This window comes from Euprymna scolopes, chromosome 5 (assembly GCF_053919585.1).
Source record: "Euprymna scolopes isolate OS-2025 chromosome 5, ASM5391958v1, whole genome shotgun sequence".
NCBI lineage: Eukaryota > Metazoa > Mollusca > Cephalopoda > Sepiida > Sepiolidae > Euprymna > Euprymna scolopes.
Genome location: NC_136486.1, coordinates 144,600,946 through 144,745,124, shown reverse-complemented (window position 1 = coordinate 144,745,124; position 144,179 = coordinate 144,600,946).

The following is a 144,179-nucleotide window of genomic DNA, read 5'->3' as shown; positions in this document are numbered from 1 at the left end:
GTGGGTGGGGCTGATAGTGTTTTTTGTTGTTGGGCAGGACAGCGAAATCCGTAAATTGAGTGAAAATTGTGGTTTCACGCATTTACCAATATAATTAGTTCGTAAATTAGCGAGACACATATGATAGGATTCGAATTTTGTCTCGCCGATTCAATAATCTGCAACAGTATACTAAAGTTTCACCACGCACCCGTTATCTAAGCAATCTGACAGAGCTTACGACGAACATAAATAAACGTTTGGTAATCACTATAAAGGAGCAGGAGAAAAAAGATTCCAAAGGGACTATTAACACCCCATGAGAATTAACGAATTTCTACCTCTGTACGAGCTTAAACAGAGAATTCGTTTGATAAGACGCACCAGCTGTTGTGTAATTTGAACATGAGAAATGTTTTCGGAAAAAAAATGTTTATAGCTTTTGGGATTTGTTGTTACGATGTGCATTTGTCATCTAGTTGTTTAGTGCAATCACTAATGCATCATCATAAATGCCACAGATGTTTGCATTGCCGCAACGTTGGTTGTGACGTAATAACGGCTGATCAGTTTTAATATAGACTTTTTACATAGGGTCATTAGAGAGGACGCATGAAAAATACAAGCACGCAAAAAGTACAAATCTTTACAAATTATTTTAATTTATATATATATATATATATATATATATATATATATATATATATATATATATATATTAGCGATGGATGATTCTAAAATTTTTCCCGATTCCGATAGAATTACCGATTCCGCATACAATTAAAGATTCTGATTCTTATAAATCTCTATATATTTAACTTTAAAGTTGTTATTTTTTCCCGATTGCCATAAAAAATCACGTGTTAAATGTGTACATATTTTCTCAAACATGAAGACACACATATGTGGGTGTGATTTAGTTTTACTGGTAGTTTAAGACCAATAAATATATATTATTTTATTATGACTACCAGTAGTGAAAGATTTTGCTTTAAACAAAATCAAATACAAAAGATAATTAAAAGCATCGTTTTGGCATCGGAAAATATGTATAGATATTTCCGATTCCGATAACCCCAAAAGATCCGATTTTTCCTATTCTTGATTCCGATTCCGAGCAATCGTCCCAACACTAATATATATATATATATATATATATATATATATATATATATATATATATATATATATATATATATATATATTAGTGTCGGGACATGTAATTAGAATCAGAATCAGGAATCGGAAAAAAATCGGAACTTTTCGGGGTATCGGAATCGGTATCGGAATTGAAACAAAAATGTGTGTATTTTCCGCTGCTGGAAACCATTCTTTTTAGTGTCTTTTTCTATTTGATTTTGTTTAAAATAAACTTTTCCACAGTTGGTAATAATCTTTAAAAAGTAAATCATTATTGATTTTTAATCTCAGAATTATTCTGCTACTCTATTTCAAAATCTAAACCCGAATGCATGTTTCTAGAAATTATATTTTTTCTTTTAATATTTACTATATTATTTCTGGTTTCTTGGCTCTCATGATTCACTAAATCTTTTAAAGAGAAAAGAGCTGCCATTTCTACTCACTTGTCAATATCTACTGCAACCGCCACCAGAAACACCGCTTCCATTCTTAAACCATCTAAATTATTTTGGATTGAAATACGGATCATTTCTATTCTACAGAATAAAAGAATACATTCATTTGTTCATGCGTTTTGAATTACTATTTCTCATATGTTCGGTAAATATTCCGGTTTGTCGCATTACAAATTAACAATTAAAAATTAAATGCAGACATCTGCGTAATGCTTTCACAAATAAATACATTTTTGATGTTCGAACAACGATGTATTTTAAAAAATTGACTTCATTATAAAAATTGCGTCAGTCTAAAAGGATTTCCTTTTTACTGACCGAAGACATAACAGATTGAGATGCTGTTTCCTTCTTACGAAATTGAATGAACGACATTGTCACAAATATTTAGGTAAATGTTATCAACGAAACGAAATGATGTTAATTTCTTTAGAATTATTTTACTTAAAATATACAATAATTGTTCAAAACTTTTAATTTAAATAAATTTTATTTCGGATATAAACTATTTTCAGTATTTTTCTGCTGTTTGAATTTCAATACAGAACGTAATAGGTCGCTTTATAATGTGGAGAAATCACGTCTTCACAACAAGTGGCATGTACTTACAACCACCTTAGGTTGGTGATAAAATAATGTCGTTTTTGACGTTTAACCTCATGTCAAATACATTATTTTTGCACCAACCTAATTCCATATTTTCGCCAAACATAAAAATACTATATAATATTCACTTTTTAAAATTTATTCATTATTTTATTATTTTCCCGGGATACACCAAGACACAAGTCCCGCTATATTTTGTATTTTATATTTGATTTTTTTTTCGTAGTTTTAATTTTTGTACGAAACTTTATAAAATTTGCATAAGCTGTAATACCAGCTCTTTGAATTTGATAGATGTTACCCAGTCAAAACTGTGTGTGTATATTGTGAATTGTGAGTACTATCGCTTATATTAATTATTGTTTGTTCGGAGCTTTTTAACTGTCGTTTGTACATCTTCCCCCTTTCTATTTCATTTTTTGTTTTTTCTTCGTCGATTTTTCCGGAGAATGGTAACATTTCGATAAGATTGTTTCCTTAGATGCGTTATACTAAACTCATTTTAGTGAGTTATACGATTATTTAAATAATATTTTAGTGAATTATACAAATACTAGTCAAATACTCTTTTAGTAAACTTCTAATGCGAAAAACCAATAATTCTGTTTGCATATAAATATCTAAAATGTCAAACTATATCCCAAAAGTGTCAAAATTATTTTATTAGCCATGTCACGTATGCCACATAGAAACGAAAAGACGGTCAAACGATTCACGACCAATATTTCGACGAATTTCCATCCGAAAGAAAACTTTTATATCTTTAACAGAACTTAATGAAAATCACCTCATATGATCAAAGGCCTTTTATTCGACTCTTTAACGTAAAGAAATAATTTACTTTAACGTAAAGAAATAATTTACTTTAACGTAAAGAAATAATTTGCTTTAACGTAAAGAAATAATTTACTTTAAAGTAAAGAAATAATTTACTTTAACGTAAATAAATAATTTACTTTAAAGTAAAGAAATAATTTACTTTAACGTAAAGAAATAATTTACTTTAACGTAAAAAAATAATTTGCTTTAACGTAAAGAAATAATTTACTTTAACGTAAAGAAATAATTTACTTTAACGTAAAGAAATAATTTACTTTAAAGTAAAGAAATAATTTACTTTAACGTAAAGAAATAATTTACTTTAACGTAAAGAAATAATTTACTGTAACGTAAAGAAATAATTTGCTTTAACGTAAAGAAATAATTTACTTTAACGTAAAGAAATAATTTACTTAAACGTAAAGAAATAATTTACTTTAACGAAAAAAATAATTTACTTTAACGTAAAGAAATAATTTACTTTAACGTAAAGAAATAATTTACTTTAACGAAAAAAATATCATTTTTCGTTTTCGTAAATTTCTAATAACATCTCAATTTAATAAATATTTTAACAGACTTTACTTATTTCACTTTTAAAAAAATATGTGACCCAATAAACACGTTTTTGAAATTTGTACTATTGCTCCTATCATAGTTTTTTTTTTAATTAAAAAAAAAAAAAATTTTTACACGGTGGTCACCACTTATCAAGGCCCGGAAGCCACTCACGGATAAGGGTTATTGCAAGTACAGTACGTTAGTGTGGAGATTTGATGAAGTGTTTACTTAAGGGGGCGGTTCATTAGGAATTTGTTAACGTTGGACTTTAAGACATCCAAGTTGTAGTCAGGTGGGAAGTTGGCGGACGGAATATTTTTGTTTCAAATAAAATATAACCCAATTTGTTTTCAAACTTAGCCATTTTCTGCTTTTTTTTTCATTTTCTTCTTAAACTTTTGATTTTTTTCCTGCTACCTACTTCCTTCACTGTACTGATATGCAGAAGTCTAACTGTAAAGTAAATCAACATTTTCTTAACCTTTCTAGACATGATCCCAAATAGCAGCCCCTATGTCCAAGTGGCGATATGCCTTGTAAGGGTTGAACGCGAGTAAAAAAAAAAAAAAACTAACTTAATCGTAATTCCTAAGCTTATCTTAACCTAACCTAACGATAAAGTTGTTGCCCTAAAGGAAACTACACTGCAACTTTATTTTTTTAATTTTATTAGAAAAAATTAATTTAGGTATCTTTGTTATGGAGTAAACTTCACATCTAATCAATGTAGCTGCCTTCAGCCTAAATCACCGCCTCGATACGGGTCCGGAACTGGGAACATGCTTTGTTCACAAGCACCCGCGGGAGTTCGGCGAATATTCAGCCGATGGAGGCGATCAGACTGGTTTTGGTATTGTGGGAGGTCATGTTCGTGTTGTTCTTGACGTATGACCAAATGAAGTAGTTCAGCAGTTCAGGTCGGGGGAGGTGGAGGGCATTGAGAGAAGGGCAGCGCTCCTGAAGGCAAGACTTGGTCTCTTTAAACGTGGGCTGGCGCAGAGTCCTGTTGCCACATCCAAGGTCTGCCAGTGGTTACCTAATTGCAGAAGGGGCACACCAAACTCGTCAGCATATCCAGGTAGTCTTTCGTGTTGACTTTCAAGCCGACTTCAAAGTGGCATAATGTGGCCCTCAATTGAAACCACACCAAAGATCATAACCGTGGCCGGAAACTTTGTTTTCATCAAGGTGAGCACGTTCCTGTTATTCGTGGCAATCCATCGATGTGTTTTGAGGGTGCTGGCAATAGTCTTGTTGTCATAACTTGAAGCGGTAGAAAGCGTTGTACAGCGACGTATATCCGATCTCGCTCGTTGAACATTGTGTCACTTACAGACATGATAGAAGGCTCCTTTTACACTAAGGATTTGCACCCACAGAAAAAACGGCTTTCATGAGATGGAAATGAAATCATGTCGTCTAAACAAATATATCTATCTCTCTATCTATCTATCTATCTATCTATCTATCTAGCTATCTAGCTATATATATATATATGTATATATATATATATATATATATATATATATATATATATATATATATATATAGGGTGACCCCCAAAAACGGACCCCAACTCTAATTAGGCTCTGTTTCTTAGTGTTTTGTCCGAATGAAATGAAACTTTGGTCATAACTAGTTTATTATATTCAAAACATCACATCAAAACACTTCGTTTTGGTTTCAATAATTTTATTTTAGAGTGCTTTTGTCATTTATTATTCTATTTATTTATTTGTTGTTTTGTTTGGTCACCCTGTGTATATATATATATATATATATATATATTTACGTTTGTAATATATACATTGTTGTGATATATATGCATATATATATGTATATATATATATATATATATATATATATATATATATATAAATATAAATGAAAGCAGTGCGAATTTGCTTTTTTTTCATATATATATATATATATATATATATATATATATATAAATGAAAGCAGTGCGAATTTGGTTTTTTCCATCTTGTATTCAATATTCGAAAAAGGAAGCATAGTTGTTAAGAAACGATTGTAATTTAGACTATTAGACAAAGCGAAAAACGCCCTTTACAATGATATATAAAATAAAGGTATTATAATAAAAAGTTATTTGAAAATACATCATTTGAAATAAAAATTAAAAAATGTCGCAAAAACATTCATATCCACATGATATATATCAGATGATAAGTGTATCAAAACTTTTGACATCCTTGTGGACTTGTGATGTTGTTTTATGGTTTATAATGCAGATGTTTTGACGCATTCGCACGTATTGCATTGCCCTAGCTTTCTAATACCCCTCTATATGCACATTTTACGCAATGCTTCAAACTACATCTCCGCGTATACATTTAACAAGAATCGTGTAAATATTTATAATACCCAACCATTTCTGAGGTCGATTAAACATACCTTTTAATTAATCTCAATCTCTCATAGAAAGAGATAAATAAGAATGTTAAATTTATCGCCCTCTCAAATCTCTGGATGATATAGACACACCTCGTAACAAAATATTTATTTTAAATTTGATGAAAAGCAAGAAAAAATATTCGGAAAGCGCAATCATCTAATCTACTTACTTAGCTATTAATATGTCAATTTCAAACAAATATGACACAATAAAGCATCTCCCAACCGATGAATGGCTCATGTGATAGAGATAACGTTTTATTGCAGTTAAAATGCAATTAAAAAAAAAAAAACGTTTATTTATCCTCAACAAAGTAGTTTGCCACAAAAGCTTAAGCAGATAGTGTGAAATGAGTCAGAATTTGGGGAGGGGGCGGATGAGGATGAATCCTAAGAAGAGAGTTGAACAACAAAATATGTGTTACTATCTCAGTTACACATCTGCAGAATGTTTTCCGATACTTATTTAGTAAAGAAGTGTTTTTTTTTGTTTTTTTTTTGCTATTAGGATGATTCGAGAATGTTTTTGTAAAAATGAACAAGAACAGTTCACCGAATAATATTTCACTGGGGAACATTAAACAAGTATACAGATGCAACCCTACGACAGAAACTGATGCTGGGCAAAATTTATTTTATGCACTCTGTTACAATATTTTTGACAAGTAATGGTGTATGGTCCCACACAGTTGGGAGATTCTATTTATAAACGCGGCTGCTAGAAACTGACAATCAAATTAATTCACGTATTGCTATCAACCAATCAGAAACCAGAATTGCTGCATAAAAATTAAACCTTTTTAGCAACCTTGCACATATTTTTCTCATGCCAACACGAGAATGATCTTTTACTCTTTGACTTCAAAATTATAAGGCCCGGAACCTGTAAAGAACAACTGTCTACTTAGAATCCGTCATCTCCAGGACTTGTATAAAATAACTACGCATCGGAAACTTTTCTGAAGCTAAAACATGCCCTCCAACTCAAGACAATCTTTCCAAGAGAGGGAAACTAGTGGCTGATGAAACAGGCCAAATATGGCAATAACGCTGCATGCACGGTCGAATCTTGGTTTTGTTTAGATATGGATGCTGGCAGATGTAAGAATTTAAAAACCAAGTAGAGAGATACTACTGCATTTACAGCAGACTTGACAGAATCTTATATGTACATATTGCATGAGGATGTCATGCCAGGAAATGTGAACGTTGGAGGCACTTCATTTTGGTAAGTTTAATGTGACTATCCATTTTTGACCCAAGTCTACTACAAACTGTAGATCTTTTTCTAAATATTCAACACTTGTCTTGCATAGTACATCATTAAATTTGCCATCATCTATGGAAGAAGACATTATGTCACCAGCAAATAGATCGCTTTCAGATCGATTATAAATAGCAGTAATATTATAGGTTCAACTGCGTAAATAGGTTAAACTGTGGTCAACTGCATTAATGTGATTTTTTTTCAGATATACAACCATCGAGAACGATCTTTAGAAAGAAGAATATGATTATATAAAAGATTAACAGGACCTGCATCCCAGCGTTATCTGGGGAAAATATAAATGTTCATTTAAAAACAATAAAAAGTAAAATATAAAGTAATCAGCACCGAAACCGTTTCTATTACTATTTCCTAATCCCTATTTAGTGTTATGTTAGTACACGTTGCTTGGTTCCTCATTTTGCCTATTTGCATGTATCTACGTATCACGCACAACATCATAAGTCTATATTTATGCAATAAAAACATGTGTAGAGACCATTTACAACGTATATTCGACGTATGGATAATATGGATTAAAATTGAGCATGTATTTTATCCTTCCTATAATAATAATAATAATAATAATAATAATGCGAAAACTAAATTCCAAACTAAGTTTTGTTAACTACAGTTCTGATTTTTTTAGATGGAGGCTGATTCTTTATATTACTTGTTTTGATCGGACTATTTTTCTCATCATGAGTGGTATTCGAGCAACTTTCGGTAAATGTTCCCTTCGACCTTTGTCAGGCATGTTGGTCGTCCTCTTGGAAAAGAAAAGAGAAAAGTTATTGGCTCCGTATTCGGGGAGTTGTTTTTTTTTTGTTATTTTCATCGTGGTTTCTTACGTATAAAAAATAGTTGCCAAAGGATAATAAAGTTCGACTGAGGATTATTTCCCTTTTATCGTTGACATTTTAAAAGGGGTTTGTACAAATTTTAAGGAGGAATTGTACAAGCTTTTCTTATAATTAGAGCTTCCCATATGCTGCTAATTTCTATGCTTGATCTGCTTAATAATTTTCCCTTTTTAGCATGTGTGCTGTTCCTTGAGTCATCATACTCTCCATCTTGCATCCCTGTCAATTATTTTGACCTAGTTTCATGAAGGGAAGTGTGTTCTGAGAACCAACTTTTCTGTGATAATGCCTGAATTTTAATACCACCAAACCATATAACGTAAAAAAAGAAATCACTCGGTTACATTCAGAGTCAGACCTTTCAATACTAAATTTAAACGCATGGAAAAATTGAATAGAACCACAATGTTGAAATCTCCAACCAGTGAATGCCAATTACGGCACACAAACTTTTAGTGAAAATTTCTAATCAACGTTACACCGCTGGGAAAAACTAAAAAAGAAAAGTTTACGTACGAGACGCCTTAGACAAGATTCCAGACGTTTTTGTATAGGCATTTAAAATTGTCGTAGACTCTTGAAAATTCATTATGTTATTGCTATAACTCTTATGTGATGACTAGGGATATGGCAATAGAATATTCTTATAATTTTTCTTACTCTCGAGTATATATCCGACACAGTTAAACACGGTTAATCAACCACATCACTCTATATAAAAACATATAAGATATTAATTGATATATACTCTAGTCAAAATACTGAAAAGAATATGCTGTTGTCATAACCCTAGCGATGACTGACCAATTTTATGATTTTAGGTTCAAATGGACAGCTAAAGCAGGAATACACCATACTAAAGCCTGATTGTCACAGCTGGTGAATTTCAAAAATGCAGTCTTGACATAAAGACATAGAAGAACGTCATGAAACAAAATGCTGTTTTAATCTTGGTAAAAATGTCACAAAAACGTATGGAATAATTTAGACTGTTTTTGAACGATCTTGCATGAGTCGAGCATCAATTTTTGGAGTAAGATAAGACATTCAAGGAAAGTAGGATGTGATGAGAAGTGTGAAAGAAGTAAGAAAGTCAGAACACCAAAGCTGATTGGCCAAATAAAGAATTTCATGGATAAGAATCACCTTGTGTCTATAAAGACAATAAGTGCACAGTTGATGTCAGTGTAGGAATTGTACACACAGTTTTAGCGAGGAACTTAAGATGCAGAGGATTTGCGCAAAGTTTGTCCCAAGAGTGCTCAAAGAAGATCCTGATTTTCTTTTAGCATCCTTGGGACAAACTTTGACAGAAGACGTTGTCATGACAGCAGGGGGATGGTCGAGTTGATCAATTCATATCCCGCATTTTTAATGCGATGAAAGATGGGTCTACTGCTATGAGCCAGAAACAAAGAGACAGAGTTCCTAATGGAAGCCTGCTGGATCTCCCACATACAAGAGACCAGACAAAGCAAATCCACCTAGAAACGTATGATGATCCCTTTTGTAACGGCCACGATATATATGCACATGGGCAGACAGTTAACAAGGAATACTATGTTGAGGTTTTAAGGGAGTTCAAGAAGAGATTACGCCGGAAGAGGCAAGCATTCTTCAAATCGGGGCAGTAGCATTTCTAATAGGACAATGCGCTAGTCCATAACTCCATCTTTGTCACAGACTATTTAAAAAGATGGGCATCAAAGCAGTTTCATCGCACTCCCTATCATCCAGACCTTGTGCCCTGTGGCTTTTGATTATTCTCTAAGCTCAAAGAAAACATTAGAGGCTGTCGTTATGAGACACTTGAGTAGATGAAAGAGGATGTGACAAGAAGTCATTGAATACACTCACAAGAGGGTATTTTTATGGGTGGCTTTCCAGAAGTTGTTGGAACGGTACATCAAGTGCATTGCACCCGGAGGACATTACTTCGATAGGGAACTAAAGTTTCATGTGTGTACTATCAATAAAAGTGCACATGCGAAAAAAGTCTGGAAACTTATTGAAGACACCTTGTGCTAAAAATACCGCCAATTTACTCGGTTCACACTTGATGCATGAATATCCACGTTCTACGGACAAGCAGAATTATTTTTATTAGAAACAGGGAATTTGACTTTAGATATAAAAATATAATTAACAAAAGTGTTCCCACTTGGTCTGAGGAAACGTAAAAAAAGACCGCGGAAAGAGAATACACGTTGGGAATGTATTACCGAATGCTAGTCAGCGTTTGAGGGAATCAAAAAATTATATCGTCAAATCATTTTATCAGACATTTCACCACGGAACTAGATACCAGAGTTGCTAGCGATGTTCTACAACACAGTGTAATCACATGCTTGCTACATAAAATGTCAGATGGTTCGAAAAAATAAGAACAATCGCCTATACTTCCAGAAAATTCGTTCCAGCAGAAAAACATTACTCACAGATAGTGTAGAGGGTCTCGTCATTATCTATGTAGTCTCGAAATTTCACTGTTATTTGCACGGAAGGAACTTTACACTTCAGATGGACCACAAGTACCCTTTTTAAACTATTTGTGGAGTTATAAAGGACTACCCATCTTTACTGGCAAACATTTATTAAAATAGGGGACCATTTTATTGAACTACTTCAAATTTCTATTTGCCAAACAAATTGCGGACTGTCTAGGTTAATTCCGATTCAATAGGAGCCCTGTCGAGGACTCGATAATTGGCACAGTGCGCATAAATAGAGAAATAAAAACGATCACATGCAATACGATCCGAGAAAAATCGGTTACTCTTCAAGAAATAAAGACAAAAGCTGTGAATGATGAATTACAAAGCAGAAATTATCACAAAAGAGATTTTATTTCAGCCATCAACTTAGTCAACGAAAACGCTTTGCTTTATAGTGAATCCTGAGCCGTAAAACTCTATAAAAGAGAATACTTAAAAATTTACACATGGGCCATACTGACACTAGCATGATGAAATGCCTGATGCATAGTTTTGTTTACTGGCCGTCCATGGATCATGTCCATAATATGATTAAAACATTTAAAGAGTGTGCCTTGGCAGCAAAGGCACCATCTATTACTCACAAACGTTGGCCCAAATCCGAACAATCGTGGTCCAGGATATGTATAGACTTTGTGGGACCATTAGATGACTTTTACTACTTGAGAGTGGTGGGCAGTTTGCCAAATCGCCAGAGGTGCTAAGATATGAGAAACCTACCACCGCAGTAACCGTTAATATTCTATGTGAGCTGTTTGCTCGTTTTGGTGTTGTTGATTGGCTTGTCAGTGACAATGACACCCAATTTACTTCCTCAGAGTTCTAAGGATTTCGCGAGAAGCATCTCAAAATACCGTAGTATCATGCTAGGATCTACGACTAAGTTGACCGCTTTGTATACACAATAAAAAGGGCACTAGAGAAGGTTACGGCTCGATCGTAGACAGGTCTCTATAACAGTTTCTTAAAATTTATAGGACTGCGGCAAACGTTTACACATCAGCAGCTTCATCAACAGTGGAAATGATGTTTGGCTGTAAAAATAAGACAAGAATTCCAAGAACTCTTATAGAGACAGACCACACAGAATAGAACCTCTATTGTACCACTCAAAAATACAACTTTGAAGATAAAGTTTACTTTGAACACCTACAAAATAAAGTTTCCTTTTGAGATTAGGGGAATAGAGAAGATCGGCAACACTATCTACATAATCCAGGACCTAAATTTCAAACACAAAAGACATGCGAATCAAATACGAAAACGTATAACTGAGGATCAAGATTATTTACCGCAAGAAGATGTAGAGACTATTGAAATACGACACATTTAATATTGAGCTTACTCAAACGACACCAGAACCACGACGTTCTGGCAGAAAAAGGAAGTTTACAGACCCACTCATGGTGTGCCCAAAGAGAAACTAATATTGATACACCTTTCGGAATAATCAGCTTGGAAGAAGGGTTGTGGCGAAATTACCTACGAATGAACTGATCCATATACAGAAATGCCGGACGAAAGGCCTTAATGCGGAAGGCCAACAGTGCTTATTCGTTGGCTAAATGAACAAAGTTACATTTTTGTATGTTTTTGCTAATACATTTTTATTCTTAATCTCAATGTTCTGTTTTTCTTGTAACCCTTTAACTCGTGTTATAACAAGTTATAAATAAAAGAAGGAAAAGAGAAAGAAAAAAAACAATTGCAAAACAAGTTTATAAATATCTAAAAACACATTGAAATAAAAAAATAAAATAGAGGCGGAGAGCGAGAGCGAGAGGGGGAGAGAGGAGGAGAGAGAGCGAGTAAAAACGCAAAAGAAGGATAGATGATAAATTGGTTTTAGTAACAGTAAAAAAGGATTACAACAAAAATGAGAGTAAAACAAAGAGAGAGAGAGAGAGAGAGAGAGAGAGAGAGAGCAAAAGCAAAAAAAGAAAAGAAAAAAAAGGCAATAGGAATAAAATGAGAGCAGAGGGATAGTCTGAGAGAAAGAAAAATTGAAATATACAAGAAGGAATAAAAAAGGAAAATGGTTTTAATCACAAAAAAGAACAAAAAAAAGAAAGAAAGAGAGAGACAGAACAGAAACAGAAAGAAAGACACGAAGTAGAAAATAATAGCAGAGACCAATGAAAAATAAAGAATAAAAAATAATAAAGAAAAAGTAGTAGTCGTTATCGTCGTCGCCATATCAGCAGCAATAGTAGTAGTAGTAGTAGTAGTAGTAGTAACAACAGCAGTATCAGTAGTAGTAGAGAGGGAGAAGGAAAGGGAGATTTAGAAATGAATGAAGAAAAATGAACAGACTTAAAAGTCGAAGACAAAAGAGAAATATGAAATAAAAAGGATAGTAACGAAGTAAGAAACTACAATAAATAAAAGTAGTAGAGCGATGTGAAAAAGGGAATGGTCTTTACAAGAAGAGAAATAGTAGTAATAGAGGAGGAGGAATAGGAGGAGTGGGAGGAGGAGGAGGAGGAGGAGGAGGAGGAGGAGGAATAATAATAATAATAATAATAAGAATAAGAAGAAGAAGAAGAAGGATATAATGATGGATACACAGAGGGTATGTATTTATTATCATAAACGTCATAAACATCTGTCGAATGTCCTCGAATGACCTTGCCAAATTGTCACAAAGCAATAAAGGTCGTCTCATCTCAAGAACGCTTCTGCATTTTCTGTCTACGACATTTCTTAATGCTATTATTTTATTATCATAATCCCATGCCTGAAATCTCGTTATTGGCAGACACTGACGTGGAATGAGATGGTCTTGCAATAATTAGACGTCGCTGCTATCATGTCGCCTTCTTTTTGATATTTTGATATTATTAGATTTGAGCAATAGAGTTGTCGCCTACGAGTGATACGAAAAAACACAACATTATTTGTGAGTTGAAACGTAAGTAAACAAAAATGTTCATGAAGTGAATTCGTCAGTGATTGTGCAGGAAAACCGAGTTTTCGCAAAAATACCTATCAGGTGAAAACAATATTACGTGTTATATCGAAATAAATAAAAAAATTTAAAAATTATGGAAAATGATACAATAGATAAACTTCACCTATTTTTCGGAATAAAATCGTAAAGATTAGCGGCCTGATATTTTTTATTTGTTAATGGCGAATTTCAACAGCAACAAGAGAGATTAGCTAGTTTGGATATAGAATTTGTTGAACAACTCTTTCACGTTACAATAAAACTCGATAATTCGGTAAATTCTATCTTTACTTTTATTATTCTACTGGACTATTTCTCGTAATCTTTGGATTTTTATACTTATTTCGACATAACACGTAAGCGCGTAATAATGTTTCCATTTGAAATGCATCTGTTCGAAACCCGGTATAGTGCATAAGTATCAATTACATTCTATTTATTGTGTTTTTATCTCACTGTCTGTCCGTGTCCCTGTTCAGTGATACAATTAAAAAGAACCTCCAATATTAAAATGACATTTTCATGAGTAAAACATACAATCTAACTGCTGTACTAATATTGTATGACCATTATTGCAGTAATCTCATGTAGAATTCTCACAAATCAGATCGAATTTATCTCTGTCTGATTAATCTGTTATTCCGTAGGTGTCTGATGTGGCCCAATTTACAATTGCCATTTTTGCCGGAGCATGAGTTAGTTCCATTGAAAAAGCCCACAAGAAAAATAATATTTTGCAATTTATCTAAATAATGAATTCACGCAAACTTTCACCCATGCGACTGATGTGTTTCTCAGTCAGAATCTCTTCATCCCGAGATAATAGTCTTCTTAAGGTTTATATTAATTGCTAACATAAATTTATATGAGTTCTTACTGTTTTTAGCCTAATAGTTAGTCGCATTTTTTTCAAAGAAACATTATTTTACCCAGTGTTTCGATTTGTATTTAACTCTAGTATACGCGTTTCTGGTATATATATTCTTAGATGTGATAGTCGTTCATGTAGCAGTATGATTAAAAATAGTATCCTGTTTATTACTTTATGCTGTTATATTTTATTATTGGCTATAGTGTTTATTCAGAAGTTCTGGTTTATGCTATCTCATCAGTTTCTGTAAAGGGTTTTCAAATTTTTCAACCATTCGGCATTGCTGATATTTTCTTGTCGCCTTTGTCATATTTTGCCCTAGAATTGTTTCTTATTTCTTCTGCCCGGTTATTTTGTTTTTGTTTTTTCCTGGTTTATTTTTTTGATAAACTGGCTTTCATTGTTTTCAAGTTGTTGTCTTATAGGCTTTATTCGGTTTAGACAACTGTTTTGGTTTGATTTGGTTTGTTTGTTTTATTTAACGGCATATTGGCCTTTTTCGGGTTATTTAATGCCGAATCCAGTTATTTTGGAAACAGTTTTTATGCTTCAAGTTCTTTATATCTTCAAATATTTTGTAGAAAGTTTTTATTCTTCAAGCTCTTTGTATCTTCAATCACTAGTTTAGTGTTTGGTTTGTTTGTTTTATAGTGGATTTTATCGTTTTTGTTCCCTGTCCCGCAGAACATAAATGAGTTTTGCAATGGGAGAGGGAAAGCGTTACAGTATTAATGTTTGGTACATTTTAAGTTAGGAAACCAGTCAGGAAGTGGGGGATATATAAATAGAAAGGGGGAATGGGTTGCTTTTGTTTTTAGTTTTGCAGAACATAATTAAGTTTTGCAAAAAGGAAGTAGAAAAACAAAAAGAACCAATATTAGGTGCATTTCGTCTCAAGAAACCACAATCTTCAGACAGCCTGATCTGGTAGCATTAGCAATTGTGTGTAGTTGCATTTGTAATAGCTTTCAATTACTAGCCTTTTTTTTTTAATTTTTCGTCCATTTCTTTCTTTTTTGTTTTTTCTTTTTTCTGCTTTGATCAGTTCTACTTACCTTTATTTTATCCATGATATTCTCGTCCCTGATATAAACGTTTTGTTTAGCTTAATTTACAACTGTATTTCTTTAACAACAAAAACAACTTTGTGTCACCTCACGGATAATGAAATATTCTGCTTTTCCATTTCTCCCAAAATAATTCATTATTTTCTTCTTTTTATTCTAACCTTAAAATACTTTTTCCATACGTGGCTTTAAGCTGAGAGACTTTCGCCCGGCTTTCGAATCTGTTTTTTCGTCTGCATTTCACGTGTCACTAATTCCATGCCATTGTAGTCTGCGTCCGAACACGTATAAAGCAGCAAAGGCGGTGTATTATTTTATTCATAACCAGTGGGGTCTGTGTCCAGGCGTTTTCTAGGATAACCAAATAAAATAAAAATCACAAACCCAGAAGTAAATTGAAAAAAAAAGGCACGGTTAAAAAAAAAACTACTAAGCCCTTACTTGTGATATAAGAATAATCTAATTTCCATGAGGGATGAACAGGGCGAAATTTCGTGTAAAGTATGTAATAACATAGGCGGGATTCGGCGGAGAAAGTAACGGTATCGGATTTGTCATAGAAACAAAGGTTTCAGAACAGCCTGATTATGGAAGACGCGGGAGAGACATCGCCAATAATGTTGTAATAACTGAAGGGAAAATGTTTGTAATCACCTATAGCAAAATTCCACCCCTAAAATCTTTGTTCACTGTGTTTAACCATTTATTTTTAATTAATAAAGAGAATAAATTTTTAGAACGATAAACTTATCGCTCTAAAGACAACTACACTGCAGCTTTATTTTAAAACTTTTATTAAAAAAATCATTTCAGCTTACGATTATATATTAGAGCTGACATCTATTCAATGTTGCCGGCCTCAGCCTCAATCACCGCCTCAATGTGGGTCTGCCAGTAAGAGAATAGCTTTTCCATGAGTGCCGGCGGGAGCTTGGTAAATACTCGGCGGATGGTGGCGATCAGACTGGCTTTGATTGTGGGAGGTCATGTTGGTGATGTTCTCGACGTATTACCAAACGATATAGTCTAGCGGGTTCTAGTCAGGGGAGAAGATGGGCTATTAATAGAAGGGCAAAATACGTAGCACTCTTTCTGAAGCCAAGCCTGCATCTCGTTGAATGTATGGGCCCACGCTGAATCCTGCTGTCACACCCAGGGTCTGACAGCGACCACCTGATTGCACCAAGGAATCACCACACTCTTCAGCACATCCAAGTACAATTTGGTGTTAACTTTTAAGCCGACTTCTAAAATATGGAATGACATAATATGGCCCTCAATTGAAAACACACCAAATGCCATAACTGTCAGGAAACTCCATTGAGCTGTGCCCTCAAGCGTTGAATCGTCCGGATTTGCATTTTGAAGGTGCTGGAAATGATCCTATTGCAACTATTTGGATCGGTAGAGAACATGCGTTGTACAGTGATACATCTTCGATCTCGCTCGTTGAAATTGTGTCACTTTTAGACATGATAGAAGGCCCCTATCATTCTTAGGATTTGTACATAACTGACAAACTAGTAGATGATCTGCAACAGAAAAATAAAAAAAGAAAGAAAAATAAAACCGATTTTAATCAAATGGAAATAGAATCATGCCGTCTTTTCTAGGGCGACAAGTTCATCGTTCAACTCACTTCCTATATCACTTTCTCTTTCTCTTTCTTTCTGTCTCTCTCTCTCTTTCTTTCTCTATCTGTAATTCTCTTTCTGTCTGTCTGTCTGTCTGTCTGTCTGCTCTCTCTCTCTCTCTCTCTCTCTCTCTCTCTCTCATGTACGAGACAACATAATTTTTTAGTAAAAAAAACATTACCCAACAACGCATATTAAAAAGAAGCAAATCTATAAAGTGGGATATAACCGAGAAAGGAGAGAGAAAGAGCAAGACTAATTATGTCGCGCTTAGTAGATTCATAGACATATGACAATATGACAATAGATAAATAAGTAACCCGTTCGTATAACTGTTCCTCTATTTTATTTCTGCATTAAGTTCTCATATCAAGGTGCCTCTTCCTGAAACTAACAGTTGATCTCTATATGAAATACATTAATATTTGAGTGATCCTTTATAGTTCTACTTCAGTTTTCTGACGTTGAATTAGTAAAAGAGTAAAGGACTTTCTTCCCAATTGACCAGCTAATCATGTTATAGAATATCATTTTTGTCTCTTGGCTATACCGGATTCAATGACAATAATTTATCTAGTCTGGTTGGTTATACAGCTTAATGCTATTACATGGACTTACATCATTTGGAGAGGCGCAGTATTCCTTGTATAAACTAATTTGAGGTAATCACGCCGGGAGGATCTTATCTGAGTTGCGAATACTATGTTATTTTAAATATTTAGTAAGGGTTTACTTGTAGGGAGCAGTCACGTTGTTCTGACAAATCCCTTTACAGAAAGACCTTAGACACTCGAGGAGATCCTATAAGACATTATATTTTTTTGTTTCTATTTACAATGCTTCCCTACAGGACAGAGTTGGATACCAGGATCGTTTTTTAATGTTGAGAAAAAGAGCAAAAATGAAACATTGTCTCAGTTGTGAATGATTTTTTTTTCTCCACTAACAGAGAACAAGAAATTTAAGTGTAGCATCTGAAGAACAGATACGATACTTTGATCTTGGACTGAAGGCCAAGAACGTCTGCTCTTATTGTATTAACGAACGATGATTGTCAAAAAGAGGAGGACTAAATCATTCTGTTCTGCTGTTCACATTTTCTTTTCTTTTCTTTCTTTATTTTTTACTTGTTTTTATCTGTTTTTATCTGTTTTTATCTGTTTCTCCTTTCAAACACACTCCTTCTTTCTTTTACTACGTTGTTATTATTTCATACCATCTATTTCTTTCTCTCTTTCTTTTTCTCTTTTTTTTATAGACTCCCGTTCTCGATATGTTTTTTCTAGTTTTCTTTATTTTGTCCCACTGACTCTCTTTAATTTCGTATAATTTTTCTCTTTAAGGCTTCCTCTGTTCTCATTTGCCCCTCTCTCTTTCTTTCCTCATTTTGTCTTTCTTCCTAATCTTCCTTATTTCCTTATTCTGTTCTAACCCCTCTCCACCTCACTGTTTAATCTTCTGATTCTGTTCCTCTTTATTTTCCTTTTCTCGCTTAATTTACTCTCCAGTTTTAACTCTCACTTTCTTTTACTACTTAACGTTTACGTATTTTATTCTTCCTTTCTTTCACTTGTTTGTTTTTTCCTTTCCTTTTTTACTTACTTATAAAATTCTTTATCTTGTATGCTATTCACCGTCCTCCACTACTTTTCCGTTCCCGTCTTCATATCCTAGCAGCATACCAAACCGTAGTCACATGACTTCACACCTAAGTTGGTGGATGACATAGATATATCGTCCATGTATGTAGCACAATCGCACCGAACTATAAAAGATCCGGTTGGATAGCATCAGGCGCATTTTCCCATTTCCTAACCAACAATAATCCAATTGGTTCTCCGAAGCCTTCGGAAATCGGAAATATCCATAGCCACTGTAAATAAATAAATTATAGTCAAAATTATTATGATACGAGAGTCGACTTCAGATACGCTCTCAATAACATACTTTATTGTTTTGTCTATTTTCGGGGTTGCGGCGTCATTTTGGGTTGTATTTTTTAGACAATTGAATCGACAATTAAAAGAAGACGGAAAGGAAAGAAGAGGATAAAGATGAATAGCATAGAAAAGAAAGAATTTTAGAAGTAAAATGAGAAATGGAAAAGAAACAAACAAGTAAAAGAAACAAACAATAAAACACACAAACATTTAAATAGACGTTAGAGGTCGTGTCTGCCAATCACTTGTTGTAGCAGGCCGAACGGTTCGGTGCTGATCGGCCCAACAACTAAGAAAGACTGGCAAAAATACGACAAATGGCAAAGAAGGGAAAACAAAATAAAACAAATAAGAATGAAGAGTTAAAAAAAAACGTTGTATTTATTTCGCCCTGGATACAATTGTAAATATAAAAGTGATACAGAAAGGTTATCAATGAAGATTATGGAAGCAAGAAAGTTGAAGACCAAGAATTGTACATAGATGACAGCGGGAACTGAATAGACACAAATGTGGGACACTGGATAGCTGGAAATGTGTAACCGGATGCTGGACATTACATCATATTGAAGTTGATGTAGACGTCTTTCATTGTGATGAAATGAATCAGATACATTCCGGTCCGTGTGGACGTGGCTAAGGGGTGGATCAACTGGAACAGTTGTTGCAGGAATCAGCTGAATCCTGAAGATATGTATGGACAATCACTGGAACAGATAACCGAATGCTACAGCAGGAACAGCTTGAAAGACTTGAAGGGCCGCTGATGCAAGAAGCTAAAACTGCTGGCGTCGAACCAGTAGGAGAGAGATTGAGGTAGAACTAGGACTACAAGAGTTGGAGCAGGAACTGAGACTGAAAGTACCGGAGTCGGAGCAGAAATTGGAGAGGAGAGCTTGAGTCAGGTGGCTGAAGCAGACAACAAGGTTTGAAATCGCTTTTTTTTTGTAGTTTGTATACTGCGTTTAAAATGGCAGGTGGATTGCTGCTGCTGCTGCTGGTGCCTTCTCCCGCCTCTGGGCTCGACGACTGGCCGTTGGATCTGATAGACTCTTTACTTTTCCATTCCACCGGCTGGACTTAGATTTTTCTGGGCGAATCCGCAGTATTTATTTAGAAAAATGCATATTATAGCGAAGCTTCTGCGTCACAATCATTTAGAGAAAAAATTGAAATTCAGGAAATCTCGGTGTCTAATAATTATAGATCCAAATTAATTCAAATCTGCAATATTTACAATTACAAATGGAAGATTATGTCGTATTATTCACTCTTAGAACATTTTAAATTGCCACAAAGAAATCGAACTTTTTGTAATATTTATTGATTTTTAATACGTATTATTAAGATAGTTATGTGAATTTTAATTAATGACTACCATCCCCCAGTGTTTACTTTGCACAATGCAATATTAAATATGGTCGTCTTTACCCATCGCATAGCCTAATTTCGAGCTTCATAATGATCGGTTAATTGGTTTAGGAGTGTATTGTACACATAGGAAAATGCAAACATTTATACGTACCTGACAATAAATCAGTAGATATTCACAATAATTGATATTTAGAGTTAAAAAAAGCGCTCTGTTTCTTTTTGATCTCAAATCTTTTCCAGTCAAGGCAGGATAAGTCTTTTCTAGCAGCTCATGGGCAGATGTGGCAACAGTACTCCATCCTTGGATAACGTGGCTCTTATATAGGTAGAGAATTGCATCAGCAGTGAGATATCGACTGGATCGATAGAAGGATCCCACTATTTTTCCAGCGACCTAGTCAACAGATTTGATGTATGTGTTTCATAAATGAATCTCTACTTACTTTTTTCTCTACTTATGGCAGAGCTAGTTGTAAGGTCATTTCATTTATGTGAGTGATTACTAGTTCTCTCAATAGTGGTTAATTGGATGGGACGAAAATAATAAAGATTACCCTCTGCTTGAGGACAGGGCAGATACTAGACTTTAATCTTACCCCAAATCCTGAATCTAAGTATTCCTTATTTGCATCACTACCTGCGAGGGAAGGTGCATCTTTATAGTGGGCAAAAATCATTACTAATGATTACTATATTGTCCAATTTCTACTGTACACTCTTTAACCCTTATCCTCGAGTGGCCTCTTGGCCTTGATAATGTCGTGATGCCTGTGTAAAAAAAAAAGAAAGTCGTTTGCGGGCACTGATTCCATCGGTCAAAGGTTAGAACTGCCGCCTATCAACGATGGTTGTCGGTTCGAACTCTGGTTCAGGATGAGTGCTTGTCTAGCCGCACACTGAAGGGCTGTGATACAGCGAAACAGTCAGTTTGTGGACTACTACTACTACTACTACTACTACTACTACTACTACACAAACACATATATATTCACTCACGTTCACCTCTAACAAAGCATATCGTCACTTGAACGTAAGGGGGGTACTATTTGGGACCATGCATAGGAAAGATTAACAAGATGTTGGTTTACATTACATTTAAACTTCTGCATATCAATACAGTCAGAAAAGCAGGGAGGGAATTCCAAAGTATTGCTGTTTGAGGGAAAAAACTATTATATATATATATATATATATATATATATATATATATATATATATATATATATATATATACTAGCATGTGTGCCCGGTGTTGCCCGAGTGTTTGGAGGTGTATGCTGAGCAAAAAAAAAAAAAAAAAAAAGGTAATTTTTTTTTTTAAATTTGACCCCTATTATAATCCCTTAACATTTATTGTTTTGGGCTTCAATCAAGTTATTAAGTTACATCCATGTCCAAGGAACCTATATCTAAAATTTCAAGTGTTTAGACCCAAAATTGGCGGAGGAGTTTGGTAGAGGTCTTAAAGGTCAAATCGTTGAACTTTGACCCCTTAACAGCCAAATTTCTGGCCGAAAACCGATCCCATAGATTTTCCCAAATCTGAGTACACTATATATCAAATTTCGAGTCTGTAGACTAAAAATCGACAGAGTTATTGCGCAGGGAAATGTACACAGACAGGCACACAGACAGACACAGATACACGTTATATATATATATATATATATATATATATATATATATATATATATATATATATATATATATTGAAAAAAAAAACAGGTTTAGATATTAAATATTTTATGATCATTAAGATGGGTTTCTTTATCATAACCCACCGAGATAAAAAAAAAAAAAGTACGACTTGAAGAAGAAGAAGAAGAAGAAGAAGAAGAATTCTATACAGAAAAGCGGTTGAAACAATGAAGAAAAGAGGGAAACGAAATAGGAAGAAAACGCTGAAAGCTAATAATTAACATCAGAAGCATCGTAGTAGTCTAAGGGAGATAACTCTATCGCAAAATGTAAAATATTTTAGTTACTTCCCTTTGTACGTCTACACGTTAGTGAACGTGAATTTGCTACTCGAAAACAAATTCAAACTCTTTCAACACACGCACACACACATATATATTAGTGAGGTACTGAGGTACACTTACACAAACACGAGATTTTTTTTAAATTCTAAACTTTAATACACTATATATGTGGGTAAATATAATAAAATTAATAAAATACTTTTTAAATGTTATATTTACTTTGCAAAAGGTTTGGCTTAATTGACAGATAAAATCCGAGGTTCGTGTTTACATAAAAAAACAAAACAAAAACAACTAACAAACTGAATGTACCTATTTACTATGCCTCCCCACGGGACAGAGTTAGACACCAGGGTCGTTTTTTAACGTGGAGAAAAGGTACAAAAATAAAAAATTGTCTCAGTCGTGAAGGATTTCTCCTTCACCGAAAGAGAACAAGAAATAGAAGTGCAGCATGCAGCAGTGCAGCACTGCAGCATATGAAGAACAGATGGTATTTATTTGCTCCCCCACTGAGCAAATTAGGCACAAGGCCGTTTTTAATGTGAGGTAAAAACCAGCTCCCCTAAAAGTAGGCAAAAAGGGGGCACTCTGGTTACCAAAAATAATAATTGTCCCAGTATAGAGGGTTTCCCCTCCATTGACTGGTACAAATTATCTTAAGTGCAGTATCTGCCGGAACAGATACTACACTTTGAGATATTAAATCTTTTATTCATGTTAAAAAAATACAGTAAAATTAACGGTGAACAAAAAACTTAGGCACATGGCCAACTCAAAAGGGGGGATTTTGGGGGTCGTTGGTCATCCTTGTCGCTCCAGAACTAAACAAAGTCAAAAGTTTCTCCCAGCTAGTATCTTCTTTCACCATAATACCGCATTCACCCTTTCATCTTGGGGGACGTCCTAGTAACTCCCAATTTTTAAAACATTTTTTATTGACGTGTAAAAACAAAAAAGATAACAATAAAATGGTAACAATAATTCATTTGTGTCGAGGGAGGGGGAAGAAAAAACAAAAGGTGATTAGTAGGACCCTCCCAACCCCGTCTAGTTGATAGACTGCCCGTTCCACTAGGTTTGTAAAAGGAACCTCGCTTCTGCGGGTCAGTCTCTAGGTGGGGATGCCCTCTAGATGGGGGTGAATGGAGAAAAGAAAATTTTGTGGGTAAGGGATGGAGGTTAGTTTGTATTTCTTTTTCTCCAAGATGGGTAAAATTTAGAGGAAGGGGTGAAAAACAAAAATTGCAGGTAAGAGGGGATGGGGATCTTGGAGGCTTCCTAATCGGGGAGGGATGGAACACACACTCAGCTAGCTGAGAGACTACTTGTTTAATTTAACTTTACAGAACTGCGCGTTCCACACCTAGGCGGGGAACACGTATTCGAATTTGGCTCCTCTTCGTACACACAGACTTGCCACATGTATCCATCTTCTGTCAAATGCCGCGCGATGCAGCCTTCTTCTATCACATCTGATCTTCACCCGTAGTTGGTGTTTAAAGAACGCGATCAGATCTTGATCAGAAAAAGACAACACCCCCCCGGCAACCTTGCAGACGCGACGTCCAAATCACCATTCTCGCCACGGCCAGAATCGTAACGTAGACCATTTGTCTTTCCCGGTCCCACGGCGGCCTCACGTTGTCCACAACATTGGATACAGTAATTGGGCGAGGATGCTCAGGATCGATGCGAGCCGTCACCCCACTGACATACGACCAGTACTGGTGGAGTTCGCGGCAATCAAAGAAAGCGTGATCCGTAGTTTCCACAGCCGTTGTCCCACAACGGGGACAATCGGGCGACTCCAGAAACCCAGAACTGCATTGTATGTTGTTGAGTGGAAGTGCATTTCGGGCCAATCGCCAGGTCAGAGAGAACTCCGAATTGTTCAGATGACTCGAACCTGGCGCCCAGCTCCACGCGGAGCGGATCTCACTCTGCTGCCACCCCAAACGCGCGCATAGCGGGTCGTCAGCGGCCTCCCTCACTAGATCCCTGTGGAGTTCCCTACGGGTAGCAGTCACAAGGTCACTGGACCTTGGTAGTCGTTTTAGCGCGGCTCGGCACTCTTTCATGTAGGCAGATTCTCCCCGCGGCCTGCGACGGCTCTCGATGGAAGGGTCGAGAACGAGGTCGGGGAAGGCGGCAGTAACCACGGGGTGCCACGGTTGGTCCTCCTGCATATAGTTGCTCAGGAAGGCCAGTCTCTCAGCATCTCGATGACACTTCAAGTCCGGCATTCCCAAGCCTCCCTCACACGGACGTTGAATACAGACCTGTCTGCTCACCCAGTGTCTTCCTCTGTCCCAAAGGAGCGAGGACAAGAGTTCGACGAGAGCTTTTAGGTGTTGTGCAGGCAGGGGAAGTACGGCCAGTCGGTAAAGGATGAGAGGAAAGACGTAAGTGGCGCACGCCTCAGCTCTACCCTTTAAGGAAAGTTTCCTAGGAAGCCACGAACTGACTGCAGCCTCCACCTTTGACCGTACCTCCAACCAATTCTTGTCAAGCTGGAGACCCGGTCCGAACCACACGCCGAGGATCCGGACCGGGCCATCTGTCCAGCTGAAGGGCGCAGGGAGGTTTGCGTTGCCACTCCATGCGCCCAACCGCAGTCCTACCGACTTGTTGCGGTTTATCTTGGCCCCTGTAATTCTTTCGTACTGTGTGAGTGCCTCCGACACGACCTCAATGTCTCTGGAGCCCGACACGAAGATCGTGACATCATCGGCGAACGCGGATACCTTGGCAGCTGAGCCGCCAGGCAGAGCCATTCCGCGCAGGGCCGAATTTGCCTCCCCATGTCTCAGCTTGCGGAGAAGAGGCTCCAAAGCCAGGACATAAAGCAGGGGCGACAGCGGACAACCCTGACGAACCGACCGAGAGATAACAAAGGGTTTCGAGCGCTTTCCGTTCACTTGCACGACAGCCATGGGCTGCCGATACATTATGGAGATCCACTTGCAAAAGTCCGGTTTAAAACCGGCGGCCTCTAAGACAGATGCCAGGAAACGATGGTCGACCCTATCGAAAGCTTTGGACTGATCTAAGTTTATCAGCGCGGCTTCTGTGTCGTCATCTATTCCCCCCTCTAGGATCATGCGGATCAGGTGCAAGTTGTTCTGAATCGATCTCCCCTTCACAGCGTAGTTCTGTTCTGGTTCAACCAACTCGTCGATAACAACCTGCAGCCGATTCGACAGGACCTTGGCCAAAATCTTCAACTCTGTGTTTAGCAGAGTTATGGGCCTGTAGTCATCTAACTCTTCCCCTCCATGCCCGTCACCTTTCTTCAGCAATGTGATCACTCCCTTGGTCACCTGCCCTGGGATGGATCCCTGAGCAAACCAATGGTTGAACATATCCGTCAGAAGAGGCAGAAACATGGGCGACAGCCTCAAGTACAGTTCGTATGGCAGACCATCAAGTCCTGGCGATCTGTCACAGCTGACCTGCTTCAGCGCAGTAAAGACCTCCTGCTCCGTCACCCGGCCCTCGCAACCAGCCGCTCTAGCCGCCTCGAGGCGGGGAGAGTCGGCCAAATAGTCGCTAAACTCAAGGACCGGAAGATCGGGCTGCTGCGTAAAACGCTCCTCGAAATGTTCTCGAAACCCCTCGCAGATCTCCCGAGTCGATTCCAGGGTGCGTCCATTCGGATGTTTGATTTTTGCAATATATTTGTCCGAGCCACGCCTAGAAACCTCACGGCGCACGTCTGCATCAGAATTGACTGCTTCGTTGCCTATCTTTCTAAGCCTAGCTCTAACTACTTGGCCTTCGTAACGCTCGCTAGTCTCGCGTAGAAGGTCCTGCTTAGCTAGTTCCTGACTAACCCTGTCACCCTCCCCGGTAGCCTGGGCTAGTTTCTGCTCTAGCTTCTTCTTCGTCTTGGCCTTATCTAGTGCGAGGCGCTGGGCATACTTGACGGAGAAGCTTCTGATCTTGGCTTTGAGACCTAACCACCACTTACTCCCGGTAACCGCCCCCACTAGTGCCTTTTTAATCAATTCTCTTAACTGATCTTGGAAGTCTTGTCTCTCCAGAAGGGAGGTGTTTAACTTCCAGTACCCCGCTAACTTAGGCCTATTTCCTAGCTTCAGCCGGGCCATAACTAATTTATGGTCCGTCTGGCCTAGCCAAGTGAACGTGGGACAAGATAAGAAGTCTACTTCGCCTCTCCTAACTAACATCCTGTCCAAATAAGTATTTGGATAGGAGGAAACACTATTGGTCCACGTCCACATCTCCCGCCCTGGATGCTCGACCCGAAACCTGTCGACCAGACCGCATCTAGCCATCAGATCAGCCAGGCTGGACTCGCACCTCTCCGATCCTCTAGCTCCGCCTCCTACCTTATCTATGTCGGGGTCTAAGATGGAATTCCAATCCCCCATTAGCACTACCCGCTTCCGACAATCTACAAACGCGTCAAGCTGACTGAAGAATGAGACCCTCTCACGAGCGGTGCTGGGCGCATGAACCGCAATCACCCGAAACACAGAATCTTTTACGGCAACATCGGCCACAACCAGCCTACCCAGTGCATCTCTATGGACAACGTCGACCGTCGCCGACAGGGTACGTTTAACCAGCACGGAAACTCCCTTCCCCCGCGGGCTGCCATATGCTGAGAAAACCTCAAAGTCTCGGGCCAGCACCTGACAGTCCACAGAGGAAACGAAATGCGTCTCCTGAATCGCAGCGACATCCACTCCCAGGGACAAGAGGTCGTGCCGGAGGCGAGCCGCCCGGCCCGATGATCTCAAGCCCCTCGCATTCAGACTAGCCAAATTCAAAGCCATGGTACCTACCTTAAGGTGTGTTACACTCAGCTCCGAAGTCAGCCGGGGAAAGGACACCGACGTTGTGTGCAATGCTCAAGGTGGTCAGGTTTTTCATGTCCTGACCTTCTCTCACAATGCCGCCGACATCCAAAGGGTAGGTCAATTTAAGGGCCCTATAGAGTGACGGATGGACCAACACTGGGACCCTTCCCTTGCATTGTTTTGACAGTTCATCAAGAGAAGGGTCATTTTTTTTAACCAGTTCAATTCCCGGAAACGCCCCTTCAGCGGCCTGCAGCCTTGTCCACAAGTTGGTCTTGCAGGCCTCTGGAGTTCTGACAAAGGTTATTAGGAGTGGGGCGTCCGGGAAATTTGAGGGGATATTTACATCTTTCCCCTCTATCTGTTTGTAATCGAGCAGAGGTTTTAAGTTTTTCCTCTGCCGATGGGAAATGTCTGTGGCCACAGATAGAGGGTCTACATAACATAGTTCCTCAGGGGCAAGGACCTTTGGTCTGCAAGAGGCAGAGGAGTCTCTCCTCTCCCTCGGTTCATTCTTTTCATTTTCTTTTTGGGGTAGTGGCTCAGTTTGCCTTGGTGTGGGGACGGGTGTTTGTGTGGTGCCTGGTGTTGGTGTTGGTGTTGGTGCAGTGTTTGGTGTTGGTGCGGTGTCTGGTGTTGGTGTTGGTGCGGTGTCTGGTGTTGGTGTGGTGTCTCGTGTTGGTGCGGTGTCTGGTGTTAGTGCGGTGTCTGGTGTTGGTGCGGTGTCTGGTGTTGTTGCAGTGTGTGGTTTGGGGGTGGAAGTGGATTTTGTTGTTAGGGGTGGTGTATGTTCACAGGGAGTGGGGGCCACCTTTTCTTCCTCTTTTCTTCTTTTGTTTTTCTTTTTCATTCTTTCGAATGAACCGGGGAGAGGTGAGGTTGAGTTCCTCTCCCTCTCACTTGCGGATTCATCCTCAGAGGAGCAGTCTTTTCTCCGCTTGATCCCCGTCTCGATTGGTGTGGGGACCGTTGGTTGTGTCTGCTCCTCTATTTGCTGCTGCAGCTGTTTTTGTTGTTGCTGCTCTCGCTGGTGTCGTTGCTGCTGCTGCTTCTGCTGCACTTGCTGATTTTGCTGTTGCAGTAGTTGCTGCTGCAGTTGTTTCCGCGGCATTGGCTGCGGTGGCTGTTGTTGTTTCTGCATTTGCAGAGGCTCCTGCCTCGATTTTTGGGCTGGTGGTGGGACGGTGGCAGAAGGGATTAAGTGTTTCCGCTTTTGTCTCACTACCGTGCTCCATTCTTCCCCCTTGGCCTCCTGGGTGGTTTGAGTTTTCCTTGGAGCTGGGGTTGGTGCTGCAGTTGCAGGGGTTGTTGCCGCCTGTTTTGGTGCGGGCGTTGTCTCAGTGGATGTGACCGCCTTTTGGGTTATTGGATTAGGGGTTACCCTTTGGGGGCAACTCCTAGCCATGTGGCCCTGCTTTTGGCAGAACCAACAGTGTGGACGACGGCCCTCCACCACTACCGTTATGCTGGCGTCTTTGTATGTCAGCAGCGGTGGTATTGCCTGAAAACCTTTCCTCTTCAGCCTCATTGCTATTGTGTAGCAGCCCAGGTGAGTCCCAGTTTTTGACCGTATTGGGGTCACCTGTTCTACCTCACCGTACTGGCTGAAGAGGCATCCTAATACTTCCGCAGGTATTTGGGTTGGCACATTAAATACCTGCACCCGAGTCCTTCTCTTGCCCTGGTATTCAGGTGTTAGTTTGACTCTCCCATGCTTTATTTCTTGGAGGGAGAGTCTCTCTGCATCTTCCTTGGTGGGTAGGAGGATGTCCCACATGGCGTAGCTCCTCTGGTACAGGTATAATACCGGGATATTTAGCTTATGTAGGAGCCCTGCCATGTCTTCCTTTTTCATCCCTAGGAGGCGGTTTTCCGGCATATCCGAGATGATGAGGGAGAGCACTCTGTCTTCGATTTCCTCCCAAGCGCCTGGCACTGGTTTAATTTCTGCCCCCTCTATGTATTGTCTGTACTTGGTCAAGTACAAGTCTTTATACTCTTGAGGGGACAGTTGCTTCTCTACAGTCTTCCCCCATGCCAACCCTCTTGTTGGTGTTGGATCTTTGGTGAGGTTGGACTGTTTTTGCTGTTCCTTGGCGGAAGGGTTGCTATTTTGAGGGGCATTTCCCTTTCCGCTTTCCTTTGGGACCGACTCTCCCTGCTCTATACTTCTTCCAGGAAATACTTCCCTTTTTGGGGAGTCGGCCTCCTGGGGAGCATTGTCCTTGGGAGCTTTTGCCCCTTTTGTTTTGGGGAGGTTTAGGCTGTATGCCCCCTCGTTTTCTTGATTTGCTCCCCTTTTGGGGCAGTAGCCCTCCTGGGGAGCACTGTCTCTCTTATCGTCCTTTGGGGCTACTGCCTCTTGATTTTTGTTGTCAGAGCGGGATGCCCTGTCCAACATTGTTTTTTCTCCCCTTTGTGGGGAGTCGCCCTCTTGGGGAGCTGCTGGTGAGTTTTCTCCCTTCTGGGGGGCGTCCTTCGGTTTCGTGTCCGGGCGGTATGCCCCGTTGCTTTTTGCTTCCCCTGTTGGGGAGCCGTCCTCTTGGGGAGCAGTTTTTCTTGTGGTAGCCTCCTGGCTGGGGGTATCTGTATTGGTGGTCCCCGGGCTGGGGGTGTCCATTTTTGAAAAAAGCTCTCTCTCTTCTGTATAATTCACCAAAATGAGTGACGTGGAGTCGGCGTCCAAATTGGGAGCCGACTTTGGCGCCAAAAAGAAGTGGCGCCAAAGGCGGCAAGAGGGGAGATAGAACTGAGAGAGGGAGTGGGAGGTTAGTGGAGGGAAGAGAGAAAGTGTTTCCGACCCTCCCTCGCGGGAAGGTCGTAAATTATCAGCTCGGATCCCCCCCCGTGGGGGAGGGGGGAGAGCAGAGAAAGACAGACAAAGTGGGGGTGCGGACAGAACGCTACCCAACAAGCTCTCCGGGCACGAGAATGTGTCGCCAGAACACGACTGCCTATCGCTGTGTATGTATCAGAGAACAGATACTACACTTTGAGATATTAAATCTTTTATTCATGTTAAAAAAATACAGTAAAATTAACGGTGAACAAAAAACTTAGGCACATGGCCAACTCAAAAGGGGGGGATTTTGGGGGTCGTTGGTCATCCTTGTCGCTCCAGAACTAAACAAAGTCAAAAGTTTCTCCCAGCTAGTATCTTCTTTCACCATAATACCGCATTCACCCTTTCATCTTGGGGGACGTCCTAGTAACTCCCAATTTTTAAAACATTTTTTATTGACGTGTAAAAACAAAAAAGATAACAATAAAATGGTAACAATAATTCATTTGTGTCGAGGGAGGGGGAAGAAAAAACAAAAGGTGATTAGTAGGACCCTCCCAACCCCGTCTAGTTGATAGACTGCCCGTTCCACTAGGTTTGTAAAAGGAACCTCGCTTCTGCGGGTCAGTCTCTAGGTGGGGATGCCCTCTAGATGGGGGTGAATGGAGAAAAGAAAATTTTGTGGGTAAGGGATGGAGGTTAGTTTGTATTTCTTTTTCTCCAAGATGGGTAAAATTTAGAGGAAGGGGTGAAAAACAAAAATTGCAGGTAAGAGGGGATGGGGATCTTGGAGGCTTCCTAATCGGGGAGGGATGGAACACACACTCAGCTAGCTGAGAGACTACTTGTTTAATTTAACTTTACAGAACTGCGCGTTCCACACCTAGGCGGGGAACACGTATTCGAATTTGGCTCCTCTTCGTACACACAGACTTGCCACATGTATCCATCTTCTGTCAAATGCCGCGCGATGCAGCCTTCTTCTATCACATCTGATCTTCACCCGTAGTTGGTGTTTAAAGAACGCGATCAGATCTTGATCAGAAAAAGACAACACCCCCCGGCAACCTTGCAGACGCGACGTCCAAATCACCATTCTCGCCACGGCCAGAATCGTAACGTAGACCATTTGTCTTTCCCGGTCCCACGGCGGCCTCACGTTGTCCACAACATTGGATACAGTAATTGGGCGAGGATGCTCAGGATCGATGCGAGCCGTCACCCCACTGACATACGACCAGTACTGGCGGAGTTCGCGGCAATCAAAGAAAGCGTGATCCGTAGTTTCCACAGCCGTTGTCCCACAACGGGGACAATCGGGCGACTCCAGAAACCCAGAACTGCATTGTATGTTGTTGAGTGGAAGTGCATTTCGGGCCAATCGCCAGGTCAGAGAGAACTCCGAATTGTTCAGATGACTCGAACCTGGCGCCCAGCTCCACGCGGAGCGGATCTCACTCTGCTGCCACCCCAAACGCGCGCATAGCGGGTCGTCAGCGGCCTCCCTCACTAGATCCCTGTGGAGTTCCCTACGGGTAGCAGTCACAAGGTCACTGGACCTTGGTAGTCGTTTTAGCGCGGCTCGGCACTCTTTCATGTAGGCAGATTCTCCCCGCGGCCTGCGACGGCTCTCGATGGAAGGGTCGAGAACGAGGTCGGGGAAGGCGGCAGTAACCACGGGGTGCCACGGTTGGTCCTCCTGCATATAGTTGCTCAGGAAGGCCAGTCTCTCAGCATCTCGATGACACTTCAAGTCCGGCATTCCCAAGCCTCCCTCACACGGACGTTGAATACAGACCTGTCTGCTCACCCAGTGTCTTCCTCTGTCCCAAAGGAGCGAGGACAAGAGTTCGACGAGAGCTTTTAGGTGTTGTGCAGGCAGGGGAAGTACGGCCAGTCGGTAAAGGATGAGAGGAAAGACGTAAGTGGCGCACGCCTCAGCTCTACCCTTTAAGGAAAGTTTCCTAGGAAGCCACGAACTGACTGCAGCCTCCACCTTTGACCGTACCTCCAACCAATTCTTGTCAAGCTGGAGACCCGGTCCGAACCACACGCCGAGGATCCGGACCGGGCCATCTGTCCAGCTGAAGGGCGCAGGGAGGTTTGCGTTGCCACTCCATGCGCCCAACCGCAGTCCTACCGACTTGTTGCGGTTTATCTTGGCCCCTGTAATTCTTTCGTACTGTGTGAGTGCCTCCGACACGACCTCAATGTCTCTGGAGCCCGACACGAAGATCGTGACATCATCGGCGAACGCGGATACCTTGGCAGCTGAGCCGCCAGGCAGAGCCATTCCGCGCAGGGCCGAATTTGCCTCCCCATGTCTCAGCTTGCGGAGAAGAGGCTCCAAAGCCAGGACATAAAGCAGGGGCGACAGCGGACAACCCTGACGAACCGACCGAGAGATAACAAAGGGTTTCGAGCGCTTTCCGTTCACTTGCACGACAGCCATGGGCTGCCGATACATTATGGAGATCCACTTGCAAAAGTCCGGTTTAAAACCGGCGGCCTCTAAGACAGATGCCAGGAAACGATGGTCGACCCTATCGAAAGCTTTGGACTGATCTAAGTTTATCAGCGCGGCTTCTGTGTCGTCATCTATTCCCCCCTCTAGGATCATGCGGATCAGGTGCAAGTTGTTCTGAATCGATCTCCCCTTCACAGCGTAGTTCTGTTCTGGTTCAACCAACTCGTCGATAACAACCTGCAGCCGATTCGACAGGACCTTGGCCAAAATCTTCAACTCTGTGTTTAGCAGAGTTATGGGCCTGTAGTCATCTAACTCTTCCCCTCCATGCCCGTCACCTTTCTTCAGCAATGTGATCACTCCCTTGGTCACCTGCCCTGGGATGGATCCCTGAGCAAACCAATGGTTGAACATATCCGTCAGAAGAGGCAGAAACATGGGCGACAGCCTCAAGTACAGTTCGTATGGCAGACCATCAAGTCCTGGCGATCTGTCACAGCTGACCTGCTTCAGCGCAGTAAAGACCTCCTGCTCCGTCACCCGGCCCTCGCAACCAGCCGCTCTAGCCGCCTCGAGGCGGGGAGAGTCGGCCAAATAGTCGCTAAACTCAAGGACCGGAAGATCGGGCTGCTGCGTAAAACGCTCCTCGAAATGTTCTCGAAACCCCTCGCAGATCTCCCGAGTCGATTCCAGGGTGCGTCCATTCGGATGTTTGATTTTTGCAATATATTTGTCCGAGCCACGCCTAGAAACCTCACGGCGCACGTCTGCATCAGAATTGACTGCTTCGTTGCCTATCTTTCTAAGCCTAGCTCTAACTACTTGGCCTTCGTAACGCTCGCTAGTCTCGCGTAGAAGGTCCTGCTTAGCTAGTTCCTGACTAACCCTATCACCCTCCCCGGTAGCCTGGGCTAGTTTCTGCTCTAGCTTCTTCTTCGTCTTGGCCTTATCTAGTGCGAGGCGCTGGGCATACTTGACGGAGAAGCTTCTGATCTTGGCTTTGAGACCTAACCACCACTTACTCCCGGTAACCGCCCCCACTAGTGCCTTTTTAATCAATTCTCTTAACTGATCTTGGAAGTCTTGTCTCTCCAGAAGGGAGGTGTTTAACTTCCAGTACCCCGCTAACTTAGGCCTATTTCCTAGCTTCAGCCGGGCCATAACTAATTTATGGTCCGTCTGGCCTAGCCAAGTGAATGTGGGACAAGATAAGAAGTCTACTTCGCCTCTCCTAACTAACATCCTGTCCAAATAAGTATTTGGATAGGAGGAAACACTATTGGTCCACGTCCACATCTCCCGCCCTGGATGCTCGACCCGAAACCTGTCGACCAGACCGCATCTAGCCATCAGATCAGCCAGGCTGGACTCGCACCTCTCCGATCCTCTAGCTCCGCCTCCTACCTTATCTATGTCGGGGTCTAAGATGGAATTCCAATCCCCCATTAGCACTACCCGCTTCCGACAATCTACAAACGCGTCAAGCTGACTGAAGAATGAGACCCTCTCACGAGCGGTGCTGGGCGCATGAACCGCAATCACCCGAAACACAGAATCTTTTACGGCAACATCGGCCACAACCAGCCTACCCAGTGCATCTCTATGGACAACGTCGACCGTCGCCGACAGGGTACGTTTAACCAGCACGGAAACTCCCTTCCCCCGCGGGCTGCCATATGCTGAGAAAACCTCAAAGTCTCGGGCCAGCACCTGACAGTCCACAGAGGAAACGAAATGCGTCTCCTGAATCGCAGCGACATCCACTCCCAGGGACAAGAGGTCGTGCCGGAGGCGAGCCGCCCGGCCCGATGATCTCAAGCCCCTCGCATTCAGACTAGCCAAATTCAAAGCCATGGTACCTACCTTAAGGTGTGTTACACTCAGCTCCGAAGTCAGCCGGGGAAAGGACACCGACGTTGTGTGCAATGCTCAAGGTGGTCAGGTTTTTCATGTCCTGACCTTCTCTCACAATGCCGCCGACATCCAAAGGGTAGGTCAATTTAAGGGCCCTATAGAGTGACGGATGGACCAACACTGGGACCCTTCCCTTGCATTGTTTTGACAGTTCATCAAGAGAAGGGTCATTTTTTTTAACCAGTTCAATTCCCGGAAACGCCCCTTCAGCGGCCTGCAGCCTTGTCCACAAGTTGGTCTTGCAGGCCTCTGGAGTTCTGACAAAGGTTATTAGGAGTGGGGCGTCCGGGAAATTTGAGGGGATATTTACATCTTTCCCCTCTATCTGTTTGTAATCGAGCAGAGGTTTTAAGTTTTTCCTCTGCCGATGGGAAATGTCTGTGGCCACAGATAGAGGGTCTACATAACATAGTTCCTCAGGGGCAAGGACCTTTGGTCTGCAAGAGGCAGAGGAGTCTCTCCTCTCCCTCGGTTCATTCTTTTCATTTTCTTTTTGGGGTAGTGGCTCAGTTTGCCTTGGTGTGGGGACGGGTGTTTGTGTGGTGCCTGGTGTTGGTGTTGGTGTTGGTGCAGTGTTTGGTGTTGGTGCGGTGTCTGGTGTTGGTGTTGGTGCGGTGTCTGGTGTTGGTGTGGTGTCTCGTGTTGGTGCGGTGTCTGGTGTTAGTGCGGTGTCTGGTGTTGGTGCGGTGTCTGGTGTTGTTGCAGTGTGTGGTTTGGGGGTGGAAGTGGATTTTGTTGTTAGGGGTGGTGTATGTTCACAGGGAGTGGGGGCCACCTTTTCTTCCTCTTTTCTTCTTTTGTTTTTCTTTTTCATTCTTTCGAATGAACCGGGGAGAGGTGAGGTTGAGTTCCTCTCCCTCTCACTTGCGGATTCATCCTCAGAGGAGCAGTCTTTTCTCCGCTTGATCCCCGTCTCGATTGGTGTGGGGACCGTTGGTTGTGTCTGCTCCTCTATTTGCTGCTGCAGCTGTTTTTGTTGTTGCTGCTCTCGCTGGTGTCGTTGCTGCTGCTGCTTCTGCTGCACTTGCTGATTTTGCTGTTGCAGTAGTTGCTGCTGCAGTTGTTTCCGCGGCATTGGCTGCGGTGGCTGTTGTTGTTTCTGCATTTGCAGAGGCTCCTGCCTCGATTTTTGGGCTGGTGGTGGGACGGTGGCAGAAGGGATTAAGTGTTTCCGCTTTTGTCTCACTACCGTGCTCCATTCTTCCCCCTTGGCCTCCTGGGTGGTTTGAGTTTTCCTTGGAGCTGGGGTTGGTGCTGCAGTTGCAGGGGTTGTTGCCGCCTGTTTTGGTGCGGGCGTTGTCTCAGTGGATGTGACCGCCTTTTGGGTTATTGGATTAGGGGTTACCCTTTGGGGGCAACTCCTAGCCATGTGGCCCTGCTTTTGGCAGAACCAACAGTGTGGACGACGGCCCTCCACCACTACCGTTATGCTGGCGTCTTTGTATGTCAGCAGCGGTGGTATTGCCTGAAAACCTTTCCTCTTCAGCCTCATTGCTATTGTGTAGCAGCCCAGGTGAGTCCCAGTTTTTGACCGTATTGGGGTCACCTGTTCTACCTCACCGTACTGGCTGAAGAGGCATCCTAATACTTCCGCAGGTATTTGGGTTGGCACATTAAATACCTGCACCCGAGTCCTTCTCTTGCCCTGGTATTCAGGTGTTAGTTTGACTCTCCCATGCTTTATTTCTTGGAGGGAGAGTCTCTCTGCATCTTCCTTGGTGGGTAGGAGGATGTCCCACATGGCGTAGCTCCTCTGGTACAGGTATAATACCGGGATATTTAGCTTATGTAGGAGCCCTGCCATGTCTTCCTTTTTCATCCCTAGGAGGCGGTTTTCCGGCATATCCGAGATGATGAGGGAGAGCACTCTGTCTTCGATTGCCTCCCAAGCGCCTGGCACTGGTTTAATTTCTGCCCCCTCTATGTATTGTCTGTACTTGGTCAAGTACAAGTCTTTATACTCTTGAGGGGACAGTTGCTTCTCTACAGTCTTCCCCCATGCCAACCCTCTTGTTGGTGTTGGATCTTTGGTGAGGTTGGACTGTTTTTGCTGTTCCTTGGCGGAAGGGTTGCTATTTTGAGGGGCATTTCCCTTTCCGCTTTCCTTTGGGACCGACTCTCCCTGCTCTATACTTCTTCCAGGAAATACTTCCCTTTTTGGGGAGTCGGCCTCCTGGGGAGCATTGTCCTTGGGAGCTTTTGCCCCTTTTGTTTTGGGGAGGTTTAGGCTGTATGCCCCCTCGTTTTCTTGATTTGCTCCCCTTTTGGGGCAGTAGCCCTCCTGGGGAGCACTGTCTCTCTTATCGTCCTTTGGGGCTACTGCCTCTTGATTTTTGTTGTCAGAGCGGGATGCCCTGTCCAACATTGTTTTTTCTCCCCTTTGTGGGGAGTCGCCCTCTTGGGGAGCTGCTGGTGAGTTTTCTCCCTTCTGGGGGGCGTCCTTCGGTTTCGTGTCCGGGCGGTATGCCCCGTTGCTTTTTGCTTCCCCTGTTGGGGAGCCGTCCTCTTGGGGAGCAGTTTTTCTTGTGGTAGCCTCCTGGCTGGGGGTATCTGTATTGGTGGTCCCCGGGCTGGGGGTGTCCATTTTTGAAAAAAGCTCTCTCTCTTCTGTATAATTCACCAAAATGAGTGACGTGGAGTCGGCGTCCAAATTGGGAGCCGACTTTGGCGCCAAAAAGAAGTGGCGCCAAAGGCGGCAAGAGGGGAGATAGAACTGAGAGAGGGAGTGGGAGGTTAGTGGAGGGAAGAGAGAAAGTGTTTCCGACCCTCCCTCGCGGGAAGGTCGTAAATTATCAGCTCGGATCCCCCCCCGTGGGGGAGGGGGGAGAGCAGAGAAAGACAGACAAAGTGGGGGTGCGGACAGAACGCTACCCAACAAGCTCTCCGGGCACGAGAATGTGTCGCCAGAACACGACTGCCTATCGCTGTGTATGTATCAGAGAACAGATACTACACTTTGAGATATTAAATCTTTTATTCATGTTAAAAAAATACAGTAAAATTAACGGTGAACAAAAAACTTAGGCACATGGCCAACTCAAAAGGGGGGATTTTGGGGGTCGTTGGTCATCCTTGTCGCTCCAGAACTAAACAAAGTCAAAAGTTTCTCCCAGCTAGTATCTTCTTTCACCATAATACCGCATTCACCCTTTCATCTTGGGGGACGTCCTAGTAACTCCCAATTTTTAAAACATTTTTTATTGACGTGTAAAAACAAAAAAGATAACAATAAAATGGTAACAATAATTCATTTGTGTCGAGGGAGGGGGAAGAAAAAACAAAAGGTGATTAGTAGGACCCTCCCAACCCCGTCTAGTTGATAGACTGCCCGTTCCACTAGGTTTGTAAAAGGAACCTCGCTTCTGCGGGTCAGTCTCTAGGTGGGGATGCCCTCTAGATGGGGGTGAATGGAGAAAAGAAAATTTTGTGGGTAAGGGATGGAGGTTAGTTTGTATTTCTTTTTCTCCAAGATGGGTAAAATTTAGAGGAAGGAGTGAAAAACAAAAATTGCAGGTAAGAGGGGATGGGGATCTTGGAGGCTTCCTAATCGGGGAGGGATGGAACACACACTCAGCTAGCTGAGAGACTACTTGTTTAATTTAACTTTACAGAACTGCGCGTTCCACACCTAGGCGGGGAACACGTATTCGAATTTGGCTCCTCTTCGTACACACAGACTTGCCACATGTATCCATCTTCTGTCAAATGCCGCGCGATGCAGCCTTCTTCTATCACATCTGATCTTCACCCGTAGTTGGTGTTTAAAGAACGCGATCAGATCTTGATCAGAAAAAGACAACACCCCCCGGCAACCTTGCAGACGCGACGTCCAAATCACCATTCTCGCCACGGCCAGAATCGTAACGTAGACCATTTGTCTTTCCCGGTCCCACGGCGGCCTCACGTTGTCCACAACATTGGATACAGTAATTGGGCGAGGATGCTCAGGATCGATGCGAGCCGTCACCCCACTGACATACGACCAGTACTGGCGGAGTTCGCGGCAATCAAAGAAAGCGTGATCCGTAGTTTCCACAGCCGTTGTCCCACAACGGGGACAATCGGGCGACTCCAGAAACCCAGAACTGCATTGTATGTTGTTGAGTGGAAGTGCATTTCGGGCCAATCGCCAGGTCAGAGAGAACTCCGAATTGTTCAGATGACTCGAACCTGGCGCCCAGCTCCACGCGGAGCGGATCTCACTCTGCTGCCACCCCAAACGCGCGCATAGCGGGTCGTCAGCGGCCTCCCTCACTAGATCCCTGTGGAGTTCCCTACGGGTAGCAGTCACAAGGTCACTGGACCTTGGTAGTCGTTTTAGCGCGGCTCGGCACTCTTTCATGTAGGCAGATTCTCCCCGCGGCCTGCGACGGCTCTCGATGGAAGGGTCGAGAACGAGGTCGGGGAAGGCGGCAGTAACCACGGGGTGCCACGGTTGGTCCTCCTGCATATAGTTGCTCAGGAAGGCCAGTCTCTCAGCATCTCGATGACACTTCAAGTCCGGCATTCCCAAGCCTCCCTCACACGGACGTTGAATACAGACCTGTCTGCTCACCCAGTGTCTTCCTCTGTCCCAAAGGAGCGAGGACAAGAGTTCGACGAGAGCTTTTAGGTGTTGTGCAGGCAGGGGAAGTACGGCCAGTCGGTAAAGGATGAGAGGAAAGACGTAAGTGGCGCACGCCTCAGCTCTACCCTTTAAGGAAAGTTTCCTAGGAAGCCACGAACTGACTGCAGCCTCCACCTTTGACCGTACCTCCAACCAATTCTTGTCAAGCTGGAGACCCGGTCCGAACCACACGCCGAGGATCCGGACCGGGCCATCTGTCCAGCTGAAGGGCGCAGGGAGGTTTGCGTTGCCACTCCATGCGCCCAACCGCAGTCCTACCGACTTGTTGCGGTTTATCTTGGCCCCTGTAATTCTTTCGTACTGTGTGAGTGCCTCCGACACGACCTCAATGTCTCTGGAGCCCGACACGAAGATCGTGACATCATCGGCGAACGCGGATACCTTGGCAGCTGAGCCGCCAGGCAGAGCCATTCCGCGCAGGGCCGAATTTGCCTCCCCATGTCTCAGCTTGCGGAGAAGAGGCTCCAAAGCCAGGACATAAAGCAGGGGCGACAGCGGACAACCCTGACGAACCGACCGAGAGATAACAAAGGGTTTCGAGCGCTTTCCGTTCACTTGCACGACAGCCATGGGCTGCCGATACATTATGGAGATCCACTTGCAAAAGTCCGGTTTAAAACCGGCGGCCTCTAAGACAGATGCCAGGAAACGATGGTCGACCCTATCGAAAGCTTTGGACTGATCTAAGTTTATCAGCGCGGCTTCTGTGTCGTCATCTATTCCCCCCTCTAGGATCATGCGGATCAGGTGCAAGTTGTTCTGAATCGATCTCCCCTTCACAGCGTAGTTCTGTTCTGGTTCAACCAACTCGTCGATAACAACCTGCAGCCGATTCGACAGGACCTTGGCCAAAATCTTCAACTCTGTGTTTAGCAGAGTTATGGGCCTGTAGTCATCTAACTCTTCCCCTCCATGCCCGTCACCTTTCTTCAGCAATGTGATCACTCCCTTGGTCACCTGCCCTGGGATGGATCCCTGAGCAAACCAATGGTTGAACATATCCGTCAGAAGAGGCAGAAACATGGGCGACAGCCTCAAGTACAGTTCGTATGGCAGACCATCAAGTCCTGGCGATCTGTCACAGCTGACCTGCTTCAGCGCAGTAAAGACCTCCTGCTCCGTCACCCGGCCCTCGCAACCAGCCGCTCTAGCCGCCTCGAGGCGGGGAGAGTCGGCCAAATAGTCGCTAAACTCAAGGACCGGAAGATCGGGCTGCTGCGTAAAACGCTCCTCGAAATGTTCTCGAAACCCCTCGCAGATCTCCCGAGTCGATTCCAGGGTGCGTCCATTCGGATGTTTGATTTTTGCAATATATTTGTCCGAGCCACGCCTAGAAACCTCACGGCGCACGTCTGCATCAGAATTGACTGCTTCGTTGCCTATCTTTCTAAGCCTAGCTCTAACTACTTGGCCTTCGTAACGCTCGCTAGTCTCGCGTAGAAGGTCCTGCTTAGCTAGTTCCTGACTAACCCTATCACCCTCCCCGGTAGCCTGGGCTAGTTTCTGCTCTAGCTTCTTCTTCGTCTTGGCCTTATCTAGTGCGAGGCGCTGGGCATACTTGACGGAGAAGCTTCTGATCTTGGCTTTGAGACCTAACCACCACTTACTCCCGGTAACCGCCCCCACTAGTGCCTTTTTAATCAATTCTCTTAACTGATCTTGGAAGTCTTGTCTCTCCAGAAGGGAGGTGTTTAACTTCCAGTACCCCGCTAACTTAGGCCTATTTCCTAGCTTCAGCCGGGCCATAACTAATTTATGGTCCGTCTGGCCTAGCCAAGTGAATGTGGGACAAGATAAGAAGTCTACTTCGCCTCTCCTAACTAACATCCTGTCCAAATAAGTATTTGGATAGGAGGAAACACTATTGGTCCACGTCCACATCTCCCGCCCTGGATGCTCGACCCGAAACCTGTCGACCAGACCGCATCTAGCCATCAGATCAGCCAGGCTGGACTCGCACCTCTCCGATCCTCTAGCTCCGCCTCCTACCTTATCTATGTCGGGGTCTAAGATGGAATTCCAATCCCCCATTAGCACTACCCGCTTCCGACAATCTACAAACGCGTCAAGCTGACTGAAGAATGAGACCCTCTCACGAGCGGTGCTGGGCGCATGAACCGCAATCACCCGAAACACAGAATCTTTTACGGCAACATCGGCCACAACCAGCCTACCCAGTGCATCTCTATGGACAACGTCGACCGTCGCCGACAGGGTACGTTTAACCAGCACGGAAACTCCCTTCCCCCGCGGGCTGCCATATGCTGAGAAAACCTCAAAGTCTCGGGCCAGCACCTGACAGTCCACAGAGGAAACGAAATGCGTCTCCTGAATCGCAGCGACATCCACTCCCAGGGACAAGAGGTCGTGCCGGAGGCGAGCCGCCCGGCCCGATGATCTCAAGCCCCTCGCATTCAGACTAGCCAAATTCAAAGCCATGGTACCTACCTTAAGGTGTGTTACACTCAGCTCCGAAGTCAGCCGGGGAAAGGACACCGACGTTGTGTGCAATGCTCAAGGTGGTCAGGTTTTTCATGTCCTGACCTTCTCTCACAATGCCGCCGACATCCAAAGGGTAGGTCAATTTAAGGGCCCTATAGAGTGACGGATGGACCAACACTGGGACCCTTCCCTTGCATTGTTTTGACAGTTCATCAAGAGAAGGGTCATTTTTTTTAACCAGTTCAATTCCCGGAAACGCCCCTTCAGCGGCCTGCAGCCTTGTCCACAAGTTGGTCTTGCAGGCCTCTGGAGTTCTGACAAAGGTTATTAGGAGTGGGGCGTCCGGGAAATTTGAGGGGATATTTACATCTTTCCCCTCTATCTGTTTGTAATCGAGCAGAGGTTTTAAGTTTTTCCTCTGCCGATGGGAAATGTCTGTGGCCACAGATAGAGGGTCTACATAACATAGTTCCTCAGGGGCAAGGACCTTTGGTCTGCAAGAGGCAGAGGAGTCTCTCCTCTCCCTCGGTTCATTCTTTTCATTTTCTTTTTGGGGTAGTGGCTCAGTTTGCCTTGGTGTGGGGACGGGTGTTTGTGTGGTGCCTGGTGTTGGTGTTGGTGTTGGTGCAGTGTTTGGTGTTGGTGCGGTGTCTGGTGTTGGTGTTGGTGCGGTGTCTGGTGTTGGTGTGGTGTCTCGTGTTGGTGCGGTGTCTGGTGTTAGTGCGGTGTCTGGTGTTGGTGCGGTGTCTGGTGTTGTTGCAGTGTGTGGTTTGGGGGTGGAAGTGGATTTTGTTGTTAGGGGTGGTGTATGTTCACAGGGAGTGGGGGCCACCTTTTCTTCCTCTTTTCTTCTTTTGTTTTTCTTTTTCATTCTTTCGAATGAACCGGGGAGAGGTGAGGTTGAGTTCCTCTCCCTCTCACTTGCGGATTCATCCTCAGAGGAGCAGTCTTTTCTCCGCTTGATCCCCGTCTCGATTGGTGTGGGGACCGTTGGTTGTGTCTGCTCCTCTATTTGCTGCTGCAGCTGTTTTTGTTGTTGCTGCTCTCGCTGGTGTCGTTGCTGCTGCTGCTTCTGCTGCACTTGCTGATTTTGCTGTTGCAGTAGTTGCTGCTGCAGTTGTTTCCGCGGCATTGGCTGCGGTGGCTGTTGTTGTTTCTGCATTTGCAGAGGCTCCTGCCTCGATTTTTGGGCTGGTGGTGGGACGGTGGCAGAAGGGATTAAGTGTTTCCGCTTTTGTCTCACTACCGTGCTCCATTCTTCCCCCTTGGCCTCCTGGGTGGTTTGAGTTTTCCTTGGAGCTGGGGTTGGTGCTGCAGTTGCAGGGGTTGTTGCCGCCTGTTTTGGTGCGGGCGTTGTCTCAGTGGATGTGACCGCCTTTTGGGTTATTGGATTAGGGGTTACCCTTTGGGGGCAACTCCTAGCCATGTGGCCCTGCTTTTGGCAGAACCAACAGTGTGGACGACGGCCCTCCACCACTACCGTTATGCTGGCGTCTTTGTATGTCAGCAGCGGTGGTATTGCCTGAAAACCTTTCCTCTTCAGCCTCATTGCTATTGTGTAGCAGCCCAGGTGAGTCCCAGTTTTTGACCGTATTGGGGTCACCTGTTCTACCTCACCGTACTGGCTGAAGAGGCATCCTAATACTTCCGCAGGTATTTGGGTTGGCACATTAAATACCTGCACCCGAGTCCTTCTCTTGCCCTGGTATTCAGGTGTTAGTTTGACTCTCCCATGCTTTATTTCTTGGAGGGAGAGTCTCTCTGCATCTTCCTTGGTGGGTAGGAGGATGTCCCACATGGCGTAGCTCCTCTGGTACAGGTATAATACCGGGATATTTAGCTTATGTAGGAGCCCTGCCATGTCTTCCTTTTTCATCCCTAGGAGGCGGTTTTCCGGCATATCCGAGATGATGAGGGAGAGCACTCTGTCTTCGATTTCCTCCCAAGCGCCTGGCACTGGTTTAATTTCTGCCCCCTCTATGTATTGTCTGTACTTGGTCAAGTACAAGTCTTTATACTCTTGAGGGGACAGTTGCTTCTCTACAGTCTTCCCCCATGCCAACCCTCTTGTTGGTGTTGGATCTTTGGTGAGGTTGGACTGTTTTTGCTGTTCCTTGGCGGAAGGGTTGCTATTTTGAGGGGCATTTCCCTTTCCGCTTTCCTTTGGGACCGACTCTCCCTGCTCTATACTTCTTCCAGGAAATACTTCCCTTTTTGGGGAGTCGGCCTCCTGGGGAGCATTGTCCTTGGGAGCTTTTGCCCCTTTTGTTTTGGGGAGGTTTAGGCTGTATGCCCCCTCGTTTTCTTGATTTGCTCCCCTTTTGGGGCAGTAGCCCTCCTGGGGAGCACTGTCTCTCTTATCGTCCTTTGGGGCTACTGCCTCTTGATTTTTGTTGTCAGAGCGGGATGCCCTGTCCAACATTGTTTTTTCTCCCCTTTGTGGGGAGTCGCCCTCTTGGGGAGCTGCTGGTGAGTTTTCTCCCTTCTGGGGGGCGTCCTTCGGTTTCGTGTCCGGGCGGTATGCCCCGTTGCTTTTTGCTTCCCCTGTTGGGGAGCCGTCCTCTTGGGGAGCAGTTTTTCTTGTGGTAGCCTCCTGGCTGGGGGTATCTGTATTGGTGGTCCCCGGGCTGGGGGTGTCCATTTTTGAAAAAAGCTCTCTCTCTTCTGTATAATTCACCAAAATGAGTGACGTGGAGTCGGCGTCCAAATTGGGAGCCGACTTTGGCGCCAAAAAGAAGTGGCGCCAAAGGCGGCAAGAGGGGAGATAGAACTGAGAGAGGGAGTGGGAGGTTAGTGGAGGGAAGAGAGAAAGTGTTTCCGACCCTCCCTCGCGGGAAGGTCGTAAATTATCAGCTCGGATCCCCCCCCGTGGGGGAGGGGGGAGAGCAGAGAAAGACAGACAAAGTGGGGGTGCGGACAGAACGCTACCCAACAAGCTCTCCGGGCACGAGAATGTGTCGCCAGAACACGACTGCCTATCGCTGTGTATGTATCAGAGACAGATACTACACTTTGATCTTGTCCCGAAGGCTAACAAACTGAATGTAATTGAAACGAATTAAATAAATCATTCACAGCGTAAAAGAGTACGTCTTTCAAACAAAAAATAAATAAATAAATAAATAAATAATAATAATAATAATAATAATAATAATGATAATAATAATAATAATAATAATAATAATAATAATAATAATAATAATAATAATAATAATATTACAGATTTATGTAGAAAAATATTGTAATAAAGCGAAACATAATTTGTCTTATATTTGACAAAAAAAAACAAAAAAAAAAAAAAACTTTCCGGTAAACTTTTAAAAGCGATTTCTAAAAATTAAAAATTAATATATATATATATATATATATATATATATATATATATATATATATATATATATATATATATATATATATATATATATATAATATAAAGATGAATGTGTGTGTGTTTGTGTGTGTGTGTGTGTGTGTGTGCGCGCGCGTGTGTGTGTGTGTGTGTGTGTGTGTGTGTGGTCACGAATAGGCTCCTATATGGTTGACTATTTTAAAACACTGATTACATATAATGATAGAAGATGTATCGAGACACAGGAATGGGTATGTTTGATCTAGCAGAACGGTGGTTTATTAAAATTGTGAGGTCGGCCTTCGCGCCTGGTCCACAAAGTATGGAAATTAAACATTTAAAAATTAAACAAAAAACGTTTACAAGGGTTTTTGATATAAATGTACATAAGAATACTTTGATAAGTATGTTTTAACTTAAATAGGGATGGTATAATAAAATTGTGGGGTCTGCGTTCGCGCCTGGCCTCCCTAGAATGGAAATAGGCACACACTTTAATAAAGACTTTTCATATCTATCTGCGTAAGTATACTTTGATAATTATGTTTCAGTTTGAAGAAATATAGTATAATAAAATTATGGGGCGTTCGTTCGCACCTGACCATGGGAAATCTGTGTCACTCAGACTCAAGGGAACACTATAAGTTGTTCTCAAAGAGGAATCGTTAAAGACCGCCTGCGTGAAAACTTCCAGGGAGCAATACTAATAATTTTTAACAATAAAAATAGTGGGTCAAGTCCTCTGGTAAGACGGATAGAATTTGTAACTTAGCGTAAAGCATTGATGTTTGTGAAAGTATTGAACTCTATCAGTAATGTAAACAAACATAAATGCATTACAATTTCTCCTACATTTACGCCGTGGTTGATGATGTACGGTACATGTAGAAAAGAAATAATGTAGCAAAACATCTCTCTGTGTCTCACTGTCTTTCTCTCTATCTCTCTATCTGTGTGTGTGTGTGTGTGTGTGTGTGTGTGTATATATATATATATATATATATATATATATATATATATATATATACGTTTTATTTTTATTACTGTATCTTTCTGTTAAGTTACATTATTGTTTCAGCTACTTGGCCGTTTTTTTTGGCCGTCTGTAGCATCCTCAGACTTTTACAGAAGTCTGAGGATGCTACAGACGGCAAAAAAAAAACAAAAAAAACAAAAAACGGTCAAGTAGCTGAAAAAATAATGTAACTTAACAGAAAGATACGGTAATAAAAAATAAGACGCATATCTGCTCTACAACGGTATTGGGCACTTTCTTCAGTTCTTATTAATTACCATTTCCACTATATATATATATATATATATATATATATATATATATATATATATATATATATATATATATACAGTATGTCTTTTCTACATGTACCGTACATCATCAACCACGCCGTAAATGTTGCCGAGTTCGAATCTGTCGACTGGTGTTAATCGTGACACCCTGCACTGAAGATTGCCGAAAGGATGAAACACTAGTGTCTGTAGGTATTTAATTATTATAGTAAAAAAATAATTATGACAGCCCCTTTAAGAAACTCATTTCTTATCGTTGACCACTTTCAGTTGAATTAAGTCGGTCAATTATACATAGATCAGCGTATAACGATTAGATCACTGTCTGACTGACGTAAAGAACATTGAAAATGAAAATGTTAAAATTCAACGTTATTTCATCGGTTAATGCTAGCCGATTGGATACGTGTTGCCGAGTTCGAATCTGTCCTGCATTGATCATACAAAGATGAAACACTAGTGATTGTAGGTATTTAATTATTATAGTAAAAAAATAATTAATATATATATATATATATATATATATATATATATCATTTTCCATCGTAGCACGTTGGTAATAAGCCATCGTAGCACGTTCTGTATCTGTTTAATTAAATTAATTATTAAATCATAGACGCCTTCTAGTAATCAATGAACCGAAAACATCAAACGGTCTGAATTATCTCCCTTTAGCTGTTATAGGAAATAAAAATCGACTCAGTTTCCAACAGAATTAACTAGTAGCAATTAACAATATAATTGGATTATCTCCCTTCATAATTATCTTTAGAACCGATATGAAAACATATTCAAGTAGAATGGCAATAAATTTTAAAACATTAAATAATAATAAATAGATTAGAATACCTCGCCCGAAATGTTGTACAATGATTTATTTATAATACAGCCTTTTCATTTATTCTCATATTCAATTAAACTTTAAACCTAAAGTGGTCTTAAATCTAAGTACTATAATGACGATAATCTGTAAACATTACTTGTCACTAATACGAAACTAAAATTAACCGTAGCGCTATTGCAAGGTTGTTACGGCCATACTATAAATATAGAAATAAAAATTAAAAAATTATTTTTATAAAAATATTAATTATTGGGAAATAAAGAAACAGCGAGATCTAATTTAGGAACTCAACGAATGGGATATATAAAAAAAAATTAAATAGTTTAGGGTTTTCTGTTCTTAAATAAGGATACGAAAATTAGGCGATATATTAATATTTAAATGGGCTTTTCCGTAGCCGCAGCAAAGGTAAATGCTTTTCACCTGCTTTTCCCGATAAGGGACTTTTTCATTTTTTCTTTCTCTTCAAAAATGCTCTATTGTCAAAAGTGCGTATATTCATAAAGTCTGTAGAAATGCTGGTTTGAAAAATTTTCAAACGATATAATGTTTGAAATTGTCCGACTGCACATGGAAACAATTGTAACATAAAATGAAATACACTTTTTGTTGCCATCAACACATTTTTGAAGTCTTGATTTTGCTTTCAGGGTATATTAATGCTCAATTACGAAATATGATTTTTGTAGTTTACTCCTTAAGTCAACTCTTTTTGGTATATGAAAATTTACTGAATTACACGAATTCAGTATATTACATATAAGTCTCTCTCTCTCTCTATATATATATATATATGTATATATATATATATATATATATATATATATATATATATATATATATGTGTGTGTGTGTGTGTGTGTGTGTGTGTGTGTGATTTATAAAATATATATGATTATCAGAATGTGAGAGATTGTATAATAAATTCCACAGCCAAACAACGCCGCAGCTCACAAGAGCAATGGCAGCCAACGAACCGGAAGTCCAAGACTCGAGTTTCGCCCTCATTTGGGCTCATCAGTTAGACACATCCTCACTCAGGATTCGAAACCCAAGCCTCTTGCATGCGAGGCAAGCACTCTACCAACAGAGCAAACGCCCCGCACACAAGAATTTCTATTAACCAACACAGATCAAGTAAACCGCGTCGAAATCCGACTGTGTTGGTTAATAGAAATTCTTGTGTGCGGGGCGTTTGCTCAGTTGGTAGAGTGCTTGCCTCGCATGCAAGAGGCTCGGGTTTCGAATCCTGAGTGCGAATATATATATATATATATATATATATATATATATATATATATATATATATGGCAAAATGGCGTTGACACACTGGTTCTCATCAGATTACCAAAGTTGGGCCTTGTTAGTACCAGATGGGCGACCATTTGAGAATTCTATGCACTGTATGCGCTCTCCGTTTACCACGGCATTTGTTTCCAGTTGTCCTGAACATACACATACAAGAATGTCACGCGCAAGCACCCTTGTGATGGGTATCCATAGTCTGTCAAAGATCGAAGGAGCCTTATCTATCTTTATATATATATATATATATATATATATATATATATATATATATATATATATATATAATTGCGTTGTAATTAGGCTTTCTCAAGCGCACTTGATGCGTATTTTATTTTATTTTATTCAAATTAAATCAACGACCGACCGACGGTATTTGTTGTGAGGTGTGATGCTAACCGACATTAATTATATTTTATATATATATATATATATATATATATATATATATATATATATATATAAAATATAATATATATGTGTGTGTGTATGTGTGTGTGTGCGTACGTGTGCGTGTGTGTGTTTCATGATCATTAACAATCATCAGCATGGTATATATATGTACCATGCTGATGATTTTTAGTGAACATGAAACACATATGTAGATTATAAAATGTAATTAACGTCGGTTAACATGATATCTGATAACAAATACCGTCCCTTTTTTTTTTTTTTTTTTTGGTAATTACTAATATAACCTCCATACGGGTTAATGATGTTGACAAAAGGAACGCTTAAAATTCCTAAGGTGTTGCTTGCAAAATGAACCATATAGTTTTAGAGCTTTATCTTTGTAGTATTATAACACACACACACACACACACACACACACACACACACACACACACACACACACACACACTAATTTATGTAATAGCTTGGAAGACAGGTTTGAAGTAGCTTTTCTGCAGTATTAAATAGCGCATAAGAAGCGTATTAAAAATATCCATAATCGTGCGTAAAGAGTTACTCCCCTCTTCATATTTTTGAAGCATCAATTGTTGTTGTTTTTCTGCGTGGTTTTTCTTCTTTTTCTTCTTCTTGCGGCGCACATATTGAAACACTTTTGTAAAAGCATACAAACCGGAACATATAAATATCTATAGACGCCCCACCTTTTCTTTAATCCCATGTGTTTTAATTGCATGTGATAGTATACACTTTCCTAAAAAAATGACAGAAATAAAATAATAATAATAATAATAATAATAATAATAATAATAATAATAATAATAATAATATCAATTAAACCAAATTTAATCGCAAAAATAGCAAAGAGGAGCATCTAAATGAAGTCGGTGCATATGTACATCTATACACCGTCTGAATGTTTTGTCACAGTCGATTTAAAACCTAGATACGAGTGTCGTTCCAAAAGTAAATCGTCCTATTTTTACTCGAAAAGTTGAAGAACTACGAAAACGGGAGTTGTACAATAAAATCGAGCGACATTTTGTGCCCCAGCATTTATTTTTCTCCATAGCCACCACTATTCTCAATACACATTTGCCATGAATCCAATAACGAACTTCTGCCCCTGACGCACGTCCCGACAGGGGTTGCATTCTTTAAGTCTCACACCGTCAATATATGCAACAGAGAAATAGCAGTGTTAGGTCATGAATGCTTAAGTTCAGTCATAATAACAACGCAATTTGTAATATCATATGATCCATTCAGACAGAATAGAACATAGACGATATTACTTTTAGAACGACAGTCGTGTGATAGACATCGTCACTACTTCTGATACACTGTTTCACAAAACAGAATCACCGACAGAGGGTGTTGCCTTTATTCTTATGAGACGAAAGTGACTATGATATACGTCCTATGCTGGTCTTGGTGACCTTGACTCTGGCTCTTTTTGAAAGGTAATTTCAATTCTCTGGTCCCCCCTCGCCAATAAACACCCGACTAGCTGAAACCACCGTCAATAATTTTCCCCACTCCCTATCTGTGCCTAAATCAAAACGTAGATACCATGAACAAAGCTTCTTTCTTAGACCTGCACGCCTGTGGAACTCTGTTCCGCTTGCCTGTTTCCCTCCTGACTTCAACCTGGATGTCTTCAAGTCCAACACAAACAAATTCCTGATGAACCGCCTCCCTAAGTAATGACACCTCACAATTTCTCCAATACTATTGCTACGCTATCCCTTTGATTACTGTACACACAATAACCCTTATCCCTGAGTGGCCATTGGGCCTTGATAAGTGGTGAACTCCATGTAAAAAAAAATTGCTGTTTTATAATAGAAGCGCCGAATATACGCCTATCCACGCATGCTCAGATGAGAGGTAGTTTTGCAAAGATCAACGGCCATGATGCACCTTGCACCGCTTTCAACTGCATCATCATCTGTCAGTTGACTACGGCTTCTAAACACCTGTTCCACGGTTTATTTACCTGAACCGGAAAATATGCTTCGCCAGTGTTCACCATCGCGATTTATCTAAATATATCGCAAGAATTTTATTGCCAAATCATAAAATTAGGCTAGTAATTTATTATTCATATATAAATGAATATTATCATTACTGATGGCGTAAAAACAACCATAGTTAACACTTATGCAATAGAAGATGTATTTTCAAATTTATTTTAGCCGCCAGTGTTGTATTTTGATCATAAAAAGGTACCGTTGTATGATCATCTAAATGTTGCTGTCTATTTGTGATATTTTCATATCTAATTGTTCATATGCTTGTGTATGTGTGTGTGTGTGTGTGTGTGTGTGTGTGTGTGTGTGTGTGTGGTGTGTGTGGTACATGTATTTTGGACATACCTTCTTCATGCGTCGTTGATCTTGTCCACCTTGAATTTATCTCGTTCTTGGAGGGGAGACTGGAAACCTGTTTTGGACGAATATTCATTCACTCCAAGACGATGAATGGTTTTATATAGTTTTTTATTCACCTTCCAGATGTCGATCGCAGAAGAATGGAAAGTGAATGTCTATGCTTGTATATTTTCACACACGTCAGCGTCCCCCACACAGTGAAGGGGAGGAGACGACCTGCTAAGCCGTCTATCCTTTCCTACGTCCAAACCCAAACTCACTGACTCCAGCTAACCTGATCACGTGACTCACACGCAGATCCGATCAACTGCCCCTCACTTCCGGTAAAACGTGTCTACAATATGATTTAACATATTTCTTTCTTATTTTCTTCCTTATTTTCTTATTTGCTATTTGCTTTATCATGTAAATTCATATTGCTTCCACACTAGAACAGCGAATGATCCACTGTTTGTTTTAATGTGGAAAAAGTCCAGGCCCTCGAAAAGGAGTACTCAAGATTGGGACAAAAATTTTAAATTGCCTCAGTCTTAAAAGATTTCTTTCTTCACTGACCGACAACAGAAGAAATATGGTGTAGCATGGGAAAAGATATTGCATTTTGTTACTAGCGAAAAGGCCAAGGCATATCTATATTATAATTATCTTTCTTTAATTATTATAATCATCTTTCTTTCTATCTATCCGTTCCAGTTTTTTACGGAAACTACTAGGCCAATATGGCTGAAATTTTATATGGATCTTTGTTATGATTAAGTTCAATGAACTACGTATTATGGTATCCGTTCTAGGATTAATTGAGATTAGTCACCACAATACCATATATACTTTTTTTTTCTCAGAAATTACTGGATTGGTTTATATGAAATTTTTATGGACTTTTGATATGATGCAGCGAATTAAGTATTACTGTTAAAATGTTTTTCATTACTTATGATAGTATCACTCCGATGCTTTCAGCGATCGTTTTTTATAACCACGGTTATGACAATCGACCAATCAGAGGCTTCAAACATTATTATAAAAAATATTGAATTTTGAATTCAATTCAGTTCGCTTTCAACCGCTGTCTCGAAACGACTGAATCGTGACTGCATTGATTCTTTACCGCCATCTTTGTTACTAAGAATTACTCAACACATTAATTCTTCGCCGATTTGATTTACTGCCGCCATCTTTGTTCAATATAATGTCTCAATACTTTACATGGTATACGTTTGACGCACAGTTAGGAAATAATTGGTATTAATAGGGGTTAGTATTAAATACAATACTGAGAATAAATTTTACCATATTCAAGCAACAATTTTACATAAAGTATTCATTCTTAGTCAACAAGCTATAACTGTGGCCACTTTTACGGGCTAAAAAGTTTATTATATTTCTTAAGCTTTTATTGTAATTAGCGGGATCTGTGGAAATTCCATAGCGGACTCTTTCATATGTAATATATTAATGTTGGCATTCTGTGGATGTTCATCGTAAATGGAGACGCCCTGATATTATTGAAGCTTATTTGTAAAAACTGCAAAAGTATTTATCGAAGCTAGCAGGGACGCCCGGCACAGTCCAGTCGTAAAATACGCTTAAATATGATATTTTAATTTATGCAGATTTAGTGTATATTATTATAGAGTCAATTTTCTATCGATTCTTATATTATAAAGTTTTGATTTAATATATATATATATATATATATATATATATATATATATATATATATATATATATATATTCATATGACTTGGGTGCATCAGCTTGAATCGAAACCTAAACCAAAACTTATAAAGAATATATAATTGAGTTCCTTCAGCTTTAATCGAAACCGAAACTAAAACTTGGTAAAACTATTTATTACAAAAACTGGAAGGTCAACACAAATTGTGGCGTATCGGGGTGGATTTATATACGACTATATATATAATGTACCACATTAAACGCACGTGTGTATATAGGCTTTGCGTTTGTGACGTATTTGTGTCGCTGAGGAGTTCTATTTATGTGTATACTGTTGCATCGTGATGTGTGTACGTGGCACTACTAATGTCTTTTGTGTTCTTATCATAAACTGGCCATATATGTATGTACGTTGGGTTTGTTGTGTAACGGACTGTTGTCCTTGTATGCTTAGTCTATTTTACGGACAGTGATTCCTCTCGTCTAGTGGTGTTGGTGCGTGCGTGTTCGAACATATAACAGCAATTACATGACGACATATCCGTTCTGCTATTGTTTCTTCGGGAAGATTCGTCAAGCGTCTTGGGGAACTGGACCTGCTTTAAGGGAGACACTTCACAAGACGATGCGTGTTTTTATATATTTTATTCTCTCCCAGGTATTCGTCGTAGCAGAAATGTAGTGACCGACGATCTTTGGCTTGAGTGGGTGGGTGTGGGGGTTCTTCTATGCCTCCATTCTGAGACTTCTCCCCCCCCCTCATAGGGAGACCCAATTCTAGCCCATCTGTCTTTCTTGATGTCTCGAATCTGTCTGTCAACGATGCTAGTCAAATCGGAACGCGTGACATGTGAGACATCACTTCCAGTCTCAGTTCGGATACATTCCTGTACAATAACATATACATTATGAATATAGTATTTTAAAAACTGTCTCTTAGTTCCCGTTTTTACCATTTTTATAGAGAATTCTAAATGCATCAATCGAATCGCAGTTATTTGAATCATTTTTTGTTTGTAAAATATTTGGGAAAAATCTTAAGACAGAGATGGTGGACGATTATAAGAAATCCATTCATTATTTTCAAGGTATCAATTATTTAGGCTGGTGAACCCACTGGTCACCCATCCTTCTTCTACAGAATTAAAAAAAAGAGCTTCTACATCTAATAGCTGTAACATTATTTACTAAGTTATTGCCCTTGTCCATCACCACAACGTTGCATCCTTCTGATTGTTTTACATGTATGACAAAAAATGTACCCCGATCTACTCGTACTTGTGGCAGTCCCTTCAATATAAATACCCCACCCAACTCGTTGATCATCAAACTCAAATATATATGCAGTAATTTTTTCTTCTCAACGAGTTGCTTGCCTTTGGAATTCCCTTTTTGCTCTCTGTTTCCTTGATGAAATACATATACAGAAAATTTAAATGCAATGTGAACCAACATCTCCTTACAATCTTCCTCACTTCAAATGTCTCTCCAAACTAGGACCTTAAGTCTCAGTGCCAATGTACCTTGCTTGGGTGAATAAAAATATGACAAAATTATCTCCTATTTTTACAAAAATTGTACTCTCATCCAACCCAAACATGGAATACTGCCACTTTGACGTAAGGGGATAATATTTGAGACCATGACTACAGAGGACTATGTTGAGAAATGAACGAGTTGTGTGTTCACATTTAAAGTTTTGCGTACTAGTCGTCATTGTAGCAGGAAAAGGGGAGGGAATTCAAAATCTACCAGTCTGAGGAAAATATTAGATTAGAAAGCTTTCCAGCATCTAAAAACCGCTACAGTGAAGGAGCGGGATTTTTCTGCTTAACAGCTTTGACAAAGGTATGTATGTCGAAGGGGGTACATGTGCAATGGGTTCATTAGAGCATACTCCATTAAGGCACAAGAGTCGTTCCATAAGTAAAGTCTCCTATGTTTTTATTATCTCAAAAAATGAAGAATTACGAAGACGGGAGTGATACCATTTAAACGAGCAACATTTTGTGCCCTGGAATCCATTTTTCTGTACATCACGACCATTCTCAATGAACATTTGCCAGCAATGTAGGATGGCTGTACACGAACGTTCAGAACGCACTTTGTCATACGGGGGTCATTCTATTTCTTTTATTCGAAAAGTTGAAGAGCTACGAAGACGGGAGTTATACCATTAAAACGAACGAGCTTTTGTACATCATAATTTATACTTCGATATAGTCACCATTATTCTCAATGCAGTTCTGCTAGGAATTCAATGACGCATCTCTGCTTCTAATGCACGTCCATGATAGGGGTTGCTTTCTTAGGGTCTTACACCGTCAATATTTGCAACAGAAAGATGAAGTTTTCAGGTCGTGAATGCCTGAGTGCAGTCGTCATAACAATCTAATTTTCAATCTACTCAGATCTGCTCGGGCGGAACAAAAATGATATGCATTGTATTGGAACGACTGATGTATTTTTAAAAAATAGTATAAGGATATGAGAATAGTCGCTTTTAGAATCAGAATCGGTAATTGTATTGGAATCGGAATATTTAGACAGAATCGGTAAATGTATCGGAAAAATATTAGAATCGTGCCATCACTACTAGTAATACATTTTCGAAAGCGACTTAAGTTCAATAAATTCCATACACTAAACCGTGTAAAATGCAAGAACATTAAATAACTTTATCTAATGTTTGATATGTTGTAAAACTGACAGAAACATGATCGTGCCGATCTTGTCCATCCCTTTTCAATATTTAATAAATACATACGCAAAACACAGCCCTATTTTATGGTTTCTTTCTAATGCTCGTTCCGGTTTAGAGAAATATGAGGAGGCGAACAGACAGACACTTGCTCTCAAGAACAGATTGAAGCCAACTTATTTCCCATAAATAATTAAACTTCAAATTCTATTCTCACAGACTTTCAGGAATTTCTTTCTCTTAAAAAATTCTTTAATTTTCTTTTTCTTCTGTTCAACTCTTTGAATTCTCATTAGAAAATTTGGCTCTCCTTGAAGATCAGCAATTTACACCCATTGCAGTTCGTAGTTGGGTGGAGTTTATTAAGATCATTTTTAAAATAAATTAACAATGTCTGTTCTTGAGATGCGTCCGTTCAATCTGAGCATTTTATGATGAAAATGTTATCTCTATATTATTTTTATCTTTGTCTACGTTTGCTCGGTAACTAATAGCCCAATTTGGATGAAAATTTGTATGGACTTTTGTTGTGATATTATACAGCGAACTAAGTATTATGATATCCGTTCGATGAACAGTTAAGTATTAATAGAGATTAATAGAGATTAAAAGAAATTAAAACTTTATGCAAAAATGGATATATTTTTTAATTGCATCCCCAACAAAGCACAGTGCCACTTTGATGTAGGGGGCTACTATCTGGGGTATAATTTTCAGGAATATTATGTAGCGAGTTGAGCAACAAGATGTTTGTTTAAATTAATTACACTTGAACTTTTGCATGTTAATACTGTCCAGGAAACAAGAACCCAACAGGGAATTCCAAAAGTCTAGCAGCCTTAGAGAATAAACTATTAGAGTAGAAGGCTTCCTGACATCTAGGGATTTCTACAGTGTCGGGTTTGTTGGGGTATTAACCTTGAGGAGGGACAACGGTTTGTAGTTTGTCGGAGCACCTACCATTAAAATACTTGTAAATCAGGCAGAGCGATGCAACATTTCATCGAGGGGAAAACGGTTGAAGCTTTTTTGATAGTGCGAGACCTATTAGGTTAACGACTCTCTTTTGGTCCCTGTATAAGGGGCGGAGACTAGTAGCAGATGCACCAACCAAAGCGTGGAAACAATGCTCCATACATGGGCGAATGGTGGCATTGTAGAGGTACTGGATACTTTCAGGCATATGTAATTTTCTTGCACCGTAGAGAGAGCTCACCTTCTTTGCAGCGGCCGTGGCAATGCTCTCAATGTATCTGTTCCAACTCATGTTCTCTGTGAACGTTAAAGCCGTGGAGTTTGAACGAAGTAGTTTTTTTTGTTGCAATTCCACTACAGATTGAAGGGTTTTCCTTTAGGGTTTCCGCCATTGCCTTAGATATGTGTTTATTCGTTTTCCCCTCATGTCTGTTATAAAGCGTAGTGTCGTCAGAGACAATTTTATCGGGGAAGTCAGTTATGAATATCAGGAATAATAGAGGTCCAAGTATAGATCCCTGCGGTACACCCGCATTTATATAATATTGTTTTTTCGTACGACCATCAAGTACAACCTGGATTCTTTTCTTATTTAAGAAGGATTTAATTCTGTTACGTATTCGTCCAGTAATACCATAGAATCTGATTTTCTTGAGAAGACCCTCGTGCCATTCTCTGTCAAAGGCCTTGGATATATCTAGGGCTACTGACCTATCCTCCCCTGCTTTATCCAGTGCATTGTATATACGTTCAGAGATTACAGTTAGGATATCTGAAATAGAACGGGCTTGCTTAAACTTATACTGTTAGTCGAGCAGATGTTTAACAACTGTGAGGTGGAGGATTAGAACTTGATTTAATGAGTCAGTCCTATCGCCAGAATTCTTGTAAACTAGCACCACAGACACAATTGTCCAGTAGTCAGGAATGCAAGATTCATTAAGGCATTTGTGGAAAAATTTGGAAGGAACTAGAGCAACCTCAGTAGAGTATTTCTTGATAGTACAGCCGAGATGAAATCAGCTCCACATGCTTTTAAGGTGTCTAGATTTTTATGATGTCATGTATTTGAGAAAAGGATTGATTTTCATATCATCTCTCGTGGTTTCTGTTCGCAGAGGAAAATCTGGTTGGTAGTGGTTTGCTGAGTCCAAAGTAGAATTAGAGACAAAGCGACCGGCAAGCAGATTAGCTTTCTTGGTTGCCGTGCAAACAACTTCATCATTGTTGGATAGTGGGGGAATTGCTTATTGCCCATTATTTACTACACTGTTATATATTTTCCAAAAGTCACAAGTAACTAATTTCTGCGCTTGAATGCGTTTTCTGGTAGTTTCAATATATTCTCTCTTGTCTCTGGTTATTTCCTTCTTACAATTATTTCTATCTTATATAAACTTTTGTCAATTTGTATTGGATTTATATCGGATAAATCTGCGATATGCATGTAGTCCTTGAGCAATGGCAGCTGCGCGAGTAGAAGTAAACGATTGGGCGAGAGTTGAGTTTGCTGTAGAACATCCGTGTGGGAACGTGTGCTTCAATTGCTGCTTGTAACTATTAAATTATATATATATATATATATATATATATATATATATATATATAAAGTTATAAAATATACATGGCGATTAAGCTACACAGAATATTTAACGTTTCATCCACGCTAGGATTCATCAGGCTTATGCAAGGATTTTGTGGCTGTCTCGCGTTTTTATATACGCACCTTCTATCGAATTTTTAGTTAGCCAATCAGATTTCTAGTTTCCACCGCACAAAAAATAATATTTAACCTAGATTTGAAATAGGTCAGGACACTAGATACCTACGCTCGACGCTAAAACAGCACACACAAAGGAACGGGCCAACCTGAGGTTAACTGGGCCTTTGGCCTGTAAGTGCCTGCTTATTGGCTGATTAGGAAGGGTGCGGTGGAAACTAGAAAGCTGATTGGCTAACTAAATACTCAACAGAAGGTGCGTATATAAAAACGCGATACAACTAGAAAATTCTCGCATAAGCCTGATGAATCCTAGCGTGAATGAAACGCAGAATATTCTGTGTAGCTTAATCGCCATATATATTTTATAGCTTATTACCTAGCTCTACCTACGCATTGAGCACTGTTGAAGTAAATACTTAAAGTTTATGCATAAATTTATACTTCCGTATATTAATTTATGTGATTAGATGAAGTATATATATATATATGTGTATGTGTGTGTGTGTGTGTGTGTGATAATACTATGATTAAGTAAATATATATATATATATATATATATATATATAGGGTGACTCAAAAAAACGGGCCCCATCTCTAATTAGGCCCCGTTTCTTAGTGTTTTGTCCGAATGAAATGAGACTTTGGTCTTAACTAGTTTATTATATTCAAAACATCACATCAAAACACTAGGGGTTTTGGCCTTTTTTCTCCGTTGACTGTAAAATGCTCAGAAAGACAATTGATTGTCCTCTGTTTTTTTGGGGGGCACCCTGTATATATATATATATATATATATATATATATATATATATATATATATATATATATATATATATGATAATAATATGATAATAATATGATAAAAGCTCCGACGATATGAATTTAAAATAGAAAGGAAGAAACAGAATGCTTGACGATTCATCTATCCCTTGGGTTTTATTCAAGATTTGAATATAATTATATTTTTTTTAGCTGTTTTCAAATGTGAAATATTTCCCATCGACTTCAAGTTAGTGTCGGTTATGCAGGACAGAAATATGGATCGTTCTCTCAACTTCAGTTTTAGTTATTCATTCATATATTAGTTGTAGACTTTTTGATTGTGGGGTATTATACTTCGGTTTCCAGATAATGGGTCATCAAGAGAGAATATGTACCGCTTCGAAGCCAACTTCCAGACAGCTTTTTATGCGTATTGGCCTCCGTCAATGATGTGAGGCCCTATTATCTGAATTTCAAGTAAACGAATATATATATACTAAACTACCCGTGACGCGTTGAGTCAGTATATGTTATGGCTAGTTATGGAATAGCGAGTATACAGAATTAATGTATAAAGGTTCAATGATTATACAGAATAAATGTATAAACGCACAAAAATTGAATGCACGTGCGAAAACAAACATGGCGACTAGTGAAAACAATACGGAATACATTGAATCATAAAGGTCTTTACATCATTGCTTTTAGATTAAAATATCCTTTATATAAGAGAAAAATTAAAAGAAGACCAAAGTAAAAAATACAGGGAAGGGAGTGTACACTGCACAGCTCGACCCTAGATTTTGTAAGTTAGCAGCCTCAAAAATATCGGGGAATAATAATAATAATATAATATATAACGGTGAGAACTTTTCAAAGCAAATATTTTTTTAAAGAGTCTCCTAACACGTTTGGAAGTGTTTTTACGTATTAAAAAAATGTTTGGAACTTATGGCGCCACCTCACCCCGTTCCTTCTTCTTCCACCACCAAACTTAAAAAAATACTAACGATTAACAGGTCTCGTTTACCATTAGGTGGCCAAGAGGCGGGTCCCTATTTTACGTTAAATTTATATACGAAAGTGATCCCTCACTCTAAAATGTAAAATTTTTAATATTTTTTTAAAACATTCTTTTTTTTTTCTTTATTTTAAAAGCCGTTGAACATATATTAACCAGGAAGAATATATTTTGGTTTCTTTGTAGGAAGTAAACTACGCTGGATAATGTCGTAAAACAAAAACAATTATTTTTTTAAGTATATAAATTGATCAAGTAATTTTTGTTTGGATTTTTTTTTTACACCAGGAAAAAATATTTGTTTTGATTTTTGTTGAAAAATGATTCCAAACTGCAATCAAAATACAATCGAAATGTTTTTAAAATTGTGAAACTAAAAACGTGTATAGTTGTAGGGAGAAGTCTTGCCCTGTATAATCCAAAGCATTCATGACAATATTTATTTAAAATAATTAAGTTTGCATTGTTTATAATTAAAAATAAAAAGTATATATTGTTTAAAATTATAAAAAAAAGTTCTATTTATATTGTTTAAAATATAAAAAAAATACTTCTGTATATATTGTATAAAATAAATAAAAAAGTGTTTATTATTTTGTAAAGTTATGTTTATATTCGTTATTTTAGAAAAAGTTCTGCTTACGTAAAAGTGATAACTTCTGAAATATCGATATTATTGTTTACATATTGTCTGCATAGTAAGTACATAATACTTGTTAGGGTTCCTTTTATATGATATAGGATTCAAGAGCATTTTGCCACTCAATATCCAGTCTTGACCAATTTTTTTTTATTTGTAACACAAACTAATTTTTGAAACAAAAATATTCATAAAAAAATTTTAGATCTTATGTGTTGATATTTAAGTTGTTTCTTTTAATTACATATGTTACAATTACTCAAATCTTCTAGCAAGTGTAACATCTTTAAACTGTTAATTACAGAATATATAAAATATATTAAACCACAAACATATGTGTTTTGGTTTTGTTTGAAAACGATTTCAACTTGGAATGAAAATATAAAAAATACGTAAAATGCCAATGTGAAAAAGCAAAAGGGATTTATTTTTGTTCTTATTTACATATTTAAACATGAAAAAATATCGATTAAGATAAGCTTTCCTGACTTTGTTTTTGTTTACTTTGGCATGCGCAAAATTTTTCAAACTGGAAGTTGTAAACCCATCTAACGTTTTCAAAGCGCAAGCAAGAGGATTTGAGTTATATATATATATATATATATATATATATATATATATATATAAAGGGAACTTTGTCTGTGTGTGTCTGTATGTGAGTTCGTCTTCTATGGAATCGTAAACGGCTGGGTCTGTTTTTTTTTTAATTTTGCGCCAATGTACTTTATGTGTCTGGTAATGTTCTTAGATAGGTTTGTATCAGAATGTCTTCGATAAGTCTCGATAATCAATTATTGAAAACATCAGATAAAAGGAAGTATGGTCGATTTTGACTAAAACCGCTTAACATCATAAGTATATTTCAGAAGTTTTATTACCGCATAAGCAAGTTGGTTTGTTTGCACCTAACGACTTGTTGCTATATCACACACACACACACACATACACACACACGCACAAACACACACACACACACACGTATATATATATATATATATATATATATATATATATAAAAGTGAACGTGTCTGTGTGTCTGTGTACATTTCCCTACGCAATAACTCTGCCAATTTTTAGTCTACAGACTCAAAATTTGATATACAGGGTACTGAGATTTGGGAAAATCTATGGGATCGGGTTTCGGCCAGAAATTTGGCTGATAAAGTTTCAAAGTTCCACGATTTGACCTTTGAGAACTCTATCAAACTCCTCCGACAATTTTGGATCTAAACATTTGAAATTTTAGATATAGGTTCCTTGGACATGAATCTAACTTAATACCTTGATTTGAGCCCAAAACAATAAATTTTAAGGGGTCATAATAGGGCTCAAATTAAAAAAAAATTGACCTTTTTTTTGCCCAGCATACACCTTCAAATACCCGGGCAGTGCCTGATACCCATGCTAGTATATATATATATAAACACACACATCTACATTATCAAAGATCAACTATTTCATATTTATTGCATACTTACAATGCGACAAGATATTTTTATTTATGTTTTTTTTTTCTGGAGTTTTCCGAATTTAACTACCAGAGTATAAGTTTAGTTTAGTAAAAAAAAACACACACACACCACATAAAATACTCGATGTTTTTTTACATGTAACGTGAATTTGTGCGAATTTCTTATATATTTACTTTTATATAAAAGTTATAATTATTATATCCCAGTGTAATGTACAATAACGTAAAACTGTCATAGAGACGCTTTCGCGTACCTGAACGTTAAGGAAAAACATGTCACAGGAATCATGGATCAAGCGTGTTTCTCCAGTCTATTTCTAGAGGCCTCCTATTTTTTTAAACACTAAGGAGCAACCGGAAGGAAGCCATTAAAATTCCAAGAAGCGTTTCTTGAGTTGATCCACACTTCAAGAGCGGCTTAAATGAAAGAACACGGAATGAGAATTGCTGGCTGTTCTGCCAATCACGCCGCCGCCCCCGCCGCCGTACATCACCCACAATCATTTTTGCGTTTGCCAACATTTTCAATATAAACGGAATGTTGGCAGAATGAGTACAGTTAGTTTTGCATCCAAAAGAGCAACATAGCAATAAAAGAAAAGATAAACAAATTTTAAAAAATAAAAACTTAAAAAAAAATAAATAAATAAATAAAATGAAATAAATAAATAAAAAGACAAAAGAATACAGAATCATCCCGAACAACAAAAAGTATTTCCAGTTCGGATGGAAACGGCATCAGTCTGGGAAGTGAGTTTCCTTTACAAGAACCATTACAAATTAGACACCTTCGTCTAGACACACCTATAGAATAATATGCTAAAGCAATGTTATATTCGTACGTACGTTATCATATGTGATAACGTAATACAAACATAAATTGCTTTAGCGTTTTTTTAAATTTAGAAACGCCCAATCGCCGAAGATGTAATGTAAAATAAGCTTTTTATTTAAGCTTTCGACTGGTCAAAATGGGTCGAATGTGAAACTCGGATACCTTATCATTCCCGTCTTTATTTTAAAGAGATCACGCTTAATAGTTTGAAATTTAATGTAAATCAAGTGTGCATTCAGAAGTCTTGCCTGATTTCTGTTGAAAGTGAGAAGCGAGTACGTTATCATCCCATCCTTTCTTTAAAGATGCGATCGACCAATCGCCGGAAATATAATTTAAAAGATACATTTCTTTTTATAAACTTAAACTGCTGTCATAATTTGTCGAAAGTAAAACTCGAATGCATTAACACATCATCAGAGTTTGAAGATTCAATCAACCGATCGCCGAAGACGTTATGCAAAATCAGCATTACAAAAAATTGAAATGGTATAAGCATTTCTCTCACGCGAACACGTGAATACGTTATGACCTCCATTTTTTTGCCCAATTACCGAAGATGTAAGGTAAAATAAGCATTTTTTAAAAGATGTCAACCGATTTCAAATTGTGTTCGACGTTAAACTCGAATACTCTATCACTCCAATCCTTTTAAAAAGATTGTATCGTCCAGTCGCCTGAAATGCAATGCAAACTAAGTATTTTAATTTTTTAAAACTAATATTAACGTATGATGAACATGAAACTCGAATACGCTATCATCCCTATATTTTTTGCCGACGTCATAGTACAAAATGCCATTTTTGAAGATTTTATATGCTGTCAATATGTGTCGAACGTGAAACTTTTATTAAAGTTTAAGTAAACTCTCATGATGAGATGTTAGCTAAAAACAAGGCGTTCTGCTCGTCTGTATAATATTCTGCTTACCGATTCCTTAGTTAATTCGTATGTTACACTTTAGAAAAGCGTGAAATACAATTCTTCAAGGTCAAACTGCTTTAGAAAAAGAAAAAAAAATGTTAAATATGGCTTAAAATGCGAATCTGACAACACTGGGCAAGAATATAAGAGTGACCTACCTTTTATGTAGCCTCGTTTTAAAATATAATTATAATAATTATATATTATTATTGTAATAATGTAAGAAAGGAACTTAGTAATTTCGACCTGCAGCGGTTTTTCACCAAAGAAAAGGGCCAGTGAAACATTAATTATAGAACATTCGAAAGAAGCAGGGCAAAAAAAGAATAACGTTGTCTGCCAAGAGCAGCTCTACTGAACAAAATACATTAAATATTGGTTCTTACAACATGATTTTATCATTTGTATTGAACTATGTAGCATAGTATTAGTTTCTGAGTATTTATTATTGCTTATTAATTTAATTTCAATTGGATCCAGAATGTTGATAAACTCATATTTGCTGCGAGTTATTGGTTTTCCTGTTAAAAAAATATTTTTGCATTGTAGCAAATAGCAGCATCATCAAAATATATTTTTTGATTAAATATATTTCCCATATCGTGGAACTTCCACAGGGGATGCTAGTCTATAACAACCTACCGTTAGCTTAAGCAAAAAAAAAAAATATGTGCAACGTATTTAAAGTGATTATCATTTTTAAAAGGATTTATTAAAAAATAACAACCAGTTATGATTCAAAATCAAAACCATCGAGTTCAGCAGTATTCTGATAACGCCATGCACACACACACGTAAAACACACACACACACGCACGCGCACACATAAACAAACACAAACACACACACGCACACACACACGCACACACACAAACACGCATACACATAAACATATATGTATGTATTAATGAAATGTTGTTTGCTTGTGAGTTATGTGTTTAGGTAAGTGTTAGAAGGCTATTACAATGCAAAGAATAGAACATTATCGGTGTTGAGGAAGGAGGAAAACAAGTAATATGTTGATATTTAAGTAAAGCTATATATAAAATATTTAAATTAATAATAAATCAAATAAATAATTTTCACCTGAAAATAAAATTCTATAGTAATATAAATCTATTTTGGGTAGTAAATAATTCCCAACCAGTGAAAGAAAAATTAGATAAAATAAATTCCAAGAATAAAAGCAAAATCTATAGCTACTTATGATTTTAGTACGCTATATACTAAAATTCCGCACAAAAAACTTATAAAAGAATTAAATGATACTGTAGATTTAGCTTTTGAAAGTGGCAAAGGTAAATATATAGACCTTTCAAACTCTAAAGCTTTCTGGTGTAAAAATAAAAATATCAAAACGAGTGTTTCTAAAGGTATTTTAAAAATACTTGTAAGTCATCTTATTAAAGAATGCTATTTTCAAATAGGAAATAAAATATTACTCCAAACGATAGGTATATCAATGGGATTAGATCCTGCACCATTTTGGGCAAATCTGTATTTACATAGACTCGAGTATATATATATATATATATATATATATATATATATATATATATATATATATATATATATATATGCCATCACTAATAAAAAACTGATATATCTAAAACATATAACTTTCATGGGTGTAGGAGATTTATAGATGACCTTATATGTATAAATGATAATGATGAATTCGAAAAAAATAAGCATCTCATATATCCAAAGGAATTAGAATTGAATTGTGAACATAGAGGACAACAGGCTACATTTCTGAATTTAGATATAAAAATTGAGGATGGGATTTTGATTTATAAAATATTTGATAAAAGAAACGCTTTCCCCTTTCAAATAGTACGTATACCGCATAAAGATTATGTCAGAGTTTTTGAGAATAGCTCGCGTTACTTTAAAAGTAATAGATTTTATACCACCAGTTTCTAGCTTAGTAATAAGGATGATAAAACAAGGTGGGGATAAAACTAAAATATTTAAACAGTTAAATAAAGCATTTGTTCGTTATCCTGATGCTTTTGAATCGTTTAAGATTAACCAGAATATATTAATAAAGGAAATCCAAAACTATATTAGTAATGTATAAAATGTATTTATAATTACATATAATTATATAAAATATATATATATGTATAAATATTTTTAACCTTCATATATTTAATTTAAAATAAATATGAATGTAAATATACAAAATACTAATCATAGTGGGGGTGATAAGTAGTTAAATGGATTAATCCTAATCTTATAATACAAGACTGGTAAATTAAAAAATTAAAAAATATATCCATGTTGAATTTGGAAACTGATGAACTACACAGGTAAGACATTCATTTTTTAGCATGAAAAGGTTAGATAATGCAATTAAGAATAGGAAATTGGATCAAATATTTGTAACATGTTTTCTTCCTAAGATTCAGGGAAGTGGTGTTTGATCAGCACTGGTGGGGAGCCATGATCTAATATGCTGTTTTATTTTTAAATCCCCTAAACAGTGTTTCATGGTAAGTAACTGATGATCCCTTAAAAATAAATTATTAGTGCAATAGTAAATTCGAGATGGAGTTGATGCTGTGATTGCAGGTGATTAAATGACTTACTGACTGGATGGTTTTCTAACGAATGATAAAAAAATATATATTCTTTTGTATAGTTTTAAAGATAAAAACTTCAAAGACTATATATATATATATATATATATATATATATATATATATATATATATATATATATATAAATTTAATTATTTTGGTTTATCAATAATAAATCTTACTTGAAGATTCTAACTTCTACACGGTGATCTACTGCGTGTGAGAGTGCCTCATAATATATTTGAAAGAAAGTCCTCTTTCTCAAATAGCGGGTGTTTCAAATCTCCTTGAACCGTGTGATCTGGAAATTATAAATAGGACCTGGATCACAAAAACTGTCTCAACAGTAAATACAATAAAGTCATTTATTTATTTATAGGTCATTGCGAATTTGCATATTAAATGTTTGTAATGTATTTTTTATAATATTTTTTATCGACAATATAGCCTATTTATCTGTTTTTCCTATTATGCTAATTAGTATGTGGTTTACTTATTTCCGTTTATTAAACATCAGAACTTAAATGGTTTTGTAATTACTTCTACATTGAATAAAAAATCTCAGAATCAATTAATCTACAGATTATTGAACGATTCATCGGTTCATACACTACTGTCATTTTACATTTACGTGGCACATTTGTCAGAGTAGTTGGAAAAATTCAGTTGTAAAAGTAACAGTTTTCTAAAAGTTCAAGTCTTAATCCTCAGTGTCAGCTACCGAAAATACAATTGTAAATTACTTAAGACTTCTATCCAGTCATGGTTGACGGAACGAGAGCATGTTATCTTTGTGAATTAAATAAAGCGTTCAGAATTCAGTGCAGATTCGCGAGTTCAACAAAATAATTCTAGAGTGCCACAAGATACGCGTAAAGAAGGTTGGAAGTTACATCGACGGAAACGCTGTGGAAATGACATGATTAGAACAGTAGTTCGAAGAATCTAAAAAATACAAACATACTTGCAAGCTTTACATCTTATTAACTGACTATTTCAGAATGCTACTATCTAACTAAACATATGATCTTGTTCTACCAAGAAAATACGTTTCTCTTTATTATCTAATAAGGGAAAGAAGCGAATGAACCTGTGGCGTGACGATAGAAAGTACAAGGAAAATTCAGTTCTAAGTGACATTATTCTGGAGGTTGAAGTTTAAATCTTCAGTGCGAACGATACTAAGAATACAATTGCGAATTATTTAAGGCTTCTACTTTACGGGGCGAGAACTTGCTATCTCCGTGGATTAAATAAATGGTTTCCATTCGAAATGCTGTGCAGATTCCTGAAGTAGATCGAAACGTTGTTTGAATGACTCTCAATATTAGAACAATAGTCTGAATAATATAAATAATACAAATTAGCCTGAATTGATAAGTTTTGTAACAAAATTATATATGAAAAAGGAAAGAAACCCGACAAGATTTTAACTCGTCATCCTGTCTGCACAGATAACCATCTTCTCACGATCAACACTTCGAATGTTGATCCCACCCGGTTTATAAAAGTTATAGGCGACGTCAACATTTACAAGTCGAAATATATTTGAAGAAATTCTATATGTAATCCTGAAATATATAGAATTGTTTTACATTTTCTGAGGAGTTGGATCGGATTCAATATTAATCACCACCCCTGCCACAGCCCAGACAAGTTTGGAACAGCTGTTATCTCGCCAAAGAACATAGATTAACTCGTTTCCTCAATATTTGCCATTGTAAAGGTTGTGCTTATAATAAAAAACATTTGTAATCTCGTAACAAAAGAAAAGGTGATATGTTACATAGAGAAGGGCCACTCTGAGAGATTCCTTATGCTGTGATCAGTTTTGCTAGATAACGTTTAGAAAATAAGACAGATTTGAAGTATTTTAAATTTAGTAACAATACGTGTCAAGATGACCTCACGTTTAACCTACAATGTAAATAATAATCGAATAGATATGTTAACTCGTAAAACACTGGTAAAAGTTATAGACCCTTTACTTAGAATGAGTGCTTTATGCAAAGCTGATAGTTTATATATAATTTAAATTTGTGCTCATTTTTGCATTGAATATTAATTTATATTAATGTCTAGTCACCCATAACTCTACATCTAACAGATACCAAAATGACTTAGTCCGCTGCACCTTACAATAACAAAGGTTCGTACAAAATGTCAGCTAGATCAACCCAATAGTTCCTGAGAAAAAGTGCAACTTAAATATTAATCTCTATTACAACCTAAATATAGATCGAACGGATACCATAATATTTCGTTGCACCTTATCATAACAAATGTTGATACAAACTTTGATCTAGATCACTCAGTAGTTTTCGAGAAAAGTAGAACGGACAGGCAGACAAACAAACAGATAGACACACTAAGGGTAATATAATATGTAGGTGGTCTTATACTATCTATACGGTCGGATCAATTGCTGACATGATTAAGATGATTACCGTTGTGAAGCTCCTACGTGCCCGTGGTTTTCAATCGCCATTTTACAACAGCACTATAATAATTTATCAAGATGGCTACACTAACGCAAGCAGTTGATTGATAACAAACACTATATGTGAGAGGACTGCAAGAGCCTATATGCAAAAAAATACAACCCTGAAAATGTTTTCAGCAAGAACCTGTGTATCTTATGTATCTAGACCTGTATCGATACAATAGAATTAAAACTTTCTTTGGGCAGAACTTATGTACTCAAATAGGAGGCGAAGCTCTTCAGAAGGATTATGCAAGCCGTTTTTTTTTGTTTCGTTTTACATGTCAATCGTCATTTAATTAATATATGTTAAAATCCATGCGAATTTTGTATACAATTAATCTATAGATTACGTTGTGTTTTAGCTGTATAGTTTTTAAACAAATGTTTTGTACATCATAGTTTCCGCAAGCCATTAATATGTCTTTGACAAATATTAGCACACTAAACCAGAGTAAAAAAAAAACAGTGTGTATCAGCCATTGCCACTGAAAGTTCATGTTTGATTTTCTAGCGAAATTTATTATCTTAATATTTACCAGTACTGTTAATATCAATGCATATTTTGAACTATTCATTTTGTGAAAGGGTGAAATATCATTCTGATTGATCATAAAAAGATTCATGAGCTGACAAAATTTGAGAACCACCGGCCTATCGAACCAAACTTAAACTCCGAAAACAACTCTAAATACTGTTTTCATTTAGTGTCCATGTTCTTCGATGAAAACAAAACTCTGAGATAAATAATAGAATTCAGAAAAATGTTTTTTTAAAGATTATGTTTTGTTGTTGGCATCATATAAACTAATATGAGGTGATTACGCAATTTTCATTTCTCTGTGTGATTTCACAAAGCAAAATTACTGACACTCCTGGTATTTAGTATATAATGACATTGAAAAGCAACCACACCTATTTTGCTACGATGCGCCGGCACACATATGCATACGCAAGAAGGAAACACACACATGCACACATTAAACATCTAATGTAGCAGAAAATCCTGGGAACATCAGCCTAAAAGAACAGTTGAAACAGACTTATATACCATACATTACGACCATGTAATCACTACAGCCACCTATCTTGAAAATGCTTCTGTGAAACCTAACATAGTTATATGGAATAAGTCAGAGTGAGTTGCAATCTTCATTTAAGTGAGTGTTCCTAATGATGGAGGACTGAACAGAGCTGAAAGGGAGAAACAGACCAAATACCAAGGTCTCATGTATGATATGAAAAGAAACTGGAATCTTAGAGAGATATCAATCATACCAGTTATCATAGGTGCCACAGTGCTTATGAAGAACAACCTGAAGTCCTACGTTACTAACATTCCTGGTGAACCAAGTGCAAAAGAGATCCAGACAATTGCACAACGAGGATACTAAAAAGAGCTCTCGGTTGGTTTCAATAAAAAGCAGGGCAATGTTAGCAGCTGGTTTCGCTGCCCCATACCCAGCATTACAATCTTCAAAGTAAGAAAATTAAAAAAACGTACAAACTCTCACACGTGTACACGCATATGAAAGCTTCGTAATCGTTTTTTGTATTGTTTTTGACATGCCAACCTCGTTGGGTCATTATATACCGAAAACCGTACAAATGTTGTGCATCTGAATAGTTTGTAGGTTCAGATATTGTTAAGACGTATAATTTGTAAACAAATATTTTGTAAGGCATAGTTTCTACGTAAGTCATAAATAATGACCTTTACAAATACTAGAACTGTAGGTCAAGATCACAATAACACAATGTGTATCACCCATCGCTAATGAAAGTTCATATTTTACTTTCTTTCCGCTAGCGTTTCTATTAACCACTTAAGTCCTAGTGTATCTACAAATTTTTGCAATTGAATTAAAACTAAAATCGATTAGAACACACTCATTAAAACAAAATAAAAGTTTTCTATTTTATTTAGAAAGTGAAATATTGACTCATAGTAATAGGGCACTTGGTCCATGTGATATATTTTAGAAATCAAGACGCCATACATTCAAGATTAAATGTACACATTATGATAAGGGGCAAAGCGTTACGAGTTACTCGTACATTGCATTGTTGGCAATAAGTTGGTTGCTTACTGTTGCAAAACACATTTATGTGAGTTTATACATCATCCTCGAACAAATAGACTTTTAGCAAATTTCACAAGAATTTAAAAATTTTAATTTGTTACAACAAGTACTGGGGACATTTTCTGAATGCAAATAAATTTTATCCCTTCTTCCGAAAATCATGCACTATATATTATCTTATAGATTTTTAAGAGAAATTATTTAGTGTTCTATTTATGGGACAGGAGGCCTCAATAGATTAAACGCTATTATGTAGTATGTGTATTATTGTTAGTATTGATGTACATTTTGAGTTAGTCATTTAGAAAGGGGGAAATATTCTGACCCATAATGGCTGAGTTCATGGACTAAATAATATTAAGGACAATTGGCCTAAAAACTGAAAATAATGCTGGAGAAAAATCTAAAAACTGTTTTCACTTTGTGTCAACGTTCTTCGATGAAAACAAAACTTTGTGATAAAAAAACAAAACAAAAAAAAACTGCGAAGGCTTTCGTCACATATTGTTTCTTGCTGTTGGTACCATATAAACTAATATCGAGTGATTACGTAAATTTCATTTCTCTGGGCGAGTTCACCAGGTAAACGTATTGACACGCCTAGAATTTAGTAACTACAATGGAACGTCACCGCGCCTATTTCTCAAGAATATACACGCATACACACATGTGCGCACACAAAAATGACACACAGAGATGCACACACATACAAACACTTACTTATATACGCACACGTATGTGCGCGTGCACAAACCTATTAAATCTATTTTTGTTTTTACCCCATTTTCTGGTTATAAAAATCAGAAAAACACTTTCTGTCTTTACTAAATCACTTATTCTATATACATTTTTCTTTTCTCTGTGCTTCCCCCCCCTCTCTCTCTCTCTCTCTCTCTCTCTCTATCTGTTTATCTATCTTTTTATCACAGTTATTTTCTTTATTCTTTTCTCGTATTTTACTATTGTTCTGTTCCTTTTCTTACTTCCCTTTTTTCTGTTTCGTTTTCTTTTTTTCTATTTTCTTTATATGCTTCTTTTTATATTTCTCCTCTCCTTCTTTACATCTATTTATCTCACCCTCTCTTTTATTTTCAGATATCGACTCATTGCACGTACATATAAAAACTCATCAATACGAGGAACGTTCATTGCCGGGCAATCTCATTGGCTAAAAAACACAAGAACAGTTATTTTTAGGATTGATTAACGCGTTTTATTTGCTTTATCCATTTCTTTTTATTCACAGATATCATGACTTATCGATGAATGTATAAAAACCCGTCCTCTGCTTTGTGGTTTGCTGTCTATTTTTGATGAAAAAATGCAAAATAAAAAAAATAAAAATAATTTTTGGTATAGTTCCGAAAATGTAAAGCAAAATTAAAATATTTTTTAAACATAGTACATACGTACGAGATCTATATAAAACCTAGAAACATACAGGCAAATAGATATAATATTAATGGGTTTTAAGCCCGTGTCAAGATGCCATTATGTTTAACCTACAATAAAAATGGTAATGAACAACATACTTTAACCTGTTATAAACTGACAAAAGTTATATCCCGTTGACTTAGAATGCGCACATGATGCCAAATTAATGGTTTAATATCGTTACATTTCTGCTAATTTTGCATTAAATACAAATCCTTATTATATAATCAAGATTAACCTTTATATATATGCTCATTTTATGTATCCATACATATACATTGTAATTTCCTAAACTAATGTAGGAATCGTTATACATACAGTAAAACCCCGGTATACGACATTAAAAATCAGTAACAAAATACAGTACAGTATATAATACACATGTATATAATAAAACAACATTATAAATAAGGTAAATACCGCAACCAGGGGCCGAAAAAACCATTGTATTCCACATCGAAATATGAAAATACCGTATCCTAGGATTTCTACTCTATATCATAATCAATTTCCTGAGAAAATTTCAGTCAGATCGGCCCAGTATTTTTGGGGAGAAGGTGTAATATAAATAATAATCCACATTAATCGCTATTAACTGTATATCGAACAGATTTTATAATGCTTGGCTCTCCGCACTCTGTTATGAAAAAGGTCAATGCAAAATCTTAGCAATATCTGATCAGTAGTTTGAAACTAAATATGGAAAAGGCAGACAGTGATAAATATAATATAGATAAAAATATCCTCGTATATATTAAGAAACACTATAAGCAACAACCATCAATTTTAACCAAATTCATAAAGAAGATACTAATCTCAGCAATGTGTATATTCTCAATCAGCAAAAGTATATGTAACAGCTGTGAAAACAGCTGTGGAACTGACTTTCATCCATGCCCTGAAATGGAAGACTCATACCAGATCCGTTGCCAAAATCACTGAGAAAATGGTGCGATCGCCCTAGAAAGTATCTCACTCCTAACGCAACTTCCTAATTGTACAAGCGCCAAATACGTCCGAAGATAGAGTATTGCTGCCATATCTGAAATAAAGCTCCTTAGAGTACCTTTTCCTGCCTTGGCAGGACACAAAACTATTTACGGAATTTAGTGTGCTAGGGCTATTCCGTCTCCTTCCTTCTTCGTCCCCACAGAAGAATCGTTGCAAATCTGTGTCTGCTCTATCATTACTTTTATGGTAAGTGCTTGGTTGAGCTCCAATTCGTGGCCTCTCCCTGTAAAACGTTCACAACAAATGCTTGCCTAGCTGCAACAACCACCAACATCTTCCCTTGTATCTTATCAGTGCCTAAAACTAAACGGGAATTCCATGAGCAGAGTTTCTTTCCCAGGACCATCCTTCTGTGTACTGAAATACTGCTTATCTGCTTACCAACTGACTATAACATGACCTTCTTCAAATCTAATGAGAATAAATTACTATTGATCTGCCCATTAAAATAATGTATTTCATATTCAAGTTCCACCCTAACTGATCATGTTGTCTTCCCATCTGCCTAATACTTAGCCTTCATCATAGAGTGGCACCAGGCCTTGATAGGTGGCGACCTCCCAAGTAAAAGAATCTCTGTACAAATAAATTAACCTTTAAACAGTACAACTGAGAGAACAAATTTACCACTCCCTAAATAATCGAACAGAAAAGATGCTGAAAAGGAAAAAGAGGAACACGTGATCCACTATACATAGACCAAAAGATTCTTAAAGAGCTAAAAAGCAGTAAAAGGGACCTAGCTATGACATAGATCGACTTCAAGAAGGCGTTTGGCAGGGTTCCACAAACATGGATAATAGAATGTTTGAGAATGTACAAAATACCAGATAAGAATCAATAGGAACATGCAGACTTGAACTGCCAACTAAAAGACAATACATAATAGATAAAAATACAAATATATGTCTTCCAAGGAGATTCCCTATTACAACTATAGTTCATTATTGCCGTGGTGCCTCTTAACAATATACTAAGGAAATGTCAAGTTGGATGAAATTTACTAATATATATATGAAAGAATGAAATACCTAAGGTACACGGTGAAACCGAAACTTTTCACAAGAAATAAAAAGGAACTAGAGACGCTGATAAAAAAACAACTACAATCTTCAGCCAGGATATAGCAATGGAGTTCGGACTGAAAAAGTGCACACTGCTAGTTATGAACTTAGCGAAACTTAGAGGCAGTTAAAGGTTATGGAACTACCCAACTAAGGGAAGATTAGGACATGAAACCAATATGACGACTACAAATATTTAGGAGTTCTGGAAGCAGACACCACCAACCCAACATAAATGAATAAGAAAATTGGAAAAGAATACCTAAGAAGAATAAGGAAACTACTAGAAACTAAACTGTATAGTAACAACAGTCTCCTTCAGAAAAAAAAAACCTTTGCTGGACATACAAAAACGCATTTCCCGTTTTGCTTTTTACATAGATAGATTCCGCTATATCCTTACGACTCATAAGCCTTTCCTCTCATATTAAAAAAAATTCTATATTTTTCTTGTCTGTCTATTTGTTCTTTTCTTTAATGTTTTCACTTTTACATCCAATCTTCGTTTCTTTCATCTTTTCTTTGTTTTTTTTTCTGATTTTCGTCGTTTTGTTCTGGCCTTCCGTTTTTCAATCTTATAATATATCATTAAATATAACCATATTTTTCTCTGATAACGCTATCTACAAAATTTTCCTTTTATTAATAAACTAGCCTGGGTGCCCAACATTGCCCGAGTGTTTTGAGGTGTGTTGAGCCCCCCCCCAAAAAATGGTATTAGGAAGGCAGACTCGAACCCGTACCACGAAGGAGGAATATAACGTGAAAAAAGTGACGTCTTTCTGTTGCAGCCATCGCCAAACCGAAAATGGCGAATGTTTAAATTAAGGCTAGTCAATCGAAAAGAGGAATGACTTTCGAAAATATCGGCGAAAAAAGCGACCATTCCCTATAGAAAACTGCCCAGTTGAGAGTGAAGAAATAAATGTTTTTAGACAATTTTTTTGATATTTGTCGTCTGAGTGGGCGATCTTTAAGACGATACAAGTCTTGGGAAAATCCGTCGCCTCTGTCGAAAGTTTTAGGCAGATATACATAGATAGATAGATAGATAGATAGATAGATACATACATACATGCATACATACATACATACATACATACATACATAGATACATAAATACATACATACATGCATGCATACATACATACATACATACATACATACAATTAAACAGACAGGTAAATTTTATATTATAGATGTTTCCCTTTTTTGAAACCAATTATCAAATTTGTGATGGATATACTACATCTATTACAAAACAACTTACTATATTACTAAAAAAATACAAAAAATACAACAAATAAAAATCAATTAAACATATTTACGAAACCCGACGAACATCAAAACCATTTTTATTCTTTTTCTTATTTCTTCATTAATCCCCCATCTTTAATCTCAGTTTTATAAAGTTTATTCTTCGACCCTCATGACGATATTTGTCACTTCCTTTTGGAAGGTCACCACCAGGTGTCTCTTACCAAGACAACCATTACCCTTTGTGTTCATGCTTTGTGCCACCTGCAGTTTGACCAGCGAGGATAGCATGATTGTTTACCGAGCATGTTACTAACCGCCGAACGGGGTTCGCTTGCTGGAGAGTAAACAACCCCCGTATTTGCCTTTTTTAAATAAATATTTTTTGTTACTTTAAAAAAAGAAGAGAAAAACATTTATTAGCATATTATTTAAATAAAGCAGGCGGACATTTAAGGAAATCATTATTTTAAACGAAATATTGAAATATTTTTGATATTGGATTTTTGTTGGGAATTAAAATCAAGTTAGTATTGCGCAGTGTGGACTTTATAAAAAATTATTATGTCTCGTTTTAAACGACAGAATTAACGGACCATCTATCCATTGATTACAAACCTTATTATTTTGTACTTTAGATTACGCAGTTGTAGATTTTGAAGCGGCGATACTTGAATATATCAACACAAAGGAAATGCGAACAATAAGTAAAAGTAAGATGAGATGAAGAAAGTATCAAAGATGAAGAGCAAGTAGAACAAAAAAAGAATAAAGTAGCACCGAAGAATAGGATGAAGAAAAACAAAACAAATAAGGCAAGAAGTATAAAAGAGAAACAGAAGAGAAGGAAAGAAGGAAAGAAACAACAACGAAAGAAAATAAAAGAAAAAGAAAACTTTTTTTTTTTAAATTACATTTTCACCCCAAACAAGGCAAATTGCCACTTTGGTGTCGGGGGCTACTACTGGGGTGCTATGTAGGGATTTGGGCTGCAAGATGTCGGTTCACGTTACACTTGAACTTCTGCACGTCAGTACTGTTGGGGAAGCAGGGACCTGGAATGGAATTCCAAAGTCTAGCGGTTCTGGGGAAGAAACTACTGGAGTAGAAATATCTTTTACATCTAGGGATCTCTACAGTGTAAGGGTGGGATTTAGCAGCCTGTCGGGTTTGTCGAGGGTGCCCACATCGTGGGGGGCACAAGTGATTGCAATTCGTCAGAGCATTCACCACTAAAATACTTGTAGAACAGGCAGAGGGAGGCAACATTTCGTCGATGGGACAGAGGCTGAAGCTTAGATGCCAGTTCAGGGCCTATCAGATTTGCGACTCTCTTTTGAACCTTGTCAAGGAGCGAGAGACTAGTAGCAGATGCACCAGCCCAAATATGACAGCAATACTCCATACATGGGCGAATAGTGGCCTTATAGAGGTACAGGATACTTTCGGGTGTTAGTAGTTGTCTAGCACGGTAGAGAGAGCCTACCTTTCTTGCAGCGGCCTTGGCAATGCCTTCAATGTCATTGCTCCAACTCATGTTTCCTGTGAACGTTAGGTCAAGGAGTTTGAAAGATGTACTCTCAGATAAAGAGTCGTTGGTCATTGTTATATGTGGTAGAGAAGGTTTCTTGTAATTATTGAATGAAACTAGTTTAGTCTTGGCGGCATTGAGCGTGACCAACCATTTTTGTCCCCATTCCACTACAGATTGGAGGTCATCCTCTAGTGTTTTTGCCATTTCTTTAGATATGTATTCATTTGTTTTCCTGTCATGCCTGTTATAGAGTGTAGTGTCATCAGCATATATACCCATCTCAGAGACAATTTTGTCGGGGAGGTCATTTATGGATATTAGGAACAATAGAGGTCCAAGGATAGACCCCTGGGGCACTCCCGCATTTATATCATATTGTTTAGATGAACGACCGTCGAGGACAACCTGGATATTTTTCTTATCTAAGAAGGATTTAATTATATTAAGTATTCTACCAGTGATACCATATGATCTAATTTTCCTGATGAGACCCTCATGCCATACCCTGTCAAAAGCCTTAGATTTATCTAGAGCTACCGCTCTGCCCTCCCCCGCCTTGTCCAGTGAATGTTATATACGTTCAAAGATTACAGTGAGGATGTCTGCTGTGGAACGGGCTTAAAGAAAAACAACAAAGTACAGAAAATTCAATTATACGTATTAAACGTACACAATTAATTAACAGACATCATATTTACTAATAATATAAATTTGATATCTAAAACTGAAACAATCCTTTTACATGTATTATTATTTATTTTACAAAGGAGTCACCATTTATCAAAGCCGGATAAAAGTTAATGGGTGTACGGTGACCATCGGGATAGTAGCAAGGTAGTCGTTAGTGATAGACATTTGGTTATAATTTGATAATTTAAGGGGACGGTTCAATAAGAACTGTTTTTATATTAGACTTGAAGACAACCATGTAATAGTCAGCTGGAAAGCAAACAAACGGATAGTTTCACCGGCGAACAGTTCTACAAATAAAGCCCCGTTCATGAAATTTGCGTTTAGATTCGGACAGAGATAGAGAGTGCGAGAAATTTTCGATAGTGTAGCTAGTCTTCGAGGTATTGCCATAGATGGTAGTGTCGCTTGCATAAATGTTTTTGAATGATCTAGGAATGTGACGGAGATCTTTGACGAAGATCAGGAAGATGAGGTAGATCCATGGTGAAACCTCGAGGGGAACTAGCGTTGATACTATGAGCTTCTGATTTCTGCCCATCGACGACTACTCTTATAAACATATCAGAGAGAAAGGATTTAATGATTAAGCAAATATTTCCCATTAAACAGTCCGATTATGAACAAAGTTAACGACTTATAAAAACCTAACATTGTAAACATATTTTTATCACCGTACTAGCAGAGAAGCCGCGTGTATAAAATCGAACATTATTATTTTATTTTTGATAAGACAAGGGTACGTTCGAAATGAATGTTTCCGTTTATGGCACAATTAAACCATAAGACCTGCACCTTTGTATTTCGAACTTTATTTCAAGCTATTATGTAAAAACACTTTTATAAAATCAACAGTAGGTTCTCTACGATACAATGTAGACATATTGTGGATTGAGTCAGTGCGGGAAGGCATGTGAAGCTTTCCACTGGTGCATCGCATTGGATCCCTGACTAAAGCAGGCAACTCATCAATTTAATTGAAAGATATGGTAGATTTCACCGAATTCTATGACAATAAAATTATTGATAGTATTATTAGTATTCATTGTTTCTCATCCAATCGTGGACAATGTCCGGTTTCCCTGCAAGTATATTAATAATAGGACACTGGTATATGAAGCTGGAAATATTTTATTACATCTCTTAATAATGGAGATAATGCTACTAATATTTATACTAAGGATTTGCAATCTGTCAGTACAACAAAGAGAAATGAATATGGATTTAAGAAGTATGTTCGGGTGTTACATCGAACGATACATTCTCGTTAGTCATCTATATAATATACCGCTTATTCCTTCCTGGTGTTTTTTACATGCAAATTTTGAAGCCTAATTGCTTGACAAGGGCCAAACCCTTGAAATTTGGCTTTATAACGGAAAATCTATTAACCCTGGAAAATAATATGAGAGTTATCTGCCTTCGATGTAGCCTTGTTTTCCAATATAATAATATATGCTCTTTTTAAAAATGGCGTGAGAAAAGAAGTTGTAGTAATTTCCTTACGAAGAAAGAAGTCATCACAACCTTACGGTAAAAGGGAACATTTTACAGAAAAGGGGGATAAAGAATACTGTCTGCAAAAAAGGCGCTGGGGTGAAGGGGAAAAATAAAGATTATCTTACAATGTGATGTTATTATCTGTATTGAGCTATGTAGTTCTATATTATATTATATTATTATTTATTTATTAATATATTTCCTTTAAGCCAGTTCTATATTTCAAATACAATGGACACTGTTTTTATAGAAATGTTAATAAACACTATTTTTGTAGAAATGTTAATAAACACTATTTTTATAGAAATGTTAATAAACACTATTTTTGTAGAAATGTTAAACTCTTCTTTTGTTTTACACAGTGATCACCACTTATCAAGGCCCGGAAGCCACTCAGGGATACTGGTTATTGACAGTACATTACGTTAGTGTGGAGATTTGATGAAGTGTTTACTTAAGGGGGCGGTTCATTAGGAATTTGTTAACGTTGGACTTGAAGACATCCAAGTTGTAGTACGGTGGGAAGCAGGCAGACGGAACAGAGTTCCACGGGCGTGCAGTTCTAAGAAAGAAGCTTTGTTCATGGAATCCGCGTTTTGATTTAGGCACAGATATAGAGTGGGGGAAATTTTTTACAGTGGATTCAGCTAGACGGGTGTTTTTCGTGAAAGATTGGCGAGGGGGGACCAGAGATTGGAGTTCAGACGAGCACCTGCCATGGAAATAACGATAAAACAAGGATAGGCTCGCAACGTCTCTTCTGTGGGAGAGAGGTTGCAGGGTAGAGAAAAGGGCATCCCCCACTAAGCCACGAAGTCTATTTTGTACTCTTTTTTTACTTTGTGTTATTAATTTTCTGCCCATAAAAATCTATTTTTGCGCTATCCAGAAATATATAAGCTTTATCCAAACATATTTGTTGTTTTAATATATTTCTCATTCCATGGTAAATCCACGGACACTCTAATCATTACTAATCCTCTAAATGTTTCATTTGTTTGCCTGTCAAATTTACTAACTCTTAAAATAGAGTGGCCTGCGCTCTTGGATAAGCGATAAGTTTTTTGTATAATTTCCTTTTCTAATATTTCCGCTTTTAATATAAATCTAAATTCTAACTATCGGAAATGGCTTAGAACAAACAATCCTTCATTTTTCTATTTATATAATGTACCACACTGATTTCAATTAAACTGGAAACCGACCGACATGTTGTTCCTTCCCTTTCAGGAAATTGTGTCGGATATCGTTAACTGAACAGTACATGCTGTCAAACCAACCCCTTTCTCTACGGCACGTGTACAATTACCAACACTGCCATTGCCTCTTTACGCTGCATCTAGTTTTGATCACATGGACCTGATATACAAAGTCTAATGAGATTCTTGAAGTTACACCTAGCTATTTAATATCAGTAGTAGTAGTCTTTGTTTCTTATGTTATTTCTGGAGGTTTGGGCATTCTATTTGTCACAATCTTTTCGACTCAACACACACACACACATACACACACACACACACACACACACACACACACACACACACACACACACACACACACACACATATGTACTTCAGTTCCTTCAGCTATAATTGAAACCGAAATCAAAAATTATAAAAAATTCTTGGTAAAATTATATATTAGAAAATATGCAAGTCCATAACAATTAAACGACTCGGATGTAAGTATGACACAGAAAATAAATATCGTATTATTATTAATATATAGATAACACATTCCTATAAAACCATAGAATTACATCAATAATTTAATTTTTCATCGATAAATTTCTTTATATTTTACGATTTCTGTTAAATTCCCTTTATGTATATATATATATATATATATATATATATATATATATATATATATATATATATATATATATATATAGGGAATTTAACAGAAATCGTAAAATATAATGAAATTTATCGATGAAAAATTAAATTTATATACAAGAGGGCGTGCAATAAGTAATGCCCATGACCTACTTCCAGTTGTCTGATCTAGCTGATATTTTGCATGTACAATGATTTATATCTCTACGGGTTATGTGGCAATTACAGCTGTGAACTAATTGTGGTGTAAGTTTTAAAAGTGTTTGAACTGAGTCACGTGTGAAATGGAGCCTGTTGAATGTCGAGCAGTGATCCGGTTTTTGTATTTGAAAGGACGCACGCCACAGGAGACTTTTGATGAAATGAAAGAAACTTATGGTGATATCATATGACCTTGTAAAATACTGGCATCGCTGGCATCGTGAATTCAAACATGGCCGGAAGTCTGTGGAAATAGCTCCCAGACCTGGTCGCCCCCTCCTTCTGCCATTGATGAGACATCTGTCCGTCAAGTTGAGGCTGCCATTTTGGAAGATCAGCGCATTACTATTCGCCAAATAGCCCAAGATGTCAAGATTAGTACAGGGTCTGTGGAAACTATCATTCATGACCATTTGCATATGCTTAAGGTGTCTGCCAGATGGATTCCCAGATTGCTCACACCATTCCAGAAGCGAGAACGCGTCGAGTGCTCGAGGATTAATTTGGAGATGTGCCAAGAAGATGAGTCAAAGTTTTCAAAAGACTGATTACACAGGATGAAACCTGGGTCCATCACTATGATCCAGAGACCAAAGCCCAATCAATGCAGTGGAAGCACTTGGACTCACCACCTCCAAAGAAGGCAAGGGTGCAGCTCTCCGCTGGCAAGGTCATGCTCACAGTCTTCTGGGACCAGGACGGAGTAGTGATGACAGATTTCCTGGCAAAGGGCACCACAATTACAGGAGCCTATTTTGCTTCACTTTTGAGGAAATTAAGGGAAGCTATCAAAATCAAGAGACGGGCAAGATCAGAAGCACAGGCATATGGTTATGAAATTAGACCCCATCCTCCCTACTCTCCTGACCTTTCACCCTCTGACATTCACCTCTTCCCAGCCATGAAGTTGTTTTTGAAAGGAAAGCGTTTTCCAGATCACGCAGCCTTGATTTCTGAAATCACGTCGTGATTGGAAGACCAACCTGGGGTGTTCTACAAAAACGGTCTCCAGAGCTGCATCAAACGATGGGAGAAATGCATAACTCTGGGTGGTTCCTATGTAGAAAAAGACTAATAACTGTGCCAATTTTCGTTGCTCTACTACTATGGGGAGTGGATCAGGGGCATTACTTATTGCACGCCCCCGTATATATATATATATATATATATATATATATATATATATATATATATATATATATATATATCGAATAATTATGCTGCAAAATGCAATTGTAGGAAAGAAATAAGATAAACAAGACAATTACAGATCGCTGTAACTCATCGCCTTTTTATTAAACCCATCCGGATCGATGAGACTTTTTTGGAAGTACAATATATATATATATATATATATATATATATATATATATATATATATATATATATATATATATATATTATGAAGTATAAATAATTACTTATAATACCTAAATATATTATATTTTATAGAAGTAGAAAAATATTCATTTCTTTGTCATTCAATTTCCATACTAGTTTGCTGTATTTATAAGCACACGTATGTAAATGAGAGTTCAAAGTCAACACTCAAAGGTTCTTGTAAAGCTTCAATCTTTAACTAATTTTAACGTTTTCTGACATGTAATATTCAATGATACTGCTTTCCCGCAGTTGAAATGAACATTGTTAAGTTAAAAAAAGTTAAAAAAATGACACACCGTTGCTTGTGCTATCACATTTATTTCCCGTGTCCTAACAAACATGAAAACGAGTTCAAAATGCGAGATTCTAGCATGTGATATTCAGAGATTTTGCTAGGGAAAACTATCGATTCCTAATAAGTTTTAAGTATATCCCGTATATTTGTAATCGCACATATGTTCTTATTTTACAATTTATCAGTCCGATTCAACTTAGATATTCTAGTGAGTATGACGGCGGTACAAAATCAGTGCATTGGGAAAACCTAGTATGTTGTTATATTCCTCTTCCTCTTCCTCTTCCTCTTCCTTCTCTTCTTCCTTTCCCTAGCATGACATTCACTCTGGTTGGTTTGAGTTATTCAGTCGCACGTGTATCTAACCGAGACGAGATGATTTAACGATGTCAAATTTGCAGATTTTGCAGAGAGGTATAGCTCTCTTTCCACTGACATCACCTGCTATTCGGAAATAGTCACCCATCTTGTACTGATCAGGCTAATCTTCGCTTAACTTTAATGTTCTAAAGAGAACAGCTCTGTTTACGTGGTCCTGGATATGCCCTTAAACTCTATCCGATGGTGAGGCCCCATCTTGCGGGCTTTGGAGTGTGTGGAGCCATACTTTAATTGCCATTGCTCCCAGGTCCACTCTGACCCGGTGTGGTAGTACCTGTTAGGGTCCCAACTATGGGTTAACTAAAAAACAACCTGAAAAATATATATTCTATTAAAAACTTTTTCTTTAAAATCACTGAACTCGGTATTAAATAACCAGAAAAGGGATGATATGCCGTAAAACAAAAACAACCAACAAACGAATCTGCTTACGTGATTAATCTGTATTATTTTCGTTACCTCACCTTAGGGAAGTAAGACACAGGGTCAGGGTCGGTTAAACGAATGTTTTCGTGGAACGAACGGGATTCGTTTCTGGCATATAGAGTCCTTCATGCAGTGTCATATTCAGAGCATTTTGACGAGGGTTAATTGATGCGCAAACAAGTCTAAAGAGCCGTGAAATGCACATCCAATGGTTTGCAAAGCTATTGCGAGAACGATCTGTATTTTTCAAACAAACCAGGCAAAGATCCAACATTTCCTGCTTAACTTGCCGTGACTAATTTACTTCGACGTGTATATATTGTTACCGATTGAATAAACGTAACAGAACAGTCCATTAAGCAAAGATGCACCCCTCTTCCTTGTTTCTATAATTCATTTGCAGCATTTGAGTGGAAATTGGTACATAAATACAATGTCCAGCTGTCGGCTATCAAATAATAATAGGCAAAAACAATTTCATGATCTTACGTACATTTTGAATTTTAAATACCATCGCCCGATTGTCGAAGATCTAAGTTTGTCTGATATTAATGCTGTGTCGATCCTGCTTTAAAATACATTTTCCTGGCCTTTGGGGTACAAATTAAAATACAGTGTCTGTTTTTCTTTTTTACAAAGATAGGGTATACGTTTTATCTGGAGGTTGGTAAGATTAACCAATATCAAAAACTCTTACAAAGATTTCAGAAGTAACCTTTGTAAGCAGATATATTATAAAATTACATAAACCAAGGTGCGTAAATCTGTTTCAGTTTAAATAATGGCGGTACAATGAAATCGTACGGTCAGCGTTCGCGCTGAACTTCCATAGCAATATACAACAAATAGATAATTCAACTGTGGAATTTCCACAGGTTGCAGTAATACGTAATTATTGTATTTTTACATTTTTTTTTCAAATATGAAGCCGATCAATTTTGATCAGTCATAGAGATTCGGTTTTGGCAAAACTGGTAAATGTTGCCGTCCAAAACGGTTCGAGAATGAAGAGAAAAGAAACTGATAACCAAAATAAATACCCGGAAGTTACCTAAGAGCAATCGAGAATATGGACTATGAACCACACTATCTTAATATCTAATACCAACAATTGTATGTGCATAAGACACAGTGTTGAAAAACATGAAGAAACTTAGTAAAACAATTGGAATTCAATTAGATATTGACGCAATAGAAACCTCGAGTGATAAAATCAATGCATGTCGCCAGGTGACACCGACCAGCTGCAGGCAAGCTGAAATAGAATAGCGTCTCGCAAACGTCACGAGAACCTTAAAACGAATGTGAAACTATCACAGTAGATATGTAAGAAATATAATGTTAATAAGACTAAAGTGGCCCCACCTCCTACAAATTAAAACTCGATGGCTGTTACTCTGTCGACTCCATTGAAAATGGTCGTGATGGATTTGAAAGGAGTAAAAAGCTGGTGAGGAAAAACACCTGCAATGAAATGACAGAGAGAGAGAGAGAGAGAGAGAGAGAGAGAGAGAGAGAGAGAGAGAGAGAGAGAGAGAGTACAGGAATCGTTAACAAGACTATTGCAATTGAAATTGCAAGGGAATTATCGATCCTTATTTGCAAACAACACTTATCGAAATAAACAGAGTCATCGAAATTTGGTGAGAGTTGATTTCACTCAGATTCCGGAGAACACTGTTTATCGTTTCCAGCAAGTGATCATTGATAATGACCTGTGCGAGAATTCTATGATGATAAAATAAAATTATAACCAATTAATTTCGAAACTAATGACTTTTAGCATGCCAAGCACACATTCTTTTTATACTTGTATAGTGTAAATGAGGAAGAATTTGATTATTTATGGTGACGACTCAACAAGAAGTTGTTTATATTGGATTTCAAGATTATTATGTTGTATTCAATCAGAGAGCAGTCCAATGGAACAGTGTCCAACATGTGGCCAGTTCTGGGAAAGAAGCTTTGTTCATGGAATCTGCGTTTAGATTTAGCCACAGTTGGAGGGTGAGGGAAATTAATGACAGTGACTGTGGCTAGTCGAGCATTTTTTGTGAAAGTTTGGCGAGGGGGAACAATAGATTAGAGTTCAGTCGAGCACTTGCCATGAAACTAACTTAAGAACAGAGACAGGCTTATAATGTCTCTTCTGTTGAAAAGGGCATCATTTACTAGGTTTTGAAGACAGTTATGAACTCTATTAAGGCTGGATAGAGCGCGCTGAGCAGCACCTGCCCTGAAATAACAACACTTTAAGGCGTACCTACTCTTATATAGATAGAAGATTGCATCGGCAGTGAGATACCTACTGGAATGGTAGAGTGATCCAACCATTTTTCCAGTGATCCTGGCAACAGATTTGATGCATGTGTTCCATACTAGATCATGAGTCAAGGTCAGACCCAGATGCTTTACAAGACAGGGAACTTCCCCAAGACTTCATGGCTGGCCTTTGAAGTGTTGCCATTGCTTGCGGTATCGTCTGCATAAATGTCTACGAATGATCTAAAAATGTGATTTGGAAGATTATTAATGAAGATCAGGAAAAGAGTTTGGCCCAGGATGAAACCTTGAGGGATGCCAGCGTTAATACTATAAGGTTCTGATTTTTGCTTATCAACGACTATCAGAGAGAAAAAATAATAATTGAGTGGGCATTTTCAGCTATTCTATTGCTGGTGATCTTGTGAAGTAGACCTTTATGCCATACTCTATGAAAATCCTTTGATATACCAAGAGCTATTGCTCCAGAAACGAAGATTTTTTATAAATCATATTAATTTGTATATAAAGACCAACTACTATAAGAAGAGCAGATTAAGAACAGGCAGTCGTTTAATTGTTGGATAGCTGAGAGAGAGAAAGTTAAGACTTTTAATGTGTTGGGTGTTGCTGAAGAGATGTTCACCTTTTATTTACATACCTTGGATACAAACCGTCAAACTCTTTCTAGTAAAGTGACTATAAGTAGCCCCCCCCCTCAAAAAGGGAAATAGTTGATTGCACTTTCTTAAAAGATCACAAGCTGCGTCTATGCTGGATTTACCAGAGGGTTGAAAAGACTATGAAAAATCATTCTCTGCTCTACAAAGTATCTTCGATACAATCCTCTGTCTATATTATTGTCAGTTCCGTCCTAAAATAAAATACTACTGGCACATCTCAAAAGCCACTCTCAGTTTACTTCCATACTTTAGTAAGTGAAGAATCAACTTCGAAATCTAGTGGAGATGATCTATGCTATTGCCTACCGCCTTTTATCATCAAAGAGTTATTGCTAGTCCCTTTCTGCTCTATGATTATTTCCATGGCAGCACCTCAATCTCTGGTTCCGATTTATTCACAAAAAAACTCACCTTTATTCCTTTATGCGCCTTATTTCAAGTGAAATTCTGATAGGCAGAGCATCTTTACAAGAGCTTCAGCCTGCGGAAGACATTATTGCCGGACTGCTCCCCTGTTAGTTACAAGATAGTCGTGTTTAAATTTGATGTCAACGAATACGCGTTATAAACCGCTATTTAATAAAAATTAACTCATTGTAACTTATCTTTTTGATATTAATCATTCCCGTCTCATTAATTTTATCCTTAAACAGCCCTTGGCCTTGATATTTGTGACTTTATACTAAAACAAAAGTTAGAAAATTGACGTTTCTTTTACATCCTTTTGATTTTCTTTTCCATTTTTGAAAAATATTTCTTTTTCTTTTTTTACTTGCTTTTTCAACTGTTCTCCTTTCTTTCTTTTTTTCTTGTATTTTCTTTTGATTATTTTTTTTTTATTTTACTTTTTCCTTGTTTCCTCCCCTTTTTACTTGTTTTTAAAAACTGTTTTTTCTGTTTTCTTTCTTTCTTTCTCCTCTATTTTCTACCGCCCCCCTCTCTCTCTCTCTCTCTCTCGTTTTACTATTTACCGTTCTTATTTTATTTCCTTTCTCTTGTTTTCCAGCTTTCTTTCGGCCCCTTTCTTTTTATGTAAATAGGTAAAAAAACACCGCTTGCCCCTCGGGCCAAGATCATAGTGTGGTGTATGTTCTGATGCTACACTTCACATTTTTTCCTCGGTCAGTGGAAGAGAAATCTTTCATGACTAAGTCGAGTTTTATTTTTGTTCCTATCCAGACTACCGCTTTCTGGGGAGCTTGACTATCTTCACATTAAAACCCCACATTGTGTCTAACTTTGCCCTCGTGAGGAGACAAGTAAATAGGTACATAACCACTTTAAATCGGAGATTTCTTTCTGTCTACATCTACCTCAGCGCAACATCCTCACGCAATTCACAGACAAAGCTCACATTTCTCTTTTTTTTTCCTGTGTTCTTTTTATATATACAATTTCGCTTTCATTGTTCTATCAATTACTAATCGTAGTAATTCCTCCTTTTCTTTGCTTCGTTCACTTTGCCTTCATTTCTTTAATTGAACGTAGTAGGTCTTGACACGTGCTCGGCTCCGACAAATGCTGACCGACAGAGTCTCCCCTCGCCTTTTTTTTTTATATAACACATACAGAGGACAGTTTGTGGGTTAGGATTAATTTGAAGATTTAACTGAGTGTGGATAAGTTAGGCGCCGAACCACCGTTTTCGGTTGGTTTAGGTTACCAGGCCGCCACCGGGCGTGAATAACGGAGTTATATTACCTTTACCCACTTCCCGATAACAATAATATCTTGTCAATAATCGCTAGTGAAAGGAAGTAAATGGCTTGCGCTGTAGGTACGACTTGATGCCAGGGCGCGCGTGTGTGTTGGAAGGGAGATAATGTGTATGTATGGTTAGTTAGCCTTGAAAACCAAATGAACCGAAATAGTTCAGCAAGTTACATCGGCCGTAAACGACATGCGCCGCTACTAAAGATATATCAATATTTCACATTTGTAAGGCGTACATTGTTTGTTTGTGTGTATCCTTATGAAATCAGTGCGTAAATTCAATAAAGGATGGACATTCGGTGTACAATAACACATCGCTTGAAATAAACAGTACGCCTAATCGCAGCCAGAATAGGGCGAAATTGCTTCCTGCGAATGACTACAGTTGCGTTCAATATTGGCTGAATTTTATAGCATGTAAAGTGAGAGTTCTAGTTAGTGAAAAGCATTATTATTTTTATTTTTATTAAAATCGAGTTCTTCCGGTAGAAAATAGTGTCACCAAAGATAACTTATACTAACTGATAGAGAATGAATAGCGTTGTTGATTACTCTAAAACTACGAAATATATCTAGCTTATTACAATCGATCTCTCTCTCTCTCTCTCTCTCTCTCTACATTGAGAGAGAGAGAGAGAGAGAGAGTGAGTGAGTGGGAGAGCTAGTGAGAGATTAAAAAGCAATAAACCAAGTCTAAGTTACATGTCCATTACCGATTCGTCTTTATTGTAAGACTAATTCTGGATGAATAAATTGAAGAAAATAATAAAGTCCAATAGCTGAAAATATATTTGTTATGAAAATTATGACTTTGTTCTATTTCAGAACGAAAAAAAGTCGTTGAAATAATTGAAATTATACTTGTTTTGAAAATAACGAATAAAGTTCTTGGAAATTAAAAAAACAAAAGCTATAGACTGGTGGAGAGAGTGAGATTGATTTAATGGCATATGGCCGTTAATATATTGTTTTAAAAAAGATATAATGTAATTTATAATCTTTATTCTCATCATCATATACAAATAAATACACACAGCCTATAGTAAACACATTTGTTTAACAATTTTCAGCCTTGGATTAAATGCTTTTCTACACTTAAATATGCATAAACAGCCACACAGACACATATACATGATATATATATATATATATATATATATATATATATAATACTTGTTTATTGTTATATAAACATGCTCACATTCCGCTGCTACAAATAGCCACTTGTTTCAATCAAACAACAGATATCATCAGGCAGCGACTTGACTATTCAAAAGTTCAATGAATGTTGTTTGATTGAAACAAGTGGCTATTTGTAGCAGCGGGATGTGAGCATGTTTATATAACAATAAACAAGTATTATCAGCTCTTTTTATTGAGCACTATCTAACAACCTCGTTGAATTCATTAGTCCATTACTTTTGAATATAAAAAAAACCCGAGTATATATATATATATATATATATATATATATATATATATATATATATATATATATATATATATATACCTATTGCTTTGTTCGTTAGGATAGTCTTGTCGTGATGACATACCTAGCGAGTATAAATTCCCACTAGTGAGACATCGACTTGGGTTAAGGCTGATTGCGATGATCACATCCCTTGTTCGAGACGAAGTTAGGTGTATTTCATTGTCGGATTTCCTTGCGGGTTGCTTGATCTATGATAGTTAATAAGCAGTTCTTGCGTGCGGCGCGTTTCCTCAGTTGGTAGAGTACGTGCCTCGTATGCAAGAGGCTCGGGTTTCGAATCCTCAGTTCGGATGTGTCTAACAAATGAGGGCGAAACTCGAGTCTTGAACTTCCAGTTTATTGACTTTCGTGGCTCTTACTGGCAGTGAAAATATGTATATAATTATGTTATTTGCCAGATTGTACCCACGAATTGCGATTTTTCCATCGTCTCTATTGTCATTTCACTTCGGAGAGTTTTATTATTAAGAAAGTTTGATATCGTAACCAGTTTCTGGATATTTTATGCATATTTTCTTATATTTTACCGCGTCTTTTAATCTTTGCCTTATTTAAAGCGATGTTTATTAACGGAAAACGCAAGAAACCCTCTTCCAAATAATTAGAAATGCATAGGCCATATATATATATCTATATATATATATATATATATATATATATATATATATATATAATAAATATAATTATTGGTGTACAAGTGTTTCATCCTTATACAAATCACCAGTGTGACTGAGTCTAGTGATATTTGAAACCAGGTCCCAAGGTGCGAACTTTAAGCGCTACCACTGAGCCAACCCTCGCAGGCAAAGGAAACTAATATATAACATCCGTAAAAAAAGCGACGGAACTACGAAGGAAATACAAAGAATTTGACAGAAAACTGATGAGAAAAATTGACATGGAAAAAAGCCAATATAATATCAATAATATGATAAAATTCAGAACTGGTAACATTTAATATTAAATAGAGTGTATAAGAATGTCATGTTTTCGCTAGAAGTGATCAGGTATTCCTCGAGTGGTGTTTGTTCTTATTCATACGCGTTCTATTGATCTCACGAATGTGTATGGACATTAAAACTCTAGTAATTTCTTTAATTTATAAATTTAGTTTGTTCACGTTCTGCCAGCCATGACCGGTAGAAATTTAAATAATTATTAATTGAATCCCTTATATTATCTTTACTGGAGATTAAACCTTCAATTTTAGAAGACAGTAATTTAAAACTGATTATACTTAACACTCCTATCCTCGTTGTCACGGGTCCATTTTAACAAGAATGACTTGATTAAGACCGAGCCTTATACCTTATATAACAAAGCATTTTAAGAATAACAATTGAATGTTTGGTTTTATGGCATGTCAACATGTTTCGGGTGTTTAATGCCGAATCCAATAATTTAATTAAAAAAAAAATCTGAAATATTAATTTATGGAGTTTTGCTTGATTGTAATATTTTACAACATTGCATTATTCTACAGCATTTTCTTATTTTATAACATTGCATCATTTTACAACATTTTATTATTTTACAACATTGCATTATTTTACAACATTTCAATATTTTACAACATTGCATTATTTTACAACATTTTATTATTTTATAACATTGCATTATTTTACATTTTATTATTTTACAACATTGCATTATTTTACAACATTCTATTATTTTATAACATTGCATTAATTTTCAACATTTAATTATTTTACAACATTTTATTATTTTACAACATTGCATTATTTCACAACATTGCATTATTTTATATCATTGCATTATTTTACATTTCATTATTTTACAATATTTCATTATTTTACACCATTTCATTATTTTACAATTTTGCATTATTTTACAACATTGCATTATTTTACAGCATTGCATTATTTTACAATTTTGCATTATTTTACACCATTTCATTATTTTACAACATTGCATTATTTTACAACATTGCATTATTTTACAACATTGCATTATTTTACATTTCATTTTTTTACAATATTTCATTATTTTCAACATTTCATTATTTTACAATATTTCATTATTTTACAACATTGCATTATTTTACAACATTGCATTATTTTACATCATTGCATTATTTTACATTTCATTATTTTACAATATTTTATTATTTTACAACATTTCATTATTTTATAACATTTCATTATTTTACAACATTTCATTATTTTACAACATTTTATTATTTTACAACATTTCATTATTTTACATCATTGCATTATTTTACATTTCATTATTTTACAACATTTCATTATTTTGCATCATTGCATTATTTTACAACATTATATTATTTTACAACATTGTATTAGTTTACAACATTTCATTATTTTACAACATTTCATTATTTTACAACATTTCATTATTTTACATCATTGCATTATTTTACAACTTTTCATTATTTTATAACATTGCATTATTTTTCATCATTGCATTATTTTACAACATTTCACTATTTTACAACATTGCATTATTTTACAACATTGTATTATTTTACAACATTTCATTATTTTACAACATTTCATTATTTTACAACATTTCATTATTTAACATCATTTTATTATTTTATAACATTTCATTATTTTAGATCATTTCATTATTTTACAACATTGCATTATTTTACAACATTGCATTATTTTTCATCATTTCATTATTTTTCATCATTTAATTATTTTACAACATTTTATTATTTTACAACATTGCATTATTTTTCATCATTTCATTATTTTTCATCATTTAATTATTTTACAACATTTTATTATTTTACAACATTGCATTATTTTTCATCATTTCATTATTTTTCATCATTTAATTATTTTACAACATTTCATTATTTTTCATCATTTAATTATTTTACATCATTTCATTATTTTACATCATTTCATTATTTTACAACATTTAATTATTTTACAACATTGCATTATTTTTCATCATTTCATTATTTTACAACATTTCATTATTTTACAACATTGCATTATTTTACAACATTGCATTATTTTACAACATTGCATTATTTTACAAAATTTTATTATTTTACACCATTTCATTATTTTACAATTTTGCATTATTTTACATTTCATTATTTTACAATATTTCATTATTTTACACCATTTAATTATTCTACACCATTTCATTATTTTACAATTTTGCATTATTTTACAACATTGCATTATTTTACAGCATTGCATTATTTTACAATTTTGCATTATTTTACAACATTGCATTATTTTACAACATTGCATTATTTTACAACATTGCATTATTTTACAACATTGCATTATTTTACATTTCATTTTTTTTACAATATTTGATTATTTTCAACATTTCATTATTTTACAATATTTCATTATTTTACAACATTGCATTATTTTACAACATTGCATTATTTTACATCATTGCATTATTTTACATTTCATTATTTTACAACATTGCATTATTTTACAACATTTCATTATTTTACAACATTTCATTATTTTACAACATTTCATTATTTTACATCATTGCATTATTTTACATTTCATTATTTTACAACATTTCATTATTTTGCATCATTGCATTATTTTACAACATTATATTATTTTACAACATTGTATTAGTTTACAACATTTCATTATTTTACAACATTTCATTATTTTACAACATTTCATTATTTTACATCATTGCATTATTTTACAACTTTTCATTATTTTATAACATTGCATTATTTTTCATCATTGCATTATTTTACAACATTTCACTATTTTACAACATTGCATTATTTTACAACATTGTATTATTTTACAACATTTCATTATTTTACAACATTTCATTATTTTACAACATTTCATTATTTAACATCATTTTATTATTTTATAACATTTCATTATTTTAGATCATTTCATTATTTTACAACATTGCATTATTTTACAACATTGCATTATTTTTCATCATTTCATTATTTTTCATCATTTAATTATTTTACAACATTTTATTATTTTACAACATTGCATTATTTTTCATCATTTCATTATTTTTCATCATTTAATTATTTTACAACATTTTATTATTTTACAACATTGCATTATTTTTCATCAGTTCATTATTTTTCATCATTTAATTATTTTACAACATTTCATTATTTTTCATCATTTAATTATTTTACATCATTTCATTATTTTACATCATTTCATTATTTTACAACATTTAATTATTTTACAACATTGCATTATTTTTCATCATTTCATTATTTTACAACATTTCATTATTTTACAACATTGCATTATTTTTCATCATTGCATTATTTTACAACATTGCATTATTTTACAACATTTTATTATTTTACAACATTTCATTATTTTACAACATTGCATTATTTTACAACATTGCATTATTTTACAACATTGCATTATTTTACAAAATTTTATTATTTTACACCATTTCATTATTTTACAATTTTGCATTATTTTACATTTCATTATTTTACAATATTTCATTATTTTACACCATTTCATTATTCTACACCATTTCATTATTTTACAATTTTGCATTATTTTACAACATTGCATTATTTTACAGCATTGCATTATTTTACAATTTTGCATTATTTTACAACATTGCATTATTTTACAACATTGCATTATTTTACAACATTGCATTATTTTACAACATTGCATTATTTTACATTTCATTTTTTTTACAATATTTCATTATTTTCAACATTTCATTATTTTACAATATTTCATTATTTTACAACATTGCATTATTTTACAACATTGCATTATTTTACATCATTGCATTATTTTACATTTCATTATTTTACAATATTTCATTATTTTACAACATTTCATTATTTTACAACATTTCATTATTTTACAACATTTCATTATTTTACATCATTGCATTATTTTACATTTCATTATTTTACAACATTTCATTATTTTGCATCATTGCATTATTTTACAACATTATATTATTTTACAACATTGTATTAGTTTACAACATTTCATTATTTTACAACATTTCATTATTTTACAACATTTCATTATTTTACATCATTGCATTATTTTACAACTTTTCATTATTTTATAACATTGCATTATTTTTCATCATTGCATTATTTTACAACATTTCACTATTTTACAACATTGCATTATTTTACAACATTGTATTATTTTACAACATTTCATTATTTTACAAATTTCATTATTTTACAACATTTCATTATTTTACAACATTGCATTATTTTACAACATTGTATTATTTTACAACATTGTATTATTTTACAACATTTCATTATTTTACAACATTTCATTATTTTACAACATTTCATTATTTTACAACATTTCATTATTTTACAACATTGCATTATTTTACAACATTGCATTATTTTACAACATTGCATTATTTTACAACATTTCATTATTTTACAACATTGCATTATTTTACAACATATTATTATTTAGTTGGTGGGTGTAATGTAAAATATACCCCTGTAAAAAAATTTTTATCCAGTAGAAAGAAAAACTATTTTTAAGATCGAAGTTTTTTCGATTTTCGATATAATTATTTTCTATGGCCGATGTAATGTAAAATATTCCCCCGTAAAATTTGCTCTTTTTATCTATATTTTTAAGATACAATTATTGCTATTTTCAATACTTATCAGATGAATTTCTATATAAAATATATATAAGAACACGGCCAGACATATAAATAACCTTTGTGTGAAAATTAAAAAAAAATAGGCTCAACCGTTTTGGAACCTATGAAGAAGAAATTCACACACACGCAAAGTAACTTTTATATAATAGTATATATCTATATATTTCTCTCTCTCTCTCTCTCTCTCTCTCTCTCTCTCTCTTTATATATATATATATATATATATATATGTGTGTGTGTGTGTGTGTGCGCGCGTCTGTGTATGCATACCAAAACCTTATTTTATCTTATCTCTTATTATTTCTTACTTTTTTATGTGTAAAAATAAAAAAAAAATAAAACAATAGTTTTAACTGTTCCTCCGATTTTCTTGGCGTGTAAAATTTTCATAAAAGCAGACTAAAAGCGAATTACTTAATAGCTGGTTTTTGTTTGAATTCTTATGTGTGACCGTTTCTGTTAGTTTTATTGACGCTATATATATATATATATATATATATATATATATATATATATATATATTTATATAAATATGGTGTAGCTATAATTACGTGTATAATTAACGACAACGGAATTTAGGTAAAATGACAGCTGTGTCTGGATTTCATTTCTTGAAAATACGAAGACATTTTTATTTTTATTTTTTGTTCATTCTTGTCGAAATGTGTCATTTGGTGCGGTCGAAGTTGTAAGATAAAAAACAACGGCAGATTTTTTTTTCAGGAGGCGTTTTTTTTTTATCAAAGATGAAGGCTAGATGAAACGAAGGAGATAGATTCAAGTCAGCGACGATAATACACATGTGAAATGATAATGATAGACTTAAGACGGGGTGGGAGGTACAAGAATAAAAAAAATCTCTGTTCTTAAACGGGACGATGTTATCAGTGTATATTCGGAAACCACCTATAATTTGAAAGTTTTTTTTTTCTTTTTCTCTGTTTGTTGTTGTTGGATAGTTAAATGTCAGCAACACGCAAACGAAAATTACAGAAGAGGCGTCCAGAGTATTTGTAAACGCCCGATTTGTGAGAGTCAATTTTTTTTGAAAAAGAGAAAGATAGAATTAGTGAAATTAAAATCTAGGATTTGACTCATGAATTGATAAACATTTATTTCAAAGTAAATAAAAAGAGGGTAAAAGGTAAAGCGAGAGAGAAAAATGAGTAATCCCATATATAGAGAGAGAAAAAGAGGGAGAGAGAGAGTGAGAGAAAAAGAGTCAGAGGGGTGGAGAGAGAGAAATATAAGCAGGAAAAAGGAGGGGGACAGAAGGCTAGATAAATGTCAATCTAGTAAAGAAGAAAGAACAGGTATTGTTGTTGCTTTCATTTAATCTGCTCGTTAAGTGATGAAAATGCGATATGATAGTAAAACGTGACAGACCGACCATATGTGGACAGACAAAAAGCTTTTATATATAAATTTGCTATTTCAAAATTGTACCAATAACAGGCCAATAAAATAAAACAATGAAATTACTATTGTAAACAATGAAATTACTATCTATAATATATATATATATATATATATATATATATATATATATGTGTGTGTGTGTGTGTGTGTGTATGTGTATATATATATGTGCGTATATATATATATGTGTGTATATATGTGCGTATATATATATATATCTGTGAAAATATTCTTATAATATATACCAATCCTTATTTAAAAAGCTCAATGTAATTACTGAGCAATATTTTTTTTCTAAAACTCAAAATGGCGTAATGGAAACATATTTTAATGTATTTACAGTTTCTCTTCCAATTTTCAGATTTTAATCCTGTGAAAACACACTTTATTTTCTTTTTGACGGATTGACTGTTGCTATTTGTTTTGATGAATAAAAGGCATAATAGATTCACTGATTGATATAATAAGTACGTGGTTGATTTTGCGCTACGATACAGATACTGCCATGTATTGTAAATGTCAACTGAATTAGAGGAATAAATTATAAGATGGTCAACATCATGAACTTTGGAATATAGTCTTTTGTCATTTATTCATTATATATGTATGTATATATATATATATATATATATATATATATATATATATATATATATATATATATATATACACACACACTATGTTGATTCCGTCCGAATCATGACGCTTACAAATTGCATTGTTTTGATTACTGAACATGCATCTATGACCTTTCTGTTGCACACATTGACAGTGTGAGACTCTAAGAAAGCAATCACTGCCATAGATGTGTGTTACGAGCAAAGATGCGTCACTGAATTGCTCCATACAGAAAAACGCTTGCCTTTGGTTTGATGTGTTTACTTTGGATATATATCATCTAAAAGTGTAAATTCATTTTTATTGAGCGCAATTAATTGGGGCATTTTGGAAATAAGTTTTTAACATGTACATTAAAAGTATATGTAGCTTTGTAATTACACACACACACACACACACACACACACATATATATATATATTTATATATACGAACAAACAATTAATAAAACATGTTAAAAAACACTTTGAAAAAGAGTCAAAAAAATATTTAATCTGAAAAGGAAACACTTGATAAGTGGATAGTCCTTAATCCACGGAGTTTCGAAGAAATACTTTCCTTCTCATCAGAGGGTAGGAATTAGCAAAATGCAGGATCGGATTTTGCATGCAAAAGTATTTGATGAAACAACAAGTAAGTCAAAGCTTTTTCAAAGTGTTTTTTAACATGTTTTATTAATTGTTTGCTCGTATTTTAAGCTCTATCTCCTATTTGGTTTTATCGAGCTTTTACATCTGGCTGAGATAACTTTATAAATATTAATTCTTTAATATTTATATTATACTTAAATTTTTCCATCTTGAATCATTTTGGTAAATTTAATTGTAATTTTTATTTTATTTTATATATATATATATATATATATATATATATATATATATATATATATATATATATATTAAATGCAATTCTGAAATCCTGTCTGATTACAGATTGTATAATATCGTAAACCCGAAATCTTTGTAAATATTAGTATCAATATTTATAGGACAATTCTAACTAGATAAAGAACGCTCAAGTTACAGGAAAAGGAAAAAAAAACTTTAATTTTTTGTATTCTTTGTAAAACAATAAATTTAGTTTGTGCATTTACAGAATTTAATTTAAAAATTGCATGTATATATATATATATATATATATATATATATATATATATATATATGTGTGTGTGTGTGTGTGTGTGTGTATGTGTGTGTGTGTTTTCATGTGAAATTATGCTTATTCAATTATATTTCACCATGTATTTATACCAACCCTTCAATTTATTAAGCTCGATATAACTACAGAGGATATAGAAATAAATGACAAAAAGTCTATATTCCAAATTCCAAGATGTTGTCCATCTGTCCGTTTATCTTTTATTTTGACATGTAAAAATGCTCAATTAATGACAGCACCTATTCTGTAGCGCAGAATAATTCATATAATCATTATGCCAATTTTTTAATTTAATCTGCCTTGACTAATCAGAAAAATATGAACTCATCGACTTTAAAGTAAAATGAAAGAAATATAGGCATAATTACAAAAATCCGAAAAATTGTATTTTTTACAGTTACGCCATCTTTGATTTAAGTGTGGAGTCATTAACGCCATACCAACGTATTAATATAATGTGATCATATTGTTGTAGTTAACACTAAAAATATCTTATAAATACTTTTTATGTTGTTATTTATGAATAGTAAATATTTATTTTCTTAAATAATATTTACAATGGTTAAATGTAGAATGTATTTAAGTTTTATTTATACGAAACTAATTTTTAATTTATTGAATTTGTTTACGATATTTTTGTCATTTAGTTAAATTTATGTATATTTCAACGTTTAAATAGATTTCTATAACTGCCATTTAGTTATAATCATTTTTTTCATTAATATGAGGGTTTCTTAATTTTACGATACATTTGTTTATTTTTTCGTCTAAGGAACGTTATTCTATATTAGAAGTGTACTGCATTATATCCCTTACAAATTATAATCTTTTTCTAAGATATGTTATTAGTTTTAATTGTACTAATTAAATGCTATTATCTACTAATTTAATTATTTTATTTTATTGATATATTCATTAACATTTATTGATTTATATTCTTAAAATCGGTATATTTTGAATGAATTTATGTAAACTAATACATATTTATATACATGTTTTATTAATATCTAGTATAATCGTAAATAATTGTTGTATTCAACTCAATGATTACCTGATATATCTAATGAATTAGGAAATTGTTATTTGCTTCAAATAAATATATTTTTTCCAATCTAATCTATTTAACGCGAATATACCAACATTTCTTTCTAATATGTATACATTAAAATATAGTATTAGTTTAAAAATTTAATGTATCTTTCTTCAGGATGCATGAAACCGTTTCGATGGCAGCGCCCTAAATGGTAAAATTTACATAATAAGATACAGAATATGACATCTAGAATACATATTAATTTGCCATTTTACCACTCACATATATATTGACATTAATATGCGTACCAATACTTTTACAAATCTATTGCTTTATAAAACTGTTATAGTCACAGATTAGTAAAAAGAATAACACGGACTCGGATATTTACTTTTACCCACCGCGAAAGAATGTGATATAAGGTCGAAGGTGAGAGGTAAATGAGCCAGCATCCCTAAAAAAAGGAACACTCTGACCATGAAAAATAAGCTTTAGTGGCCCCGTTGGCATTCCGTGGTGAGCTCGACTCCGAAAACAAGTGATAAACGTATTCCCCCCGAGATTATAAGGGCAAGGTCAGGAAGGGTGAACCTCTTAGAGATACCCAGAATATTTGTCTCAATCTGAGAGCTTAAATTGATTGTCTACTTTAGTTGGGGACCCATCGCAGTGCACCGGGAGGAAGCTTCATAAAACGTCCTCGAAGTGACTTAGTTCACAATATATTGTCGTCTACATTGCACTATAGAGAACCTACTGTTGATTTTATAAAATTATTTTCATATATTACGGCTTGCATTAAAGTTTAAAATGCAAAAGTCAAGTATTTTTGTCCAATTGTGTTCTAAAAATGAACATCTATTTTGAAGCGCCCGGGTCATATCAACGATCCTATTGTTAATTTTTATGCCTGTCCCTTTCTTCCTGCAGTGTAAATCTGGCTTGAGTTTAAGTTTATAATGAAATGATCAAGTATCATGGATCACCAGTGATTTAATATGCCGAGCCTTTCTGCTTGTTTGGTAATAAAACTTCTGAAATACACTTGTGTTGTTAGGCTGTATAAGGTGTTAACTTTGATGAAAATCGCGCCCCTTCTTTCATCGGATTATTTCGCTACTCATCGAAGACATCATTATAGAAAATACATCTAAGAACTTTATCAGATACATAAAGTACATTTGTGTGGAATTTCATAAAAATCGGCCCTGCCGTTGTGAAGCCAACAAGAAACAAACTTACACTCACACAGGCAAACACACAGACAGACACACACACACACACTTCCTTTTATATAATAGTAGAGATATAACTTATCAAAATGCTAAAATTTACAAATATAATGTGCATATGCTACTTAACGTGCCTAGCATATATATTACAAAATTCATAATGATCTGTATATTAGCATAGATTATTATGTGCATGTAAATTTATAAATGTATTTATATACCTAGGTTTATATAGAGAAATGTGGCTGCATCGGAAATTTCTGTTTTAACCGATAAAGATACTATCTAAAAATATACATAAACTAATGAAAATATTATTTACAGAAATAAGCGTGACAGAGTGACTGACATACTAAAAGTTTTATATAGACATCCGAGCATATCTAAAATTTCTGTTGCAGGCTCAAGCATCACCGAATGAAGTAAATGCTGTTTCAAACAATCATAACAAATAAAATGTTATTTCGAATATGTATGGCAAACTATATAAAATTATATTTCAAATCTCAGATTTACAGACCGAAATAAATGCCATGCTTGTTTTAACGTATTGGTTAACTAGAATATAATTTAAAACAAGAGAGTGACAGACAGACTGACAGTCGAACACTTTTATAAAGATACGGCAATGCATTTAAAAGAGGAATAGCTAGATTTAGTCAAATGAAAGGGGGGATGTCAAATAAAGGAATGTATAGATGAAGTGTATATGACAGTGATATAGAGAAAGGAGGGAAAGACGGAGAGACAGAAAGAGAGGAAGACAAACAAATAGACACAAAGAAAGATAATTAGATATGGAGAGAGAAGCTAAAATGTAAGGAACACAGAGGATTATTGCATGGGTCACGCACCCTTTTTTAGTTTATTGTTCATTTATGAAATGCTTGAAGCACAATCCTTGCGTGTCGATTCTTCTTGCCTTCTGTTATTTGTAAGAAAGTAATGAATATCCTTAAGAACATGGTCTTCAACTTAACCAACGCGCTGAAATCTTTTCTATTGTTCTATTATTAAATTACTATCCACACTTCAAAAACAAACCTTAGTGTCGCCTAGGTACCTACATGAATGATGAATGATTTCAAATGAAAAAGAAAATTTAAAACTCGTTTGAAACGAGTGTTCAAAAATATAAATTATTTGGAACCACGAGGAAAAAGTTATTCTTTCACAGGCAATCGTTATGGACATTTAAAAAATTGTTTTTTTTTATGCATCTAAACGAAGCTATTCATACAAAGTTTCAGAATATGTAACGCTGGCCTTCTCCCATATGTCACATTTGCTGAAATCATGTGACAATAACAACCAATATAAGTAAAATACAAATCTCCATAGAAAATATGCAAAATACAACATACTAGCAGGACCGGTTCTCTGTGTTTCTTGAGGAAATATAAACGAATGCTTTAACTATAAAATATAAATATTAAATTACCACTTATAAAAATAAAATCAGAAATACTTCATTGTAAGTTAGGTGAATAAACTGGGGTATGAATAAAAAATCATTACGTATAAGTAAGTGCAAAATATGTTCATATATATCCCAAGTTAAATTTCATGAAAATATCATTTTTCATGCATTTACAAGAAATGAAAATATATTGCGTGTAATGATTTAAAGAGGTTGTGTTCGTTTGGTCTGCTAATTTGATGATACATCAATTTTTTAAATTTCATGTTTTTCTTTTGTTCATCTCAAACACAACATATTTTCACGTTTATGAAAATCATACGTTTTTTAGAGAAGGAAAGGACATCCTTAGTAGAATTGTGTAGCTAGAGGCTAGCTACATGGTTATAACATGTTTATACGGTCGGAAAAATGGATCAGAATCAGAATTCTAAAGGCAAGCGGTCCGGGAAACAAGCCATAATAGTGGATAATCCACTGGCACCTAGATATCCCTACAGCGAAGGAGTGGAATTATGCTATTAACAAGATGATTCAGGAATATTTACGTTACACTAAGACAAGCGCATTAGGTTTGTCTGAACAGATTATATGGAAGTAGGTGTAAAACAGTCAAAAGGATGCCAGTTTTCGGCGATCCAACAGGGGTTGGAATATGACAGACAGTGCAGAAACTATTAAGACATGAATTTGTTTTTGTACTCTGTCCAAGAGGAAGAAGCTAGTGGTTCATGCAGTAGCCTAGATATAGCAACGACCATCAATACATTGGAGCAGGGTAACTTTATAAATATCTAGAATACTGGCAGATCTACTAAGTTTTCTGAAAGGAATATTATTTTTTATATCCGCATTGTGTGCATTGCCTGATCAAGTCTTTCTTTCTAAATAGTGGTAGTTCTAGCATCATGACTGAGCTGGGAGGCAGTTTATAGACAGGTGTTTGCAATCTCTTGGGTTAATAGTTCGATTTTATTTTCATTGGTTTTCAGTGCTAATTGGATTATTGTCCCATTTTAATAGCATGATAATTCCATGCTTTCGAGCTGTCTTTCTATTATTGTGATTCCGCATAAAGTTGGCAATATTAAGGTTCACAATGGGTTTCTTAGAAACAGAGAATATCACATCGATGTTTACTACAGAGTGGTGTTTAGATGCATGTAATTTATTGTTTAAATATATGACAGTAAATAATGACACTATGCTACAGCCGCGAATTTATTTAACTTCGTTCGATTTTTGTCTTGACTTCAATACGCAGATAGTGTTAAGCATTACTTGAGAAATTGACCAGCTTCAGCAGTTCTACTTTAAACGAGTACAATTGATAACAAGGAAATTTACTAAATAGTATATGCCAATTAAACAAAGCAATTTAGTAATTACCAGCCGGAGCTGACAAGTTCCGCACAATTTCTTTAGTTCATTACCGACGAATCTATTCTTTTTTATTTTGGTCTTATACGGCACATTGATAAAACGCGTTTTAGACTGCATTAACATATGGGGGTTATATTCCTTAAACTTATAAAGACATGTATTGTTAAATAGCACGGAGTGTTTTTACATAATGATCTTTTTTGTAATTTTTTCACTTTTCGAATGCTCATTCTTATGCCACGGTCGAATTTGTGTGGGAAAGTTCTGTAGTCGTGTTCATCCATCTGTTTTTTTTTTTTGCAAGTACTTTCAACTGATTTTCCTCAGTCGTGTTCAGGCAGTTTTGGATTACTGTTTCGTTTCAAATCTGGGTGATTTTATATGCTTCAGTTCAAATTACATTTAAATTATTTGAAATAGTGAAGCGTCTCGTATGTAAAAATATATATGTCCAACCTAGAGAAAAAAATGTTTAATACTATTAAAACACCGTTTATTTACCTTACGTACGTCGACAATATTTTTATTCTTGCTGACAATAATAACGAAATAGAGAAACTAAAGGGTCATTCTCAAACAATCTCCGTACTTGATTTCGCTTATGAATTAAGTATAAGCAATAGTATTCCATTTCTTGACGTTCTCATAGACTCCAGCAAAGATGATTGTATGACTTCTATGTATATAAAAAAAATATTGCAACTAATTCCTGTATCTTAAATTTCAAAAGTGAATGTCCATACCGATACAAAACCGCAATTATAAAGAATCAAAGTGATCGAACCAAATTAATCTCTTAAAAAAATATTCTACATGGAATTAAAAAATATCAAACACGTCTTAATAACTAATTCATAAATTTTTTAGTCGGTAAACAAATTAATCAGACAGATACTTAGATCAAAATAATAATAAGAAAGTTAACAATCCCTACTCCATCAATATATTCTATCGAAACCATCTACACCACAACTTTAAATCAGATGGAAAAGTAATAAGAAATATAATACATCGATATATATCCCCAATCAATAATAATAAGATCAGATTTATAATCTACCTCAAGAAATTAACAACTGCCTACTTCTCATCAAATGAAAGATAATAGCACGATATAACGAAGAAATACTATTTCAAGCATAAAATAACACTGCAAATTATGAATACTAACGGTTTTGCATCAAAGTAAAAGGTTTTGAATCCGATGACGTAAGGCAGAGAAGATCCAGAAAGATTTGAAGAACAGTTGATGAACGGAAAGAATATATATTCTAAAAAAAAAATATCCTTTTAAAAATAAAACTTATTTTGAAATTAAAAAAAATATCAAAAAAGAGTCTCAGTTCCAATTAAAACGCATCCTTTTCGTAGATAGTTTAAAGCCGAAATCAAGGGACACGAAAGAGTTAAACTAATTTTCCCACGTTGAAAAAGACAGTTTAGAGAAAGTCGCCTGGAAATCATAAAGGTTACTCTGACACAGACATGAATACACATCTTTAGATAAAAAAAAAAAAAACTGAATTTAAATTTGAATCATTTATATGAAGATATATTATTAGATATATTATTGAGAGGATTTGCTTGATTGGAATAAAAAAGATTTTAAAAATATTAATAAGGTTTATTTACAAAGCATTTTAGTCTAAGGGTATTAGATAAAATTACAGAAAATTATTAAGATGATAAACTTTTAAAAGCATATAGAGACTAAATATTAAAGTAGCGGTTAATTCGGAGATATTAGATTGGTGTAAAATTAAAATATTTTTTGACGTTCAACTTCATGTCAAAAAATGCCATTATTTTTGCACAAACCTTATATTATTATTATTATTATTATTATTATTATTATTATTATTATTATTATTATTGTTGTTGTTGTTATTGTTATTATTATTATTGTTATTGCTATTATTAATATTATTGTTATTATTATTGTTGTTATTATTGTTATTATTATTATAGTTATTATTATAATTATTATTGTTATTATTATTATTGTTATATTATTATTATTGTTGTTGTTATTATTATTATTATTATTGTTGTTGTTGTTATTATTATTATTATTGTTGTTATTATTATTGTTATTATTGTTATTGTTATTATTACTGTTATTATTGTTGTTGTTATTATTATTATTGTTGTTGTTGTTGTTGTTATTATTATTATTATTATTATTATTGTTGTTGTTATTATTATTATTGTTTTTGCTGTTATTATTATTATTGTTGTTGTTGTTCTTCTTATTGTTGTTGTTGTTATTATTATTATTATTATTATTATTGTTATTATTATTATTATTGTTGTTGTTATTATTATTATTATTGTTATTGTTATTATTATTATTATTATTGTTATTGTAGTTATTATTATTATTATTGTTATTGTAGTTATTATTATTATTATTATTATTATTATTATTATTATTATTAGAAAGCCTGCGAAAAAATCGATAGATTCTTATTGTTGCAAAGGATTATATTTTAAAAGGAATTTGCTAATTTTAAAATCAATTTAATATAAAAATTTATATATGCATGTTACTTAAAAAATTGTCGGTACACATTAAGATAGAAATGATAACATGTAAACATGTAGAAATTCTGAGAAAACTATTAAAGTGTCGTCATGGTGAATAGCATTGTTATGTACAATGAATGAGTTAGAATGAAATAAAATAAAAGTAATAATTGATTATTATGAAAAGGACTGAAAAAAGAAAATATGAATGATATAAAAAATATAAAAATAATTACAAAAAATTAAAATCTTGATAGGTTACGAAAAACAACCTAAGAACCTAACAGTAAAATAATAAACGATCGATACATTAAACTACTTTAGGGAATAATTTATTCTCTAAAGTGTTACTTGGTATTTCAATGTAACTAAATCAAAAGAGATTTACAGGTAAACTAGTTGAATAAAATAGGAACCGAAAAAAGAAATTTGCATTTATATGAAGTAGAAGAAAGTGGAGAACCAATTAAAACCTTGGAAAACAGTAAACAGCTTTAAAGCTCAAGTTACTACGAAATGCGGAAAAAACAAAACACACACACACACACACACACACACACACACACACACATATATATATATATATATATATATATATATATATATATATATATACTATCTTTAGAATATAATTATCCACTGACACGTGTTACGCCGTCTACGACTCATCGGAGGGGGAGGCTGATGAGTCGTAGACGTCGAAACACGTGTCAGTGGATTGTTATATTTTAGAAACAATATACATGCCGCTCCCCATTTGGGGGTACCAAATTGTTAAAGGGAAAATTGTTCCCAACTCGCATGTACGTAAAAATGCACTTTCGTATAAATAATTGAATTCATTCAAAACGTATCGCAAAAACAAAAACAAGTAAGATAACACACACACACACACACACACACACACACACATATATATATATATATATATATATATATATATATATATATATATATAATATATACAGTTTTCATATAGTTCTTCAAATTTTTAAGTATATCTCTTCCATGGGATAGCACTGAAAAAAATGATTTTTTTACACGATGAAAAGTAGTCTGTCTGCAGTATATATAACAGTGTATTTATTTTCCCCTCAAAATAACTCCAAATATAGCCATTAAAAGCTAAATACCTGGCAAGAAAAGTGAGTACACTCCTTACAAAAAATTGTCAATATAAACATACAACATGTCAATTCTCAATATTTTGTGGGGCCACCATTATTATCCAAAACTGCCTTTACTCTCTGGGGAATGGAGTTTACCAGAGCTTAACATGTAGCTGCTGGGATGCTCTTTCACTCTTCAGTTACGACGTCCCGGAGCTGGTGGATATTTGAGACTTTGCGCACCTCCACCTTCTGCTTGAGTATGCCCCAAAGATGTTCCATTGGGTTCAAGTCTGGAGACATGCTTGGCCAGTCCATCACCTTTACCCTCAGTCTCTTCAGTAAAACAGTGGTTGTCTTGGATGTGTGTTTTGGGTCATTGTCATGCTGGGACACTGCTCCGCGACTCAGTTTCTGAAGGGAGAGGATCATAATCTGCTGCAGTATTTGATAGTACATGTTAGAATCCATGTTTCCCTCAATGAAATATAACTCTCCAATACCTGCAGCACTCATGAAGCCCCAGACTCTGACATTTCCACCACCATGCTTGATTTCAGGCATGACATACTTATACTCCTCAAATTGGTGTGCATGGCTGTCACTCCAGGAGGAGGCCTCTTATGAAGGCAATACACAAGGAAGTTCGCAAACAGTTTGCTGAAGACATGGCAACAAATCCCATAGATAACTAGAACCATGTCCTATGGTCTGATGAGACGAAATTTAATTTGTTAGATTCTGATGGCCTTAAGCATGTGTGGCAGCGACCAGATGAGGAGTACAAAGATAAGTGTCATGCCTACAGTCAAGCATGGTTGTGGGAATGCCATAGTCTGGGGCTGCTTGCATCAATGATAATTAGCTCTGTTTATTGTGAATTTACCTGATCCGATAAAACATGGAATCGATGAAGTCAATTTATATTTATTTTTAATGTACAGAACACCAGCTGTAATTTTTTGCAAATTCGCCTGCAGGGACGAATCAAATATTGGTTTGTGATATCGGTCTTACTTCGAGATATTAATTGTCATACTTGCAGTCCCTAATTTGGGAGGTTAGCAACATGAAGTACGAGTATTCCGAGGCCTACTCTGAACCACAGTGATAGGATCTTTTTGGTTCTAATTTATAGTGTAACGTCACTCTTTAGTTTTAATGCTCTGAGCCAGAACTGTTATATATGTAATGATTCAATCTATAAAACAAAAAAAAGAATCTAACGTTTATAGACTATTTACAAAATATATATCAACAACAACAAAAAAAATCTACAAACCAAGTTAATGCAAATTATACATTTACAACACCAAAGTGAATAGAGAATAAAAATTTAAGCGGGTTGAATAAAGTAATAGACAATATCCTTGAATGCTTTCTGTTTCTCTGTACAATGATATGTTGAAAGAAACCTCTCATAAGAATATTTCAACTTGTAAGTAAACCCTTACCAAATATTCTAAATAACATACTTTCGAAACCCTTATATATTGTCTCTTCCTGGAATGGTGCGGTTTCTCCTAATTATATTACCTCAATTAACATAATTGGATGGATAATCCACCAGAACAGATGAATTCCTAATCTGTGTTCCTAAAAATTTAGAAAAAAGAAAACAATAATGAAAAATTGTAGCATAATCAATTGGCTAATGGGCAAGAGAAAATTTAACCTTTCCCACTGATCTATTAAAAGATGATCGAGAACCTTAATTGAATATTCGGATATTTATGGATCTCAAATAGACATAAAGTGAAATAAAGTAAGAGGAGTCCATTGAGAACTTATTGAAGTAAAATGTTAGGCAAATGTGAAGTTTGAAGCATTAAGCGCTTCCGGTGGGTTTAGGTTTATTTGTGTTTTAATATATTTAAAGCGTTCTATTTAGTTCAGTACTACAGTACAACTAGAGTAGTCACTATGTCCAGTAAGAACGAGAACGTAATATGATGACCACAAGAATTGCACTAGTATCTTGATAATTACTCAAAAATCGAAACTTTAACAAAATACTGGTAGAAATACATCCAATAAATGTCGCCGACCGTGCGTACATGAAATGTTTGAACGTATCCTTATAGGTAGAATATTAACTTATCTTCCCTTTGATAGCATTTATTTATTGCATATATTTTTAACATCTTTTTTATTTTATTAAATACAACATTAAATCAACGATTTTTACTAAAATGAATTCAGCAACAAATAATCTAATTTGTTATATTGTAAAAGTAAAGCCTTTTTAATTCATCCTTCAGTTTTAATAAGTGTAGCTGCATTATAATGCACTAAGGCATGTCGTCTTCGTACGTACGTTATCACATTTTATTCCTATTTGAAAATGTGAAATTATCCAATCGTCAAAAGTTGGCATGCAAATGTAACAGAGAAATAACGAATGTCGTTTGATAAAAATGAAATTTTACACATTTCAAAATAAATTGATTTAAAATTAAATTGATTTCAAAATAAATTGATTTAAAATTAAATTGATTTCAAAATAAATTGATTTAAAATTAAATTGATTTCAAAATAAATTGATTTAAAATTAAATTGATTTCAAAATAAATTGATTTAAAATTAAATTGATTTAAAATTAAATTGATTTAAAATTAAATTGATTTAAAATTAAATTGATTTCAAAATAAATTGATTTAAAATGAAATTGATTTAAAATTAAATTGATTTCAAAATAAATTGATTTAAAATTAAATTAATTTCAAAATAAATTGATTTAAAATTAAATTGATTTAAAATTAAATTGATTTCAAAATAAATTGATTTAAAATTAAATTGATTTCAAAATAAATTGATTTAAAATAAAATTGATTTAAAATAAATTGATTTAAAATTAAATTGATTTCAAAATAAATTGATTTAAAATTAAATTGATTTAAAATTAAATTGATTTAAAATTAAATTGATTTCAAATTAAATTGATTTAAAATTAAATTGATTTAAAATTAAATTGATTTAAAATTAAATTGATTTAAAATTAAATTGATTTAAAATTAAATTGATTTAAAATTAAATTGATTTAAAATTAAATTGATTTAAAATTAAATTGATTAAAAATTAAATTGATTAAAAATTAAATTGATTTAAAATTAAATTGATTTAAAATTAAATTGATTTAAAATTAAATTGATTTAAAATTAAATTGATTTCAAATTAAATTGATTTCAAATTAAATTGATTTCAAATTAAATTGATTTAACATTAAATTGATTTAAAATTAAATTGATTTAAAATTAAATTGATTTAAAATTAAATTGATTAAAAATTAAATTGATTAAAAATTAAATTGATTTAAAATTAAATTGATTTAAAATTACATTGATTTAAAATTAAATTTATTTAAAATTAAATTGATTTCAAATTAAATGTATTTAAAATTAAATGTATTTAAAATTAAATTGATTTAAAATTAAATTGATTTAAAATTAAATTGATTTAAAATTAAATTGATTTAAAATTAAATTGATTTAAAATTAAATTGATTTAAAATTAAATTGATTTAAAATTAAATTGATTTAAAATTAAATATCTCTCATAAATAAATTTTGGAAATTTTCCAAAAAATTTCCTCCCGCATCTGAATGATCTAGGCACCTGTGACGAAAAGAAAATATTGTACACGGAAAATCACATAACATGATCAAGTAGTTTTATTTTTAAATAAGAAAAAAATCTAATTTTATGGCTAAAGGATAAGCGAAAAACTTGCGATGCCATCTTGAAATGAATCCGAATAATTCCAACTTGAGAGATTTTTGAAAGCCCTTCCTTACACTGGGAGGGAAGTAACATTGGAAAGAAAAGGTCAATCTTGCTAGAAAATGATTTTGATTATAAAATAAAAGTACTTGATAAAGTTATGTGATTTTTTGATGTGCAATATTTTTTGTCACGGGTTCATCCATTAAATTTCTTTTTCTTTATTTTTTATGAACAAATGCTTAGATATCTGTCCTCCCCTCGACATAAACTGTTTGACAACATACTCTAAAGATTAATTTTGTTATATAATACAATCATTCACTGTTTTGTTTTTCTTTCTTTCCCTTTTCGTTTTTTCTTTTCTATTGTTGCTTTTTTTCCTTTCATGCTTCTACTTCTTTCATTGTCATTTTTTCATTACTTTCCTTCCGTCTTTCTTTGTATTTTCTTTCTTTTTATCATTCGTTATTTCAACCTTTCCTTCCTCCTCTACTTCATCCAATGCCTTTTCCCCTTCTTCAGGACCATTCCACCCCATCCAACCGTTCGCCCTAACTGCTCGTTTATTTTTTGTATCGCACCGCCGAGCAATAGCCTAAAATAAACACGAGTAGCGAAATCACGAGACATAAATAAAAGAATTACTGAAAACAAGCGGATCAACATGGAAGACATGCGAATAATGCGAATATGCGCGGAAAATTCACACCTGTTTTCTTGTTTCCCTTCCTCCAATAAAAACCCTCTATGTCAACCCTTCAAAAGCAAAGGCTTTGCCTCCAAATACGTAACCGAGCCATACCTATCATTAAAAGCAACCGAACTTCGAACGTAAGCAGACACACGACCCAACCATATTTATAGTTACACGTATAGAAAATTATTCCTTTCAATTGTAAGATGTGACCATCGGTCGGTCGTTAGATCTGTCACACTTGAAAGAAATAGCGTTTCCGTTGATAAACACGAAGATTAGATGTCACTTATATATTTAGATGCGCCCAATCTCAACAAGAGCTCCTACCCTTTACTCTATCACACATGCTTACATTTGGAACACTATTTTGCGTTGATTTGTTACTTTTATAGTAGGTGCTCGACTCAACTTTAATTTATTTTCCCTCCTTATAAAAATTTTACAAAAACATACTCGCGTAACTACAACAACTGCCTACATTTTCCCCCACCCCTTGCTGTGCCTAAAACTAAACGAAAATACCATAAGCAAAGTTTCATTCCTAGAACTGTCCGTCCGTGAAACACAATATCGTAAAGTTGCTTCCCAGCTGACTATGACATCGTTTCAATGCAAATACATTCTTATTGCGCCACCCTCTTATATACTTAAATCTATCTCACGTCCATAATTACCGATCATCACCGTCTACAAACACTTGAACTTTGCCTTTGAGTGGCTTACGAACCATCATGAGAGGAGACCCTCAAGTCAAAAAAAATAAATAAAAAAGGCATTGGTACAGGTCTGCCATGCCTACATCTGAAATTTCTCTTCGTCGATTTGTCAAGTTTGGTTTGAAAACTCATTTGCGAATGTTAATCACGCTTAAGTTGACTATATCTGGTTTCGTCGGTCTATTACTTTTCAGTTTGAAACGACATTTTGTATTTTTATTTTCAAACCGCCACTCTTGAGGATTACACTTTATAGTATAGTATAATTGTTAGTCGAACCTGGTCAATACAATTAACTCTGGTTACTTATGGTAAACGAATACGCATAATACCTCATGGAGATAAACACCCTTGCTTTGCACCCTTCCATATCACCGTTAAGCACGTGTAGTACTCGGTTATCTCCCCCTGATATTCTGGGGAGTTACTATGCAGGGAGTAGATGGACTTCCTTGGCAGTGATGAAGGTACTACATATAGGAAAGGGGGTGAGGGTCCGTTGTAGTGTTGGAACAATTAATCGGAATCAGGATCGGGAATCGAAAAAATCGGAACTTTTTCAGGTATCGGAATCGGGGGAAAAATAGTACTTATTTTCTGACGGCCAAAATGATTCTTTTTATCTTTTTTGTTGTTGTTTAAAACAAAACTGTCTTTGGCTCGTATTAATGATGAAATGGTAAATATTTATTAATCTTGAACTGCCAGTAAAACTAAAATCTGTAAGTCACACACATTTTATATTTGTGGAAATACGTGAACATTTTACATAGATTTAAGCGGTAATCAGATCCCCTTTCAACATAAACAACTCTATATTTAGAAATTTAAATAGAATCGGAATCAGTAATTGTATCGGAATTCTGAATTTAGAACAGAATCAGGAATTGTATCGGAATCCAGAAAAATATTGGAATCGTTCTATCACTAATCTGTTCAAGAAACCAAATCAGATAGGAGGTCATTAACCCCCCCCCCAAAGCAATCTTTAAATTTATTCTGACGCTATAAACACAGGGGAAGAAAGGAAAAAAAAAATCCTTTTTTGTTGTTGTTGTTGTTGTTATGGCAAAGGGCCTCGTTCTTGCTGTGGATATTTTTTCGATGGTGGAACTAGTGATTAAAACTCAGTAGAGTAACTTCCATGGAAATAATGATAGGTTAGACAGAAACGTACATTATGTGAGACAAGCGTTGTAAGACACAATAGATATCACCCCCCCCCCAATTAGGTTCTATTTCAAGTTTGCAATATTTCAGACTTATATCATACTAGCAAGCCGCCCGACATTGCCCGGTCGTAAAATACGTTTAAATATGATAATTTGATTAATGAAAATTTCGTATATATTATTATATTATACTAGCATGGGTGCCCGGCGTTGCCCGGGTGTTTGGAGGTGTATGCTGAGCAAAAAAAAGGGGGTAATTTTTTAAACTTTGACCCCTATTATGACCCCTGAAAATTTATTGTTTTGGGCTCAAATCAAGTTATTAAGTTAGATTCATGTCCACGGAAGCTATATCTAAAATTTAAAGTGTGTAGACCCAAAATTGTCGGAGAAGTTTGGTAGAGTTCTCAAAGCTCAAATCGTTGAACTTTGACCCCTTAATCGCCAAATTTCTGGCTAAAAACCGATCACATAGATTTTTCCAAATCTCAGTACCCTGTATATCAAATTTCGAGTCTGTAGACTAAAAATTGACAGAGTTATTTCGTAGGGAAATGTACACAGACACACACACACACACACACACACACACACACTTTAACTTTTATAGATATATAGATTTAAAATTTGAGTCTGACAGAATGACAAAATTATATTGCAAACCGATATATTAAACAAACGAACTTCAAAGAGACAAATGAACACATAAGTAAAAACAATTTGTATTAGAAAACATTTATTATTCCACGTCTTTTTTTTACAGACCTGACGACTGAGGTTCGCTCTTAATAAAAATTGTTTTTTATAGTCTTAATTTTGACTTCCTTTTTCATAAAAAACTAAAAAAAAAATCAAGAAAGAAAAGAAATTTAATTTTATTTTTTCATTAATTTCTTTCTGTGCAAAGCAATTCTTTCAAACTTACTCTGTTTCCAAAATGTTTTTATTTTATTCCCCTCCCCCTTCATTCATTTTCCTCCGCATCCTGGCAAGATTACTGTACACATAGATTCGAAAAAATAGTCAAAAACAAATATATAAATAAATGTTATCAAAGGCAAGATAAGTTACTTTTCTACCTAACTGGATATCTTTTTTGTGTTTTTATTCAATGTAATATATTTATTCAGCTCGAAAAACATACAGTGTTTACCGATGTGTTGGAAAATTCAAGATGGCGTCTCACACCCTCTTTAACACCGTAAGTTTGGGAAAAGGTGTTATAAATAAAAAACTATACAAAATACTATTAAAAACCCGCCGAATATATGTCAACCTATGTCACGGTAACATATATTGAGCGAGTTTTTAACAGTATTTTAACAGGGCACATCGTAAAAACTGACCCATTAATTTTCCTGAAGTAAAAACTATATAGTTTTTAAACTTTTAAAACTGTACATTATAAAAAGAAAACTGTTCGAGTGATTTTTTTTTTTTTTTTTACATGGGTGTCACCACTTATCAAGGCCCAGAGGCCACTCAAGGATAAGGGTTAATAGGTATACATTAGTCATTGTGATTTTAGCATAGTAAACAGTGGGAATTTTGTAACTTGGATTACTTGAAAAAGAAAACTGTTCGAATGATTGAAAATGAAAACAAAATAACAATGTAAATATATTGATAAGAAAAAAACAAAAACAAACGAAGTTTCCGTTTCAGGAACCCGAGTTTAATTTTATGTCGTAATCATTCAACTCGTTAGCGGTTTTATTCAGCGATTAGGGATAACCATACGACATATCTAATTACCAAAGCGATTTTTTTTTAATTTTTTTTTTTTATTAAAACTAAACCTGTTTAGTTTTAATGAACCAATTTTTTTAAAGCCAACACTTTAGTTATTTTGAGAGCGTGCAACTGCACCCGAAAGGTTGATTAGGAAACTCCAAATCCTTTTATGACTCGGAAAAAAAAGGGCTTTTTATCGGCTTAAATGATAAACTAATGTTAAATATTAGTATTTGCCATCGATTCTGAAATAAAATGAAATCCTGACATTGTGATCATTTTTGCAGGTGTTATGTGCCAAATATTGAAATAAGAATGTTTAAATTCAATTATTGTAATTTAAGTCTTTAATTTTAAAGTCGATTTTATTTATAAAATATCTTTTTAGAAATCAATCTCAAAAACAATCTGAACAATAAATCTCTTTTGTTATGGCTAAGTTTTTGTCAAGGGTAGAAATTATAATAGACAAGTATTCATCCATGATGACATTTTACCGATTTCCTGGTTTACAGGTATTCTTGCTAAATTTCTTCGAAAGAATTGACATAAACAATACTTCAACTAAATACGTATATTTCATGCAATAATGACTTTTATTTCTTCTGACTTTTCCTAAACTAAACATAAAACATCGGTTAGGGTTAGTTTAACATTCTGTAAAAGTACCTTCCGTTTTTTTTTTGTTTGTTTTGTTTTTTTGTACTTCTGCAGAGAAGGTAAAAAACCGATAAAAACTGGATATATTTTTCGTGTTTTTATTCAATTTAACATGTTTATTCAGCTCGAAAAGAATACAGTGTTTACCGATGTGTTGGAAAATTCAAGATGGCGTCTCACACATTCTTTAACACCGTAAGTTTGGGAAAAGGTGTTATAAATAAAAAACTATACAAAATACTATTAAAAACCCGCCGAATATATGTCAACCTATGTCACGGTAACATATATTGAGCGAGTTTTTAACAGTATTTTAACCGGTTTTTTATTTATTACACCTTTTTCCAAACTTACCGTGTTAAAGAGAGAATCGGCCGCCATCTTGAATTTTCCAATACATCGGTAAACACTGTATGCTTTTCGAGCTGAATAAACATGTTAAATTGAATAAAAACACGAAAGATTTGCCTTTGATAACATTTATTTGTTATATATTTGTTTTTTGGCAACTTATTCGAATCTAATTTAAGACCACGAGTGAAATGAGAAAAAGAAGTCAGCGGGTTTGGTTGCCATAACAACGTGACGGTAGTGAACGTGTGTGTGTGCGTGTGTGCGCGTATTTCGTGTAGTTTAGTTTCGCATAATAGTTTCGTATTTTTTTAATTTGTAAATAACAAGTTATTAAAAAATTAAACCCTTCCAAGATAGACAATAAATAAAGCCATAATATTTTATGGTAAAGGTAAGAGCGTAGAAACGATTGTTTTTTAGGAGATGTGATTATTGGATTAACCAATCAGAAATCGTCTGTGGCACACACATCTCTGTTTTTATAGATATATAGATAGATATAGATTGGATCAAATATATAGTAATGATTTAAAATTAAAAACAAACAAAAATTGACCCATGCGCTACTACTGAGAATGGAAACCAAAACGTTTACCTTACGATTTACTTTTTCCTTTGACGTTAATGCCTGCGCTATGAAGACATGTTTGCCACAAGGCTAAAAATGAGAACATTAACAATAACTATTATGCTACGCATGCATATTCGTACAGCCGTCATTCGACCTTCACCTGGCAAATTTCATTATTTTAAGTTTCAAACTATTGCACCAATTTTTCTCTGCTAAATGTTTCGCATGGATTCAAATACCGACAGAGGAGTTTGATAGGCTCAATTTTTAAACAAATATATACACATACATAAACATATATATAGAATGAGGTTTGTGTTTCTATAAGCTTTTTGCGCAAATATTACGCAAGTATAAATCATGTAGAATATCTCCATGAATAATTATAATAATAATAGCGATAGTTATGTAAAGATGATCACCCATAAAAAAACTGAAAAAACTAATAGGGAATTAAATAAAATGAATGTTTAAAATAATATGCAAATTAAACTTTTGCAGATAAATTCAATTGCAGACTCATATATAACAAAGTTTTATTCCTTTTTTTTTTACGAATAGAAAATAGGGGTTTTAATGTGAATATTAATATACAAAATATAATCTAAATGTATAGGAGCATAGATTTTTTTTATTGTCTGTCATGTTACCAACATTCTCCGTTTATCTTGATTATTAAAGCGTACTCTCTACTCTGCTACTAGATTGCAGCTGTTCTGTACTCGGTCCGTAAAAAGAAATCCTTATAGACTGAGTAAATTCTAATTTTTATTCTAATCCAAAATTCTTTGTTTTTAAAAATGGAACGCTGGATTTTCCTTGCGTTACTTTTTACAAAAACAAACCTCCATCTTCCTCTGCTCTCGTAGTGAGGTAAGTGATTAGGAACTTAAAAAAAACATTTTCGTTGTTAACCGCGTAGATAGAATGGACGCCCATAAGGAATTTATATATTGGACGCTTGTTAGGAATAGCCGTGTATTTGTTCGTCTTTGCAGTCACGTTATGCCTTCTGTGCAATCTTTCAGATGTTACGTCTAATTTGTTTTTGAGTTGTTTTTGTCTACCTTTTTTTTTTCTTTAGTATCTCAGTTTTCACGTTATTTTTTTGCTGAACATTTATTTTTCTATTCTCCGCCCATGATTGTGCAATGACCACGTTCGTTGTTTCCTAAAATTTACATCATGCTCCTTCCTCTCTCTCACTCTTTCTCTTTCTTTCTGCCTGTTTGTCTATGTCTGTCTATTTATCTTTCTTACTTGCTCCTTTTCTCTTTCTTTTCCTGTTTGTGTCTGTCTAAGTATCTATCTCTCCTTTTTTTGCTCTGTCTATCTTTCCTTCTCTTTCTCACTCTCTATGCGTATCTCTATTCTTTACTCTCTCTTTTTTTACTCACATTCACCCGTAACAAGGTATATCACCACTTAGATGTATGGGGCTACAATTTAGGACCATGCCTAGGAAAGATTTGCAAGATGTTGGTTTACGTTACATTTAAACTTGTGCATATCAGTACATTCAGGAAAGCAGGGAATTCGAAAGTATTGCCGTTCGAGAGGAGAAACTATTATAGTAGAAAGCTTTCTGGCATTTAGGGACATCAGCAGTGAAGGGGTGAGATCTTGTTGCTAAACGGGTTTGTCGAGGATATGCACGTCGAGGGGACACAAGTGCAACGAGTATATAAGAACTTATTACATTAAAATATTTGTAAAACAGACGGAGAGATGCAACATTGCGGCGACGGGACAGGGGTTGGAGCTTAGTTGACAAAGTGGGACCTATCTGATTGAAAACTTTTTTTTTTGCAGCAGCCTTCGCAATGTCCTCAATGCGTTTATTCCAATTCATGTTAACCGTGAATATTAAGGTTGGGAGTTTTAAGGAAAAATTCTCAGATAGGTTGTTATGTGTCATAGATATCGGTAATCTTTCTCTCTCTTTTTTACTATTTTGCTCTCTGTTTGTCTTTCGTTGAATTTCCCTCTCCCCCTCTCTCTATCTATTTATTTCTATCTCTCTATTTTTCTCTATATCTCTCTCTATGTCTCTCTGCCTCTGTCTCTTTATCTCTCTCTCTATCTCTGTCTTTATCTCTTTCTCTATCTCTCTTGATACAATTGTTTTCGTCTTACCCGTTTTTTAAACAAATGTTCACCTTTCGAGCAGATCCTCTAATTATATATGATTAAAGGGTCGGTTACACGTTCGCTGCGGCTATCGCTATTGTCCGTCATGTAAGGCAATTGTTTCATCGCAAACACGCTTCTAGCCACAATAAAGACGAATCTCACTGCGAAAAGGGAAAGCAAATACAACAAATGTAAACTTTGCCAAAATAAAAACTACAAAGACGAGAAAAAATGAGCGGGAAGAGAAAACGCAAAGATATACGTAATTAAAAGGCAAATGTCGTGATGTACATTTTTTGTTTGTTTTTGTATTCGGTATATTTTGCAATCTGGTCACATATTTTTTTTAACAAGGTGCTCACCACTTATCAAGGCCCGGAAGCCACTCATGGATAAGGGTTATTGTAAGTACAGTACGTTAGTGGGGATATTTAATAAAGTGTCTACTTAAGGGGGCGGTTCATTATGAATTTGTTTACGTTGGACTTGAAGACATCCCAGTTGTAGTTACGAAGGAAGCAGGCAGACGGAACAGACTTCCACAGGCGTTAAGTTCTAAGAAAAAAGCTTTGTTCATGGAATCCACGTTTTGATTTAGGCATAGATAAAGAGTGGGAAAATCTTTGACAGTGGATTCAGCTAGACGGGTGTTTTTCGTGAAAGATTGCCGAGGGGGGACCAGAGATTGGAGTTCAGACAAGCACCTGCGATGGAAATAAAGATAAAACAAAGATAGGCTCGCAACGTCTCTTCTGTGGGAGAGAGGTTGCAGGGAAGAGAAAAAGGCATCCCCCACTAAGCCACGAAGTCTATTTTGTACTCTGTCAAGGCAGGATAGGCTGTTTTTAGCAGCTCCTGCCTAGATATGGCAGCAGTACTCCATCCTTGGACGTACTTGGCTTTTATATAGATATAGAATTGCATCAGTAGTGAGATATCTTCTGGAGCGGTAGAAGGATGGCACCATCTTTCCAGCGACCTTGACAACAGACTTGATGTACGTGTTCCATTTCAGATCAGGAGTGAAAGTCAAGCCCAGAAGCTTGTCAAAACACGGGGCTTCTCCTAGACGAGAGCCATCCATTTCAATTGATGCCAGATGGGGATCAGAGCGTTGATGATGTAAAGATAGGAGTTTGATTTTAGATGCAAGAAAGGTAACCAGCCACAGCTTCCCCCACTGAACCACTCGTTCGAGATCAGAGAAGAGAGAATCAGAGAGAGCTTTGTCATTTACAGCCTTTGATGTGTTGCCATAGATGGTCGTGTCATCAGCATAGATGTCAAGGAATTATTTAAGTATGTGTTTAGGGAGGTCATTGATGTAGATCAGGAGGAGAGTTGGGCCCAAGATGGACCTTTGAGGGACTCCAGCATTAATACCGCAGGCCTCTGATTTTTGTCCATCAACTTATGAGCCTATCAGAGAGAAATGATTTAATGATAGAGAGAATATTTCCAGTTACACTGTAGCTGGAGATCTTGTGAAGTAGGCCTTTATACTATACCTTGTCGAAGGCCTTTGATATGTCAAGAGCAATTGCCCTGGAAAGGAAACCTTTGTCAAGAGATTCACTAATCCTATGAGATATCACCGTTAGCACATCTGCGGTAGATCTTGCAGAACGGAAACCATATTGCGTATCACTAAGAAGGTTATTTCTGCTTAGGTGGTTGGCTATTTCTCTATTTAATATGGATTCCAGCAATTTACTCATGACACACAGGAGACTTATTGGTCTGTGCTGAGAGGGAGATGACTTATCACCTGAGTTCTTAAATACAGGGCATACTGATGAGGTTTTCCAGGGTGTTGGAAAGCACTTCTCCTTAAGGCAACGTTTAAACAGTTTCGTAAGTATGGGAGCAAGTTCTGATTGAAGCTTTTTTAACACTATAATTGGGATGCCGTCAGGGCCAGTAGCTTTACTGGAATCAAAGTTCTTGATTAGCTTGGCGACCTCATGCACAGATATTTGTATGTTACCTAGCGTGTTCTGTGTTATAGGAGGAAATATGGGGAGTTGATGGCCTTCGTCTCATAGGGCAGAATTAGCTGCAAAGTTCTTAGCAAATAGTTTGGCCTCGTCTGAAGCTGACAAGATTACCTCTGGTCCGTTGATAATATTTGCGGTAGAACGCACGCTTCTGTTCAGGATCCTATTTGTTATTTACCAAAACTGGTGGGAACCAAGCCGCTGATCAGCTACTTTGGATTTAACAGACTGGGCATATAGCTCTCTTGCATTTTTTATTACTCTTTTACAGTGGTTGCTGGCGTTCCTGAAAGCAGCTTTAGTCTCAGTGCATCTATTAGGTTGGTAGTTATGGAAAAAGTGATTTCTGTGCGCGATGGCAGCAGCACATTCTGTGGAGAACCATGGCTGGCTGTTAGATTATTGTTGGAATTTTTTAGATGGTATAGATTGGTCTATGCCTACAATTAACCATTCGGTCAGGTCTGATACTATAGAGGACACATCCTTTTTAAACATGGAATGCAGAGGTAGATCAGATATAAATGTAGGGAAGCTATCCCAGTCAGCCATAGAGTATTGGTATACAGTACGGTGGAAGGGTACGTCTGGGGACTTATTGCATTTCATTTTTATCTTAATTGATACGACGGAGTTGTCGGAGGATCCTAGAGGAGAAAGAACGGAATATGAACATAGCTCAGGGGAAGTTGAGAGAAAAAGGTCTAGGAGGCTTGCATATTGACCGGGTGTATCGGGCACACGGGTGGGCTCGCGAACAATCTGAGTGAGGTCATAAGCAATGGCAAAATCATGACAGAACCTCCCCTTATTGTCCGTCTTATTTGAGTGGGTCAGCCATTCCACGTTATGGGCGTTAAAGTCACCACAGATGTGGATGTTAACCGAGGGATGTGCAGACAGGATGTAGTCTATTTTCTCAGATATGCTCTTAAAAATAGTAACTCCGCTGTTGTGGGAGCGATAGAGGGCAAATATAAATGCAGTGGTGTAAGCAAGTGCAACTCAGAAGCACATAAAAGGTAAATTAGGATCTTCCCTAGAGATATCCCGGCCACATACGAATCTATCTTTAATGTAGGCACATATTACATGCCTATGGCGATCTTGGGGGTCAGATTTAGATGTTAAGTTAGAGTATCCTTTAATTATGAAATCATCTAGGGAAGTGGTCGGCCCTATTCCAGTTTCGCTTAGAAAGAATATGTCCTGTGTTGTTTCCTGTAATTGGGTTTCAACCTTTGAAAGGTTGGAACGTAGACCCCTGATGTTGCAGAAGGAGATATGGTAGTAGGGGTCTACGTTAAAAGATGGGGTTCTAGGTTTATTCGAGTTTTTTTCTGGAGATGTTTCATGTTGAGGTTTTGGAATTTGTGGAACAGGTCGGCATACTTGGTTAGAGCAGTACAGAGAGGGAAAGTAAAAGAGAAAAGACAGGATATTTTGTGGCACATGAAAAGGTAAAGCCGTAATAATTACCCACTAGTATGGTATCGAGGGGCCCCACCAGAGACTACTGCATGGTCCAGATTCCATTCACCAAATGGCAATACAGCTCTAGTACTTTGCACCTGCTGATAGGACAGCCTCCTTAGTGGTTAATCCAAGGTTCGGGTCCCTGACTATCAGGCGGATAACGTCAGCCCAGACGAAACGTTTACCTCCAGCACCCTTACTAGTGACATGGTTACAAGGATAGACATAGAGACAGAAAAATTTCCGACATCTCAGACTACTATTCACCAAGTACTACCGACCTTTAAAGCAGCTTTTTCTTCACCCTTTGTCAGAAAAATCACTCATTTGCATGAGGACTGAGGGACAAAAAAAGGAGAGGCGAAAGTTACTGGAGCTGCCGATAACACACCCACTGTATTATCTACTCTCCATTTAAAAAAAGGGAGGATGGGTAGAAGGGACTTATTAATATCTACTTATACTAAGTCCGGTGCTCAATTATCAATTCAGGACGGTTTTTGAAGATACTCTACCCTTCCATATTAATGGGTGGATGTTTTTGGCATTATATATCTCGGGTTTGAATCATTTGAGCTCCACCTCATAATTAAAACCCAATTATTAACTTTTATCAATTTGTGAAGTCGGCTTAATATTAATTTACATTTGAGTTTAGATAATTATTCAAGATTTTAATTTGGGAGGTTCTCGTTTACATAAGTGACTTTTTTTTTCTTTCCGTTTTACATGTAACAAGACGATATTGGTTAACAGCATATTTGACAAAGATTTCAGAACAGAACAAAAAAAACAAAAACAAACAAGATAGGTAAAATTTAGTTACGATTTTTTAAGTCAAAGCTGTAATAAGAAAACAGTTAGCGGTAATTAGTACAAATTAGGTTGAGATATTTTTAACCTTAGCTGAAGAGTCTGGAAACAGGGACTTACAAATTTTAGGATCATATCGGAAGTGGGAACCTGGCAGACTTTCATTCTAGCTACATAAGAATATGGTGGACGTTGTGTAAGCACAGACCCAATATAGATGAAGTTGCAGGATTAGCCTATTTGACACGATCGAATCTATTTATAGTTGAAAAACAGTATACACGCGCATACATATCTCTATATAAATTCAGGTAAGTGTATATATTTATGTACGTCACCGAGAAAAACTTCTAAAACCTTTCGCTTAAATAACAGTTTTTGTTTTTACTTTTAATTGCGATAAAGTAATAATAAAAAATGATAAATTTGTAGATTAAAACCCTAAGCTAGTCACGCACCATTTCTATAAGCAATTCCGTAAAAACACCCTGAGAACATTGGCTTAAACCCCCCAATTATTTTAGAACTGTAAACCGGTACTCAGTTTAAAATATAAATTTAACGTAAAATAATTCCCCATTTTCGAACTGTTAAGTTTTGAGACATTGTGCTGAACAAAGATGGTGGCGTAGTTCAGATCAGTAACCAAGATGGCGGCTAAGAATTAAATTCGGTCCGTGACGTAGTTAACCTCTGAAGTTCTGAGATATTGTGCTGAACAAAGATGGCGGCGTAGTTCAGATCAGTAACCAAGATGGCGGCGTAGTTCAGATCAGTAACCAAGATGGCGGCCAAGAATTAAATGCGGTCCGTGACGTAGTAAGCGGCGAACTGATTGAATCCAAAATTTGACAATTTTTATAATAATTTTGGGACGTTTCCATTGGTTGTTTAGCACAGCCGTTGGTTATAAAAATGATGGGTGAATCCATTCGTCTCATACCCCCATTAGTTCGTCTGATGGGGATGTGTGCTCCGGCTGCAGGGAGACAGGGTAGTAGTACTCGTCAGGGATTCGTCACTTGACACTCAGCCCAACAGGTGAGGGGCCGGGAACCGGTACAGCACCTGTTGGACTGAGGTACGCCGTCTGGATAATACCTAGGAGGTCCACCCTCCTAGGCCTTGCCACTGGGCTTTCCGGTGGAGTAAGTTCATTGCTTACTGCCTGAGGCGCCCCTACCGGGGAATGCCAATGAGGTTACTCAGGCAATTTTTACAATTGCAGGAGTGCCCCTCCTTTAGGGGAGCCTGCTGGATCCCCACTTTCCGGCCTTGTGCCACATTTTTCCGAGGTGGGCGGCAAATAAATATCTACCTACATTAGGAGTCAAAAACATTTTACACGAACAATTCTAGCTATTCAGGGAAGTTAACCCAAATTTTTATTATATGAGGATAAATTATATGCGTTTTTAGGAGTCCACCTTAAAAAGGTAGTAAAAGAGCATACTTATTAAAACCAGCCTTAGGTCCAAGTCACAAGGTCCTTATTACAGAGCCTTGTCGAACACCGGCTTTATAGGAAAAAAATGAAGAGACGCCATTCAGATATACTCACAAGCTTCGACTAGAAAGAAAAGAACTAATCATTTAAAGACCCGTACCACCAAAACCATGACCCCAAGTTTATGTAGAAGAACATAATGCTACACTTTGCCGAAACCCTTCGAAATGTAAAGCGCAATGACCCTATTCTCTTTTGAATCATCCATAAACCGACATGACCATTACTTTAAATAAAATATCATTACTATTTCATTGGAAATTAATTATGTTAATGTTCTTGTCTATCTATAATGTTATGTTTTTCATTTATTTATTGCCTTTTCATCACTAACAAAGCAGTTTGCCACTTTAGTGTAAGGGGCTTCTATCAACGACACAATTTTCAGGGATACTATGTAGGGAGTTTAGCAGCAAGATGTCTGTTTATATTACATTTGAACTTCTGCATGTCAGTACAGTCAGCAAAGCAGGGACTGTAAAGGGAATTGCAAAATGTAGCAGTCCGTGTGATCAGACTGTTAGAGTAGAAGGCTTTATGATAGGGATATCTACAGTGTAGGGTTGGGATTTTGCTGCTTATTCGTCGGAGCACCTATGATCAAAGTAATTATAAAACAGGTAGAGAGATGGTAGATTTCGTCGATGAGAGGTTAAAGCCTAGTTGACAGTGCGGAATCTATTAGGATGACAACTCTCTTTTGGACTCCTGTGTAAGAGTGAGAAATTAGTAGTAGATGCTACACAGCTATGTGTAGATAGTACGTATTATACGGAATAATCACGTTGATACATCTGCTCGTGATAGGTCACCGAATTTAACGATTGTTGAACTTGGTCAGAGGTAAAATAGATCATCATTTGGTAATACCTTGTGCTCTCTGCTTATTTTAGTAATCTTTAACTTCAAGCTTCTGGAATCCAAAGGTTCCGATAGAGAGTAGGAGTAGATAGAGATTGTGCAACTCTTGCTTCATAATTCATCGCGTATTATCCATTAACTCTTCACCTTGATCAGATCGTCTTTGTCGTTTCCAGGGACGAACATACATATAGTAGGACTTGTCTACTGAATTAGATATCTGGACAAGTGTTGAAATGTAAAACTGAAAAAATAAAAATGAATTCTCCTCAAGTGAGCGTTTGGGATAAAGTGTGCACGTGGATGGAACCGTGATTCCTTTTTGTTTTTTGACTTCTTTTCAGTAAAGGAAAAATAAGTTGAGAATGTTATCTCTCTTGTTAGATGAGCCGGACTAAATCGAATTTATTCGTCATTATGCTTCATTCGTCTTCAATCGAATAGATAATAACTCATTGATGGCCGATGGCAGCAGGTGGCTATTGTCAAGTAGAACAAAAGGCAAAATGCACTCCCTCTTCAAAAAAAAAAAAAAAAAAAAATGAACACAGTTCGAAATCAAATTAAAATACAAAAAAGATAAAAAGCAGTTGCTTTCATCCGACCTATACATTTACGGATGGCATACTACTTCCAAACTAAAACGTGACAGATAGATGAAAATGATATTTCCAAATCAATAAATCAACTGATTTTCACTAAGTATTTCATCCATTATGCCACGGGCGCTTGCGGACGATGTTAAAATAACACTCAAGATGAGAGCAGTAGTTCGAAGGTCGAAAATAATTTTTTTCTTTTTTATTTTTTACAAAGTGGTCACCACTTATCAAGGACACCACTCGGGGATAAGGGTTATTCCGTGTACAGTAAGTTAATGTTGAGATTTGATAAAGTGTCTACTTAAGGGGGCGGTTCACCAGGAATTTGTTTATATTGGACTTGAAGACATCCAAGTTGTCGTCAGATGGGAAACAGGCCGACGGAACAGAGTTCCACAGGCGTGCAGTTCTAAGAAATAAGCTTTGTTCATGGAATCTACGTTTTGGTTTTAGCACAGATAAAGAGTGGGGAAAATTTTTGACAGTGATTTCAGCTAGACGGGTGTTTTTCGTGAAAGATCAGCGAGGGGGTACCAGAGATTGGAGCTCAAACAACGCTCGCAACGTCTCTTCTGAGGGAAAGAGGTTGCGGGGAAGAGAAAAGGGCACCCCCACTAAGCCACGAAGCCTATTTTGTACTCTGTCAAGGCAGGATAGAATGTTTTTAGCAGCTCCTGCCCAGATGTGGCAACAGTACTCCATCCTTGGGCATACTTGGCTTTTATATAAGTAGAAAATTGCATCAGCAGTGAGATATCTTCTGGAGCGGTAGAAGGATCCTACCATCTTTCCAGCGACCTTGGAAATAGACTTGATGTACGTGTTACATTTCAGGTCAGGAGTAAAGGTCAAGCCCAGAAGCTTATCAAAGCATGGAGCGTCCACTAGTCGAGAGCCATCCATTTCAATTGATGCCAGATGGAGATCAGAGCGTTGATAATGTAAAGATAGGAGCTTGGTTTTAGATGCATTAAAAGTAACCAGCCACCTCTTCTCCCACTGTATCACGCGCTCGAGATCAGAGAAGAGAGAATCAGAGAGAACTTTGACATTTACAGTCTTTGATGTGTTGCCATAGATGGTTGTGGCATCAGCATAGATGTCACCAAATAATACGAACAATCAATCTAAAAAAATTTAAAAAAACTTAACAACAAACTGCTATTCTTGACGGACAAAAATTGTATTTAAAATTTAATTTCGACAAGCAGGTTAAAATTCCAATTTATAATTTGAGGAAGATAGACACACGAAACTGCTATTTCAAACTTAAGCTTTACAAGCCAAAGAAAATGTTATTTCGAAGTAACACGTGACTAAGCTACGAAAATCTTATTGAAAACCGACCGACGGACATATTCGCTTTGAGTGATTTTTAGGTTTAAAGTTTCAACACAAATTTACTTTTACATTTATACACATACATAAAAGAAGTAAATAAAAAAAATTAATGTTTAGCATTTCTGCTTACTTTAGCGACAGTCGACACTTTGAGCCGTACAGACTATCAATAGAAGTTGGAAACACGGATACATCATATTCATTAAGAGTTTTTGTGTGGCGAATGTCAATGTACCGATTATATATCACTGTTTATGTTCGACACAAGCTAAAACGTATAAGAATGATCAAATTCTTAGAGGAGCCATATTATAGTAAATCTGAAGGTGGACTTAATCAGTGTCAAATCGTCGCAAATTTCTAGATTCCAATATCCAATGAAAAGATATTTTTTCAAGTTATACAGTTAACTGTGGAAATACGAATCCTGAATTTTTTTTACGATTTGAGGATGATTAATTCAATTTGAAGAGAGAGTAATCTAATATTACCTCGCCTAGGTCAATCAGGACCCTTAGTTATTAGACTGCATTGTTACTGATATTATGATTAAGGAGATCCATTAACTTATTTAATGTCTGTGCAGATGCTGAGAAAACTGGAATCAAAATGAAATTCGCGCGTTTAGTAGTTAGACGGACAAAGCACATATAGATAGTCAATGGCATGAAATAAAACAGGTAAATTGATAAAATAACAGTTTACTCTTTTTACATTTCTTTTATATAATGTTATTATTATTATTATTATTATTATTATTAATAATAATAATAATATTGTTATTATTATTATTATTATTATTATTATTATTATTATTATTATTACATCACAGGTTTTATAGCGCGCGTGCATCGACTATTTGTTAATACGCCCCTTTCCGGGTCTTGGAGTTCAACCGGAAATATCCTAACAAGCCGGCGATGTTTAATTGTTCTCACCCGCTTTCCAGACTGATACTTCCGGTAGGGCTACCATCAAAAACCGCGCGAAAACCACACCGGAAGTTGTAGCGGAAGATACTCGGCTAAACCTCCACTTGAGGCCTTTGTTATGTCGGGAAACAAATACAGGGTGCTTCACGACCGTTCAACTCTTTATTTGACAACACATGGTAAAGAAGCCGGTGTGGGCGAGAGTGTGTCTCTATTCATGCACATCCGGATGGTGAGATTGAATGGGTGGACCGGACTCTTAGTTAAGATGGCCTCTGTACGCAACAATATATAACACACATCGCAAATGATGCGTGCTCTCTGCGTTCATTTTCATTATCGCTTGAATATCATTCATTTTTACGTTTATGCATACAAGTGTGTGACTGTTTCGTTTACTTTTTCCTCTTTTTATAAATACCCCATTTTATTCCGAGATATTTTATTTAGTGTATTTTATCAAAAGAGTTACTTATCGTTTTATAATAGAGAACATCTGCGTAAATGCGACGTGAATATATTATGTGTGTCTGAATACAATAGCACTTTTTATGCTATACTCATACAGTAAAGTGCGTCAATGTAACAGCACCTCTATTTCCGTTATTTGTTAATAAAAAGAACAGCTTTTTAAACTTGTTTTCTGTGAAAAAATATAATGGTTTAATTCACTCATCCAGGAGAATGTCACAGTGTCTTTGTGGTGCGTTATGTACATGACCCAACTGATTTAAGGAGAGCAAGTTAAAAGTCACTTAGTGTGGCCCTTCTGTATCCTAATATATCAATTATTTATCTCGATCTCGTTCTCTCTCTCTCTCTCTCTCTCTCTCTATATATATATATATATATATATATAGATTGATAGATAGATGGATAGATAGAGAGAGAGAGAGAGAGAGAGAGAGGGAGAGATGTGTTTGTGTATGTGTATGTGTGTATATTCATTTATTTGTATATAAATGTATGCTAAAAACAGCCTATCCTGCCTTGACAGAGTACAAAATAGACTTCGTGGCTTAGTGGGGGATGCCCTTTTCTCTATCCTGCAACCTCTCTCCCACAGAAGAGACGCTGCGAGCCTGTCCTTATTTTATCGTTATTTCCATGGCAGATGCTCGTCTGAACTCCAATCTCTGGTCCCCCCTCGCCAATCTTTCACGAAAAACACCCGTCTAGCTGAATCCACTGTGAAAAATTTCCCCCACTCTATATCTGTGCCTAAATCAAAACGCGGATTCCATGAACAAAGCTTCTTTCTTAGAACTGCAGTCCTGTGGAACTCTGTTCCGTCTGCCTGCTTCCCTCCGGACTACAACTTGGATGTCTTCAAGTCCAATGTTAACAAATTCCTAATGAACCGCCCCCTTAAGTAAACACTTCAGCAAATCTCCTCACTAACTTAATGTACTTGCAATAACCCTTATCCCTGAGTGGCTTCAGGGCCTTGATAAGTGGTGATCACTGTGTAAAAAAAAAAAAAAAAAAATATGCATTTCTATGTATACAAGTATTTATATATATATATATATATATATATATATATATATATATATATATATATATATATATATATATATATACGTTATTTCTCTTTGTCTATTTGTCTATTTGTCCGTTCCAGTTTATTCCGAAAACTACGAGCTGACATGGCATAAATTCTGTATTGGTTTTTGTTCACATATGATGCAGGGAATTAGTATTATACTATCTAAACTCTGCACAGTTATGGGTTAATAGGAATTAATCACCACGTTGCAACATTTACTCTAGAAGTTTGGCATAAAGTACTGATTTTAATTAAACAGTCTAAAATTTGCCTGTTTTAAACGAGATAAGTCTGGTATGTATATATTTATACACACATAGACACACACGCATTGATGAATGACAAACATGTATATTCAAAAATTCATGATTTTGAACATCTTACAATTTATTCTTTTAATTCAGTTGACATTTACAATTCTTGATAGTATATGTTTCCTAGCAAAAAAATCAATCAATTAATAATTATATCAATCAGTGAATCTATCTACCCTTAACTCTATAGAAAGAAATAGCAACAATTAATCCATCAAAAGGAAAGAAATTGAATTTTGGTATGATTAAAAATACGAAAATTGGAAGTGTTGTTGTAAATATGTAATATGTTTACATTATTTTGAATTAAAGGAATGAATTTTAAGATGGTCAAAATCATTAATACAGAATATAGGCTTTTGTCATTCATACATTATATTGGTCTGTAATTACATTGATCTTCTTAAATAAGGATTCGTATATATTAAAAGGAAATAAATATTTTTCCATACACACACACATATATATATATATACACATATATATATATATATATATATATATATATATATATATATATATCAAATAAGATATCATATATCCTGTACTTCATTCATATTCATAGTATGTTTTAATTTTAATTTAATTTTTTTTATTCTCATGTTTATTACTCATTTTCTTCCTAATATAAGACATTAGGCTTCGAAATGCTTAGGTTAAAGAGCTTTTATAATCCGTCTCCCATTGATATTTTCATTATTTCATAGATACCTATATTTATTTTATTTTGTATGTATCTTCAATATATATATATATATATATATATATATATATATATGTATATATATGCATATATATATATTATATACATCACAATATGAGTCAAACAACGGCGCAGCGCACATTAGCCACGCAAAATAACAAACCGGAAGTCTTAGCCGATGTAAATAGATGCTAAGGTGTTAGAATTGCATTAAATCGGAATTTGGCAGGCGTCAGGCGACTAAACGTCCTATTTCTAAGTATGCGAAAATATGCAGTTATATCTTTAACATCGTTTTAAAGTTTTGTATGCGTATTGTCTTAGATCAAAATTAAACGAACAATGCTAGAGAGCTACACGTTTTTGTTTCGATTCTAGCTGATGGTATCCAATGTATTTATTTTTACATTATAAATCACTATTATATATTGCGTACAATATAATAGACAATAGCAAAGTAGCTCTATAATAGTAAATAAGAAATCTGCATAAATTAAAATATCACACTTAAGCGTATTTTGCAACTGGAAAACGACCGACAACCTGCTAATATATATATATATATATATATATATATATATATATATATATATATATATTCCTACAGACATGTATCAACTTAGCTACACTGGCATTGCAGTGTTTCGTACAGCAGTTATTAATAACTAAGATATCTTCAGTCTTCTCCATTGAAAAACAAACATTAATAAAATGACGAACATTAGGAGTAAAACTTAAATTCGTACGATCAGATTAAAAATAATTCTTAAAGAAAATAGTTTCGATGTTTTAAGGTAAGAAGTTGACGCTATTAGCATTGATTTCGCCTGTGCTTTTTGAATGGGTTGGAGGAGAAACAAAGTGTGTCAATTGATTTAAGCGAAGGAAGAGAGGGAATAGACTTTTATTCATGTGGAGGTTAAAATACTGCTATTATGAAACATGTATATGGATATTAATAATAATACGAAAGTTAATATTGTACATGTGCATATACTTAAGTTTAGTATAAATGGACATGTATTAACTCAACCGTAAAAGTCGTCGTCGTCGTCGTCATCATCATCATCATCATCATCGTATGAACCCAAAGATTATATTGTTGCCATTGGTTTCTACAATATTTTTTTCTAATCAGAATTCTTTCTAGAAAGACACCGAGGACGTACGGGAGTGACCATGGAAGGTTGCTATGTGAAAGTGATTTTTGTGGAAAGAACTTGATATGAACTTAAAAGAGCCAGGTTGTCAGTCCGTGTCATAACCCACTTGACCATCGTCATCTCACAACCTTAAAGATAAGCTTGGTTAAGTACACTTTATAACATCAAATACTATAAAACTGTAAATCAGATCAACGTACAAAGTTTCAGGTCAAACAGATCTATTGTAGAGTAAATTCAATAACATTACACATAAAAGTTGAACAATGTATCAACATGATTCATCCTTAAAGACTGCTATTATAAACACTGGTATTAATAATAAAATATGTATAAGAACACATAAATGGAAAAATACTGGAGAGGAGTTTCTAAAAAACAGTCTATTCTGCCTTGACAGAGTAGAAAATAGACTTTGTGGCCTAGTAGGGGACACTCTTTTCTCTTCCCTGCAACCTCTCTCCCACAGAAGAGACGTTGCAAGCCTGTCTTTGTTTTATCGTTATTACCATGGCAACTGCTCGTCCGAGCTCCAATCTCTGGTCCCCCCTCGGCAATCTTTCGCGAAAAACACCTGTTAGCTGAAAACACTATCAATAATTTTCCCAATTCTTTATCTGTGCCTAAATCAAAACGTAGATTCGACGAACAAAGTTTCTTTCTTAGAAGTGCACGCCTGTGGAACTCTCTTCCGTTTGCCTGTTTCCCACCTGACTACAACTTGGATGTCTTCAAGTCCAACATAAACAAATTCCTGATAAACCGCCCCTTAAGTAAGACACTTCATCAAATCTCCATTACTAACGATGACTACGATATTGTCCGATTGATTACTGTACACGCAATAACCCTTATCCCCGAGTGGCTTCCGGGCCTTGATAAGTGGTGACTCCTATGTAAAAAAAATTGCCAAAGATGATAATAATAATAATAATAATAACAACAACAATAACAACAGCAACAACAACAACAATGATAATAATAACGACAATAACAATAATAATAATAATAACAATAATAATAATAACAATAATAATAATAATAATAATAATAATAATAATAATAATAATAATGAGGAGACTATACCAATTCTGAAAACACTACATATTGTTGTCAAAGAGAAATCTTTGATGATGACTATTCTTTGTGAGTAAATAATAATAATAACAATAATAATAATAATAATAAGAAGAAGAAGAAGAAGAAGAAGAAGAAGAAGCCACACAACTTGAAATTACTCAACTATTTATATAGAAAACAAAACTACAACCACTAAGGAATGAAATTATGAAAATACATTTTAGATGAGAACAGAAGTCTAATAAAAATATTCATTTTCATGAAACAAATTACTTATAAAAATATGAATATTGAATACCTTTCAATTCATTTAAGGTGTTTTCAATTTTAAAAATAAATTGATCAGTTATACAAGGTGAAATCATTTAGTCACAGCCATCTGTTTCCTGAGTTTTACGTATAGCCCATTTTCTGAGATTGATTCATTTAGTCGCTGTCCCTCGGTAAAAATATTAAAATATCATCAATCAGAGAAATCATGAAAAGAATCTGTGACCGATCTTCGATCTCATCAAATGACTAATAGACATTTGATACGTTGGATGGCTGTTAATTGGATTCTTCCTCTAATTTGTTGCTGACTTGTTTCTGACTTCTTTCTTGTGGTCAGAAGAAGGCTATCATGATAATTTGATACCTAAACCCCTTAGAGTAATGACAGATACGTTGACCGGAGGGACACTAGAGTAGTCAACATCGTTGGCTAAGCAGATGTTCAACCGGTCAAGTCCAGCCACCAACTTCTGTTTCTTGCTTTTTATTTTTTGTTTCCTCCTCCGTTTTGCTTTTCTTGATTGGCTTTAATGAACAAGTGTTGCTGGGTAATGTTTAGGTCACGATTAAAAAAAAAATGTGTTTCAAGTGAATGTAATGGTAAAAGTGTAGTATAGTTAACAGTTATCGAAAATAAACAAAATATACAAAAAATACCTTTTGACAAAAACATTAAAATTGATTTTTTATATTAATTAGTTCCCGACTATCAAAGGCTAAATATCACTAAAGGATATGATATAAGATTGTAAATTGAATTAAGGCCTCGAAACAGTGCGTATTCTCTTCTGATGACCCGATATTATCTGTAAGATAAAATACACTCCCCAAAATATGACTATATAAAGTTTATGAGTGAATAAACTAAGAAATGTAATAATGCCCCCCCCCAAAAAAAAACAAAAACAATAAATACCATTTTGTACAAGTAAAACGTAAGATGAGGAACAGACAGAATTGAAATGAAATCAGTGACAAACGACGTAAACTTTATCTGAAATGGATTACTTCACAAGTGAAAACAGCTGATAAACATCATTATATACAAACCTATAAGGTAAGCTGTTTCTTTCAAAACACAACATCTTCTTTTGTTCGCTTGCTTAATGGCGAGTTTCTGCTACTGTTCTGGTCGTAATTTTTATCCTTATAATATATAAGACATAAGATTAAAAATTGAATTAAGAATAATATTATAAGCGGATTGGAAAACAATTGGTGAAAATTGCAATTATTTATTATTAAAAGAAAGGGCCAACAAGTATTTGTTAATATTTCTAAGACTGTTTCAATAAAGGTAGGTCCCTTTTGCCGGTCTAGAAAATTCCTCATAGAAGTGTGTATACTATATATTTACAAGGACATAATTCGCCCATGTATCGAGTACTGTTGCCAGATCTGGCCTGGTATATCTACCACTAGTCCTTATTCGCAGGAAAAAAAAATTCCAAAAAAGAATAAAAAAAGAATCCTAAAAAAGAGTCTTACATTTAATAAATCCTATACAATCGGCCAAACTACAAGCTCTGTCCCATCACACCAATGTTGCATCTTTGTGCCTGTTTTAGAAATATCTTAATGGAATATGCTCTTATGAACTCATAGCATTTGTGTCCCTCGACGTGCATACTCATGAGTAGACGACAAGCAACATAATCTTATTAGTTTACTGTTGATGACAATCTTTTACTTTAATTGATTCCGAGGCCTACTCAACTTTAGAATTCCTTTCCTGTTTATTGCTTTCCTAACTGTAGTCATCTGTAGAAGTTTAGATTCACTGTGACTAGCCACCTCGCTGCGCAACTCCCCACAGTCCCTGGACATGCTCCCAAATAGTAGCCCCTTACATGAAAGTGGCGATACGGTTTGTTTGGAGTTAAAAAAATTGGCTTGGAATAAATTTACTTTTTGCGGATTTTTGAAGCACGGCGTCATAGAACAGTTTCACATTTTTTTCACAGTCCTCCGCATTATTGTTGTATTTTGCCAAATCTTTTAAGATCCCCTTTTTTATATAGATCCACAGAATATTGTGATAAGTGTTTCAGTGTGAACAGGTATAGTACAATAAATTATGGGGTTTATCTATTTTATTTTTACTTTCATCATATTTTGCTTTGGTTGTGATACCCCTAAATTCGAAGCTATCTCTTTACAACCCTTCCTATTCATAACCTATCATACTTTCATAAATCAGAGTCCCTTTTCTGTAGCCTGTTTTTGAACCCAGTTAACGACGGGTACTTTTGCTAGTATATATATATATATATATATATATATATATATTACATACACACAAAAGGAAGATATTGATGTAAAGAAAAACATATACTGATGTATATAAATAAATTTATCCATTTCAAACAAAGGAATACAATACAGTTTGTAGGAGTTATGAGTACTCTTTATGCTAAACGTTTCGAAACCTCGTGTTTCTCATCAGAATGGTAGAGGAAGAGGAGGTGCTAAATAACAGAATATTGATGCGACGTCTAGTATTAGGAGTATTAAATAAAAAAGAGTGCAAGCAAGACACTGGTGTGTCGTATTATTCTATTCTCCACATTCTCAGATTGTTAGGTCAGTTTTGTATCTACAACTTGCTATAGCAACTCTTAATTGCCCCATTTTTATTCTCAAGCGGTTGAGTTTATTTCTACTAGAGTCATAATGCTTCTGAACCGAGAATGTGGGGCGTGAACAGGGGATATTTCCATGTCTAAAGAAAATGGCCATTCTCCCATTATCTTGTCTATTCCTGAGACATAAGTTAGAGAAACTTCTGTTTGGCTACATGTGTTGGATTGTTTGTTCACGTCTATGAAGGAGATGGCGTTCACTATTCATAGCTTTAAAGATCTCTACGCGGCTTGTAACTTCCCGTTTTATATCTGAAGGGGTAATGCCTATGAAAAGGGTCAGGTTGTTCAGTTTGGTAATTTCCAGGTAGCCAGTGATCAAGCGGTAAGTGTGTTTTCAATGCTGTTTATTGACATCAGTTGATCTTTCTGAAACAGGACAAACATATGCCGCAGAGGAATAACAGAGGAGCAAGATGGTAAGGCTGTAGTCAGCATAGAACAACTACTGTGGCATTATGTTTTACACCTACCATAACAATAAGACATAGATAAGTAATATCTCTCCTGTGAAAGAGAAGCTGTAGAAAAGAATAAAAGCAAACACCCACTAAATAGCGCTACCAAAGTGTATAACGTAACATCTTAAAGCTTATTCGTCTTTTTATTTAAAAGTTACAGTTTTGTTCAAAGCTTGTTTTTCGATACACGAAAACAAAATGGCCGTTTGTCGATCTGTTGTAGGTGTGGCTTAATTCCTGAAAAGATAGTTTTCTAAAATGACGGACACTACGACTATACTTAAGTTTGACTGGTAAGTCCATCCCGCTAGGCTTAAGATTATTTTTAGGGGGAATTAATTTTTATTTTCCCCTTTTGTAAGGAATAAAGCCCCCCCCAAGTCTCACGCGGTTATTTACTTGTCCTGTGCCTCGAACAGACAGTTTGAAATGAAATCTAATTTTGAAGTGGATAACGAAAACAGCTTAAGAACTTAAAAAATATATAGAGTTCAGTAGATAATTATATTTTACTACATTTTGTAAAAGTTATTTTTTGTGTAGTTTGTTTTTCGATTTTTCGTCGGTTACTGCACTTTTACCAACGTAAATTCGTAGATAGGAACATAATAATTTGATTTTTTCGTTCATTCTTTATGGCATATAAATATTTGAGTGTTATTTAATGCCGAATCGTAAAATTTAATTGTAGAAAATTTATTGATCGGTTTTATAAGCTTTTTTTTTAAAAGATGAATGAACACAGTTTTGTTGTTTAATTCCAGAAGCCAATCTCTTTCTCATACGATACATGCAGTGACATGTAGACGTCTGATGACCCTTGTGTCCGGGGACTATACTTTCATTTCGGATGATGACAAATTTCACGTTATCCATTCCGTAAGTACTCGATGTCTTTCCAAAAGGGATTCTAACTACAAATACAGTGTAGTACGATAAAATTGTCATCCTAGAAAAGACGACATTATTTCATTTCCATTTGATGAAAACCGGTTTTCTTTTATTGTTGCAGACCATCTACTAGTTGGCCAGTTGAGTACAAATCCCGAAAGCGGTAGGATCCTTCTATCATGTCTGAAAGTAACATAATGTTCAACGAGAGAGTTCGGAGATGCGCTGCTGTACAACTCATGTTCTTTACTTATCCAAGTTATGAGAACAGGATCATTGCCAGCACCCTCAAAATGCATCGCTTGATTATCATGAATAACAGGCACGTGCCCATGATGATGAAAACAAAGTTCCAGTCATGGTTATGGTTTTGGTGTGATTTCAAGTAAGGGCCACATCATGCAATCTCACATCTTCAAAGTCAGTTAGAAAGTCAACACCAAGGTGTACCTAGATGTTCTTAAGAGTATGATGATTCCTTGTTGCAATCAGGTGGCCGCTGTCAGGCCCTGGATGTGACAGTAGGACTCAGCACCGACCTACAAGTCCAAAGAGACCCAGGCTTGGCTTCATGAGAAGGAGTGCTACGACTTTGCATCTTTCTCTCACTGCCCCCCATCCTCCCCCGATCTCAACCCGCTGGACTATATCGGTTTGTAATATGTCGAGAACAACACCAACATGACCTCCCTCAACACTAAAGACATCCTGATCTCCGCCATCCGCTGAGTATTTTCCGAGCTCTAGCCCAAGCTTGTGGAAATGGGATGCTTCCAGTTCCAGACCCGTATCTAGGCGGTGATTGAGGGTGAAGGCGGCCACATTGATTAGATGTCAGCTCTACTACATAATCAAGTTACCTGGATTGATTTTTCCAATAAAAGTTTGAAAATAAAGCTGTAGCGTTGTTTTTCTGGAAGCAACAATTTATTTTTCCACCCTGGATATCGGGGAACCAAAGTTAATTATAGAATAATCTAATTCATATACAATTAATGAATGGTATGTAGAGCATTTTATTCACCGTATAACTGTTGACAGACAATTAGTGTCGTTTTATTATTAATATTTTATGCCTTTATTTCCTTTAGCGTTGGTACTTCTATAAGAGTTCACTTATGTTAGTCCGGCTATTTCCTATAGCGATTTACGGAACGAACCTGAAATAGCCGAGCTGTAACCAAACATTAATGTTTTTACTTTTGTTCCCGCCAAGCATCATACTGCCACTTGAATATAAGAGAATGCTATTTGCGATCATGTCTGCAAGGGACTATGTAAAGAGATGAACGAAATATCTGCCCATAAAACATTTAAACTTCTGCAGATTACGTTAGATAATAACCGTGTAGAAGCATTTGTCTGTCATCTCTTTATCTTTCTATATAATTATCTATCTATCTATCTATCGATGAGTGGACAACATATTTGAATAGTAACATGTGTCTGTTGACCGCTGAATTGCGCCGGAAGTATCCGAACGGGTCCCGGACGTGACGTTGTTTGCGCAAGCGTAGTTTGAGTTGGGTTCGAGATGCGGAGAAAGGCGTACAGACTAAACGGGTTTCCCCATAAGGGATGAAACAGTCTCAAAACGGAGAATAGAAAATCCCACAAGCCGAGAGGCCATCGACCACTCCCTTTATATTTAAACCATGTTTAATTCATTAAAAGAATTTTATTTGAATTATGTTCAAGCGAAAAAAAAAGTCCGTGCTCATACACGTGAAAAGCGTGTGTAAAAGAAAACGATGTAGGAAAAATAAAATAACCGTCTCTATAAACAAGTAGGTGCTAGCTACTCAATTTCATAAAAATTGAGACTGTTTTTTTCAGTAGTTTTAATTTCGGGGTTTCAATTTTACGGTGTAACTTGCTATGACCTGTGTTATTATTTCGGTACATATGCAGAGACAGTATCTTGCGGAAATAAAGTTATTATTTATAAACCTATTATATATATACTTCATCTATATATATATATATATATATATATATATATATATATATATTTAAAAATATATATATTTTAAAATATATATATAAATGAAGTATATATATATATATATATATATATATATATACATATATATAGGCAAATGCTTATTTATTTGCAGAATATTATGGCTTGTTTTTAAAATGACAACAATATTTTATGCGTAAAAAAGTCACGTCTATTTTAGTAGTAAAAAGTCTTAACATGTTTCATTAGTTTGTTTTAACACAAAGACTTAGTTTTATATTGAAGGAAATAATAAAAAATTGAAATGCATTTTTATTATATTTATAAACACAATATATAACATTCGCTGGAAGATCGACTTTTATAAAAAGAAAAATCTTATAAAAAACGGCCATAACTGTAATCATGTTTTCAGTAGCAAAAAAATTGTAAACAAATTGTAAAAATCTTTTATTATCGATAGTCTTACTCTTTGGCAGATCTTGCTCGCTAGGACTTCAGACATGACGTAATTTGTCAGTGCATAGTCTTTAATTTATATTTGCGTAGGTCGTAATTCAGTGCTTTATTAGTTATCCCTCAAAATTGCAACAAATTACGTCTCGGAATTCTTCCAATTCATCAAAATGTAACATTTTTTTTTTACTCAAAATGGCGGATGACCCTGACATCAATTAATCGTCTGCTATTTTAAAATATTAAATTTCACATCGCTAGCCTGTCTTTGCTTTATCGTTGTTTTCATGGCGAGATTCCATGAACAAAGCTTCTTTCTTAGAACTGCACGCCTGTGGAACTCTGTTCTGTTTTTCTGCTTCCAACTGACTACAATATGGTTGTCTTCAAGTCCAACGTGAACAAATTCTTGATGAGCTATCCCTTTAAGTAATCCAATTTACCAAATTTCCATTACTAACGATAACTGACATGTTCCACGTGACACCCGGGTCTTGATAAGTGGTGACTCCTTAAAAAAAATCCAGATCTATTTAAAAAACCACACGGATTTTATTTTCACTATATAGTAAAACTGAAAACAAATAGTAAGTTGTCTTCTATAAACTACGGGACAATATGAACTGAAACAAATACATTGAATACATTAGAAACGATGCTGATAAAAATGTGTGTGTTCCTCTAACGTGCTTGAAAATCACCCGCAGTTGAGCGTTTCTTGTTTCTTTACAAAAACCACCATCTGCCCGTGCATGGAGTATTGTTGCTAGATATAGGCTGTTGCATTCACCACTAATATCTCCCTCTTAGAAGGATCCAACAGAGAGATTTCACAATAATATAACGATTGCTCTATCGCCACAATGTAACCTCCCTGTGCTTGTTTAATATGTACTTTAATGGAATGTGCCTTGGTAAACTCAATGCATTTGTGTCCCCTCGACGTATATGACTCCGACAAACAACGTTAGCGACAACGTCGCAAATTTTGCATGTATAAATCTCCAGATGACGACAAACCTTCTACTATAATAGCTTTTTGTCTTAGACGGCTAAACTTTGGAATTCCCTCCCTGTTTCCCGATTACTTGGCTATACTGACACGCTGAAGTTTATATGTAATGTGAACCAACATCTAGGTCATCTACTTGCATAATCTTCTGTAAAATGAACCTCTAAATTGCAATATCTCTGGTTTATAGCGAATAAGAGTAACAAAATAACCAAATATAATGTTTTAAGATCGCAAGCTATTAATTAACGTCACAGTAGGACGTTATTTTTTTTAGTGAAAAACTACACATTAACCAAAAATGTATTGTTATATAAAAAATGTGAAAATAGAGATCTAATAACTAAAGCTATGGACCTAGTGTATAAGCAAGTATTGCTTATTTTTGCATAAGAGAATCACTTGAAGACAGATTAACAGAAGTAAGCGATCTATAAGAGTTTTAAAGTATTGCAAAAAGCAAGTCGATAAACAAGACACGATGAAGTGAAGATCACTTGATATAAATGGACAAATAACTTGATGCAAATAGAAGAAGGCAACAATATAAAATGAAGTTTGTCATTGTGCAAATGATCACGATGTAGTTCCAAAAGGAAAAAAAAGAAAGGCAGCTATTTCTAAAGAACATATGACAATGCGAATGAAAAAAAAATGAAAATGTTGAAAACTAGACGAATTTAAATATTAAAGAAAATAAAGAGAATAGGTCAAGAGGGGATTTATAGTTGAATAACAATGTAAAAAAAAAATATAGGGCTTTGAAATATTCGAAACGATAAATGACAAAAAATAAAGAGTCGGAAAAACTTTTTAAAAATACAGGGAAATAATAAATGAAAATAAAAAAATTAAAAGTTGAAAATAAAATAAAATAAAAAATACCGGAAGGCGTGGTGCTAAATACTGTGTATAACAATTACTTGATTGTCGACGAAATCTTTTCTCTGATAAAAACTTTTGAGTCCCATCGACAATATGTTCACCTCGTTTCATTAAAAAGGAAAAATAAAACTCCACGGAAGATTACTTAATCAATTGCCAAATTAATTGTTTCTTTTTTTCCCCCCGTTATTCTATTTTTCAGATTTAAACCCATCACAGTCCCCCCACACTCTTCTCAGTCTTTCTCCTCGTCTTATAAATATATTTCTTTTTCTATATATTTTTCTCGTTGTTGTTTTGTTTTCACAGAAACGTCCACTGTATATCTCTACGCCTGACACTGCCATCCCGTCCCCATCGGCAAGTAGCCTAATGTCATTAAACGAGATCTTCAATCCCCCGTGGAGCGTCCAGTAGAGTTCATTAACACCTTAACTGACAGGAGAGCGCCACCAGGGGCCCAGCAGTTATTGAATAACAAGCGAAGGAGGGAAGGGAAACCCGTCCACGGTGGGTGAGCCGGGGGTTGAATGTCATCGCAGCAAGGGTCCACGGTATTTGACACAATTACCTAGCTCCCTTGTCCGAGGAAGCAGCCCCAGTTCTCTCTCCGGGTCGAACATCCCCTTGCTAGGCTATAGTGTGAGGTGCCACCTGTCGGTTGACTGTGGTGTGGCAAGGACCCTTAAATTGAAGAGAGAGAAAAACAAAAACGAAAAACATTAAATAAAACGTTTCGATGCCAGTCATAGTCAACTCTCCAGCAATCAGTGGATATTTTGCTGCAAGAAACCGCACCGATTATTGTTTCGTTCATATTTTATGCATAATTTCCCTCTTTTCTATTCGTCTATGATCGCCTCTGGCCCGGCCTAATGAAATGTGGCTGGACATACTTAGGTACTAATATTAATGGTATAGTTTACTTGAAACGATGACCTCTTTATCTATCTATCTATCTATCTATCTATCTATCTATATATATATATATATATATATATATATATATATATATATATATATATATATATATATATAGCATGCCGTCTGACATTTCACGGTCGTAATATACGCTTACTTTTTATTATTTTATTATATTGTAATTCATGCAAATTTCGTATTTATTATTGTAGGGCCAATTTTGTATCAATTATTATATTGTATCCAATATATAGTAGTAGTTTCAAATGATTTTTAACAAATAAACTTCGGTGCCATCAGCTAGAATTGAAACCCAAACATTTATCTTCCAAGCAGTATTAGCTGTCATCTGGGCTAGCGATATACGGATATAAAAACTTTATAAATTAAAATATTTTAATCTATAAATGTATAGTTGCAAATGCGAAAAGAATAATTTAAAGTCGACTTTTGGCTAATAAATTCCAATTTTTCAATTTTCTCCCCTTGGCAGCTATTTTTATCGGCTATATACCAAATCGACTTTGATCCAGAGGTCCGAATCCCTTATATATTAAGTTTCAAATCTGCAGACCAGAATTTGACAGAATAATTTTTCCGTTCGTAAAATGCGCATAAATATTATATTTTAGTGCACATTCTTTATTTTTATCTATAGAGCCAAATTTGTATTGATTATTAACAAATATATAGTAATCATTTCAAAAGTTATAAAAAATATTACTTTGATACCACAGACTCGCTCCGGCTTAGTCGTTATTTGTCTGTCCAGCGGCGTTAGAGTCTGACCTATCGAGTGGTAAATACGAAAGGTTAACAATTAAGCGATTTTAGGCTAAGAATGGTTAATTTTGCGTATTTGACGCTAACAGAAAAAGTAATCCTTACAAA